The sequence below is a fragment of the Osmia lignaria genome, unplaced genomic scaffold, assembly GCF_051020975.1.
Source record: "Osmia lignaria lignaria isolate PbOS001 unplaced genomic scaffold, iyOsmLign1 scaffold0002, whole genome shotgun sequence".
Classification (NCBI taxonomy): domain Eukaryota; kingdom Metazoa; phylum Arthropoda; class Insecta; order Hymenoptera; family Megachilidae; genus Osmia; species Osmia lignaria.
Genome location: NW_027478159.1, coordinates 12,702,972 through 12,847,150, shown reverse-complemented (window position 1 = coordinate 12,847,150; position 144,179 = coordinate 12,702,972).

Sequence of the window (144,179 nt, the reverse complement as noted above, 5' to 3'; positions counted from 1 at the left end):
CTCAAAGAATGGGGCCACGGTGTTTCTGTATCTCTATTATGTTGGTGCGGCTTCGGAACTTTTAAATATCTTGATATATCTCGAGAACTACGCATCTGTTCAAAAAATATCATAGAACATAAAAAGTAGGAATCCTAATTTTCTACAAAAAAGGTCTCTTAACATTTTGCCGTAGCTCGCTTCGTTTCCGAGATATTTGCAGATATATCTCAAGGGAAGGGGCCTGACGGACATATTTCCAGATATTTCTTCTTCTTGTTGTTCTTCTTCTGCACAGCTAAGCTGGAAGTGGCATTTGCCGCTCGCAATAGTGCAGAGTTATCTCAAAGAAAGGGGCCACGGTGTTTCTGTATCTCTATTATGTTGGTGCGGCTTCGGAACTTTCAAATATCTTGATATATCTCGAGAACTACGCATCTGATCAAAAAATATCATAGAACATAAAAAGTAGGAAACCTAATTTTCTACAAAAAAGGTCTCTTAACATTTTGCCGTAGCTCGCTTCGTTTCCGAGATATTTGCAGATTTATCTCAAGGGAAGGGGCCTGACGGACATATTTCGAAATATTTCTTATTCTTGTTGTTCTTCTTCTGCACAGCTAAGCTGGAAGTGGCATTTGCAGCTCGCAATAGTGCAGAGTTATCTCAAAGAAAGGGGCCACGGTGTTTCTGAACCTCTATTATGTTGGTGCAGCTTCGGAGCTTTTAAATATCTTGATATATCTCGAGAACTACGCATCTGATCAAAAAATATCATAGAACGTAAAAAGTAGGAAACTTAATTCTCTACAAAAAAGGTCTCTTAACATTTTACCATAGCTCGCTTCGTTTCCGAGATATTTGCAGATTTAGCTCAAGGGAAGGGGCCTGACGGACATATTCCGAGATATTTCTTCTTCTTGTTGTTCCTCTTCTGCACAGCTAAGCTGGAAGTGGCATTTGCAGGTCGCAATAGTGCAGAGTTATCTCAAAGAAAGGGGCCACGGTGTTTCTGTATCTCTATTATGTTGGTGCGGCTTCGGAACTTTTAAATATCTCGATATATCTCGAAAACTACGCTTCTGATCAAAAAATATTAGAGAACGTAAATTGTAGGAAACATAATTCTCTACAAAAAAGGTCTCTTAACATTTTGCCGTAGCTCGCTTCGTTTCCGAGATATTTGCAGATTTATCTCAAGGGAAGGGGCCTGACGGACATATTTCGAAATATTTCTTATTCTTGTTGTTCTTCTTCTGCACAGCTAAGCTGGAAGTGGCATTTGCAGCTCGCAATAGTGCAGAGTTATCTCAAAGAAAGGGGCCACGGTGTTTCTGTACCTCTATTATGTTGGTGCAGCTTCGGAGCTTTTAAATATCTTGATATATCTCGAGAACTACGCATCTGATCAAAAAATATCATAGAACATAAAAAGTAGAAAACTTAATTCTCTACAAAAAAGGTCTTTTAACGTTTTGCAATAGCTCGCTTCGTTTCCGAGATATTTGCAGATTTATCTCAAGGGAAGGGTCCTGACGGACATATTTCGAGATATTTCTTCTTCTTGTTGTTCTTCTTCTGCACAGCTAAACTGGAAGTGGCATTTCCAGCTCGCAATCATGCAGAGTTATCTCAAAGAGAGGGGCCACGGTGTTTCTGTATCTATTATGTTGGTGCGGCTTCGGAACTTTTAAATATCTTGATATATCTCGAGAACTACGCCTCTGATCGAAAAATATCATAGAACATAAAAAGTAGGAAACTTAATTCTCTACAAAAAACGTCTCTTAACATTTTGCCATAGCTCGCTTCGTTTCCGAGATATTTGCAGATTTATCTCAAGGGAAGGGGCCTGACGGACATATTTCGAGATATTTCTTCTTCTTGTTGTTCTTCTTCTGCACAGCTAAGCTGGAAGTGGCATTTGCAGCTCGCAATAGTGCAGAGTTATCGCAAAGAAAGGGGCCACGGTGTTTCTGTATCTCTATTATGTTGGTGCGGCTTCGGAACTTTTAAATATCTTGATATATCTCGAGAACTACGCATCTGATCAAAAAATATCATAGAACATAAAAAGTAGGAAACCTAATTTTCTACAAAAAAGGTCTCTTAACATTTTGCCGTAGCTCGCTTCGTTTCCGAGATATTTGCAGATTTATCTCAAGGGAAGGGGCCTGACGGACATATTTCGAGATATTTCTTCTTCTTGTTGTTCTTCTTCTGCACAGCTAAGCTGGAAGTGGCATTTGCAGCGCGCAATAGTGCAGAGTTATCTCAAAGAAACGGGCCACGGTGTTTCTGTATCTCTATTATGTTGGTGCGGCTTCGGAACTTTTAAATATCTTGATATATCTCGAGAACTACGCATCTGATCAAAAAATATCATACAACATAAAAAGTAGGAAACTTAATTCTCTACAAAAAAGGTCTCTTAACATTTTCCCATAACTGGCATCGTTTCCGAGATATTTGCAGATTTATCTCAAGGGAAGGGGCCTGACGGACATATTTCGAGATATTTCTTCTTCTTGTTGTTCTTCTTCTGCACAGCTAAGCTGGAAGTGGCATTTGCAGCTCGCAATAGTGCAGAGTTATCGCAAAGAAAGGGGCCACGGTGTTTCTGTATCTCTATTATGTTGGTGCGGCTTCGGAACCTTTAAATATCTTGATATATCTCGAGAACTACGCATCTGATCAAAAAATATCGTAGAACATAAAAAGTAGGAAACCTAATTTTCTACTAAAAAGGTCTCTTAACATTTTGCCGTAGCTCGCTTCGTTTCCGAGATATTTGCAGATTTATCTCAAGGGAAGGGGCCTGACGGACATATTTCGAGATATTTCTTCTTCTTGTTGTTCTTCTTCTGCACAGCTAAACTGGAAGTGGCATTTCCAGCTCGCAATCGTGCAGAGTTATCTCAAAGAGAGGGGCCACGGTGTTTCTGTATCTCTATTATGTTGGTGCGGCTTCGGAACTTTTAAATATCTTGATATATCTCGAGAACTACGCCTCTGATCGAAAAATATCATAGAACATAAAAAGTAGGAAACTTAATTCTCTACAAAAAAGGTCTCTTAACATTTTGCCATAGCTCGCTTTGTTTCCGAGATATTTGCAGATTTATCTCAAGGGAAGGGGCCTGACGGACATATTTCGAGATATTTCTTCTTCTTGTTGTTCTTCTTCTGCACAGCTAAGCTGGAAGTGGCATTTGCAGCTCGCAATAGTGCAGAGCTATCGCAAAGAAAGGGGCCACGGTGTTTCTGTATCTCTATTATGTTGGTGCGGCTTCGGAACTTTTAAATATCTTGATATATCTCGAGAACTACGCATCTGATCAAAAAATATCACAGAACATAAAAAGTAGGAAACCTAATTTTCTACAAAAAAGGTCTCTCAACATTTTGCCGTAGCTCGCTTCGTTTCCGAGATATTTGCAGATTTATCTCAAGGGAAGGGGCCTGACGGACATATTTCGAAATATTTCTTCTTCTTGTTGTTCTTCTTCTGCACAGCTAAACTGGAAGTGGCATTTCCAGCTCGCAATCGTGCAGAGTTATCTCAAAGAGAGGGGCCACGGTGTTTCTGTATCTCTATTATGTTGGTGCGGCTTCGGAACTTTTAAATATCTCGATATATCTCGAGAACTACGCATCTGATCAAAAAATATCGTAGAACATAAAAAGTAGGACACCTAATTTTCTACAAAAAAGGTCTCTTAACATTTTGCCGTAGCTCGGTTCGTTTCCGAGATATTTGCAGATTTATCTCAAGGGAAGGGGCCTGACGGACATATTTCGAGATATTTCTTCTTCTTGTTGTTCTTCTTCTGCACAGCTAAACTGGAAGTGGCATTTCCAGCTCGCAATCGTGCAGAGTTATCTCAAAGAGAGGGGCCACGGTGTTTCTGTATCTCTATTATGTTGGTGCGGCTTCGGAACTTTTAAATATCTTGATATATCTCGAGAACTACGCCTCTGATCGAAAAATATCATAGAACATAAAAAGTAGGAAACTTAATTCTCTACAAAAAAGGTCTCTTAACATTTTGCCATAGCTCGCTTCGTTTCCGAGATATTTGCAGATTTATCTCAAGGGAAGGGGCCTGACGGACATATTTCGAGATATTTCTTCTTCTTGTTGTTCTTCTTCTGCACAGCTAAGCTGGAAGTGGCATTTGCAGGTCGCAATAGTGCAGAGTTAGCTCAAAGAAAGGGGCCACGGTGTTTCTGTATCTCTATTATGTTGGTGCGGCTTCGGAACTTTTAAATATCTTGATATATCTCGAGAACTACGCATCTGATCAAAAAATATCATAGAACATAAAAAGTAGGAAACTTAATTCTCTACAAAAAAGGTCTCTTAACATTTTGCCGTAGCTCGCTTCGTTTCCGAGATATTTGCAGATTTATCTCAAGGGAAGGGGCCTGACGGACATATTTCGAAATATTTCTTCTTCTTGTTGTTCTTCTTCTGCACAGCTAAGCTGGAAGTGGCATTTGCAGCTCGCAATAGTGCAGAGTTATCTCAAAGAAAGGGGCCACGGTGTTTCTGTACCTCTATTATGTTGGTGCAGCTGCGGAGCTTTTAAATATCTTGATATATCTCGAGAACTACGCATCTGATCAAAAAATATCATAGAACATAAAAAGTAGGAAACTTAATTCTCTACAAAAAAGGTCTCTTAACATTTTCCCATAGCTGGCATCGTTTCCGAGATATTTGCAGATTTAGCTCAAGGGAAGGGGCCTGACGGACATATTCCGAGATATTTCTTCTTCTTGTTGTTCCTCTTCTGCACCGCTAAGCTGGAAGTGGCATTTACAGGTCGCAATAGTGCAGAGTTATCTCAAAGAAAGGGGCCACGGTGTTTCTGTATCTCTATTATGTTGGTGCGGCTTCGGAACTTTTAAATATCTCGACATATCTCGAAAACTACGCTTCTGATCAAAAAATATCAGAGAACGTAAATTGTAGGAAACATAATTCTCTACAAAAAAGGTCTCTTAACATTTTGCCATAGCTCGCTTCGTTTCCGAGATATTTGCAGATTTATCTCAAGGGAAGGGGCCTGACGGACATATTTCGAGATATTTCTTCTTCTTGTTGTTCTTCTTCTGCACAGCTAAGCTGGAAGTGGCATTTGCAGCTCGCAATAGTGCAGAGTTATCTCAAAGAAAGGGGCCACGGTGTTTCTGTATCTCTATTATGTTGGTGCGGCTTCGGAACTTTTAAATATCTTGATATATCTCGAGAACTACGCATCTGATCAAAAAATATCGTAGAACATAAAAAGTAGGAAACTTAATTCTCTACAAATAAGGTCTCTAAACATTTTGCCATAGCTCGCTTGGTTTCCGAGATATTTGCAGATTTATCTCAAGGGAAGGGGCCTGACGGACATATTTCGAGATATTTCTTCTTCTTGTTGTTCTTCTTCTGCACAGCTAAGCTGGAAGTGGCATTTGCAGCTCGCAATAGTGCAGAGTTACCTCAAAGAAAGGGGCCACGGTGTTTCTGTATCTCTATTATGTTGGTGCGGCTTCGGAACTTTTAAATATCTCGATATATCTCGAAAACTACGCTTCTGATCAAAAAATATCAGAGAACGTAAATTGTAGGAAACCTAATTTTCTACAAAAAAGGTCTCTTAACATTTTGCTGTAGCTCGCTTCGTTTCCGAGATATTTGCAGATTTATCTCAAGGGAAGGGGCCTGACGGACATATTTCGAGATATTCCTTCTTCTTGTTGTTCTTCTTCTGCACAGCTAAGCTGGAAGTGGCATTTGCAGCTCGCAATAGTGCAGAGTTACCTCAAAGAAAGGGGCCACGGTGTTTCTGTACCTCTATTATGTTGGTGCAGCTTCGGAGCTTTTAAATATCTTGATATATCTCGAGAACTACGCATCTGATCAAAAAATATCATAGAACATAAAAAGTAGGAAACTTAATTCTCTACAAAAAAGGTCTCTTAACATTTTCCCATAGCTGGCATCGTTTCCGAGATATTTGCAGATTTAGCTCAAGGGAAGGGGCCTGACGGACATATTCCGAGATATTTCTTCTTCTTGTTGTTCCTCTTCTGCACAGCTAAGCTGGAAGTGGCATTTGCAGGTCGCAATAGTGCAGAGTTATCTCAAAGAAAGGGGCCACGGTGTTTCTGTATCTCTATTATGTTGGTGCGGCTTCGGAACTTTTAAATATCTCGATATATCTCGAAAACTACGCTTCTGATCAAAAAATATCAGAGAACGTAAATTGTAGGAAACATAATTCTCTACAAAAAAGGTCTCTTAACATTTTGCCATAGCTCGCTTCGTTTCCGAGATATTTGCAGATTTATCTCAAGGGAAGGGGCCTGACGGACATATTTCGAGATATTTCTTCTTCTTGTTGTTCTTCTTCTGCGCAGCTAAGCTGGAAGTGGCATTTGCAGCGCGCAATAGTGCAGAGTTATCTCAAAGAAAGGGGCCACGGTGTTTCTGTATCTCTATTATGTTGGTGCGGCTTCGGAACTTTTAAATATCTTGATATATCTCGAGAACTACGCATCTGATCAAAAAATATCATAGAACATAAAAAGTAGGAAACCTAATTTTCTACAAAAAAGGTCTCTTAACATTTTGCCGTAGCTCGCTTCGTTTCCGAGATATTTGCAGATTTATCTCAAGGGAAGGGGCCTGACGGACATATTTCGAGATATTCCTTCTTCTTGTTGTTCTTCTTCTGCACAGCTAAGCTGGAAGTGGCATTTGCAGCTCGCAATAGTGCAGAGTTACCTCAAAGAAAGGGGCCACGGTGTTTCTGTACCTCTATTATGTTGGTGCAGCTTCGGAGCTTTTAAATATCTTGATATATCTCGAGAACTACGCATCTGATCAAAAAATATCATAGAACATAAAAAGTAGGAAACTTAATTCTCTACAAAAAAGGTCTCTTAACATTTTCCCATAGCTGGCATCGTTTCCGAGATATTTGCAGATTTAGCTCAAGGGAAGGGGCCTGACGGACATATTCCGAGATATTTCTTCTTCTTGTTGTTCCTCTTCTGCACAGCTAAGCTGGAAGTGGCATTTGCAGGTCGCAATAGTGCAGAGTTATCTCAAAGAAAGGGGCCACGGTGTTTCTGTATCTCTATTATGTTGGTGCGGCTTCGGAACTTTTAAATATCTCGATATATCTCGAAAACTACGCTTCTGATCAAAAAATATCAGAGAACGTAAATTGTAGGAAACATAATTCTCTACAAAAAAGGTCTCTTAACATTTTGCCATAGCTCGCTTCGTTTCCGAGATATTTGCAGATTTATCTCAAGGGAAGGGGCCTGACGGACATATTTCGAGATATTTCTTCTTCTTGTTGTTCTTCTTCTGCACAGCTAAGCTGGAAGTGGCATTTGCTGCGCGCAATAGTGCAGAGTTATCTCAAAGAAAGGGGCCGCGGTGTTTCTGTATCTCTATTATGTTGGTGCGGCTTCGGAACTTTTAAATATCTTGATATGTCTCGAGAACTACGCATCTGATCAAGAAATATCATAAAACATAAAAAGTAGAAAACTTAATTCTCTACAAAAAAGGTCTCTTAACATTTTCCGATAGCTGGCATCGTTTCCGAGATATTTGCAGATTTAGCTCAAGGGAAGGGGCCTGACGGACATATTCCGAGATATTTCTTCTTCTTGTTGTTCCTCTTCTGCACAGCTAAGCTGGAAGTGGCATTTGCAGGTCGCAATAGTGCAGAGTTAGCTCAAAGAAAGGGGCCACGGTGTTTCTGTATCTCTATTATGTTGGTGCGGCTTCGGAACTTTTAAATATCTCGATATATCTCGAAAACTACGCTTCTGATCAAAAAATATCAGAGAGCGTAAATTGTAGGAAACATAATTCTCTACAAAAAAGGTCTCTTAACATTTTGCCGTAGCTCGCTTCGTTTCCGAGATATTTGCAGATTTATCTCAAGGGAAGGGGCCTGACGGACATATTTCGAGATATTTCTTCTTCTTGTTGTTCTTCTTCTGCGCAGCTAAGCTGGAAGTGGCATTTGCAGCGCGCAATAGTGCAGAGTTATCTCAAAGAAAGGGGCCACGGTGTTTCTGTATCTCTATTATGTTGGTGCGGCTTCGGAACTTTTAAATATCTTGATATATCTCGAGAACTACGCATCTGATCAAAAAATATCATAGAACATAAAAAGTAGGAAACCTAATTTTCTACAAAAAAGGTCTCTTAACATTTTGCCGTAGCTCGCTTCGTTTCCGAGATATTTGCAGATTTATCTCAAGGGAAGGGGCCTGACGGACATATTTCGAGATATTCCTTCTTCTTGTTGTTCTTCTTCTGCACAGCTAAGCTGGAAGTGGCATTTGCAGCTCGCAATAGTGCAGAGTTACCTCAAAGAAAGGGGCCACGGTGTTTCTGTACCTCTATTATGTTGGTGCAGCTTCGGAGCTTTTAAATATCTTGATATATCTCGAGAACTACGCATCTGATCAAAAAATATCATAGAACATAAAAAGTAGGAATCTTAATTCTCTACAAAAAAGGTCTCTTAACATTTTCCCATAGCTGGCATCGTTTCCGAGATATTTGCAGATTTAGCTCAAGGGAAGGGGCCTGACGGACATATTCCGAGATATTTCTTCTTCTTGTTGTTCCTCTTCTGCACAGCTAAGCTGGAAGTGGCATTTGGAGGTCGCAATAGTGCAGAGTTATCTCAAAGAAAGGGGCCACGGTGTTTCTGTATCTCTATTATGTTGGTGCGGCTTCGGAACTTTTAAATATCTCGATATATCTCGAAAACTACGCTTCTGATCAAAAAATATCAGAGAACGTAAATTGTAGGAAACATAATTCTCTACAAAAAAGGTCTCTTAACATTTTGCCATAGCTCGCTTCGTTTCCGAGATATTTGCAGATTTATCTCAAGGGAAGGGGCCTGACGGATATATTTCGAGATATTTCTTCTTCTTGTTGTTCTTCTTCTGCGCAGCTAAGCTGGAAGTGGCATTTGCAGCGCGCAATAGTGCAGAGTTATCTCAAAGAAAGTGGCCACGGTGTTTCTGTATCTCTATTATGTTGGTGCGGCTTCGGAACTTTTAAATATCTTGATATATCTCGAGAACTACGCATCTGATCAAAAAATATCATAGAACATAAAAAGTAGGAAACCTAATTTTCTACAAAAAAGGTCTCTTAACATTTTGCCGTAGCTCGCTTCGTTTCCGAGATATTTGCAGATTTATCTCAAGGGAAGGGGCCTGACGGACATATTTCGAGATATTCCTTCTTCTTGTTGTTCTTCTTCTGCACAGCTAAGCTGGAAGTGGCATTTGCAGCTCGCAATAGTGCAGATTTACCTCAAAGAAAGGGGCCACGGTGTTTCTGTACCTCTATTATGTTGGTGCAGCTTCGGAGCTTTTAAATATCTTGATATATCTCGAGAACTACGCATCTGATCAAAAAATGTCATAGAACATAAAAAGTAGGAAACTTAATTCTGTACAAAAAAGGTCTCTTAACATTTTCCCATAGCTGGCATCGTTTCCGAGATATTTGCAGATTTAGCTCAAGGGAAGGGGCCTGACGGACATATACCGAGATATTTCTTCTTCTTGTTGTTCCTCTTCTGCACAGCTAAGCTGGAAGTGGCATTTGCAGGTCGCAATAGTGCAGAGTTATCTCAAAGAAAGGGGCCACGGTGTTTCTGTATCTCTATTATGTTGGTGCGGCTTCGGAACTTTTAAATATCTCGATATATCTCGAAAACTACGCTTCTGATCAAAAAATATCAGAGAACGTAAATTGTAGGAAACATAATTCTCTACAAAAAAGGTCTCTTAACATTTTGCCATAGCTCGCTTCGTTTCCGAGATATTTGCAGATTTATCTCAAGGGAAGGGGCCTGACGGACATATTTCGAGATATTTCTTCTTCTTGTTGTTCTTCTTCTGCACAGCTAAGCTGGAAGTGGCATTTGCAGCTCGCAGTAGTGCACAGTTATCTCAAAGAAAGGGGCCACGGTGTTTCTGTATCTCTATTATGTTGGTGCGGCTTCGGAACTTTTAAATATCTTGATATATCTCGAGAACTACGGATCTGATCAAAAAATATCATAGAACATAAAAAGTAGGAAACTTAATTCTCTACAAAAAAGGTCTCTTAACGTTTTGCAATAGCTCGCTTCGTTTCCGAGATATTTGCAGATTTATCTCAAGGGAAGGGTCCTGATGGACATATTTCGAGATATTTCTTCTTCTTGTTGTTCTTCTTCTGCGCAGCTAAGCTGGAAGTGGCATTTGCAGCGCGCAATAGTGCAGAGTTATCTCAAAGAAAGGGGCCACGGTGTTTCTGTATCTCTATTATGTTGGTGCGGCTTCGGAACTTTTAAATATCTTGATATATCTCGAGAACTACGCATCTGATCAAAAAATATCATAGAACATAAAAAGTAGGAAACCTAATTTTCTACAAAAAAGGTCTCTTAACATTTTGCCGTAGCTCGCTTCGTTTCCGAGATATTTGCAGATTTATCTCAAGGGAAGGGGCCTGACGGACATATTTCGAGATATTCCTTCTTCTTGTTGTTCTTCTTCTGCACAGCTAAGCTGGAAGTGGCATTTGCAGCTCGCAATAGTGTAGAGTTATCTCAAAGGAAGGGGCCACGGTGTTTCTGTATCTCTATTATGTTGGTGCTGCTTCGGAACTTTTAAATATCTTGATATATCTCGAGAACTACGCATCTGATAAAAAAATATCGTAGAACATAAAAAGTAGGAAACTTAATTCTCTACAAATAAGGTCTCTAAACATTTTGCCATAGCTCGCTTGGTTTCCGAGATATTTGCAGATTTATCTCAAGGGAAGGGGCCTGACGGACATATTTCGAGATATTCCTTCTTCTTGTTGTTCTTCTTCTGCACAGCTAAGCTCGAAGTGGCATTTGCAGCTCGCAATAGTGCAGAGTTACCTCAAAGAAAGGGGCCACGGTGTTTCTGTATCTCTATTATGTTGGTGCCGCTTCGGAACTTTTAAATATCAGGATATATCTCGAGAACTACGCATCTGATCAAAAAATATCATAGAACATAAAAAGTAGGAAACTTAATTCTCTACAAACATGGTCTCTTAACATTTTGCCATAGCTCGCTTCGTTTCCGAGATATTTGCAGATTTATCTCAAGGGAAGGGGCCTGACGGACATATTTCGAGATATTTCTTCTTCTTGTTGTTCTTCTTCTGCACAGCTAAGCTGGAAGTGGCATTTGCAGCTCGCAGTAGTGCACAGTTATCTCAAAGAAAGGGGCCACGGTGTTTCTGTATCTCTATTATGTTGGTGCGGCTTCGGAACTTTTAAATATCTCGATATATCTCGAAAACTACGCTTCTGATCAAAAAATATCAGAGAACGTAAATTGTAGGAAACATAATTCTCTACAAAAAAGGTCTCTTAACATTTTGCCGTAGCTCGCTTCGTTTCCGAGATATTTGCAGATTTATCTCAAGGGAAGGGGCCTGACGGACATATTTCGAGATATTTCTTCTTCTTGTTGTTCTTCTTCTGCGCAGCTAAGCTGGAAGTGGCATTTGCAGCGCGCAATAGTGCAGAGTTATCTCAAAGAAAGGGGCCACGGTGTTTCTGTATCTCTATTATGTTGGTGCGGCTTCGGAACTTTTAAATATCTTGATATATCTCGAGAACTACGCATCTGATCAAAAAATATCATAGAACATAAAAAGTAGGAAACCTAATTTTCTACAAAAAAGGTCTCTTAACATTTTGCCGTAGCTCGCTTCGTTTCCGAGATATTTGCAGATTTATCTCAAGGGAAGGGGCCTGACGGACATATTTCGAGATATTTCTTCTTCTTGTTGTTCTTCTTCTGCACAGCTAAGCTGGAAGTGGCATTTGCAGCGCGCAATAGTGCAGAGTTATCTCAAAGAAACGGGCCACGGTGTTTCTGTATCTCTATTATGTTGGTGCGGCTTCGGAACTTTTAAATATCTTGATATATCTCGAGAACTACGCATCTGATCAAAAAATATCATAGAACATAAAAAGTAGGAAACTTAATTCTCTACAAAAAAGGTCTCTTAACATTTTCCCATAGCTCGCTTCGTTTCCGAGATATTTGCAGATTTATCTCAAGGGAAGGGGCCTGACGGACATATTTCGAGATATTTCTTCTTCTTGTTGTTCTTCTTCTGCACAGCTAAGCTGGAAGTGGCATCTGCAGCTCGCAATAGTGCAGAGTTATCGCAAAGAAAGGGGCCACGGTGTTTCTGTATCTCTATTATGCTGGTGCGGCTTCGGAACCTTTAAATATCTTGATATATCTCGAGAACTACGCATCTGATCAAAAAATATCATAGAACATAAAAAGTAGGAAACCTAATTTTCTACAAAAAAGGTCTCTTAACATTTTGCCGTAGCTCGCTTCGTTTCCGAGATATTTGCAGATTTATCTCAAGGGAAGGGGCCTGACGGACATATTTCGAAATATTTCTTATTCTTGTTGTTCTTCTTCTGCACAGCTAAGCTGGAAGTGGCATTTGCAGCTCGCTATAGTGCAGAGTTATCTCAAAGAAAGGGGCCACGGTGTTTCTGTACCTCTATTATGTTGGTGCAGCTTCGGAACTTTTAAATATCTTGATATATCTCGAGAACTACGCCTTTGATCGAAAAATATCATAGAACATAAAAAGTAGGAAACTTAATTCTCTACAAAAAAGGTCTCTTAACATTTTGCCATAGCTCGCTTCGTTTCCGAGATATTTGCAGATTTATCTCAAGGGAAGGGGCCTGACGGACATATTTCGAGATATTTCTTCTTCTTGTTGTTCTTCTTCTGCACAGCTAAGCTGGAAGTGGCATTTGCAGCTCGCAATAGTGCAGAGTTATCTCAAAGAAAGGGGCCACGGTGTTTCTGTATCTCTATTATGTTGGTGCGGCTTCGGAACTTTTAAATATCTTGATATATCTCGAGAACTACGCATCTGATCAAAAAATATCGTAGAACATAAAAAGTAGGAAACTTAATTCTCTACAAATAAGGTCTCTAAACATTTTGCCATAGCTCGCTTGGTTTCCGAGATATTTGCAGATTTATCTCAAGGGAAGGGGCCTGACGGACATATTTCGAGATATTCCTTCTTCTTGTTGTTCTTCTTCTGCACAGCTAAGCTGGAAGTGGCATTTGCAGCTCGCAATAGTGCAGAGTTACCTCAAAGAAAGGGGCCACGGTGTTTCTGTATCTCTATTATGTTGGTGCCGCTTCGGAACTTTTAAATATCAGGATATATCTCGAGAACTACGCATCTGATCAAAAAATATCAGAGAACGTAAATTGTAGGAAACATAATTCTCTACAAAAAAGGTCTCTTAACATTTTGCCATAGCTCGCTTCGTTTCCGAGATATTTGCAGATTTATCTCAAGGGAAGGGGCCTGACGGACATATTTCGAGATATTTCTTCTTCTTGTTGTTCTTCTTCTGCACAGCTAAGCTGGAAGTGGCATTTGCAGCTCGCAATAGTGCAGAGTTATCTCAAAGAAAGGGGCCACGGTGTTTCTGTACCTCTATTATGTTGGTGCAGCTTCGGAGCTTTTAAATATCTTGATATATCTCGAGAACTACGCATCTGATCAAAAAATATCATAGAACATAAAAAGTAGGAAACTTAATTCTCTACAAAAAAGGTCTTTTAACGTTTTGCAATAGCTCGCTTCGTTTCCGAGATATTTGCAGATTTATCTCAAGGGAAGGGTCCTGACGGACATATTTCGAGATATTTCTTCTTCTTGTTGTTCTTCTTCTGCACAGCTAAACTGGAAGTGGCATTTCCAGCTCGCAATCATGCAGAGTTATCTCAAAGAGAGGGGCCACGGTGTTTCTGTATCTATTATGTTGGTGCGGCTTCGGAACTTTTAAATATCTTGATATATCTCGAGAACTACGCCTCTGATCGAAAAATATCATAGAACATAAAAAGTAGGAAACTTAGTTCTCTACAAAAAAGGTCTCTTAACATTTTGCCATAGCTCGCTTCGTTTCCGAGATATTTGCAGATTTATCTCAAGGGAAGGGGCCTGACGGACATATTTCGAGATATTTCTTCTTCTTGTTGTTCTTCTTCTGCACAGCTAAGCTGGAAGTGGTATTTGCAGCTCGCAATAGTGCAGAGTTATCTCAAAGAAAGGGGCCACGGTGTTTCTGTACCTCTATTATGTTGGTGCAGCTTCGGAGCTTTTAAATATCTTGATATATCTCGAGAACTACGCATCTGATCAAAAAATATCATAGAACATAAAAAGTAGGAAACTTAATTCTCTACAAAAAAGGTCTTTTAACGTTTTGCAATAGCTCGCTTCGTTTCCGAGATATTTGCAGATTTATCTCAAGGGAAGGGTCCTGACGGACATATTTCGAGATATTTCTTCTTCTTGTTGTTCTTCTTCTGCACAGCTAAACTGGAAGTGGCATTTCCAGCTCGCAATCATGCAGAGTTATCTCAAAGAGAGGGGCCACGGTGTTTCTGTATCTATTATGTTGGTGCGGCTTCGGAACTTTTAAATATCTTGATATATCTCGAGAACTACGCCTGTGATCGAAAAATATCATAGAACATAAAAAGTAGGAAACTTAATTCTCTACAAAAAAGGTCTCTCAACATTTTGCCATAGCTCGCTTCGTTTCCGAGATATTTGCAGATTTATCTCAAGGGAAGGGGCCTGACGGACATATTTCGAGATATTTCTTCTTCTTGTTGTCCTTCTTCTGCACAGCTAAGCTGGAAGTGGCATTTGCAGCTCGCAATAGTGCAGAGTTATCGCAAAGAAAGGGGCCACGGTGTTTCTGTATCTCTATTATGTTGGTGCGGCTTCGGAACTTTTAAATATCTTGATATATCTCGAGAACTACGCATCTGATCAAAAAATATCATAGAACATAAAAAGTAGGAAACCTAATTTTCTACAAAAAAGGTCTCTTAACATTTTGCCGTAGCTCGCTTCGTTTCCGAGATATTTGCAGATTTATCTCAAGGGAAGGGGCCTGACGGACATATTTCGAGATATTTCTTCTTCTTGTTGTTCTTCTTCTGCACAGCTAAGCTGGAAGTGGCATTTGCAGCGCGCAATAGTGCAGAGTTATCTCAAAGAAACGGGCCACGGTGTTTCTGTATCTCTATTATGTTGGTGCGGCTTCGGAACTTTTAAATATCTTGATATATCTCGAGAACTACGCATCTGATCAAAAAATATCATAGAACATAAAAAGTAGGAAACTTAATTCTCTACAAAACAGGTCTCTTAACATTTTCCCATAACTGGCATCGTTTCCGAGATATTTGCAGATTTATCTCAAGGGAAGGGGCCTGACGGACATATTTCGAGATATTTCTTCTTCTTGTTGTTCTTCTTCTGCACAGCTAAGCTGGAAGTGGCATTTGCAGCTCGCAATAGTGCAGAGTTACCTCAAAGAAAGGGGCCACGGTGTTTCTGTATCTCTATTATGTTGGTGCCGCTTCGGAACTTTTAAATATCAGGATATATCTCGAGAACTACGCATCTGATCAAAAAATATCAGAGAACGTAAATTGTAGGAAACATAATTCTCTACAAAAAAGGTCTCTTAACATTTTGCCATAGCTCGCTTCGTTTCCGAGATATTTGCAGATTTATCTCAAGGGAAGGGGCCTGACGGACATATTTCGAGATATTTCTTCTTCTTGTTGTTCTTCTTCTGCACAGCTAAGCTGGAAGTGGCATTTGCAGCTCGCAATAGTGCAGAGTTATCTCAAAGAAAGGGGCCACGGTGTTTCTGTACCTCTATTATGTTGGTGCAGCTTCGGAGCTTTTAAATATCTTGATATATCTCGAGAACTACGCATCTGATCAAAAAATATCATAGAACATAAAAAGTAGGAAACTTAATTCTCTACAAAAAAGGTCTTTTAACGTTTTGCAATAGCTCGCTTCGTTTCCGAGATATTTGCAGATTTATCTCAAGGGAAGGGTCCTGACGGACATATTTCGAGATATTTCTTCTTCTTGTTGTTCTTCTTCTGCACAGCTAAACTGGAAGTGGCATTTCCAGCTCGCAATCATGCAGAGTTATCTCAAAGAGAGGGGCCACGGTGTTTCTGTATCTATTATGTTGGTGCGGCTTCGGAACTTTTAAATATCTTGATATATCTCGAGAACTACGCCTCTGATCGAAAAATATCATAGAACATAAAAAGTAGGAAACTTAGTTCTCTACAAAAAAGGTCTCTTAACATTTTGCCATAGCTCGCTTCGTTTCCGAGATATTTGCAGATTTATCTCAAGGGAAGGGGCCTGACGGACATATTTCGAGATATTTCTTCTTCTTGTTGTTCTTCTTCTGCACAGCTAAGCTGGAAGTGGTATTTGCAGCTCGCAATAGTGCAGAGTTATCTCAAAGAAAGGGGCCACGGTGTTTCTGTACCTCTATTATGTTGGTGCAGCTTCGGAGCTTTTAAATATCTTGATATATCTCGAGAACTACGCATCTGATCAAAAAATATCATAGAACATAAAAAGTAGGAAACTTAATTCTCTACAAAAAAGGTCTTTTAACGTTTTGCAATAGCTCGCTTCGTTTCCGAGATATTTGCAGATTTATCTCAAGGGAAGGGTCCTGACGGACATATTTCGAGATATTTCTTCTTCTTGTTGTTCTTCTTCTGCACAGCTAAACTGGAAGTGGCATTTCCAGCTCGCAATCATGCAGAGTTATCTCAAAGAGAGGGGCCACGGTGTTTCTGTATCTATTATGTTGGTGCGGCTTCGGAACTTTTAAATATCTTGATATATCTCGAGAACTACGCCTGTGATCGAAAAATATCATAGAACATAAAAAGTAGGAAACTTAATTCTCTACAAAAAAGGTCTCTTAACATTTTGCCATAGCTCGCTTCGTTTCCGAGATATTTGCAGATTTATCTCAAGGGAAGGGGCCTGACGGACATATTTCGAGATATTTCTTCTTCTTGTTGTCCTTCTTCTGCACAGCTAAGCTGGAAGTGGCATTTGCAGCTCGCAATAGTGCAGAGTTATCGCAAAGAAAGGGGCCACGGTGTTTCTGTATCTCTATTATGTTGGTGCGGCTTCGGAACTTTTAAATATCTTGATATATCTCGAGAACTACGCATCTGATCAAAAAATATCATAGAACATAAAAAGTAGGAAACCTAATTTTCTACAAAAAAGGTCTCTTAACATTTTGCCGTAGCTCGCTTCGTTTCCGAGATATTTGCAGATTTATCTCAAGGGAAGGGGCCTGACGGACATATTTCGAGATATTTCTTCTTCTTGTTGTTCTTCTTCTGCACAGCTAAGCTGGAAGTGGCATTTGCAGCGCGCAATAGTGCAGAGTTATCTCAAAGAAACGGGCCACGGTGTTTCTGTATCTCTATTATGTTGGTGCGGCTTCGGAACTTTTAAATATCTTGATATATCTCGAGAACTACGCATCTGATCAAAAAATATCATAGAACATAAAAAGTAGGAAACTTAATTCTCTACAAAACAGGTCTCTTAACATTTTCCCATAACTGGCATCGTTTCCGAGATATTTGCAGATTTATCTCAAGGGAAGGGGCCTGACGGACATATTTCGAGATATTTCTTCTTCTTGTTGTTCTTCTTCTGCACAGCTAAGCTGGAAGTGGCATTTGCAGCTCGCAATAGTGCAGAGTTATCGCAAAGAAAGGGGCCACGGTGTTTCTGTATCTCTATTATGTTGGTGCGGCTTCGGAACCTTTAAATATCTTGATATATCTCGAGAACTACGCATCTGATCAAAAAATATCATAGAACATAAAAAGTAGGAAACCTAATTTTCTACAAAAAAGGTCTCTTAACATTTTGCCGTAGCTCGCTTCGTTTCCGAGATATTTGCAGATTTATCTCAAGGGAAGGGGCCTGACGGACATATTTCGAAATATTTCTTATTCTTGTTGTTCTTCTTCTGCACAGCTAAGCTGGAAGTGGCATTTGCAGCTCGCTATAGTGCAGAGTTATCTCAAAGAGAGGGGCCACGGTGTTTCTGTATCTCTATTATGTTGGTGCGGCTTCGGAACTTTTAAATATCTTGATATATCTCGAGAACTACGCCTCTGATCGAAAAATATCATAGAACATAAAAAGTAGGAAACTTAATTCTCTACAAAAAAGGTCTCTTAACATTTTGCCATAGCTCGCTTCGTTTCGGAGATATTTGCAGATTTATCTCAAGGGAAGGGGCCTGACGGACATATTTCGAGATATTTCTTCTTCTTGTTGTTCTTCTTCTGCACAGCTAAGCTGGAAGTGGCATTTGCAGCTCGCAATAGTGCAGAGTTATCGCAAAGAAAGGGGCCACGGTGTTTCTGTATCTCTATTATGTTGGTGCGGCTTCGGAACTTTTAAATATCTTGATATACCTCGAGAACTACGCATCTGATCAAAAAATATCATAGAACATAAAAAGTAGGAAACTTAATTCTCTACAAAAAAGGTCTCTTAACATTTTGCCGTAGCTCGCTTCGTTTCCGAGATATTTGCAGATTTAGCTCAAGGGAAGGGGCCTGACGGACATATTCCGAGATATTTCTTCTTCTTGTTGTTCCTCTTCTGCACAGCTAAGCTGGAAGTGGCATTTACAGGTCGCAATAGTGCAGAGTTATCTCAAAGAAAGGGGCCACGGTGTTTCTGTATCTCTATTATGTTGGTGCGGCTTCGGAACTTTTAAATATCTCGATATATCTCGAAAACTACGCTTCTGATCAAAAAATATCAGAGAACGTAAATTGTAGGAAACATAATTCTCTACAAAAAAGGTCTCTTAACATTTTGCCGTAGCTCGCTTCGTTTCCGAGATATTTGCAGGTTTATCTCAAGGGAAGGGGCCTGACGGACATATTTCCAGATATTTCTTCTTCTTGTTGTTCTTCTTCTGCACAGCTAAGCTGGAAGTGGCATTTGCAGCTCGCAATAGTGCAGAGTTATCGCAAAGAAAGGGGCCACGGTGTTTCTGTATCTCTATTATGTTGGTGCGGCTTCGGAACTTTTAAATATCTTGATATATCTCGAGAACTACGCATCTGATCAAAAAATATCATAGAACATAAAAAGTAGGAAACTTAATTCTCTACAAAAAAGGTCTCTTAACATTTTGCCATAGCTCGCTTCGTTTCCGAGATATTTGCAGATTTATCTCAAGGGAAGGGGCCTGACGGACATATTTCGAGATATTTCTTCTTCTTGTTGTTCTTCTTCTGCACAGCTAAGCTGGAAGTGGCATTTGCTGCGCGCAATAGTGCAGAGTTATCTCAAAGAAAGGGGCCGCGGTGTTTCTGTATCTCTATTATGTTGGTGCGGCTTCGGAACTTTTAAATATCTTGATATGTCTCGAGAACTACGCATCTGATCAAGAAATATCATAAAACATAAAAAGTAGAAAACTTAATTCTCTACAAAAAAGGTCTCTTAACATTTTCCGATAGCTGGCATCGTTTCCGAGATATTTGCAGATTTAGCTCAAGGGAAGGGGCCTGACGGACATATTCCGAGATATTTCTTCTTCTTGTTGTTCCTCTTCTGCACAGCTAAGCTGGAAGTGGCATTTGCAGGTCGCAATAGTGCAGAGTTATCTCAAAGAAAGGGGCCACGGTGTTTCTGTATCTCTATTATGTTGGTGCCGCTTCGGAACTTTTAAATATCAGGATATATCTCGAGAACTACGCATCTGATCAAAAAATATCAGAGAACGTAAATTGTAGGAAACATAATTCTCTACAAAAAAGGTCTCTTAACATTTTGCCATAGCTCGCTTCGTTTCCGAGATATTTGCAGATTTATCTCAAGGGAAGGGGCCTGACGGACATATTTCGAGATATTTCTTCTTCTTGTTGTTCTTCTTCTGCACAGCTAAGCTGGAAGTGGCATTTGCAGCTCGCAATAGTGCAGAGTTATCTCAAAGAAAGGGGCCACGGTGTTTCTGTACCTCTATTATGTTGGTGCAGCTTCGGAGCTTTTAAATATCTTGATATATCTCGAGAACTACGCATCTGATCAAAAAATATCATAGACCATAAAAAGTAGGAAACTTAATTCTCTACAAAAAAGGTCTTTTAACGTTTTGCAATAGCTCGCTTCGTTTCCGAGATATTTGCAGATTTATCTCAAGGGAAGGGTCCTGACGGACATATTTCGAGATATTTCTTCTTCTTGTTGTTCTTCTTCTGCACAGCTAAACTGGAAGTGGCATTTCCAGCTCGCAATCATGCAGAGTTATCTCAAAGAGAGGGGCCACGGTGTTTCTGTATCTATTATGTTGGTGCGGCTTCGGAACTTTTAAATATCTTGATATATCTCGAGAACTACGCCTCTGATCGAAAAATATCATAGAACATAAAAAGTAGGAAACTTAATTCTCTACAAAAAAGGTCTCTTAACATTTTGCCATAGCTCGCTTCGTTTCCGAGATATTTGCAGATTTATCTCAAGGGAAGGGGCCTGACGGACATATTTCGAGATATTTCTTCTTCTTGTTGTTCTTCTTCTGCACAGCTAAGCTGGAAGTGGTATTTGCAGCTCGCAATAGTGCAGAGTTATCTCAAAGAAAGGGGCCACGGTGTTTCTGTACCTCTATTATGTTGGTGCAGCTTCGGAGCTTTTAAATATCTTGATATATCTCGAGAACTACGCATCTGATCAAAAAATATCATAGAACATAAAAAGTAGGAAACTTAATTCTCTACAAAAAAGGTCTTTTAACGTTTTGCAATAGCTCGCTTCGTTTCCGAGATATTTGCAGATTTATCTCAAGGGAAGGGTCCTGACGGACATATTTCGAGATATTTCTTCTTCTTGTTGTTCTTCTTCTGCACAGCTAAACTGGAAGTGGCATTTCCAGCTCGCAATCATGCAGAGTTATCTCAAAGAGAGGGGCCACGGTGTTTCTGTATCTATTATGTTGGTGCGGCTTCGGAACTTTTAAATATCTTGATATATCTCGAGAACTACGCCTGTGATCGAAAAATATCATAGAACATAAAAAGTAGGAAACTTAATTCTCTACAAAAAAGGTCTCTTAACATTTTGCCATAGCTCGCTTCGTTTCCGAGATATTTGCAGATTTATCTCAAGGGAAGGGGCCTGACGGACATATTTCGAGATATTTCTTCTTCTTGTTGTTCTTCTTCTGCACAGCTAAGCTGGAAGTGGTATTTGCAGCTCGCAATAGTGCAGAGTTATCTCAAAGAAAGGGGCCACGGTGTTTCTGTACCTCTATTATGTTGGTGCAGCTTCGGAGCTTTTAAATATCTTGATATATCTCGAGAACTACGCATCTGATCAAAAAATATCATAGAACATAAAAAGTAGGAAACTTAATTCTCTACAAAAAAGGTCTTTTAACGTTTTGCAATAGCTCGCTTCGTTTCCGAGATATTTGCAGATTTATCTCAAGGGAAGGGTCCTGACGGACATATTTCGAGATATTTCTTCTTCTTGTTGTTCTTCTTCTGCACAGCTAAACTGGAAGTGGCATTTCCAGCTCGCAATCATGCAGAGTTATCTCAAAGAGAGGGGCCACGGTGTTTCTGTATCTATTATGTTGGTGCGGCTTCGGAACTTTTAAATATCTTGATATATCTCGAGAACTACGCCTGTGATCGAAAAATATCATAGAACATAAAAAGTAGGAAACTTAATTCTCTACAAAAAAGGTCTCTTAACATTTTGCCATAGCTCGCTTCGTTTCCGAGATATTTGCAGATTTATCTCAAGGGAAGGGGCCTGACGGACATATTTCGAGATATTTCTTCTTCTTGTTGTCCTTCTTCTGCACAGCTAAGCTGGAAGTGGCATTTGCAGCTCGCAATAGTGCAGAGTTATCGCAAAGAAAGGGGCCACGGTGTTTCTGTATCTCTATTATGTTGGTGCGGCTTCGCAACTTTTAAATATCTTGATATATCTCGAGAACTACGCATCTGATCAAAAAATATCATAGAACATAAAAAGTAGGAAACCTAATTTTCTACAAAAAAGGTCTCTTAACATTTTGCCGTAGCTCGCTTCGTTTCCGAGATATTTGCAGATTTATCTCAAGGGAAGGGGCCTGACGGACATATTTCGAGATATTTCTTCTTCTTGTTGTTCTTCTTCTGCACAGCTAAGCTGGAAGTGGCATTTGCAGCGCGCAATAGTGCAGAGTTATCTCAAAGAAACGGGCCACGGTGTTTCTGTATCTCTATTATGTTGGTGCGGCTTCGGAACTTTTAAATATCTTGATATATCTCGAGAACTACGCATCTGATCAAAAAATATCATAGAACATAAAAAGTAGGAAACTTAATTCTCTACAAAACAGGTCTCTTAACATTTTCCCATAACTGGCATCGTTTCCGAGATATTTGCAGATTTATCTCAAGGGAAGGGGCCTGACGGACATATTTCGAGATATTTCTTCTTCTTGTTGTTCTTCTTCTGCACAGCTAAGCTGGAAGTGGCATTTGCTGCGCGCAATAGTGCAGAGTTATCTCAAAGAAAGGGGCCGCGGTGTTTCTGTATCTCTATTATGTTGGTGCGGCTTCGGAACTTTTAAATATCTTGATATGTCTCGAGAACTACGCATCTGATCAAGAAATATCATAAAACATAAAAAGTAGAAAACTTAATTCTCTACAAAAAAGGTCTCTTAACATTTTCCGATAGCTGGCATCGTTTCCGAGATATTTGCAGATTTAGCTCAAGGGAAGGGGCCTGACGGACATATTCCGAGATATTTCTTCTTCTTGTTGTTCCTCTTCTGCACAGCTAAGCTGGAAGTGGCATTTGCAGGTCGCAATAGTGCAGAGTTATCTCAAAGAAAGGGGCCACGGTGTTTCTGTATCTCTATTATGTTGGTGCGGCTTCGGAACTTTTAAATATCTCGATATATCTCGAAAACTACGCTTCTGATCAAAAAATATCAGAGAACGTAAATTGTAGGAAACATAATTCTCTACAAAAAAGGTCTCTTAACATTTTGCCGTAGCTCGCTTCGTTTCCGAGATATTTGCAGATTTATCTCAAGGGAAGGGGCCTGACGGACATATTTCGAGATATTTCTTCTTCTTGTTGTTCTTCTTCAGCACAGCTAAGCTGGAAGTGGCATTTGCAGCTCGCAATAGTGCAGAGTTATCGCAAAGAAAGGGGCCACGGTGTTTCTGTATCTCTATTATGTTGGTGCGGCTTCGGAACTTTTAAATATCTTGATATATCTCGAGAACTACGCATCTGATCAAAAAATATCATAGAACACAAAAAGTAGGAAACCTAATTTTCTACAAAAAAGGTCTCTTAACATTTTGCCGTAGCTCGCTTCGTTTCCGAGATATTTGCAGATTTATCTCAAGGGAAGGGGCCTGACGGACATATTTCGAGATATTTCTTCTTCTTGTTGTTCTTCTTCTGCACAGCTAAGCTGGAAGTGGCATTTGCAGCTCGCAATAGTGCAGAGTTATCGCAAAGAAAGGGGCCACGGTGTTTCTGTATCTCTATTATGTTGGTGCGGCTTCGGAACTTTTAAATATCTTGATATATCTCGAGAACTACGCATCTGATCAAAAAATATCATAGAACATAAAAAGTAGGAAACATAATTTTCTACAAAAAAGGTCTCTTAACATTTTGCCGTAGCTCGCTTCGTTTCCGAGATATTTGCAGATTTATCTCAAGGGAAGGGGCCTGACGGACATATTTCGAGATATTTCTTCTTCTTGTTGTTCTTCTTCTGCGCAGCTAAGCTGGAAGTGGCATTTGCAGCGCGCAATAGTGCAGAGTTATCTCAAAGAAAGGGGCCACGGTGTTTCTGTATCTCTATTATGTTGGTGCGGCTTCGGAACTTTTAAATATCTTGATATATCTCGAGAACTACGCCTCTGATCAAAAAATATCAGAGAACGTAAATTGTAGGAAACATAATTCTCTACAAAAAAGGTCTCTTAACATTTTGCCGTAGCTCGCTTCGTTTCCGAGATATTTGCAGATTTATCTCAAGGGAAGGGGCCTGACGGACATATTTCGAGATATTTCTTCTTCTTGTTGTTCTTCTTCTGCGCAGCTAAGCTGGAAGTGGCATTTGCAGCTCGCAATAGTGCAGAGTTATCTCAAAGAAAGGGGCCGCGGTGTTTCTGTATCTCTATTATGTTGGTGCGGCTTCGGAACTTTTAAATATTTTGATATGTCTCGAGAACTACGCATCTGATCAAGAAATATCATAGAACATAAAAAGTAGGAAACTTAATTCTCTACAAAAAAGGTCTCTGAACATTTTGCCATAGGTCGCTTCGTTTCCGAGATATTTGCAGATTTATCTCAAGGGAAGGAGCCTGACGGAAATATTTCGAGATATTTCTTCTTCTTGTTGTTCTTCTTCTGCACAGCTAAGCTGGAAGTGGCATTTGCGGCTCGCACTAGTGCAGAGTTATCTCAAAGAAAGGGGCCACGGTGTTTCTGTATCCCTATTATGTTGGTGCGGCTTCGGAACTTTTAAATATCTCGATATATCTCGAAAACTACGCATCTGATCAAAAAATATCATAGAACATAAAAAGTAGGAAACTTAATTCTCTACAAAAAAGGTCTCTTAACATTTTGCCATAGCTCGCTTCGTTTCCGAGATATTTGCAGATTTATCTCAAGGGAAGGGGCCTGACGGACATATTTGGAGATATTTCTTCTTCTTGTTGTTCTTCTTCTGCACAGCTAAGCTGGAAGTGGCATTTGCGGCTAGCACTAGTGCAGAGTTATCTCAAAGAAAGGGGCCACGGTGTTTCTGTATCTCTATTATGTTGGTGCGGCTTCGGAACTTTTAAATATCTCGATATATCTCGAAAACTACGCATCTGATCAAAAAATATCATAGAACATAAAAAGTAGGAAACTTAATTCTCTACAAAAAAGGTCTCTTAACATTTTGCCATAGCTCGCTTCGTTTCCGAGATATTTGCAGATTTATCACAAGGGAAGGGGCCTGACGGACATATTTCGAGATATTTCTTCTTCTTGTTGTTCTTCTTCTGCACAGCTAAGCTGGAAGTGGCATTTGCAGCTCGCTATAGTGCAGAGTTATCTCAAAGAGAGGGGCCACGGTGTTTCTGTATCTCTATTATGTTGGTGCGGCTTCGGAACTTTTAAATATCTTGATATATCTCGAGAACTACGCATCTGATCAAAAAATATCATAGAACATAAAAAGTAGGAAACATAATTTTCTACAAAAAAGGTCTCTTAACATTTTGCCGTAGCTCGCTTCGTTTCCGAGATATTTGCAGATTTATCTCAAGGGAAGGGGCCTGACGGACATATTTCGAGATATTTCTTCTTCTTGTTGTTCTTCTTCTGCGCAGCTAAGCTGGAAGTGGCATTTGCAGCGCGCAATAGTGCAGAGTTATCTCAAAGAAAGGGGCCACGGTGTTTCTGTATCTCTATTATGTTGGTGCGGCTTCGGAACTTTTAAATATCTTGATATATCTCGAGAACTACGCATCTGATCAAAAAATATCATAGAACATAAAAAGTAGGAAACCTAATTTTCTACAAAAAAGGTCTCTTAACATTTTGCCGTAGCTCGCTTCGTTTCCGAGATATTTGCAGATTTATCTCAAGGGAAGGGGCCTGACGGACATATTTCGAGATATTTCTTCTTCTTGTTGTTCTTCTTCTGCGCAGCTAAGCTGGAAGTGGCATTTGCAGCTCGCAATAGTGCAGAGTTATCTCAAAGAAAGGGGCCGCGGTGTTTCTGTATCTCTATTATGTTGGTGCGGCTTCGGAACTTTTAAATATTTTGATATGTCTCGAGAACTACGCATCTGATCAAGAAATATCATAGAACATAAAAAGTTGGAAACTTAATTCTCTACAAAAAAGGTCTCTGAACATTTTGCCATAGGTCGCTTCGTTTCCGAGATATTTGCAGATTTATCTCAAGGGAAGGAGCCTGACGGAAATATTTCGAGATATTTCTTCTTCTTGTTGTTCTTCTTCTGCACAGCTAAGCTGGAAGTGGCATTTGCGGCTCGCACTAGTGCAGAGTTATCTCAAAGAAAGGGGCCACGGTGTTTCTGTATCCCTATTATGTTGGTGCGGCTTCGGAACTTTTAAATATCTCGATATATCTCGAAAACTACGCATCTGATCAAAAAATATCATAGAACATAAAAAGTAGGAAACTTAATTCTCTACAAAAAAGGTCTCTTAACATTTTGCCATAGCTCGCTTCGTTTCCGAGATATTTGCAGATTTATCTCAAGGGAAGGGGCCTGACGGACATATTTCGAGATATTTCTTCTTCTTGTTGTTCTTCTTCTGCACAGCTAAGCTGGAAGTGGCATTTGCGGCTAGCACTAGTGCAGAGTTATCTCAAAGAAAGGGGCCACGGTGTTTCTGTATCTCTATTATGTTGGTGCGGCTTCGGAACTTTTAAATATCTCGATATATCTCGAAAACTACGCATCTGATCAAAAAATATCATAGAACATAAAAAGTAGGAAACTTAATTCTCTACAAAAAAGGTCTCTTAACATTTTGCCATAGCTCGCTTCGTTTCCGAGATATTTGCAGATTTATCACAAGGGAAGGGGCCTGACGGACATATTTCGAGATATTTCTTCTTCTTGTTGTTCTTCTTCTGCACAGCTAAGCTGGAAGTGGCATTTGCAGCTCGCTATAGTGCAGAGTTATCTCAAAGAGAGGGGCCACGGTGTTTCTGTATCTCTATTATGTTGGTGCGGCTTCGGAACTTTTAAATATCTTGATATATCTCGAGAACTACGCATCTGATCAAAAAATATCATAGAAGATAAAAAGTAGGAAACTTAATTCTCTACAAAAAAGGTCTCTTAACATTTCGCCATAGCTCGCTTCTTTTCCGAGATATTTGCAGATTTATCTCAAGGGAAGGGGCCTGTCGGACATATTTCGAGATATTTCTTCTTCTTGTTGTTCTTCTTCTGCACAGCTAAGCTGGAAGTGGCATTTGCGGCTCGCACTAGTGCAGAGTTATCTCAAAGAAAGGGGCCACGCTGTTTCTGTATCTCTATTATGTTGCTGCGGCTTCGGAACTTTTACATATCTCGATGTATCTCGAAAACTACGCTTCTGATCAAAAAATATCATAGAACATAAATTGTAGGAAACATAATTCTCTATAAAAAACGTGTCTTAACATTTTGCCATAGCTCGCTTCGTTTCCGAGATATTTGCAGATTCATCTCAAAGGAACTGGCCTGACGGACATATTTCGAGATATTTCTTCTTCTTGTTGTTCTTCCTCTGCACAGCTAAGCTGGAAGTGGCATTTGCAGCTCGCAATAGTGCAGAGTTATCTCAAAGAAAGGGGCCACGGCGTTTCTGTATCTCTATTATGTTGGTGCGGCTTCGGAACTTTTAAATATCTTGATATATCTCGAGAACTACGCTTCGGATCAAAAAATATCATAGAACATAAATAGTAGGAAACATAATTCTCTACAAAAAACGTCTCTTAACGTTTTGCCATAGCTCGCTTCGTTTCCGAGATATGTGCAGATTTATCTCAAGGCAAGGGGCCTGACGGACATATTTCGAGATATTTCTTCTTCTTGTTGTTCTTCTTCTGCACAGCTAAGCTGGAAGTGGCATTTGCGGCTCGCACTAGTGCAGAGTTATCTCAAAGAAAGGGGCCACGGTGTTTCTGTATCTCTATTATGTTGGTGCGGCTTCGGAACTTTTAAATATCTCGATGTATCTCGAAAACTACGCTTCTGATCAAAAAATATCATAGAACATAAATTGTAGGAAACATAATTCTCTATAAAAAACGTCTCTTAACATTTTGCCATAGCTCGCTTCGTTTCCGAGATATTTGCAGATTCATCTCAAAGGAACTGGCCTGACGGACATATTTCGAGATATTTCTTCTTCTTGTTGTTCTTCCTCTGCACAGCTAAGCTGGAAGTGGCATTTGCAGCTCGCAATAGTGCAGAGTTATCTCAAAGAAAGGGGCCACGGCGTTTCTGTATCTCTATTATGTTGGTGCGGCTTCGGAACTTTTAAATATCTTGATATATCTCGAGAACTACGCATCTGATCAAAAAATATCATAGAACATAAAAAGTAGGAAACTTAATTCGCTACAAAAAAGGTCTCTTAACATTTTGCCATAGGTCGCTTCGTTTCCGAGATATTTGCAGATTTATCTCAAGGGAAGGGGCCTAACGGACATATTTCGAGATATTTCTTCTTCTTGTTGTCCTTCTTCTGCACAGCTAAACTGGAAGTGGCATTTCCAGCTCGCAATAGTGCAGAGTTATCTCAAAGAGAGGGGCCACGGTGTTTCTGTATCTCTATTATGTTGGTGCGGCTTCGGAACTTTTAAATATCTCGATATGTCTCGAAAACTACGCTTCTGATCAAAAAATATCATAGAACATAAATTGTAGGAAACAGAATTCTCTACAAAAAAGGTCTCTTAACATTTTGCCATAGCTGGCTTCGTTTCCGAGATATTTGCAGATATATCTCAAGGGAAGGGGCCTGCCGGACATATTTCGAGATATTTCTTCTTCTTGTTGTTCTTCTTCTGCACAGCTAAGCTGGAAGTGGCATTTGCGGCTCGCACTAGTGCAGAGTTATCTCAAAGAAAGGGGCCACGGTGTTTCTGTATCTCTATTATGTTGGTGCGGCTTCGGAACTTTTAAATATCTCGATGTATCTCGAAAACTACGCTTCTGATCAAAAAATATCATAGAACATAAATTGTAGGAAACATAATTCTCTATAAAAAACGTCTCTTAACATTTTGCCATAGCTCGCTTCGTTTCCGAGATATTTGCAGATTCATCTCAAAGGAACTGGCCTGACGGACATATTTCGAGATATTTCTTCTTCTTGTTGTTCTTCCTCTGCACAGCTAAGCTGGAAGTGGCATTTGCAGCTCGCAATAGTGCAGAGTTATCTCAAAGAAAGGGGCCACGGCGTTTCTGTATCTCTATTATGTTGGTGCGGCTTCGGAACTTTTAAATATCTTGATATATCTCGAGAACTACGCATCTGATCAAAAAATATCATAGAACATAAAAAGTAGGAAACTTATTTCTCTACAAAAAAGGTCTCTTAACATTTTGCCATAGGTCGCTTCGTTTCCGAGATATTTGCAGATTTATCTCAAGGGAAGGGGCCTAACGGACATATTTCGAGATATTTCTTCTTCTTGTTGTCCTTCTTCTGCACAGCTAAACTGGAAGTGGCATTTCCAGCTCGCAATAGTGCAGAGTTATCTCAAAGAGAGGGGCCACGGTGTTTCTGTATCTCTATTATGTTGGTGCGGCTTCGGAACTTTTAAATATCTCGATATGTCTCGAAAACTACGCTTCTGATCAAAAAATATCATAGAACATAAATTGTAGGAAACAGAATTCTCTACAAAAAAGGTCTCTTAACATTTTGCCATAGCTCGCTTCGTTTCCGAGATATTTGCAGATATATCTCAAGGGAAGGGGCCTGACGGACATATTTCGAGATATTTCTTCTTCTTGTTGTTCTTCTTCTGCACAGCTAAGCTGGAAGTGGCATTTGCGGCTCGCACTAGTGCAGAGTTATCTCAAAGAAAGGGGCCACGGTGTTTCTGTATCTCTATTATGTTGGTGCGGCTTCGGAACTTTTAAATATCTCGATGTATCTCGAAAACTACGCTTCTGATCAAAAAATATCATAGAACATAAATTGTAGGAAACATAATTCTCTACAAAAAAGGTCTCTTAACATTTTGCCATAGCTCGCTTCGTTTCCGAGATATTTGCAGATATATCTCAAGGGAAGGGGCCTGACGGACATATTTCGAGATATTTCTTCTTCTTGTTGTTCTTCTTCTGCACAGCTAAGCTGGAAGTGGCATTTACAGCTCGCAATAGTGCAGAGTTATCTCAAAGAAAGGGGCCACGGTGTTTCTGTATCTCTATTATGTTGGTGCGGCTTCGGAACTTTTAAATATCTTGATATATCTCGAGAACTACGCATCTGATCAAAAAATATCATAGAAGATAAAAAGTAGGAAACTTAATTCTCTACAAAAAAGGTCTCTTAACATTTTGCCATAGCTCGCTTCGTTTCCGAGATATTTGCAGATTTATCTCAAGGGAAGGGGCCTGACGGACATATTTCGAGATATTTCTTCTTCTTGTTGTTCTTCTTCTGCACAGCTAAGCTGGAAGTGGCATTTGCGGCTAGCACTAGTGCAGAGTTATCTCAAAGAAAGGGGCCACGGTGTTTCTGTATCTCTATTATGTTGGTGCGGCTTCGGAACTTTTAAATATCTCGATGTATCTCGAAAACTACGCTTCTGATCAAAAAATATCATAGAACATAAATTGTAGGAAACATAATTCTCTACAAAAAAGGTCTCTTAACATTTTGCCATAGCTCGCTTCGTTTCCGAGATATTTGCAGATATATCTCAAGGGAAGGGGCCTGACGGACATATTTCGAGATATTTCTTCTTCTTGTTGTTCTTCTTCTGCACAGCTAAGCTGGAAGTGGCATTTACAGCTCGCAATAGTGCAGAGTTATCTCAAAGAAAGGGGCCACGGTGTTTCTGTATCTCTATTATGTTGGTGCGGCTTCGGAACTTTTAAATATCTTGATATATCTCGAGAACTACGCATCTGATCAAAAAATATCATAGAACATAAAAAGTAGGAAACTTAATTCTCTACAAAAAAGGTCTCTTAACATTTTGCCATAGCTCGCTTCGTTTCCGAGATATTTGCAGATATATCTCAAGGGAAGGGGCCTGACGGACATATTTCGAGATATTTCTTCTTCTTGTTGTTCTTCTTCTGCACAGCTAAGCTGGAAGTGGCATTTGCGGCTCGCACTAGTGCAGAGTTATCTCAAAGAAAGGGGCCACGGTGTTTCTGTATCCCTATTATGTTGGTGCGGCTTCTGAACTTTTAAATATCTCGATATATCTCGAAAACTACGCTTCTGACCAAAAAATATCATGGAACATAAATTGTAGGAAACATAATTCTCTACAAAAAACGTCTCTTAACATTTTGCCATAGCTCGCTTCGTTTCCGAGATATTTGCAGATTCAGCTCAAAGGAACTGGCCTGACGGACATATTTCGTGATATTTCTTCTTCTTGTTGTTCTTCTTCTGCACAGCTAAGCTGGAAGTGGCATTTGCGGCTCGCACTAGTGCAGAGTTATCTCAAAGAAAGGGGCCACGGTGTTTCTGTATCTCTATTATGTTGGTGCGGCTTCGGAACTTTTAAATATCTCGATGTATCTCGAAAACTACGCTTCTGATCAAAAAATATCATAGAACATAAATTGTAGAAAACATAATTCTCTACAAAAAAGGTCTCTTAACATTTTGCCATAGCTCGCTTCGTTTCCGAGATATTTGCAGATTTATCTCAAGGGAAGGGGCCTGACGGACATATTTCGAGATATTTCTTCTTCTTGTTGTTCTTCTTCTGCACAGCTAAGCTGGAAGTGGCATTTGCGGCTCGCACTAGTGCAGAGTTATCTCAAAGAAAGGGGCCACGGTGTTTCTGTATCTCTATTATGTTGGTGCGGCTTCGGAACTTTTAAATATCTTGATATATCTCGAGAACTACGCATCTGATCAAAAAATATCATAGAACATAAAAAGTAGGAAACTTAATTCTCTACAAAAAAGGTCTCTTCACATTTTGCCATAGCTCGCTTCGTTTCCGAGATATTTGCAGATTTATCTCAAGGGAAGGGGCCTGACGGACATATTTCGAGATATTTCTTCTTCTTGTTGTTCTTCTTCTGCACAGCTAAGCTGGAAGTGGCATTTGCGGCTCGCACTAGTGCAGAGTTATCTCAAAGAAAGGGGCCACGGTGTTTCTGTATCTCTATTATGTTGGTGCGGCTTCGGAACTTTTAAATATCTCGATATATCTCGAAAACTACGCTTCTGATCAAAAAATATCATAGAACATAAATTGTAGGAAACAGAATTCTCTACAAAAAAGGTCTCTTAACATTTTGCCATAGCTCGCTTCGTTTCCGAGATATTTGCAGATATATCTCAAGGGACGGGGGCCTGACGGACATATTTCGAGATATTTCTTCTTCTTGTTGTTCTTCTTCTGCACAGCTAAGCTGGAAGTGGCATTTGCGGCTCGCACTAGTGCAGAGTTATCTCAAAGAAAGGGGCCACGGTGTTTCTGTATCTCTATTATGTTGGTGCGGCTTCGGAACTTTTAAATATCTCGATGTATCTCGAAAACTACGCTTCTGATCAAAAAATATCATAGAACATAAATTGTAGGAAACATAATTCTCTACAAAAAAGGTCTCTGAACATTTTGCCATAGCTCGCTTCGTTTCCGAGATATTTGCAGATATATCTCAAGGGAAGGGGCCTGACGGACATATTTCGAGATATTTCTTCTTCTTGTTGTTCTTCTTCTGCACAGCTAAGCTGGAGGTGGCATTTACAGCTCGCAATAGTGCAGAGTTATCTCAAAGAAAGGGGCCACGGTGTTTCTGTATCTCTATTATGTTGGTGCGGCTTCGGAACTTTTAAATATCTTGATATATCTCGAGAACTACGCATCTGATCAAAAAATATCATGGAAGATAAAAAGTAGGAAACTTAATTCTCTACAAAAAAGTCTCTTAACATTTTGCCATAGCTCGCTTCGTTTCCGAGATATTTGCAGATTTATCTCAAGGGAAGGGGCCTGACGGACATATTTCGAGATATTTCTTCTTCTTGTTGTTCTTCTTCTGCACAGCTAAGCTGGAGGTGGCATTTACAGCTCGCAATAGTGCAGAGTTATCTCAAAGAAAGGGGCCACGGTGTTTCTGTATCTCTATTATGTTGGTGCGGCTTCGGAACTTTTAAATATCTTGATATATCTCGAGAACTACGCATCTGATCAAAAAATATCATGGAAGATAAAAAGTAGGAAACTTAATTCTCTACAAAAAAGTCTTTTAACATTTTGCCATAGCTCGCTTCGTTTCCGAGATATTTGCAGATTTATCTCAAGGGAAGGGGCCTGAAGGACATATTTCGAGATATTTCTTCTTCTTGTTGTTCTTCTTCTGCACAGCTAAGCTGGAAGTGGCATTTGCGGCTCGCACTAGTGCAGAGTTATCTCAAAGAAAGGGGCCACGGTGTTTCTGTATCTCTATTATGTTGGTGCGGCTTCGGAACTTTTAAATATCTCGATGTATCTCGAAAACTACGCTTCTGATCAAAAAATATCATAGAATATAAATTGTAGGAAACATAATTCTCTACAAAAAAGGTCTCTTAACATTTTGCCATAGCTCGCTTCGTTTCCGAGATATTTGCAGATATATCTCAAGGGAAGGGGCCTGACGGACATATTTCGAGATATTTCTTCTTCTTGTTGTTCTTCTTCTGCACAGCTAAGCTGGAAGTGGCATTTACAGCTCGCAATAGTGCAGAGTTATCTCAAAGAAAGGGGCCACGGTGTTTCTGTATCTCTATTATGTTGGTGCGGCTTCGGAACTTTTAAATATCTTGATATATCTCGAGAACTACGCATCTGATCAAAAAATATCATAGAACATAAAAAGTAGGAAACTTAATTCTCTACAAAAAAGGTCTCTTAACATTTTGCCATAGCTCGCTTCGTTTCCGAGATATTTGCAGATATATCTCAAGGGAAGGGGCCTGACGGACATATTTCGAGATATTTCTTCTTCTTGTTGTTCTTCTTCTGCACAGCTAAGCTGGAAGTGGCATTTGCGGCTCGCACTAGTGCAGAGTTATCTCAAAGAAAGGGGCCACGGTGTTTCTGTATCCCTATTATGTTGGTGCGGCTTCTGAACTTTTAAATATCTCGATATATCTCGAAAACTACGCTTCTGACCAAAAAATATCATGGAACATAAATTGTAGGAAACATAATTCTCTACAAAAAACGTCTCTTAACATTTTGCCATAGCTCGCTTCGTTTCCGAGATATTTGCAGATTCAGCTCAAAGGAACTGGCCTGACGGACATATTTCGTGATATTTCTTCTTCTTGTTGTTCTTCTTCTGCACAGCTAAGCTGGAAGTGGCATTTGCGGCTCGCACTAGTGCAGAGTTATCTCAAAGAAAGGGGCCACGGTGTTTCTGTATCTCTATTATGTTGGTGCGGCTTCGGAACTTTTAAATATCTCGATGTATCTCGAAAACTACGCTTCTGATCAAAAAATATCATAGAACATAAATTGTAGGAAACATAATTCTCTACAAAAAAGGTCTCTTAACATTTTGCCATAGCTCGCTTCGTTTCCGAGATATTTGCAGATTTATCTCAAGGGAAGGGGCCTGACGGACATATTTCGAGATATTTCTTCTTCTTGTTGTTCTTCTTCTGCACAGCTAAGCTGGAAGTGGCATTTGCGGCTCGCACTAGTGCAGAGTTATCTCAAAGAAAGGGGCCACGGTGTTTCTGTATCTCTATTATGTTGGTGCGGCTTCGGAACTTTTAAATATCTTGATATATCTCGAGAACTACGCATCTGATCAAAAAATATCATAGAACATAAAAAGTAGGAAACTTAATTCTCTACAAAAAAGGTCTCTTCACATTTTGCCATAGCTCGCTTCGTTTCCGAGATATTTGCAGATTTATCTCAAGGGAAGGGGCCTGACGGACATATTTCGAGATATTTCTTCTTCTTGTTGTTCTTCTTCTGCACAGCTAAGCTGGAAGTGGCATTTGCGGCTCGCACTAGTGCAGAGTTATCTCAAAGAAAGGGGCCACGGTGTTTCTGTATCTCTATTATGTTGGTGCGGCTTCGGAACTTTTAAATATCTCGATATATCTCGAAAACTACGCTTCTGATCAAAAAATATCATAGAACATAAATTGTAGGAAACAGAATTCTCTACAAAAAAGGTCTCTTAACATTTTGCCATAGCTCGCTTCGTTTCCGAGATATTTGCAGATATATCTCAAGGGACGGGGGCCTGACGGACATATTTCGAGATATTTCTTCTTCTTGTTGTTCTTCTTCTGCACAGCTAAGCTGGAAGTGGCATTTACAGCTCGCAATAGTGCAGAGTTATCTCAAAGAAAGGGGCCACGGTGTTTCTGTATCTCTATTATGTTGGTGCGGCTTCGGAACTTTTAAATATCTCGATGTATCTCGAAAACTACGCTTCTGATCAAAAAATATCATAGAATATAAATTGTAGGAAACATAATTCTCTACAAAAAAGGTCTCTTAACATTTTGCCATAGCTCGCTTCGTTTCCGAGATATTTGCAGATATATCTCAAGGGAAGGGGCCTGACGGACATATTTCGAGATATTTCTTCTTCTTGTTGTTCTTCTTCTGCACAGCTAAGCTGGAAGTGGCATTTACAGCTCGCAATAGTGCAGAGTTATCTCAAAGAAAGGGGCCACGGTGTTTCTGTATCTCTATTATGTTGGTGCGGCTTCGGAACTTTTAAATATCTTGATATATCTCGAGAACTACGCATCTGATCAAAAAATATCATAGAACATAAAAAGTAGGAAACTTAATTCTCTACAAAAAAGGTCTCTTAACATTTTGCCATAGCTCGCTTCGTTTCCGAGATATTTGCAGATATATCTCAAGGGAAGGGGCCTGACGGACATATTTCGAGATATTTCTTCTTCTTGTTGTTCTTCTTCTGCACAGCTAAGCTGGAAGTGGCATTTGCGGCTCGCACTAGTGCAGAGTTATCTCAAAGAAAGGGGCCACGGTGTTTCTGTATCCCTATTATGTTGGTGCGGCTTCTGAACTTTTAAATATCTCGATATATCTCGAAAACTACGCTTCTGACCAAAAAATATCATGGAACATAAATTGTAGGAAACATAATTCTCTACAAAAAACGTCTCTTAACATTTTGCCATAGCTCGCTTCGTTTCCGAGATATTTGCAGATTCAGCTCAAAGGAACTGGCCTGACGGACATATTTCGTGATATTTCTTCTTCTTGTTGTTCTTCTTCTGCACAGCTAAGCTGGAAGTGGCATTTGCGGCTCGCACTAGTGCAGAGTTATCTCAAAGAAAGGGGCCACGGTGTTTCTGTATCTCTATTATGTTGGTGCGGCTTCGGAACTTTTAAATATCTCGATGTATCTCGAAAACTACGCTTCTGATCAAAAAATATCATAGAACATAAATTGTAGGAAACATAATTCTCTACAAAAAAGGTCTCTTAACATTTTGCCATAGCTCGCTTCGTTTCCGAGATATTTGCAGATTTATCTCAAGGGAAGGGGCCTGACGGACATATTTCGAGATATTTCTTCTTCTTGTTGTTCTTCTTCTGCACAGCTAAGCTGGAAGTGGCATTTGCGGCTCGCACTAGTGCAGAGTTATCTCAAAGAAAGGGGCCACGGTGTTTCTGTATCTCTATTATGTTGGTGCGGCTTCGGAACTTTTAAATATCTTGATATATCTCGAGAACTACGCATCTGATCAAAAAATATCATAGAACATAAAAAGTAGGAAACTTAATTCTCTACAAAAAAGGTCTCTTCACATTTTGCCATAGCTCGCTTCGTTTCCGAGATATTTGCAGATTTATCTCAAGGGAAGGGGCCTGACGGACATATTTCGAGATATTTCTTCTTCTTGTTGTTCTTCTTCTGCACAGCTAAGCTGGAAGTGGCATTTGCGGCTCGCACTAGTGCAGAGTTATCTCAAAGAAAGGGGCCACGGTGTTTCTGTATCTCTATTATGTTGGTGCGGCTTCGGAACTTTTAAATATCTCGATATATCTCGAAAACTACGCTTCTGATCAAAAAATATCATAGAACATAAATTGTAGGAAACAGAATTCTCTACAAAAAAGGTCTCTTAACATTTTGCCATAGCTCGCTTCGTTTCCGAGATATTTGCAGATATATCTCAAGGGACGGGGGCCTGACGGACATATTTCGAGATATTTCTTCTTCTTGTTGTTCTTCTTCTGCACAGCTAAGCTGGAAGTGGCATTTGCGGCTCGCACTAGTGCAGAGTTATCTCGAAGAAAGGGGCCACGGTGTTTCTGTATCTCTATTATGTTGGTGCGGCTTCGGAACTTTTAAATATCTCGATGTATCTCGAAAACTACGCTTCTGATCAAAAAATATCATAGAACATAAATTGTAGGAAACATAATTCTCTACAAAAAAGGTCTCTGAACATTTTGCCATAGCTCGCTTCGTTTCCGAGATATTTGCAGATATATCTCAAGGGAAGGGGCCTGACGGACATATTTCGAGATATTTCTTCTTCTTGTTGTTCTTCTTCTGCACAGCTAAGCTGGAGGTGGCATTTACAGCTCGCAATAGTGCAGAGTTATCTCAAAGAAAGGGGCCACGGTGTTTCTGTATCTCTATTATGTTGGTGCGGCTTCGGAACTTTTAAATATCTTGATATATCTCGAGAACTACGCATCTGATCAAAAAATATCATGGAAGATAAAAAGTAGGAAACTTAATTCTCTACAAAAAAGTCTCTTAACATTTTGCCATAGCTCGCTTCGTTTCCGAGATATTTGCAGATTTATCTCAAGGGAAGGGGCCTGACGGACATATTTCGAGATATTTCTTCTTCTTGTTGTTCTTCTTCTGCACAGCTAAGCTGGAGGTGGCATTTACAGCTCGCAATAGTGCAGAGTTATCTCAAAGAAAGGGGCCACGGTGTTTCTGTATCTCTATTATGTTGGTGCGGCTTCGGAACTTTTAAATATCTTGATATATCTCGAGAACTACGCATCTGATCAAAAAATATCATGGAAGATAAAAAGTAGGAAACTTAATTCTCTACAAAAAAGTCTTTTAACATTTTGCCATAGCTCGCTTCGTTTCCGAGATATTTGCAGATTTATCTCAAGGGAAGGGGCCTGAAGGACATATTTCGAGATATTTCTTCTTCTTGTTGTTCTTCTTCTGCACAGCTAAGCTGGAAGTGGCATTTGCGGCTCGCACTAGTGCAGAGTTATCTCAAAGAAAGGGGCCACGGTGTTTCTGTATCTCTATTATGTTGGTGCGGCTTCGGAACTTTTAAATATCTCGATGTATCTCGAAAACTACGCTTCTGATCAAAAAATATCATAGAACATAAAAAGTAGGAAACTTAATTCTCTACAAAAAAGGTCTCTTAACATTTTGCCATAGCTCGCTTCGTTTCCGAGATATTTGCAGATATATCTCAAGGGAAGGGGCCTGACGGACATATTTCGAGATATTTCTTCTTCTTGTTGTTCTTCTTCTGCACAGCTAAGCTGGAAGTGGCATTTGCGGCTCGCACTAGTGCAGAGTTATCTCAAAGAAAGGGGCCACGGTGTTTCTGTATCCCTATTATGTTGGTGCGGCTTCTGAACTTTTAAATATCTCGATATATCTCGAAAACTACGCTTCTGACCAAAAAATATCATGGAACATAAATTGTAGGAAACATAATTCTCTACAAAAAACGTCTCTTAACATTTTGCCATAGCTCGCTTCGTTTCCGAGATATTTGCAGATTCAGCTCAAAGGAACTGGCCTGACGGACATATTTCGTGATATTTCTTCTTCTTGTTGTTCTTCTTCTGCACAGCTAAGCTGGAAGTGGCATTTGCGGCTCGCACTAGTGCAGAGTTATCTCAAAGAAAGGGGCCACGGTGTTTCTGTATCTCTATTATGTTGGTGCGGCTTCGGAACTTTTAAATATCTCGATGTATCTCGAAAACTACGCTTCTGATCAAAAAATATCATAGAACATAAATTGTAGGAAACATAATTCTCTACAAAAAAGGTCTCTTAACATTTTGCCATAGCTCGCTTCGTTTCCGAGATATTTGCAGATATATCTCAAGGGAAGGGGCCTGACGGACAGATTTCGAGATATTTCTTCTTCTTGTTGTTCTTCTTCTGCACAGCTAAGCTGGAAGTGGCATTTACAGCTCGCAATAGTGCAGAGTTATCTCAAAGAAAGGGGCCACGGTGTTTCTGTATCTCCATTATGTTGGTGCGGCTTCGGAACTTTTAAATATCTTGATATATCTCGAGAACTACGCATCTGATCAAAAAATATCATAGAACATAAAAAGTAGGAAACTTAATTCTCTACAAAAAAGGTCTCTTAACATTTTGCCATAGCTCGCTTCGTTTCCGAGATATTTGCAGATATATCTCAAGGGAAGGGGCCTGACGGACATATTTCGAGATATTTCTTCTTCTTGTTGTTCTTCTTCTGCACAGCTAAGCTGGAAGTGGCATTTGCGGCTCGCACTAGTGCAGAGTTATCTCAAAGAAAGGGGCCACGGTGTTTCTGTATCCCTATTATGTTGGTGCGGCTTCTGAACTTTTAAATATCTCGATATATCTCGAAAACTACGCTTCTGACCAAAAAATATCATGGAACATAAATTGTAGGAAACATAATTCTCTACAAAAAACGTCTCTTAACATTTTGCCATAGCTCGCTTCGTTTCCGAGATATTTGCAGATTCAGCTCAAAGGAACTGGCCTGACGGACATATTTCGTGATATTTCTTCTTCTTGTTGTTCTTCTTCTGCACAGCTAAGCTGGAAGTGGCATTTGCGGCTCGCACTAGTGCAGAGTTATCTCAAAGAAAGGGGCCACGGTGTTTCTGTATCTCTATTATGTTGGTGCGGCTTCGGAACTTTTAAATATCTCGATGTATCTCGAAAACTACGCTTCTGATCAAAAAATATCATAGAACATAAATTGTAGGAAACATAATTCTCTACAAAAAAGGTCTCTTAACATTTTGCCATAGCTCGCTTCGTTTCCGAGATATTTGCAGATATATCTCATGGGAAGGGGCCTGACGGACAGATTTCGAGATATTTCTTCTTCTTGTTGTTCTTCTTCTGCACAGCTAAGCTGGAAGTGGCATTTACAGCTCGCAATAGTGCAGAGTTATCTCAAAGAAAGGGGCCACGGTGTTTCTGTATCTCCATTATGTTGGTGCGGCTTCGGAACTTTTAAATATCTTGATATATCTCGAGAACTACGCATCTGATCAAAAAATATCATAGAACATAAAAAGTAGGAAACTTAATTCTCTACAAAAAAGGTCTCTTAACATTTTGCCATAGCTCGCTTCGTTTCCGAGATATTTGCAGATTTATCTCAAGGGAAGGGGCCTGACGGACATATTTCGAGATATTTCTTCTTCTTGTTGTTCTTCTTCTGCACAGCTAAGCTGGAAGTGGCATTTGCGGCTCGCACTAGTGCAGAGTTATCTCAAAGAAAGGGGCCACGGTGTTTCTGTATCTCTATTATGTTGGTGCGGCTTCGGAACTTTTAAATATCTTGATATATCTCGAGAACTACGCATCTGATCAAAAAATATCATAGAACATAAAAAGTAGGAAACTTAATTCTCTACAAAAAAGGTCTCTTCACATTTTGCCATAGCTCGCTTCGTTTCCGAGATATTTGCAGATTTATCTCTAGGGAAGGGGCCTGACGGACATATTTCGAGATATTTCTTCTTCTTGTTGTTCTTCTTCTGCACAGCTAAGCTGGAAGTGGCATTTGCGGCTCGCACTAGTGCAGAGTTATCTCAAAGAAAGGGGCCACGGTGTTTCTGTATCTCTATTATGTTGGTGCGGCTTCGGAACTTTTAAATATCTCGATATATCTCGAAAACTACGCTTCTGATCAAAAAATATCATAGAACATAAATTGTAGGAAACAGAATTCTCTACAAAAAAGGTCTCTTAACATTTTGCCATAGCTCGCTTCGTTTCCGAGATATTTGCAGATATATCTCAAGGGACGGGGGCCTGACGGACATATTTCGAGATATTTCTTCTTCTTGTTGTTCTTCTTCTGCACAGCTAAGCTGGAAGTGGCATTTGCGGCTCGCACTAGTGCAGAGTTATCTCAAAGAAAGGGGCCACGGTGTTTCTGTATCTCTATTATGTTGGTGCGGCTTCGGAACTTTTAAATATCTCGATGTATCTCGAAAACTACGCTTCTGATCAAAAAATATCATAGAACATAAATTGTAGGAAACATAATTCTCTACAAAAAAGGTCTCTGAACATTTTGCCATAGCTCGCTTCGTTTCCGAGATATTTGCAGATATATCTCAAGGGAAGGGGCCTGACGGACATATTTCGAGATATTTCTTCTTCTTGTTGTTCTTCTTCTGCACAGCTAAGCTGGAGGTGGCATTTACAGCTCGCAATAGTGCAGAGTTATCTCAAAGAAAGGGGCCACGGTGTTTCTGTATCTCTATTATGTTGGTGCGGCTTCGGAACTTTTAAATATCTTGATATATCTCGAGAACTACGCATCTGATCAAAAAATATCATGGAAGATAAAAAGTAGGAAACTTAATTCTCTACAAAAAAGTCTCTTAACATTTTGCCATAGCTCGCTTCGTTTCCGAGATATTTGCAGATTTATCTCAAGGGACGGGGCCTGACGGACATATTTCGAGATATTTCTTCTTCTTGTTGTTCTTCTTCTGCACAGCTAAGCTGGAGGTGGCATTTACAGCTCGCAATAGTGCAGAGTTATCTCAAAGAAAGGGGCCACGGTGTTTCTGTATCTCTATTATGTTGGTGCGGCTTCGGAACTTTTAAATATCTTGATATATCTCGAGAACTACGCATCTGATCAAAAAATATCATGGAAGATAAAAAGTAGGAAACTTAATTCTCTACAAAAAAGGTCTCAACATTTTGCCATAGCTCGCTTCGTTTCCGAGATATTTGCAGATTTATCTCAAGGGAAGGGGCCTGACGGACATATTTCGAGATATTTCTTCTTCTTGTTGTTCTTCTTCTGCACAGCTAAGCTGGAAGTGGCATTTGCGGCTCGCACTAGTGCAGAGTTATCTCAAAGAAAGGGGCCACGGTGTTTCTGTATCTCTATTATGTTGGTGCGGCTTCGGAACTTTTAAATATCTTGATATATCTCGAGAACTACGCATCTGATCAAAAAATATCATAGAAGATAAAAAGTAGGAAACTTAATTCTCTACAAAAAAGGTCTCTTAACATTTTGCCATAGCTCGCTTCGTTTCCGAGATATTTGCAGATATATCTCAAGGGAAGGGGCATGACGGACATATTTCGAGATATTTCTTCTTCTTGTTGTTCTTCTTCTGCACAGCTAAGCTGGAAGTGGCACTTGCGGCTAGCACTAGTGCAGAGTTATCTCAAAGAAAGGGACCACGGTGTTTCTGTTTCTCTATTATGTTGGTGCGGCTTCGGAACTTTTAAATATCTCGATGTATCTCGAAAACTACGCTTCTGATCAAAAAATATCATAGAGCATAAATTGTAGGAAACATAATTCTCTACAAAAAAGGTCTCTTAACATTTTGCCATAGCTCGCTTCGTTTCCGAGATATTTGCAGATATATCTCAAGGGAAGGGGCCTGACGGACATATTTCGAGATATTTCTTCTTCTTGTTGTTCTTCTTCTGCACAGCTAAGCTGGAAGTGGCATTTGCGGCTCGCACTAGTGCAGAGTTATCTCAAAGAAAGGGGCCACGGTGTTTCTGTATCTCTATTATGTTGGTGCGGCTTCGGAACTTTTAAATATCTCGATGTATCTCGAAAACTACGCTTCTGATCAAAAAATATCATAGAACATAAATTGTAGGAAACATAATTCTCTACAAAAAAGGTCTCTTAACATTTTGCCATAGCTCGCTTCGTTTCCGAGATATTTGCAGATATATCTCAAGGGAAGGGGCCTGACGGACATATTTCGAGATATTTCTTCTTCTTGTTGTTCTTCTTCTGCACAGCTAAGCTGGAAGTGGCATTTACAGCTCGCAATAGTGCAGAGTTATCTCAAAGAAAGGGGCCACGGTGTTTCTGTATCTCTATTATGTTGGTGCGGCTTCGGAACTTTTAAATATCTTGATATATCTCGAGAACTACGCATCTGATCAAAAAATATCATAGAAGATAAAAAGTAGGAAACATAATTCTCTACAAAAAAGGTCTCTTAACATTTTGCCATAGCTCGCTTCGTTTCCGAGATATTTGCCGATATATCTCAAGGGAAGGGGCCTGACGGACATATTTCGAGATATTTCTTCTTCTTGTTGTTCTTCTTCTGCACAGCTAAGCTGGAAGTGGCACTTGCGGCTAGCACTAGTGCAGAGTTATCTCAAAGAAAGGGGCCACGGTGTTTCTGTATCTCTATTATGTTGGTGCGGCTTCGGAACTTTTAAATATCTCGATGTATCTCGAAAACTACGCTTCTGATCAAAAAATATCATAGAGCATAAATTGTAGGAAACATAATTCTCTACAAAAAAGGTCTCTTAACATTTTGCCATAGCTCGCTTCGTTTCCGAGATATTTGCAGATATATCTCAAGGGAAGGGGCCTGAAGGACATATTTCGAGATATTTCTTCTTCTTGTTGTTCTTCTTCTGCACAGCTAAGCTGGAAGTGGCATTTGCGGCTCGCACTAGTGCAGAGTTATCTCAAAGAAAGGGGCCACGGTGTTTCTGTATCTCTATTATGTTGGTGCGGCTTCGGAACTTTTAAATATCTCGATGTATCTCGAAAACTACGCTTCTGATCAAAAAATATCATAGAACATAAATTGTAGGAAACATAATTCTCTACAAAAAAGGTCTCTTAACATTTTGCCATAGCTCGCTTCGTTTCCGAGATATTTGCAGATATATCTCAAGGGAAGGGGCCTGACGGACATATTTCGAGATATTTCTTCTTCTTGTTGTTCTTCTTCTGCACAGCTAAGCTGGAAGTGGCATTTACAGCTCGCAATAGTGCAGAGTTATCTCAAAGAAAGGGGCCACGGTGTTTCTGTATCTCTATTATGTTGGTGCGGCTTCGGAACTTTTAAATATCTTGATATATCTCGAGAACTACGCATCTGATCAAAAAATATCATAGAAGATAAAAAGTAGGAAACTTAATTCTCTACAAAAAAGGTCTCTTAACATTTTGCCATAGCTCGCTTCGTTTCCGAGATATTTGCAGATATATCTCAAGGGAAGGGGCCTGACGGACATATTTCGAGATATTTCTTCTTCTTGTTGTTCTTCTTCTGCACAGCTAAGCTGGAAGTGGCATTTGCGGCTCGCACTAGTGCAGAGTTATCTCAAAGAAAGGGGCCACGGTGTTTCTGTATCCCTATTATGTTGGTGCGGCTTCTGAACTTTTAAATATCTCGATATATCTCGAAAACTACGCTTCTGACCAAAAAATATCATGGAACATAAATTGTAGGAAACATAATTCTCTACAAAAAACGTCTCTTAACATTTTGCCATAGCTCGCTTCGTTTCCGAGATATTTGCAGATTCAGCTCAAAGGAACTGGCCTGACGGACATATTTCGAGATATTTCTTCTTCTTGTTGTTCTTCTTCTGCACAGCTAAGCTGGAAGTGGCATTTACAGCTCGCAATAGTGCAGAGTTATCTCAAAGAAAGGGGCCACGGTGTTTCTGTATCTCTATTATGTTGGTGCGGCTTCGGAACTTTCAAATATCTTGATATATCTCGAGAACTACGCATCTGATCAAAAAATATCATAGAACATAAAAAGTAGGAAACTTAATTCTCTACAAAAAAGGTCTCTTAACATTTTGCCATAGCTCTCTTCGTTTCCGAGATATTTGCAGATTTATCTCAAGGGAAGGGGCCTGACGGACATATTTCGAGATATTTCTTCTTCTTGTTGTTCTTCTTCTGCACAGCTAAGCTGGAAGTGGCATTTACAGCTCGCAATAGTGCAGAGTTATCTCAAAGAAAGGGGCCACGGTGTTTCTGTATCTCTATTATGTTGGTGCGGCTTCGGAGCTTTTAAATATCTTGATATATCTCGAGAACTACGCATCTCATCAAAAAATATCATAGAACATAAATTGTAGGAAACATAATTCTCTACAAAAAAGGTCTCTTAACATTTTGTCATAGCTCGCTTCGTTTCCGAGATATTTGCAGATATATCTCAAGGGAAGGGGCCTGACGGACATATTTCGAGATATTTCTTCTTCTTGTTGTTCTTCTTCTGCACAGCTAAGCTGGAAGTGGCATTTACAGCTCGCAATAGTGCAGAGTTATCTCAAAGAAAGGGGCCACGGTGTTTCTGTATCTCTATTATGTTGGTGCGGCTTCGGAACTTTGAAATATCTTGATATATCTCGAGAACTACGCATCTGATCAAAAAATATCATAGAACATAAAAAGTAGGAAACTTAATTCTCTACAAAAAAGGTCTCTTAACATTTTGCCATAGCTCGCTTCGTTTCCGAGATATTTGCAGATTTATCTCAAGGGAAGGGGCCTGACGGACATATTTCGAGATATTTCTTCTTCTTGTTGTTCTTCTTCTGCACAGCTAAGCTGGAAGTGGCATTTGCGGCTCGCACTAGCGCAGAGTTATCTCAAAGAAAGGGGCCACGTTGTTTCTGTATCTCTATTATGTTGGTGCGGCTTCGGAACTTTTAAATATCTCGATATATCTCGAAAACTACGCTTCTGATCAAAAAATATCATAGAACATAAATTGTAGGAAACGTAATTCTCTACAAAAAAGGTCTCTTAACATTTTGCCATAGCTAGCTTCGTTTCCGAGATATTTGCAGATATATCTCAAGGGAAGGGGCCTGACGGACATATTTCGAGATATTTCTTCTTCTTGTTGTTCTTCTTCTGCACAGCTAAGCTGGAAGTGGCATTTACAGCTCGCAATAGTGCAGAGTTATCTCAAAGAAAGGGGCCACGGTGTTTCTGTATCTCTATTATGTTGGTGCGGCTTCGGAACTTTTAAATATCTTGATATATCTCGAGAACTACGCATCAGATAAAAAAATATCATAGAACATGAAAAGTAGGAAACTTAATTCTCTACAAAAAAGGTCTCTTAACATTTTGCCATAGCCCTCTTCGTTTCCGAGATATTTGCAGATTTATCTCAAGGGAAGGGGCCTGACGGACATTAATCGAGATATTTCTTCTTCTTGATGTTCTTCTTCTGCACAGCTAAGCTGGAAGTGGCATTTGCAGCTCGCAATAGTGCAGAGTTATCTCAAAGAAAGGGGCCACGGTGTTTCTGTATCTCTATTATGTTGGTGCGGCTTCGGAACTTTTAAATATCTCGATATATCTCGAAAACTACGCTTCTGATCAAAAAATATCATAGAACATAAATTGTAGGAAACATAATTCTCTACAAAAAACATCTCTTAACATTTTGCCATAGCTCGCTTCGTTTCCGAGATATTTGCCGATTCAGCTCAAAGGAACTGGCCTGACGGACATATTTCGAGATATTTCTTCTTCTTGTTGTTCTTCCTCTGCACAGCTAAGCTGGAAGTGGCATTTGCAGCTCGCAATAGTGCAGAGTTATCTCAAAGAAAGGGGCCACGGTGTTTCTGTATCTCTATTATGTTGGTGCGGCTTCGGAACTTTTAAATATCTCGATATATCTCGAAAACTACGCTTCTGATCAAAAAATATCATAGAACATAAATTGTAGGAAACATAATTCTCTACAAAAAACGTCTCTTAACATTTTGCCATAGCTCGCTTCGTTTCCGCGATATTTGCCGATTCAGCTCAAAGGAACTGGCCTGACGGACATATTTCGAGATATTTCTTCTTCTTGATGTTCTTCTTCTGCACAGCTAAGCTGGAAGTGGCATTTGCAGCTCGCAATAGTGCAGAGTTATCTCAAAGAAAGGGGCCACGGTGTTTCTGTATCTCTATTATGTTGGTGCGGCTTCGGAACTTTTAAATATCTTGATATATCTCGAGAACTACGCATCTGATCAAAAAATATCATAGAACGTAAAAAGTAGGAAACTTAATTCTCTACAAAAAAGGTCTCTTAACATTTTGCCATAGCTCGCTTCGTTTCCGAGATATTTGCAGATATATCTCAAGGGAAGGGGCCTGACGGACATATTTCGAGATATTTCTTCTTCTTGTTGTTCTTCTTCTGCACAGCTAAGCTGGAAGTGGCATTTGCAGCTCGCAATAGTGCAGAGTTATCTCAAAGAATGGGGCCACGGTGTTTCTGCATCTCTATTATGTTGGTGCGGCTTCGGAACTTTTAAATATCTCGATATATCTCGAAAACTACGCTTCTGATCAAAAAATATCATAGAACATAACTTGTAGGAAACATAATTCTCTACAAAAAACGTCTCTTAAGATTTTGCCATAGCTCGCTTCGTTTCCGAGATATTTGCAGATTTATCTCAAGGGAAGGGGCCTGACGGACATATTTCGAGATATTTCTTCTTCTTGTTGTTCTTCTTCTGCACAGCTAAGCTGGAAGTGGCATTTGCAGCTCGCAATAGTGCAGAGTTATCTGAAAGAAAGGGGCCACGGTGTTTCTGTATCTCTATTATGTTGGTGCGGCTTCGGAACTTTTAAATATCTCGATATATCTCGAAAACTACGCTTCTGATCAAAAAATATCATAGAACATAAATTGTAGGAAACACAATTCTCTACAAAAAACGTTTCTTAACATTTTGCCATAGCTCGCTTCGTTTCCGAGATATTTGCAGATTTATCTCAAGGGAAGGGGCCTGACGGACATATTTCGAGATATTTCTTCTTCTTGTTGTTCTTCTTCTGCACAGCTAAGCTGGAAGTGGCATTTGCAGCTCGCAATAGTGCAGAATTATCTCAAAGAAAGGGGCCACGGTGTTTCTGTATCTCTATTATGTTGGTGCGGCTTCGGAACTTTTAAATATCTTTATATATCTCGAGAACTACGCATCTGATCAAAAAATATCATAGAACATAAAAAGTAGGAAACTTAATTCTCTACAAAAAAGGTCTCTTAACATTTTGCCATAGCTCGCTTCGTTTCCGAGATATATGCAGATTTATCTCAAGGGAAGGGGCCTGACGGACATATTTCGAGATATTTCTTCTTCTTGATGTTCTTCTTCTGCACAGCTAAGCTGGAAGTGGCATTTGCAGCTCGCAATAGTGCAGAGTTATCTCAAAGAATGGGGCCACGGTGTTTCTGCATCTCTATTATGTTGGTGCGGCTTCGGAACTTTTAAATATCACGATATATCTCGAAAACTACGCTTCTGATCAAAAAATATCATAGAACATAAATTGTAGGAAACATAATTCTCTACAAAAAACGTCTCTTAACATTTTGCCATAGCTTGTTTCGTTTCCGAGATATTTGCAGATATATCTCAAGGGAAGGGGCCTGACGGACATATTTCGAGATATTTCTTCTTCTTGTTGTTCTTCTTCTGCACAGCTAAACTGGAAGTGGCGTTTCCAGCTCGCAATAGCGCAGAGTTATCTCAAAGAAAGGGGCCACGGTGTTTCTGTATCTCTATTATGTTGGTGCGGCTTCGGAACTTTTAAATATCTTGATATATCTCGGGAACTACGCTTCTGATAAAAAAATATCATAGAACATAAAAAGTAGGAAACTTAATTCTCTACAAATAAAGTCTCTTAACATTTTGCCATAGCTCGCTTCGTTTCCGAGATATTTGCAGATTTATCTCAAGGAAAGGGGCCTGACGGACATATTTCTAGATATTTCTTCTTCTTGTTGTTCTTCTTCTGCACAGCTAAGCTGGAAGTGGCATTTGCAGCTCGCAATAGTGCAGAGTTATCTCAAAGAAAGGGGCCACGGTGTTTCTGTATCTCTATTATGTTGGTGCGGCTTCGGAACTTTTAAATATCTTGATATATCTCGAGAACTACGCATCTGATCAAAAAATATCATAGAACATAAAAAGTAGGAAACTTAATTCTCTACAAATAAAGTTTCTTACCATTTTGCCATACCTCGCTTCGTTTCCGAGATATTTGCAGATTTATCTCAAGGAAAGGGGCCTGACGGACATATTTCGAGATATTTCTTCTTCTTGTTGTTCTTCTTCTGCACAGCTAAGCTGGAAGTGGCATTTGCAGCTCGCAATAGTGCAGAGTTATCCCAAAGAAAGGGGCCACGGTGTTTCTGTATCTATATTATGTTGGTGCGGCTTCGGAACTTTTAAATATCTTGATATATCTCGAGAACTACGCATCTGATCAAAAAATATCATAGAACATAAAAAGTAGGAAACTTAATTCTCTACAAATAAAGTCTCTTAACATTTTGCCATAGCTCGCTTCGTTTCCGAGATATTTGCAGATTTATCTCAAGGGAAGGGGCCTGACGGACATATTTCGAGATATTTCTTCTTCTTGTTGTTCTTCTTCTGCACAGCTAAGCTGGAAGTGGCATTTGCAGCTCGCAATAGTGCAGAGTTATCTGAAAGAAAGGGGCCACGGTGTTTCTGTATCTCTATTATGTTGGTGCGGCTTCGGAACTTTTAAATATCTCGATATATCTCGAAAACTACGCTTCTGATCAAAAAATATCATAGAACATAACTTGTAGGAGACATAATTCTCTACAAAAAAGGTCTCTTAACATTTTGCCATAGCTCGCTTCGTTTCCGAGATATTTGCAGATTTATCTCAAGGAAAGGGGCCTGACGGACATATTTCTAGATATTTCTTCTTCTTGTTGTTCTTCTTCTGCACAGCTAAGCTGGAAGTGGCATTTGCAGCTCGCAATAGTGCAGAGTTATCTCAAAGAAAGGGGCCACGGTGTTTCTGTATCTCTATTATGTTGGTGCGGCTTCGGAACTTTTAAATATCTTGATATATCTCGAGAACTACGCATCTGATCAAAAAATATCATAGAACATAAAAAGTAGGAAACTTAATTCTCTACAAATAAAGTTTCTTAACATTTTGCCATAGCTCGCTTCGTTTCCGAGATATTTGCAGATTTATCTCAAGGAAAGGGGCCTGACGGACATATTTCGAGATATTTCTTCTTCTTGTTGTTCTTCTTCTGCACAGCTAAGCTGGAAGTGGCATTTGCAGCTCGCAATAGTGCAGAGTTATCCCAAAGAAAGGGGCCACGGTGTTTCTGTATCTCTATTATGTTGGTGCGGCTTCGAAACTTTTAAATATCTTGATATATCTCGAGAACTACGCATCTGATCAAAAAATATCATAGAACATAAAAAGTAGGAAACTTAATTCTCTACAAAAAAGGTCTCTTAACATTTTGCCATAGCTCGCTTCGTTTCCGAGATATTTGCAGATTTATCTCAAGGGAAGGGGCCTGACGGACATATTTCGAGATATTTCTTCTTCTTGTTGTTCTTCTTCTGCACAGCTAAGCTGGAAGTGGCATTTGCAGCTCGCAATAGTGCAGAGTTATCTCAAAGAAAGGGCCACGGTGTTTCTGTATCTCTATTATGTTGGTGCGGCTTCGGAACTTTTAAATATCTTGATATATCTCGAGAACTACGCATCTGATCAAAAAATATCATAGAACATAGAAAGTAGGAAACTTAATTCTCTACGAAAAAGGTCTCTTAACATTTTGCCATAGCTCGCTTCGTTTCCGAGATATTTGCAGATTTATCTCAAGGGAAGGGGCCTGACGGACATATTTCGAGATATTTCTTCTTCTTGTTGTTCTTCTTCTGCACAGCTAAGCTGGAAGTGGCATTTGCAGCTCGCAATAGTGCAGAATTATCTCAAAGAAAGGGGCCACGGTGTTTCTGTATCTCTATTATGTTGGTGCGGCTTCGGAACTTTTAAATATCTTTATATATCTCGAGAACTACGCATCTGATCAAAAAATATCATAGAACATAAAAAGTAGGAAACTTAATTCTCTACAAAAAAGGTCTCTTAACATTTTGCCATAGCTCGCTTCGTTTCCGAGATATATGCAGATTTATCTCAAGGGAAGGGGCCTGACGGACATATTTCGAGATATTTCTTCTTCTTGATGTTCTTCTTCTGCACAGCTAAGCTGGAAGTGGCATTTGCAGCTCGCAATAGTGCAGAGTTATCTCAAAGAATGGGGCCACGGTGTTTCTGCATCTCTATTATGTTGGTGCGGCTTCGGAACTTTTAAATATCACGATATATCTCGAAAACTACGCTTCTGATCAAAAAATATCATAGAACATAAATTGTAGGAAACATAATTCTCTACAAAAAACGTCGCTTAACATTTTGCCATAGCTTGTTTCGTTTCCGAGATATTTGCAGATATATCTCAAGGGAAGGGGCCTGACGGACATATTTCGAGATATTTCTTCTTCTTGTTGTTCTTCTTCTGCACAGCTAAACTGGAAGTGGCGTTTCCAGCTCGCAATAGCGCAGAGTTATCTCAAAGAAAGGGGCCACGGTGTTTCTGTATCTCTATTATGTTGGTGCGGCTTCGGAACTTTTAAATATCTTGATATATCTCGGGAACTACGCTTCTGATAAAAAAATATTTTAGAACATAAAAAGTAGGAAACTTAATTCTCTACAAATAAAGTCTCTTAACATTTTGCCATAGCTCGCTTCGTTTCCGAGATATTTGCAGATTTATCTCAAGGAAAGGGGCCTGACGGACATATTTCTAGATATTTCTTCTTCTTGTTGTTCTTCTTCTGCACAGCTAAGCTGGAAGTGGCATTTGCAGCTCGCAATAGTGCAGAGTTATCTCAAAGAAAGGGGCCACGGTGTTTCTGTATCTCTATTATGTTGGTGCGGCTTCGGAACTTTTAAATATCTTGATATATCTCGAGAACTACGCATCTGATCAAAAAATATCATAGAACATAAAAAGTAGGAAACTTAATTCTCTACAAATAAAGTTTCTTAACATTTTGCCATACCTCGCTTCGTTTCCGAGATATTTGCAGATTTATCTCAAGGAAAGGGGCCTGACGGACATATTTCGAGATATTTCTTCTTCTTGTTGTTCTTCTTCTGCACAGCTAAGCTGGAAGTGGCATTTGCAGCTCGCAATAGTGCAGAGTTATCCCAAAGAAAGGGGCCACGGTGTTTCTGTATCTCTATTATGTTGGTGCGGCTTCGGAACTTTTAAATATCTTGATATATCTCGAGAACTACGCATCTGATCAAAAAATATCATAGAACATAAAAAGTAGGAAACTTAATTCTCTACAAAAAAGGTCTCTTAACATTTTGCCATAGCTCGCTTCGTTTCCGAGATATATGCAGATTTTTCTCAAGGGAAGGGGCCTGACGGACATATTTCGAGATATTTCTTCTTCTTGTTGTTCTTCTTCTGCACAGCTAAGCTGGAAGTGGCATTTGCAGCTCGCAATAGTGCAGAGTTATCTCAAAGAATGGGGCCACGGTGTTTCTGCATCTCTATTATGTTGGTGCGGCTTCGGAACTTTTAAATATCTCGATATATCTCGAAAACTACGCTTCTGATCAAAAAATATCATAGAACATAACTTGTAGGAAACATAATTCTCTACAAAAAACGTCTCTTAAGATTTTGCCATAGCTCGCTTCGTTTCCGAGATATTTGCAGATTTATCTCAAGGGAAGGGGCCTGACGGACATATTTCGAGATATTTCTTCTTCTTGTTGTTCTTCTTCTGCACAGCTAAGCTGGAAGTGGCATTTGCAGCTCGCAATAGTGCAGAGTTATCTGAAAGAAAGGGGCCACGGTGTTTCTGTATCTCTATTATGTTGGTGCGGCTTCGGAACTTTTAAATATCTCGATATATCTCGAAAACTACGCTTCTGATCAAAAAATATCATAGAACATAAATTGTAGGAAACACAATTCTCTACAAAAAACGTTTCTTAACATTTTGCCATAGCTCGCTTCGTTTCCGAGATATTTGCAGATTTATCTCAAGGGAAGGGGCCTGACGGACATATTTCGAGATATTTCTTCTTCTTGTTGTTCTTCTTCTGCACAGCTAAGCTGGAAGTGGCATTTGCAGCTCGCAATAGTGCAGAGTTATCTCAAAGAAAGGGCCACGGTGTTTCTGTATCTCTATTATGTTGGTGCGGCTTCGGAACTTTTAAATATCTTGATATATCTCGAGAACTACGCATCTGATCAAAAAATATCATAGAACATAGAAAGTAGGAAACTTAATTCTCTACGAAAAAGGTCTCTTAACATTTTGCCATAGCTCGCTTCGTTTCCGAGATATTTGCAGATTTATCTCAAGGGAAGGGGCCTGACGGACATATTTCGAGATATTTCTTCTTCTTGTTGTTCTTCTTCTGCACAGCTAAGCTGGAAGTGGCATTTGCAGCTCGCAATAGTGCAGAATTATCTCAAAGAAAGGGGCCACGGTGTTTCTGTATCTCTATTATGTTGGTGCGGCTTCGGAACTTTTAAATATCTTTATATATCTCGAGAACTACGCATCTGATCAAAAAATATCATAGAACATAAAAAGTAGGAAACTTAATTCTCTACAAAAAAGGTCTCTTAACATTTTGCCATAGCTCGCTTCGTTTCCGAGATATATGCAGATTTATCTCAAGGGAAGGGGCCTGACGGACATATTTCGAGATATTTCTTCTTCTTGATGTTCTTCTTCTGCACAGCTAAGCTGGAAGTGGCATTTGCAGCTCGCAATAGTGCAGAGTTATCTCAAAGAATGGGGCCACGGTGTTTCTGCATCTCTATTATGTTGGTGCGGCTTCGGAACTTTTAAATATCACGATATATCTCGAAAACTACGCTTCTGATCAAAAAATATCAGAGAACATAAATTGTAGGAAACATAATTCTCTACAAAAAACGTCTCTTAACATTTTGCCATAGCTTGTTTCGTTTCCGAGATATTTGCAGATATATCTCAAGGGAAGGGGCCTGACGGACATATTTCGAGATATTTCTTCTTCTTGTTGTTCTTCTTCTGCACAGCTAAACTGGAAGTGGCGTTTCCAGCTCGCAATAGCGCAGAGTTATCTCAAAGAAAGGGGCCACGGTGTTTCTGTATCTCTATTATGTTGGTGCGGCTCCGGAACTTTTGAATATCTCGATATATCTCGAAAACTACGCTTCTGATCAAAAAACATCATAGAACATAAATTGTAGGAAACATAATTCTCTACAAAAAACGTCTCTTAACATTTTGCCATAGCTCGCTTCGTGTCCGAGATATTTGCAGATTCAGCTCAAAGGAACGGGCCTGACGGACATATTTCGAGATATTTCTTCTTCTTGTTGTTCTTCTTCTGCACAGCTAAGCTGGAAGTGGCATTTGCGGCTCGCACTAGTGCAGAGTTATCTCAAAGAAAGGGGCCACGGTGTTTCTGTATCTCTATTATGTTGGTGCGGCTCCGGAACTTTTGAATATCTCGATATATCTCGAAAACTACGCTTCTGATCAAAAAACATCATAGAACATAAATTGTAGGAAACATAATTCTCTACACAAAACGTCTCTTAACATTTTGCCATAGCTCGCTTCGTTTCCGAGATATTTGCAGATTCAGCTCAAAGGAACGGGCCTGACGGACATATTTCGAGATATTTCTTCTTCTTGTTGTTCTCCCTCTGCACAGCTAAGCTGGAAGTGGCATTTGCAGCTCGCAATAGTGCAGAGTTATCTCAAAGAAAGGGGCCACGGTGTTTCTGTATCTCTATTATGTTGGTGCGGCTTCGGAACTTTTAAATATCTTGATATATCTCGAGAACTACGCATCTGATCAAAAATATCATACAACATAAAAAGTAGGAAACTTAATTCTCTACAAAAAAGGTCTCTTAACATTTTGCCATAGCTCGCTTCGTTTCCGAGATATTTGCAGATTTATCTCAAGGGAAGGGGCCTGACGGACATATTTCGAGATATTTCTTCTTCTTGTTGTTCTTCTTCTGCACAGCTAAGCTGGAAGTGGCATTTGCGGCTCGCACTATTGCAGAGTTATCTCAAAGAAAGGGGCCACGGTGTTTCTGTATCTCTATTATGTTGGTGCGGCTTCGGAACTTTTAAATATCTTGATATATCTCGAGAACTACGCATCTGATCAAAAAATATCATAGAACATAAAAAGTAGGAAACTTAATTCTCTACAAAAAAGGTCTCTTAACATTTTGCCATAGCTCGCTTCGTTTCCGAGATATTTGCAGATTTATCTCAAGTGAAGGGGCCTGACGGACATATTTAGAGATATTTCTTCTTCTTGTTGTTCTTCTTCTGCACAGCTAAGCTGGGAGTGGCGTTTGCAGCTCGCAATAGTGCAGAGTTATCTCAAAGAAAGGGGCCACGGTGTTTCTGTATCTCTATTATGTTGGTGCGGCTTCGGAACTTTTAAATATCTTGATATATCTCGAGAACGACGCGTCTGATCAAAAAATATCATAGAACATAAAAAGTAGGAAACATAATTCTCTACAAAAAAGGTCTCTTAACATTTTGCCATAGCTCGCTTCGTTTCCGAGATATTTGCAGATTTATCTCAAGGGAAGGGGCCTGACGGACATATTTCGAGATATTTCTTCTTCTTGTTGTTCTTCTTCTGCACAGCTAAGCTGGAAGTGGCATTTGCAGCTCGCAATAGTGCAGAGTTATCTCAAAGAAAGGGGCCACGGTGTTTCTGTACCTCTATTATGTTGGTGCGGCTTCGGAACTTTTAAGTATCTTGATATATCTCGAGAACTACGCATCTGATCAAAAAATATCATAGAACATAAAAAGTAGGAAACTTAATTCTCTACAAAAAACGTCTCTTAACATTTTGCCATAGCTCGCTTCGTTTCTGAGATATTTGCAGATTCAGCTCAAAGGATCGGGCCTGACGGACATATTTCGAGATATTTCTTCTTCTTGTTGTTCTTCCTCTGCACAGCTAAGCTGGAAGTGGCATTTGCAGCTCGCAATAGTGCAGAGTTATCTCAAAGAAAGGGGCCACGGTGTTTCTGTATCTCTATTATGTTGGTGCGGCTTCGGAACTTTTAAATATCTTGATATATCTCGAGAACTACGCATCTGATCAAAAAATATCATAGAACATAAAAAGTAGGAAACTTAATTCTCTACAAAAAAGGTCTCTTAACATTTTGCCATAGCTCGCTTCGTTTCCGAGATATTTGTAGATTTATCTCAAGGGAAGGGGCCTGACGGACATATTTCGCGATATTTCTTCTTCTTGTTGTTCTTCTTCTGCACAGCTAAGCTGGAAGTGGCATTTGCGGCTCGCACTAGTGCAGAGTTATCTCAAAGAAAGGGGCCACGGTGTTTCTGTATCTCTATTATGTTGGTGCGGCTTCGGAACTTTTAAATATCTTGATATATCTCGAGAACTACGCATCTGATCAAAAAATATCATAGAACATAAAAAGTAGGAAACTTAATTCTCTACAAATAAGGTCTCTTAACATTTTGCCATAGCTCGCTTCGTTTCCGAGATATTTGCAAATTTATCTCAAGGGAAGGGGCCTGACGGACATATTTCGAGATATTTCTTCTTCTTGTTGTTCTTCTTCTGCACAGCTAAGATGGAAGTGGCATTTGCAGCTCGCAATAGTGCAGAGTTATCTCAAAGAAAGGGGCCACGGTGTTTCTGTATCTCTATTATGTTGGTGCGGCTTCGGAACTTTTAAATATCTTGATATATCTCGAGAACTACGCATCTGATCAAAAAATATCATAGAACATAAAAAGTAGGAAACTTAATTCTCTACAAAAAAGGTCTCTTAACATTTTGCCATAGCTCGCTTCGTTTCCGAGATATTTGCAGATTTATCTCAAGTGAAGGGGCCTGACGGACATATTTAGAGATATTTCTTCTTCTTGTTGTTCTTCTTCTGCACAGCTAAGCTGGGAGTGGCGTTTGCAGCTCGCAATAGTGCAGAGTTATCTCAAAGAAAGGGGCCACGGTGTTTCTGTATCTCTATTATGTTGGTGCGGCTTCGGAACTTTTAAATATCTTGATATATCTCGAGAACGACGCGTCTGATCAAAAAATATCATAGAACATAAAAAGTAGGAAACATAATTCTCTACAAAAAAGGTCTCTTAACATTTTGCCATAGCTCGCTTCGTTTCCGAGATATTTGCAGATTTATCTCAAGGGAAGGGGCCTGACGGACATATTTCGAGATATTTCTTCTTCTTGTTGTTCTTCTTCTGCACAGCTAAGCTGGAAGTGGCATTTGCAGCTCGCAATAGTGCAGAGTTATCTCAAAGAAAGGGGCCACGGTGTTTCTGTACCTCTATTATGTTGGTGCGGCTTCGGAACTTTTAAGTATCTTGATATATCTCGAGAACTACGCATCTGATCAAAAAATATCATAGAACATAAAAAGTAGGAAACTTAATTCTCTACAAAAAACGTCTCTTAACATTTTGCCATAGCTCGCTTCGTTTCTGAGATATTTGCAGATTCAGCTCAAAGGATCGGGCCTGACGGACATATTTCGAGATATTTCTTCTTCTTGTTGTTCTTCCTCTGCACAGCTAAGCTGGAAGTGGCATTTGCAGCTCGCAATAGTGCAGAGTTATCTCAAAGAAAGGGGCCACGGTGTTTCTGTATCTCTATTATGTTGGTGCGGCTTCGGAACTTTTAAATATCTTGATATATCTCGAGAACTACGCATCTGATCAAAAAATATCATAGAACATAAAAAGTAGGAAACTTAATTCTCTACAAAAAAGGTCTCTTAACATTTTGCCATAGCTCGCTTCGTTTCCGAGATATTTGTAGATTTATCTCAAGGGAAGGGGCCTGACGGACATATTTCGCGATATTTCTTCTTCTTGTTGTTCTTCTTCTGCACAGCTAAGCTGGAAGTGGCATTTGCGGCTCGCACTAGTGCAGAGTTATCTCAAAGAAAGGGGCCACGGTGTTTCTGTATCTCTATTATGTTGGTGCGGCTTCGGAACTTTTAAATATCTTGATATATCTCGAGAACTACGCATCTGATCAAAAAATATCATAGAACATAAAAAGTAGGAAACTTAATTCTCTACAAATAAGGTCTCTTAACATTTTGCCATAGCTCGCTTCGTTTCCGAGATATTTGCAAATTTATCTCAAGGGAAGGGGCCTGACGGACATATTTCGAGATATTTCTTCTTCTTGTTGTTCTTCTTCTGCACAGCTAAGATGGAAGTGGCATTTGCAGCTCGCAATAGTGCAGAGTTATCTCAAAGAAAGGGGCCACGGTGTTTCTGTATCTCTATTATGTTGGTGCGGCTTCGGAACTTTTAAATATCTTGATATATCTCGAGAACGACGCGTCTGATCAAAAAATATCATAGAACATAAAAAGTAGGAAACATAATTCTCTACAAAAAAGGTCTCTTAACATTTTGCCATAGCTCGCTTCGTTTCCGAGATATTTGCAGATTTATCTCAAGGGAAGGGGCCTGACGGACATATTTCGAGATATTTCTTCTTCTTGTTGTTCTTCTTCTGCACAGCTAAGCTGGAAGTGGCATTTGCAGGTCGCACTAGTGCAGAGTTATCTCAAAGAAAGGGGCCACGGTGTTTCTGTATCTCTATTATGTTGGTGCGGCTTCGGAACTTTTAAATATCTCGATATATCTCGAAAACTACGCTTCTGATCAAAAAATATCATAGAACATAAATTGTAGGAAGCATAATTCTCTACAAAAAACGTCTCTTAACATTTTGCCATAGCTCGCTTCGTTTCCGAGATATTTGCAGATTCAGCTCAAAGGATCGGGCCTGACGGACATATTTCGAGATATTTCTTCTTCTTGTTGTTCTTCCTCTGCACAGCTAAGATGGAAGTGGCATTTGCAGCTCGCAATAGTGCAGAGTTATCGCAAAGAAAGGGGCCACGGTGTTTCTGTATCTCTATTATGTTGGTGCGGCTTCGGAACTTTTAAATATCTTGATATATCTCGAGAACTACGCGTCTGATCAAAAAATATCATAGAACATAAAAAGTAGGAAACATAATTTTCTACAAAAGAGGTCTCTTAACATTTTGCCATAGCTCGCTTCGTTTCCGAGATATTTGCAGATTTATCTCAAGGGAAGGGGCCTGACGGACATATTTCGAGATATTTCTTCTTCTTGTTGTTCTTCTTCTGCACAGCTAAGCTGGAAGTGGCATTTGCAGCTCGCAATAGTGCAGAGTTATCTCAAAGAAAGGGGCCACGGTGTTTCTGTATCTCTATTATGTTGGTGCGGCTTCGGAACTTTTAAATATCTTGATATATCTCGAGAACTACGTATCTGATCAAAAAATATCATAGAACATAAAAAGTAGGAAACTTAATTCTCTACAAAAAAGGTCTCTTAACATTTTGCCATAGCTCGCTTCGTTTCCGAGATATTTGCAGATTTATCTCAAGGGAAGGGGACTAACGGACATATTTCGAGATATTTCTTCTTCTTGTTGTTCTTCTTCTGCACAGCTAAGCTGGAAGTGGCATTTGCAGCTCGCCATAGTGCAGAATTATCTCAAAGAAAGGGGCCACGGTGTTTCTGTATCTCTATTATGTTGCTGCGGCTTCGGAACTTTTAAATATCTTGATATATCTCGAGAACTACGTATCTGATCAAAAAATATCATAGAACATAAAAAGTAGGAAACTTAATTCTCTACAAGAAAGGTCTCTTAACATTTTGCCATAGCTCGCTTGGTTTCCGAGATATTTGCAGATTTATCTCAAGGGATGGGGCCTGACGGACATATCTCGAGATATTTCTTCTTCTCGTTGTTCTTCTTCTGCACAGCTAAGCTGGAAGTGGCGTTTGCAGCTCGCAATAGTGCAGAGTTATCTCAAAGAAAGGGGCCACGGTGTTTCTGTATCTCTATTATGTTGGTGCGGCTTCGGAACTTTTAAATATCTCGATATATCTCGAAAACTACGCTTCTGATCAAAAAATATCATAGAAAGTAAATTGTAGGAAACATAATTCTCTACAAAAAAGGTCTCTTAACATTTTGCCATAGCTCGCTTCGTTTCCGAGATATTTGCAGATTTATCTCAAGGGAAGGGGTCTGACGGACATATTTCGAGATATTTCTTCTTCTTGTTGTTCTTCTTCTGCACAGCTAAGCTCGAAGTGGCATTTGCAGCTCGCAATAGTGCAGAGTTATCTCAAAGAAAGGGGCCACGGTGTTTCTGTATCTCTATTATGTTGGTGCGGCTTCGGAACTTTTAAATATCTTGATATATCTCGAGAACTACGCATCTGATCAAAAAATATCATAGAACATAAAAAGTACGAAACTTAATTCTCTACAAAAAAGGTCTCTTAACATTTTGCCATAGCTCGCTTCTCTTTCCGAGATATTTGCAGATATATCTCAAGGGAAGGGGCCTGACGGACATATTTCGAGATATTTCTTCTTCTTGTTGTTCTTCTTCTGCACAGCTAAGCTGGAAGTGGCATTTGCAGCTCGCAATAGTGCAGAGTTATCTCAAAGAAAGGGGCCACGGTGTTTCTGTATCTCTATTATGTTGGTGCAGCTTCGGAACTTTTAAATACCTCGATATATCTCGAAAACTACGCTTCTGATCAAAAAATATCATAGAACATAAATTGTAGGAAGTATAATTCTCTACAAAAAACGTCTCTTAACATTTTGCCATAGCTCGCTTCGTTTCCGAGATATTTGCAGATTTATCTCAAGGGAAGGTGCCTGACGGACATATTTCGAGATATTTCTTCTTCTTGTTGTTCTTCTTCTGCACAGCTAAGCTGGAAGTGGCATTTGCAGCGCGCAATAGTGCAGAGTTATCTCAAAGAAAGAGGCCACGGTGTTTCTGTATCTCTATTATGTTGGTGCGGCTTCGGAACTTTTAAATATCTTGATATATCTCGAGAACTACGCATCTGATCAAAAAATATCATAGAACATAAAAAGTAGGAAACTTAACTCTACAAAAAAGGTCTCTTAACATTTTCCCATAGCTGGCATCGTTTCCGAGATATTTGCAGATTTAGCTCAAGGGAAGGGGCCTGACGGACATATTCCGAGATATTTCTTCTTCTTGTTGTTCCTTTTCTGCACAGCTAAGCTGGAAGTGGCATTTGCAGCTCGCAATAGTGCAGAGTTATCTCAAAGGAAGAGGCCACGGTGTTTCTGTACCTCTATTATGTTGGTGCAGCTTCGGAACTTTTAAATATCTTGATATATCTCGAGAACTACGCTTCTGATCAAAAAATATCATAGAACATAAAAAGTAGAAAACTTAATTCTCTACAAAAAAGGTCTCTTAACATTTTCCCAAAGCTGGCATCGTTTCCGAGATATTTGCAGATTTAGCTCAAGGGAAGGGGCCTGACGGACATATTCCGAGATATTTCTTCTTCTTGTTGTTCTTCTTCTTCACAGCTAAGCTGGAAGTGGCATTTGCAGCTCGCAATAGTGCAGAGTTATCTCAAAGAAAGAGGCCACGGTGTTTCTGTACCTCTATTATGTTGGTGCGGCTTCGGAACTTTTAAATATCTCGATATATCTCGAAAACTACGCTTCTGATCAAAAAATATCATAGAACATAAGAAGTAGGAAACTTAATTCTCTACAAAAAAGGTCTCTTAACATTTTCCCATAGCTGGCATCGTTTCCGAGATATTTGCAGATTAGCTCAAGGGATGAGGCCTGACGGACATATTCCGAGATATTTCTTCTTCTTTTTGTTCTTCTTCTTCACAGCTAAGCTGGAAGTGGCATTTGCAGCTCGCAATAGTGCAGAGTTATCTCAAAGAAAGGGGCCACGATGTTTCTGTATCTCTATTATGTTGGTGGGGCTTCGGAACTTTTAAATATCTCGATATATCTCGAGAACTTAGCATCTGATCAAAAAATATCATAGAACATAAAAAGTAGGAAACTTAATTCTCTACAAATAAGGTCTCTTAACATTTTGCCATAGCTCGCTTCGTTTCCGAGATATTTGCAGATTTATCTGAAGGGAAGGGGCCTGACGGACATATTTCGAGATATTTCTTCTTCTTGTTGTTCTTCTTCTGCACAGCTAAGCTGGAAGTGGCATTTGCAGCGCGCAATAGTGCAGACTTATCTCAAAGAAAGAGGCCACTGTGTTTCTGTATCTCTATTATGTTGGTGCGGCTTCGGAACTTTTAAATTTCTTGATATATCTCGAGAACTACGCATCTGATCAAAAAATATCATAGAACATAAAAAGTAGGAAACTTAATTCTCTACAAAAAAGGTCTCTTAACATTTTGCCATAGCTCGCTTCGTTTCCGAGATATTTGCAGATTTATCTCAAGGGAAGGGGCCTGACGGACATATTTCGAGATATTTCTTCTTCTTGTTGTTCTTCTTCTGCACAGCTAAACTGGAAGTGGCATTTCCAGCTCGCAATAGTGCAGAGTTATCTCAAAGAAAGGGGCCACGGTGTTTCTGTATCTCTATTATGTTGGTGCGGCTTCGGAACTTTTAAATATCTCGATATATCTCGAGAACTACGCATCTGATCAAAAAATATCATAGAACATAAAAAGTAGGAAACTTAATTCTCTACAAATAAGGTCTCTTAACATTTTGCCATAGCTCGCTTCGTTTCCGAGATATTTGCAGATTTATCTCAAGGGAAGGGGCCTGACGGACATATTTCGAGATATTTCTTCTTCTTGTTGTTCTTCTTCTGCACAGCTAAGCTGGAAGTGGCATTTGCAGCGCGCAATAGTGCAGAGTTATCTCAAAGAAAGAGGCCACGGTGTTTCTGTATCTCTATTATGTTGGTGCGGCTTCGGAACTTTTAAATATCTTGATATATCTCGAGAACTACGCATCTGATCAAAAAATATCATAGAACATAAAAAGTAGGAAACTTAACTCTACAAAAAAGGTCTCTTAACATTTTCCCATAGCTGGCATCGTTTCCGAGATATTTGCAGATTTAGCTCAAGGGAAGGGGCCTGACGGACATATTCCGAGATATTTCTTCTTCTTGTTGTTCCTTTTCTGCACAGCTAAGCTGGAAGTGGCATTTGCAGCTCGCAATAGTGCAGAGTTATCTCAAAGGAAGAGGCCACGGTGTTTCTGTACCTCTATTATGTTGGTGCAGCTTCGGAACTTTTAAATATCTTGATATATCTCGAGAACTACGCTTCTGCTCAAAAAATATCATAGAACATAAAAAGTAGGAAACTTAATTCTCTACAAAAAAGGTCTCTTAACATTTTCCCATAGCTGGCATCGTTTCCGAGATATTTGCAGATTTAGCTCAAGGGAAGGGGCCTGACGGACATATTCCGAGATATTTCTTCTTCTTGTTGTTCTTCTTCTTCACAGCTAAGCTGGAAGTGGCATTTGCAGCTCGCAATAGTGCAGAGTTATCTCAAAGAAAGAGGCCACGGTGTTTCTGTACCTCTATTATGTTGGTGCGGCTTCGGAACTTTTAAATATCTCGATATATCTCGAAAACTACGCTTCTGATCAAAAAATATCATAGAACATAAGAAGTAGGAAACTTAATTCTCTACAAAAAAGGTCTCTTAACATTTTCCCATAGCTGGCATCGTTTCCGAGATATTTGCAGATTAGCTCAAGGGATGAGGCCTGACGGACATATTCCGAGATATTTCTTCTTCTTTTTGTTCTTCTTCTTCACAGCTAAGCTGGAAGTGGCATTTGCAGCTCGCAATAGTGCAGAGTTATCTCAAAGAAAGGGGCCACGATGTTTCTGTATCTCTATTATGTTGGTGGGGCTTCGGAACTTTTAAATATCTCGATATATCTCGAGAACTTAGCATCTGATCAAAAAATATCATAGAACATAAAAAGTAGGAAACTTAATTCTCTACAAATAAGGTCTCTTAACATTTTGCCATAGCTCGCTTCGTTTCCGAGATATTTGCAGATTTATCTGAAGGGAAGGGGCCTGACGGACATATTTCGAGATATTTCTTCTTCTTGTTGTTCTTCTTCTGCACAGCTAAGCTGGAAGTGGCATTTGCAGCGCGCAATAGTGCAGACTTATCTCAAAGAAAGAGGCCACTGTGTTTCTGTATCTCTATTATGTTGGTGCGGCTTCGGAACTTTTAAATTTCTTGATATATCTCGAGAACTACGCATCTGATCAAAAAATATCATAGAACATAAAAAGTAGGAAACTTAATTCTCTACAAAAAAGGTCTCTTAACATTTTGCCATAGCTCGCTTCGTTTCCGAGATATTTGCAGATTTATCTGAAGGGAAGGGGCCTGACGGACATATTTCGAGATATTTCTTCTTCTTGTTGTTCTTCTTCTGCACAGCTAAGCTGGAAGTGGCATTTGCAGCGCGCAATAGTGCAGACTTATCTCAAAGAAAGAGGCCACTGTGTTTCTGTATCTCTATTATGTTGGTGCGGCTTCGGAACTTTTAAATTTCTTGATATATCTCGAGAACTACGCATCTGATCAAAAAATATCATAGAACATAAAAAGTAGGAAACATAATTCTCTACAAAAAAGGTCTCTTAACATTTTGCCATAGCTCGCTTCGTTTCCGAGATATTTGCAGATTTATCTCAAGGGAAGGGGCCTGACGGACATATTTCGAGATATTTCTTCTTCTTGTTGTTCTTCTTCTGCACAGCTAAACTGGAAGTGGCATTTCCAGCTCGCAATAGTGCAGAGTTATCTCAAAGAAAGGGGCCACGGTGTTTCTGTATCTCTATTATGTTGGTGCGGCTTCGGAACTTTTAAATATCTCGATATATCTCGAGAACTACGCATCTGATCAAAAAATATCATAGAACATAAAAAGTAGGAAACTTAATTCTCTACAAATAAGGTCTCTTAACATTTTGCCATAGCTCGCTTCGTTTCCGAGATATTTGCAGATTTATCTCAAGGGAAGGGGCCTGACGGACATATTTCGAGATATTTCTTCTTCTTGTTGTTCTTCTTCTGCACAGCTAAGCTGGAAGTGGCATTTGCAGCTCGCAATAGTGCAGAGTTATCTCAAAGAAAGGGGCCACGGTGTTTCTGTATCTCTATTATGTTGGTGCGGCTTCGGAACTTTTAAATATCTTGATATATCTCGAGAACTACGCATCTGATCAAAAAATATCATAGAACATAAAAGGTAGGAAACGTAATTCTCCACAAAAAAGGTCTTTTAACATTTTGTCATAGCTCGGATTGTTTGCGAGATATTTGGAGATTTAGCTCAAGGGAAGGGGCCTGACGTACATATTCCGAGATATTTCTTGATCTTGTTGTGCTTCTTCTGCACAGCTAAGCTGGAACTGGCATTTGCTGCTCGCAAAAGTGCAGAGTTATCTCACAGAAATGGGCCACGGTGTTTCTGTATCTCTATTATGTTGGTGCGGCTTCGGAACTTTTAAATATCTTGATATATCTCGAGAACTACGCACCTGATCAAAAAATATCATAGAACAAAAAGAGTAGGAAACTTAATTCTCTACAAAAAAGATCTCTTAACATTTTGCCATAGCTCGCTTCGTTTCCGAGATATTTGCAGATTTATCTCAAGGGAAGGGGCCTGACGGACATATTTCGAGATATTTCTTCTTCTTGTTGTTCTTCTTCTGCACAGCTAAACTGGAAGTGGCATTTCCAGCTCGCAATAGTGCAGAGTTATCTCAAAGAAAGGGGCCACGGTGTTTCTGTATCTCTATTATGTTGGTGCGGCTTCGGAACTTTTAAATATCTCGATATATCTCGAAAACTACGCTTCTGATCAAAAAATATCATAGAACATAAAAAGTAGGAAACCTAATTTTCTACAAAAAAGGTCTGTTAACATTTTGCCGTAGCTCGCTTCGTTTCCGAGATATTTGCCGATTTATCTCAAGGGAAGAGGTCTGACGGACATATTTCGAAATATTTCTTATTCTTGTTGTTCTTCTTCTGCACAGCTAAGCTGGAAGTGGCATTTGCAGCTCGCAATAGTGCAGAGTTATCTCAAAGAAAGGGGCCACGGTGTTTCTGTACCTCTATTATGTTGGTGCAGCTTCGGACCTTTTAAATATCTTGATATATCTCGAGAACTACGCATCTGATCAAAAAATATCATAGAACATAAAAAGTAGGAAACTTAATTCTCTACAAAAAAGGTCTCTTAACACTTTGCCGTAGCTCGCTTCGTTTCCGAGATATTTGCAGATTTATCTCAAGGGAAGGGGCCTGACGGACATATTTCGAGATATTTCTTCTTCTTGTTGTTCTTCTTCTGCACAGCTAAGCTGGAAGTGGCATTTGCAGCGCGCAATAGTGCAGAGTTATCTCAAAGAAAGAGGCCACGGTGTTTCTGTATCTCTATTATGTTGGTGCGGCTTCGGAACTTTTAAATATCTTGATATATCTCGAGAACTACGCATCTGATCAAAAAATATCATAGAACATAAAAAGTAGGAAACTTAACTCTACAAAAAAGGTCTCTTAACATTTTCCCATAGCTGGCATCGTTTCCGAGATATTTGCAGATTTAGCTCAAGGGAAGGGGCCTGACGGACATATTTCGAGATATTTCTTCTTCTTGTTGTTCTTCTTCTGCACAGCTAAGCTGGAAGTGGCATTTGCAGCGCGCAATAGTGCAGACTTATCTCAAAGAAAGAGGCCACTGTGTTTCTGTATCTCTATTATGTTGGTGCGGCTTCGGAACTTTTAAATTTCTTGATATATCTCGAGAACTACGCATCTGATCAAAAAATATCATAGAACATAAAAAGTAGGAAACTTAATTCTCTACAAAAAAGGTCTCTTAACATTTTGCCATAGCTCGCTTCGTTTCCGAGATATTTGCAGATTTATCTGAAGGGAAGGGGCCTGACGGACATATTTCGAGATATTTCTTCTTCTTGTTGTTCTTCTTCTGCACAGCTAAGCTGGAAGTGGCATTTGCAGCGCGCAATAGTGCAGACTTATCTCAAAGAAAGAGGCCACTGTGTTTCTGTATCTCTATTATGTTGGTGCGGCTTCGGAACTTTTAAATTTCTTGATATATCTCGAGAACTACGCATCTGATCAAAAAATATCATAGAACATAAAAAGTAGGAAACTTAATTCTCTACAAAAAAGGTCTCTTAACATTTTGCCATAGCTCGCTTCGTTTCCGAGATATTTGCAGATTTATCTCAAGGGAAGGGGCCTGACGGACATATTTCGAGATATTTCTTCTTCTTGTTGTTCTTCTTCTGCACAGCTAAACTGGAAGTGGCATTTCCAGCTCGCAATAGTGCAGAGTTATCTCAAAGAAAGGGGCCACGGTGTTTCTGTATCTCTATTATGTTGGTGCGGCTTCGGAACTTTTAAATATCTCGATATATCTCGAGAACTACGCATCTGATCAAAAAATATCATAGAACATAAAAAGTAGGAAACTTAATTCTCTACAAATAAGGTCTCTTAACATTTTGCCATAGCTCGCTTCGTTTCCGAGATATTTGCAGATTTATCTCAAGGGAAGGGGCCTGACGGACATATTTCGAGATATTTCTTCTTCTTGTTGTTCTTCTTCTGCACAGCTAAGCTGGAAGTGGCATTTGCAGCTCGCAATAGTGCAGAGTTATCTCAAAGAAAGGGGCCACGGTGTTTCTGTATCTCTATTATGTTGGTGCGGCTTCGGAACTTTTAAATATCTTGATATATCTCGAGAACTACGCATCTGATCAAAAAATATCATAGAACATAAAAGGTAGGAAACGTAATTCTCCACAAAAAAGGTCTTTTAACATTTTGCCATAGCTCGGATTGTTTGCGAGATATTTGGAGATTTAGCTCAAGGGAAGGGGCCTGACGTACATATTCCGAGATATTTCTTGATCTTGTTGTGCTTCTTCTGCACAGCTAAGCTGGAACTGGCATTTGCTGCTCGCAAAAGTGCAGAGTTATCTCACAGAAATGGGCCACGGTGTTTCTGTATCTCTATTATGTTGGTGCGGCTTCGGAACTTTTAAATATCTTGATATATCTCGAGAACTACGCACCTGATCAAAAAATATCATAGAACAAAAAGAGTAGGAAACTTAATTCTCTACAAAAAAGATCTCTTAACATTTTGCCATAGCTCGCTTCGTTTCCGAGATATTTGCAGATTTATCTCAAGGGAAGGGGCCTGACGGACATATTTCGAGATATTTCTTCTTCTTGTTGTTCTTCTTCTGCACAGCTAAACTGGAAGTGGCATTTCCAGCTCGCAATAGTGCAGAGTTATCTCAAAGAAAGGGGCCACGGTGTTTCTGTATCTCTATTATGTTGGTGCGGCTTCGGAACTTTTAAATATCTCGATATATCTCGAAAACTACGCTTCTGATCAAAAAATATCATAGAACATAAAAAGTAGGAAACCTAATTTTCTACAAAAAAGGTCTGTTAACATTTTGCCGTAGCTCGCTTCGTTTCCGAGATATTTGCCGATTTATCTCAAGGGAAGAGGTCTGACGGACATATTTCGAAATATTTCTTATTCTTGTTGTTCTTCTTCTGCACAGCTAAGCTGGAAGTGGCATTTGCAGCTCGCAATAGTGCAGAGTTATCTCAAAGAAAGGGGCCACGGTGTTTCTGTACCTCTATTATGTTGGTGCAGCTTCGGACCTTTTAAATATCTTGATATATCTCGAGAACTACGCATCTGATCAAAAAATATCATAGAACATAAAAAGTAGGAAACTTAATTCTCTACAAAAAAGGTCTCTTAACATTTTGCCGTAGCTCGCTTCGTTTCCGAGATATTTGCAGATTTATCTCAAGGGAAGGGGCCTGACGGACATATTTCGAGATATTTCTTCTTCTTGTTGTTCTTCTTCTGCACAGCTAAGCTGGAAGTGGCATTTGCAGCGCGCAATAGTGCAGAGTTATCTCAAAGAAAGAGGCCACGGTGTTTCTGTATCTCTATTATGTTGGTGCGGCTTCGGAACTTTTAAATATCTTGATATATCTCGAGAACTACGCATCTGATCAAAAAATATCATAGAACATAAAAAGTAGGAAACTTAACTCTACAAAAAAGGTCTCTTAACATTTTCCCATAGCTGGCATCGTTTCCGAGATATTTGCAGATTTAGCTCAAGGGAAGGGGCCTGACGGACATATTTCGAGATATTTCTCCTTCTTGTTGTTCTTCTTCTGCACAGCTAAGCTGGAAGTGGCATTTGCAGCTCGCAATAGTGCAGAGTTATCTCAAAGGAAGAGGCCACGGTGTTTCTGTACCTCTATTATGTTGGTGCAGCTTCGGAACTTTTAAATATCTTGATATATCTCGAGAACTACGCATCTGATCAAAAAATATCATAGAAGATAAAAAGTAGGAAACTTAATTCTCTACAAAAAAGGTCTCTTAACATTTTGCCATAACTAGCTTCGTTTCCGAGATATTTGCAGATTTATCTCAAGGGAAGGGGCCTAACGGACATATTTCGAGATATTTCTTCTTCTTGTTGTTCTTCTTCTTCACAGCTAAGCTGGAAGTGGCATTTGCAGCTCGCAATAGTGCAGAGTTATCTCAAAGAAAGGGGCCACGGTGTTTCTGTATCTCTATTATGTTGGTGCGGCTTCGGAACATTTAAATATCTCGATATATCTCGAAAACTACGGTTCTGATCAAAAAATATCATAGAACATAAATTGTAGGAAACATAATTCTCTACAAAAAAGGTTTCTTAACGTTTTGCCATAGCTTGCTTCGTTTCCGAGATATTTGCAGATTTATCTCAAGGGAAGGGTCCTGACGGACATATTTCGGGATATTTCTTCTTTTTGTTGTTCTTCTTCTGCACAGCTAAACTGGAAGTGGCATTTCCAGCTCGCAATAGTGCAGAGTTATCCCAAAGAAAGGGGCCACGGTGTTTCTGTATCTCTATTATGTTGGTGCGGCTTCGGAACTTTTAAATATCTCGATATATCTCGAAACCTACGCTTCTGATCAAAAAATATCATAGAACAGAAAAAGTAGGAAACTTAATTCTCTACAAAAAAGGTCTCTTAACATTTTCCCATAGCTGGCATCGTTTCCGAGATATTTGCAGATTAGCTCAAGGGATGAGGCCTGACGGACATATTCCGAGATATTTCTTCTTCTTGTTGTTCTTCTTCTGCACAGCTAAGCTGGAAGTGGCATTTGCAGCGCGCAATAGTGCAGACTTATCTCAAAGAAAGAGGCCACGGTGTTTCTGTATCTCTATTAGGTTGGTGCGGCTTCGGAACTTTTAAATTTCTTGATATATCTCGAGAACTACGCATCTGATCAAAAAATATCATAGAACATAAAAAGTAGGAAACTTAATTCTCTACAAAAAAGGTCTCTTAACATTTTGCCATAGCTCGCTTCGTTTCCGAGATATTTGCAGATTTATCTCAAGGGAAGGGGCCTGACGGACATATTTCGAGATATTTCTTCTTCTTGTTGTTCTTCTTCTGCACAGCTAAACTGGAAGTGGCATTTCCAGCTCGCAATAGTGCAGAGTTATCTCAAAGAAAGGGGCCACGGCGTTTCTGTATCTCTATTATGTTGGTGCGGCTTCGGAACTTTTAAATATCTCGATATATCTCGAGAACTACGCATCTGATCAAAAAATATCATAGAACATAAAAAGTAGGAAACTTAATTCTCTACAAATAAGGTCTCTTAACATTTTGCCATAGCTCGCTTCGTTTCCGAGATATTTGCAGATTTATCTGAAGGGAAGGGGCCTGACGGACATATTTCGAGATATTTCTTCTTCTTGTTGTTCTTCTTCTGCACAGCTAAGCTGGAAGTGGCATTTGCAGCGCGCAATAGTGCAGACTTATCTCAAAGAAAGAGGCCACTGTGTTTCTGTATCTCTATTATGTTGGTGCGGCTTCGGAACTTTTAAATATCTCGATATATCTCGAAACCTACGCTTCTGATCAAAAAATATCATAGAACAGAAAAAGTAGGAAACTTAATTCTCTACAAAAAAGGTCTCTTAACATTTTCCCATAGCTGGCATCGTTTCCGAGATATTTGCAGATTAGCTCAAGGGATGAGGCCTGACGGACATATTCCGAGATATTTCTTCTTCTTGTTGTTCTTCTTCTTCACAGCTAAGCTGGAAGTGGCATTTCGAGCTCGCAATAGTGCAGAGTTATCTCAAAGAAAGGGGCCACGATGTTTCTGTATCTCTATTATGTTGGTGCGGCTTCGGAACTTTTAAATATCTCGATATATCTCGAGAACTACGCATCTGATCAAAAAATATCATAGAACATAAAAAGTAGGAAACTAAATTCTCTACAAATAACGTCTCTTAACATTTTGCCATAGCTCGCTTCGTTTCCGAGATATTTGCAGATTTATCTCAAGGGAAGGGGCCTGACGGACATATTTCGAGATATTTCTTCTTCTTGTTGTTCTTCTTCTGCACAGCTAAGCTGGAAGTGGCATTTGCAGCGCGCAATAGTGCAGACTTATCTCAAAGAAAGAGGCCACGGTGTTTCTGTATCTCTATTAGGTTGGTGCGGCTTCGGAACTTTTAAATTTCTTGATATATCTCGAGAACTACGCATCTGATCAAAAAATATCATAGAACATAAAAAGTAGGAAACTTAATTCTCTACAAAAAAGGTCTCTTAACATTTTGCCATAGCTCGCTTCGTTTCCGAGATATTTGCAGATTTATCTCAAGGGAAGGGGCCTGACGGACATATTTCGAGATATTTCTTCTTCTTGTTGTTCTTCTTCTGCACAGCTAAACTGGAAGTGGCATTTCCAGCTCGCAATAGTGCAGAGTTATCTCAAAGAAAGGGGCCACGGCGTTTCTGTATCTCTATTATGTTGGTGCGGCTTCGGAACTTTTAAATATCTTGATATATCTCGGGAACTACGCATCTGATAAAAAAATATCATAGAACATAAAAAGTAGGAAACTTAATTCTCTACAAATAAAGTCTCTAAACATGTTGCCATAGCTCGCTTCGTTTCCGAGATATTCGCAGATTTATCTCAAGGGAAGGGGCCTGACGGACATATTTCGAGATATTTCTTCTTCTTGTTGTTCTTCTTCTGCACAGCTAAGCTGGAAGTGGCATTTGCAGCTCGCAATAGTGCAGAGTTATCTCAAAGAAAGGGGCCACGGTGTTTCTGTATCTCTATTATGTTGGTGCGGCTTCGGAGCTTTTAAATATCTTGATATATCTCGAGAACTACGCATCTGATCAAAAAATATCATAGAACATGAAAAGTAGGAAACTTAATTCTCTACAAAAAAGGTCTCTTAACATTTTGCCATAGCTCGCTTCGTTTCCGAGATATATGCAGATTTATCTCAAGGGAAGGGGCCTGACGGACATATTTCGAGATATTTCTTCTTCTTGTTGTTCTTCTTCTGCACAGCTAAGCTGGAAGTGGCATTTGCAGCTCGCAATAGTGCACAGTTATCTCAAAGAAAGAGGCCACGGTGTTTCTGTATCTCTATTATGTTGGTGCGGCTTCGGAACTTTTAAATATCTTGATATATCTCGAGAACTACGCATCTGATCAAAAAATATCATAGAAAATAAAAAGTAGGAAACTTTATTCTCTACAAAAAAGGACTCTTAACATTTTGCCATAGCTCGCTTCGTTTCCGAGATATTTGCAGATATATCTCAAGGGAAGGGGCCTGACGGACATATTTCGAGATATTTCTTCTTCTTGTTGTTCTTCTTCTGCACAGCTAAACTGGAAGTGGCATTTCCAGCTCGCAATAGTGCAGAGTTATCTGAAAGAAAGGGGCCACGGTGTTTCCTTATCTCTACTATGTTGGTGCGGCTTCGGAACTTTTAAATATCTTGATATATCTCGAGAACTACGCATCTGATCAAAAAATATCATGGAACATAAAAAGTAGGAAACTTAATTCTCTACAAATAAAGTCTCTTAACATTTTGCCATAGCTCGCTTCGTTTCCGAGATATTTGCAGATTTATCTCAAGGGAAGGGGCCTGACGGACATATTTCGAGATATTTCTTCTTCTGGTTGTTCTTCTTCTGCACAGCTAAGCTGGAAGTGGCATTTGCAGCTCGCAATAGTGCAGAGTTATCTCAAAGAAAGGGGCCACGGTGTTTCTGTATCTCTATTATGTTGGTGCGGCTTCGGAACTTTTAAATATCTCGATATATCTCGAAAACTACGCTTCTGATCGAAAAATATCATAGAACATAAATCGTAGGAAACATAATTCTCTACAAAAAAGGTCTCTTAACATTTTGCCATAGCTCGCTTCGTTTCCGAGATATTTGCAGATATATCTCAAGGGAAGGGGCCTGACGGACATATTTCGAGATATTTCTTCTTCTTGTTGTTCTTCTTCTGCACAGCTAAGCTGGAAGTGGCATTTACAGCTCGCAATAGTGCAGAGTTATCTCAAAGAAAGGGGCCACGGTGTTTCTGTATCTCTATTATGTTGGTGCGGCTTCGGAACTTTTAAATATCTTGATATATCTCGAGAACTACGCATCTGATCAAAAAATATCATAGAACATAAAAAGTAGGAAACTTAATTCTCTACAAAAAAGGTCTCTTAACATTTTGCCATAGCTCTCTTCGTTTCCGAGATATTTGCAGATTTATCTCAAAGGAACTGGCCTGACGGACATATTTCGAGATATTTCTTCTTCTTGTTGTTCTTCTTCTGCACAGCTACGCTGGAAGTGGCGTTTCCAGCTCGCAATAGCGCAGAGTTATCTCAAAGAAAGGGGCCACGGTGTTTCTGTATCTCTATTATGTTGGTGCGGCTTCCGAACTTTTAAATATCTTGATATATCTCGAGAACTACGCGTCTGATCAAAAAATATCATAGAATATAAAAAGTAGGAAACTTAATTCTCTACAAAAAAGGTCTCTTAACATTTTGCCATAGCTCGCTTCGTTTCCGAGATATGTGCAGATTTATCTCAAGGGAAGGGGCCTGACGGACATATTTCGAGATATTTCTTCTTCTTGTTGTTCTTCTTCTGCACAGCTAAGCTGGAAATGGCATTTGCAGCTCGCAATAGTGCAGAGTTATCTCAAAGAAAGAGGCCACGGTGTTTCTGTACCTCCATTATGTTGGTGCAGCTTCGGAACTTTTAAATATCTTGATATATCTCGAGAACTTCGCATCTGATCAAAAAATATCATAGAACATAAAAAGTAGAAAACTTAATTCTCTACAAAAAAGGTCTCTTAACATTTTGCCATAGCTCGCTTCGTTTCCGAGATATATGCAGATTTATCTCAAGGGAAGGGGCCTGGCGGACATATTTCGAGATATTTCTTCTTCTTGTTGTTCTTCTTCTGCACAGCTAAGCTGGAAGTGGCATTTGCAGCTCGCAATAGTGCAGAGTTATCTCAAAGAAAGGGGCCACGGTGTTTCTGTATCTCTTTTATGTTGGTGCGGCTTCGGAACTTTTAAATATCTCGATATATCTCGAAAACTACGCTTCTGATCAAAAAATATCATAGAACATAACTTGTAGGAAACATAATTCTCTACAAAAAAGGTCTCTTAACATTTTGCCATAGCTCGCTTCGTTTCCGAGATATTTGCAGATATATCTCAAGGGAAGGGGCCTGACGGACATATTTCGAGATATTTCTTCTTCTTGTTGTTCTTCTTCTGCACAGCTAAGCTGGAAGTGGCATTTGCGGCTCGCACTAGTGCAGAGCTATCTCAAAGAAAGGGGCCACGGTGTTTCTGTATCTCTATTATGTTGGTGCGGCTTCGGAACTTTTAAATATCTCGATGTATCTCGAAAACTACGCTTCTGATCAAAAAATATCATAGAACATGAAAAGTAGGAAACTTAATTCTCTACAAAAAAGGTCTCTTAACATTTTGCCATACCTCGCTTCGTTTCCGAGATATTTGCAGATTCAGCTCAAAGGAACTGGCCTGACGGACATATTTCGAGATATTTCTTCTTCTTGTTGTTCTTCTTCTGCACAGCTAAGCTGGAAGTGGCATTTGCAGCTCGCAATAGTGCAGAGTTATCTCAAAGAAAGAGGCCACGGTGTTTCTGTATCTCTATTATGTTGGTGCGGCTTCGGAACTTTTAAATATCTTGATATATCTCGAGAACAACGCATCTGATCAAAAAATATCATAGAACATAAAAAGTAGAAAACTTAATTCTCTACAAAAAAGGTCTCTTAGCATTTTGCCATAGCTCGCTTCCTTTCCGAGATATGTGCAGATTTATCTCAAGGGAAGGGGCCTGACGGACATATTTCGAAATATTTCTTCTTCTTGTTGTTCTTCTTCTGCACAGCTAATTTGGAAGTGGCATTTGCGGCTCGCACTAGTGCAGAGTTATCTCAAAGAAAGGGGCCACGGTGTTTCTGTATCTCTATTATGTTGGTGCGGCTTCGGAACTTTTAAATATCTCCATATATCTCGAAAACTACGCTTCTGATCAAAAAATATCATAGAAGATAAATTGTAGGAAACATAATTCTCTACAAAAAAGGTCTCTTAACATTTTGGCATAGCTCGCTTCGTTTCCGAGATATTTGCAGATTTATCACAAGGGAAGGGGCCTGACGGACATATTTCGAGATATTTCTTCTTCTTGTTGTTCTTCTTCTGCACAGCTAAGCTGGAAGTGGCATTTGCAGCTCGCAATAGTGCACAGTTATCTCAAAGAAAGAGGCCACGGTGTTTCTGTATCTCTATTATGTTGGTGCGGCTTCGGAACTTTTAAATATCTTGATATATCTCGAGAACTACGCATCTGATCAAAAAATATCATAGAAAATAAAAAGTAGGAAACTTTATTCTCTACAAAAAAGGACTCTTAACATTTTGCCATAGCTCGCTTCGTTTCCGAGATATTTGCAGATATATCTCAAGGGAAGGGGCCTGACGGACATATTTCGAGATATTTCTTCTTCTTGTTGTTCTTCTTCTGCACAGCTAAACTGGAAGTGGCATTTCCAGCTCGCAATAGTGCAGAGTTATCTGAATGAAAGGGGCCACGGTGTTTCCTTATCTCTATTATGTTGGTGCGGCTTCGGAACTTTTAAATATCTTGATATATCTCGAGAACTACGCATCTGATCAAAAAATATCATGGAACATAAAAAGTAGGAAACTTAATTCTCTACAAATAAAGTCTCTTAACATTTTGCCATAGCTCGCTTCGTTTCCGAGATATTTGCAGATTTATCTCAAGGGAAGGGGCCTGACGGACATATTTCGAGATATTTCTTCTTCTGGTTGTTCTTCTTCTGCACAGCTATGCTGGAAGTGGCATTTGCAGCTCGCAATAGTGCAGAGTTATCTCAAAGAAAGGGGCCACGGTGTTTCTGTATCTCTATTATGTTGGTGCGGCTTCGGAACTTTTAAATATCTCGATATATCTCGAAAACTACGCTTCTGATCAAAAAATATCATAGAACATAAATCGTAGGAAACATAATTCTCTACAAAAAAGGTCTCTTAACATTTTGCCATAGCTCGCTTCGTTTCCGAGATATTTGCAGATATATCTCAAGGGAAGGGGCCTGACGGACATATTTCGAGATATTTCTTCTTCTTGTTGTTCTTCTTCTGCACAGCTAAGCTGGAAGTGGCATTTACAGCTCGCAATAGTGCAGAGTTATCTCAAAGAAAGGGGCCACGGTGTTTCTGTATCTCTATTATGTTGGTGCGGCTTCGGAACTTTTAAATATCTTGATATATCTCGAGAACTACGCATCTGATCAAAAAATATCATAGAACATAAAAAGTAGGAAACTTAATTCTCTACAAAAAAGGTCTCTTAACATTTTGCCATAGCTCTCTTCGTTTCCGAGATATTTGCAGATTTATCTCAAAGGAACTGGCCTGACGGACATATTTCGAGATATTTCTTCTTCTTGTTGTTCTTCTTCTGCACAGCTACGCTGGAAGTGGCGTTTCCAGCTCGCAATAGCGCAGAGTTATCTCAAAGAAAGGGGCCACGGTGTTTCTGTATCTCAATTATGTTGGTGCGGCTTCCGAACTTTTAAATATCTTGATATATCTCGAGAACTACGCGTCTGATCAAAAAATATCATAGAATATAAAAAGTAGGAAACTTAATTCTCTACAAAAAAGGTCTCTTAACATTTTGCCATAGCTCGCTTCGTTTCCGAGATATGTGCAGATTTATCTCAAGGGAAGGGGCCTGACGGACATATTTCGAAATATTTCTTCTTCTTGTTGTTCTTCTTCTGCACAGCTAATTTGGAAGTGGCATTTGCGGCTCGCACTAGTGCAGAGTTATCTCAAAGAAAGGGGCCACGGTGTTTCTGTATCTCTATTATGTTGGTGCGGCTTCGGAACTTTTAAATATCTCCATATATCTCGAAAACTACGCTTCTGATCAAAAAATATCATAGAACATAACTTGTAGGAAACATAATTCTCTACAAAAAAGGTCTCTTACCATTTTGCCATAGCTCGTTTCGTTTCCGAGATATTTGCAGATATATCTCAAGGGAAGGGGCCTGACGGACATATTTCGAGATATTTCTTCTTCTTGTTGTTCTTCTTCTGCACAGCTAAGCTGGAAGTGGCATTTGCAGCTCGCAATAGTGCACAGTTATCTCAAAGAAAGAGGCCACGGTGTTTCTGTATCTCTATTATGTTGGTGCGGCTTCGGAACTTTTAAATATCTTGATATATCTCGAGAACTACGCATCTGATCAAAAAATATCATAGAAAATAAAAAGTAGGAAACTTTATTCTCTACAAAAAAGGACTCTTAACATTTTGCCATAGCTCGCTTCGTTTCCGAGATATTTGCAGATATATCTCAAGGGAAGGGGCCTGACGGACATATTTCGAGATATTTCTTCTTCTTGTTGTTCTTCTTCTGCACAGCTAAACTGGAAGTGGCATTTCCAGCTCGCAATAGTGCAGAGTTATCTGAATGAAAGGGGCCACGGTGTTTCCTTATCTCTATTATGTTGGTGCGGCTTCGGAACTTTTAAATATCTTGATATATCTCGAGAACTACGCATCTGATCAAAAAATATCATGGAACATAAAAAGTAGGAAACTTAATTCTCTACAAATAAAGTCTCTTAACATTTTGCCATAGCTCGCTTCGTTTCCGAGATATTTGCAGATTTATCTCAAGGGAAGGGGCCTGACGGACATATTTCGAGATATTTCTTCTTCTGGTTGTTCTTCTTCTGCACAGCTATGCTGGAAGTGGCATTTGCAGCTCGCAATAGTGCAGAGTTATCTCAAAGAAAGGGGCCACGGTGTTTCTGTATCTCTATTATGTTGGTGCGGCTTCGGAACTTTTAAATATCTCGATATATCTCGAAAACTACGCTTCTGATCAAAAAATATCATAGAACATAAATCGTAGGAAACATAATTCTCTACAAAAAAGGTCTCTTAACATTTTGCCATAGCTCGCTTCGTTTCCGAGATATTTGCAGATATATCTCAAGGGAAGGGGCCTGACGGACATATTTCGAGATATTTCTTCTTCTTGTTGTTCTTCTTCTGCACAGCTAAGCTGGAAGTGGCATTTACAGCTCGCAATAGTGCAGAGTTATCTCAAAGAAAGGGGCCACGGTGTTTCTGTATCTCTATTATGTTGGTGCGGCTTCGGAACTTTTAAATATCTTGATATATCTCGAGAACTACGCATCTGATCAAAAAATATCATAGAACATAAAAAGTAGGAAACTTAATTCTCTACAAAAAAGGTCTCTTAACATTTTGCCATAGCTCTCTTCGTTTCCGAGATATTTGCAGATTTATCTCAAAGGAACTGGCCTGACGGACATATTTCGAGATATTTCTTCTTCTTGTTGTTCTTCTTCTGCACAGCTACGCTGGAAGTGGCGTTTCCAGCTCGCAATAGCGCAGAGTTATCTCAAAGAAAGGGGCCACGGTGTTTCTGTATCTCAATTATGTTGGTGCGGCTTCCGAACTTTTAAATATCTTGATATATCTCGAGAACTACGCGTCTGATCAAAAAATATCATAGAATATAAAAAGTAGGAAACTTAATTCTCTACAAAAAAGGTCTCTTAACATTTTGCCATAGCTCGCTTCGTTTCCGAGATATGTGCAGATTTATCTCAAGGGAAGGGGCCTGACGGACATATTTCGAGATATTTCTTCTTCTTGTTGTTCTTCTTCTGCACAGCTAAGCTGGAAATGGCATTTGCAGCTCGCAATAGTGCAGAGTTATCTCAAAGAAAGAGGCCACGGTGTTTCTGTACCTCCATTATGTTGGTGCAGCTTCGGAACTTTTAAATATCTTGATATATCTCGAGAACTTCGCATCTGATCAAAAAATATCATAGAACATAAAAAGTAGAAAACTTAATTCTCTACAAAAAAGGTCTCTTAACATTTTGCCATAGCTCGCTTCGTTTCCGAGATATATGCAGATTTATCTCAAGGGAAGGGGCCTGGCGGACATATTTCGAGATATTTCTTCTTCTTGTTGTTCTTCTTCTGCAGAGCTAAGCTGGAAGTGGCATCTGCAGCTCGCAATAGTGCAGAGTTATCTCAAAGAAAGGGGCCACGGTGTTTCTGTATCTCTATTATGTTGGTGCGGCTTCGGAACTTTTAAATATCTCGATATATCTCGAAAACTACGCTTCTGATCAAAAAATATCATAGAAGATAAATTGTAGGAAACATAATTCTCTACAAAAAAGGTCTCTTAACATTTTGGCATAGCTCGCTTCGTTTCCGAGATATTTGCAGATTTATCACAAGGGAAGGGCCCTGACGGACATATTTCGAGATATTTTTGCTTCTTGTTGTTCTTCTTCTGCACAGCTAAACTGGAAGTGGCATTTCCAGCTCGCAATAGTGCAGAGTTATCTCAAAGAGAGGGGCCACGGTGTTTCTGTATCTCTATTATGTTGGTGCGGCTTCGGAACTTTTAAATATCTTGATATATCTCGAGAACTACGCATCTGATCAAAAAATATCATAGAAGATAAAAAGTAGGAAACTTAATTCTCTACAAAAAAGGTCTCTTAACATTTTGCCATAGCTCGCTTCGTTTCCGAGATATTTGCAGATTTATCTCAAGGGAAGGGGCCTGACGGACATATTTCGAGATATTTCTTCTTCTTGTTGTTCTTCTTCTGCACAGCTAAGCTGGAAGTGGCATTTGCGGCTCGCACTAGTGCAGAGTTATCTCAAAGAAAGGGGCCACGGTGTTTCTGTATCTCTATTATGTTGGTGCGGCTTCGGAACTTTTAAATATCTCGATATATCTCGAAAACTACGCTTCTGATCAAAAAATATCATAGAACATAAATTGTAGGAAACATAATTCTCTACAAAAAAGGTCTCTTAACATTTTGCCATAGCTCGCTTCGTTTCCGAGATATTTGCAGATATATCTCAAGGGAAGGGGCCTGACGGACATATTTCGAGATATTTCTTCTTCTTGTTGTTCTTCCTCTGCACAGCTAAGCTGGAAGTGGCATTTGCAGCTCGCAATAGTGCAGAGTTATCTCAAAGAAAGGGGCCACGGTGTTTCTGTATCTCTATTATGTTGGTGCGGCTTCGGAACTTTTAAATATCTTGATATATCTCGAGAACTACGCATCTGATCAAAAAACATTATAGAACATAAAAAGTAGGAAACTTAATTCTCTACAAAAACGGTCTCGTAACATTTTGCCATAGCTCGCTTCGTTTCCGAGATATTTGCAGATTTATCTCAAGGGAAGGGGCCTGACGGACATATTTCGAGATATTTCTTCTTCTTGTTGTTCTTCTTCTGCACAGCGAAGCTGGAAGTGGCATTTGCAGCTCGCTATAGTGCAGAGTTATTTCAAAGAAAGGGGCCACGGTGTTTCTGTATCTCTATTATGTTGGTGCGGCTTCGGAACTTTTAAATATCTTGATATATCTCGAGAACTACGCATCTGATCAAAAAATATGATAGAACATAAAAAGTAGGAAACTTAATTCTCTACAAAAAAGGTCTCTTAACATTTTGCCATAGCTCGCTTCGTTTCCGAGATATTTGCACATTTATCTCAAGGGAAGGGGCCTAACGGACATATTTCGAGATATTTCTTCTTCTTGTTGTTCTTCTTCTGCACAGCTAAGCTGGAAGTGGCATTTGCGGCTCGCACTAGTGCAGAGTTATCTCAAAGAAAGGGGCCACGGTGTTTCTGTATCTCTATTATGTTGGTGCAGCTTCAGAACTTTTAAATATCTTGATATATCTCAAGAACTACGCATCTGATCAAAAAATATCATAGAACATAAAAAGTAGGAAACTTAATTCTCTACAAAAAAGGTCTCTTAACATTTTGCCATAGCTCGCTTCGTTTCCGAGATATTTGCAGATTTATCTCAAGGGAAGGGGCCTGACGGACATATTTCGAGATATTTCTTCTTCTTGTTGTTCTTCTTCTGCACAGCGAAGCTGGAAGTGGCATTTGCAGCTCGCAAGAGTGCAGAGTTATCTCAAAGAAAGGGGCCACGGTGTTTCTGTATCTCTATTATGTTGGTGCGGCTTCGGAACTTTTAAATATCTCGATATATCTCGAAAACTACGCTTCTGATCAAAAAATATCATAGAACATAAATTGTAGGAAACATAATTCTCTACAAAAAAGGTTTCTTAACGTTTTGCCATAGCTCGCTTCGTTTCCGAGATATTTGCAGATTTATCTCAAGGGAAGGGGCCTGACGGACATATTTCGAGATATTTCTTCTTCTTGTTGTTCTTCTTCTGCACAGCTAAGCTGGAAGTGGCATTTGCAGCGCGCAATAGTGCAGAGTTATCTCAAAGAAAGAGGCCACGGTGTTTCTGTATCTCTATTATGTTGGTGCGGCTTCGGAACTTTTAAATATCTTGATATATCTCGAGAACTACGCATCTGATCAAAAAATATCATTGAACATAAAAAGTAGGAAACTTAATTCTCTACAAAAAAGGTCTCTTAACATTTTCCCATAGCTGGCATCGTTTCCGAGATATTTGCAGATTTAGCTCAAGGGAAGGGGCCTGACGGACATATTCCGAGATATTTCTTCTTCTTGTTGTTCCTCTTCTGCACAGCTAAGATGGAAGTGGCATTTGCAGCTCGCAATAGTGCAGAGTTATCTCAAAGAAAGAGGCCACGGTGTTTCTGTATCTCTATTATGTTGCTGCGGCGTCGGAACTTTTAAATATCTTGATATATCTCGAGAAATACGAATCTGATCAAAAAATATCATACAACATAAAATGTAGGAACCTTAATTCTCTACAAAAAAGGTCTCTTAACATTTTGCCATAGCTAGCTTCGTTTTCGAGATATTTGCAGATTTATCTCAAGGGAAGGGGCCTGACGGACATATTTCGAGATATTTCTTCTTCTTGTTGTTCTTCTTCTGCACAGCTAAACTGGAAGTGGCATTTCCAGCTCGCAATAGTAGAGAGTTATCTCAAAGAAAGGGGCCACGGTGTTTCTGTATCTCTATTATGTTGGTGCGGCTTCGGAACTTTTAAATATCTTGATATATCTCGGGAACTACGCATCTGATAAAAAAATATCATAGAACATAAAAAGTAGGAAACTTAATTCTCTACAAATAAAGTCTCTAAACATGTTGCCATAGCTCGCTTCGTTTCCGAGATATTCGCAGATTTATCTCAAGGGAAGGGGCCTGACGGACATATTTCGAGATATTTCTTCTTCTTGTTGTTCTTCTTCTGCACAGCTAAGCTGGAAGTGGCATTTGCAGCTCGCAATAGTGCAGAGTTATCTCAAAGAAAGGGGCCACGATGTTTCTGTATCTCTATTATGTTGGTGCGGCTTCGGAGCTTTTAAATATCTTGATATATCTCGAGAACTACGCATCTGATCAAAAAATATCATAGAACATGAAAAGTAGGAAACTTAATTGTCTACAAAAAAGGTCTCTTAACATTTTGCCATAGCTCGCTTCGTTTCCGAGATATATGCAGATTTATCTCAAGGGAAGGGGCCTGACGGACATATTTCGAGATATTTCTTCTTCTTGTTGTTCTTCTTCTGCACACCTAAGCTGGAAGTGGCATTTGCAGCTCGCAATAGTGCAGAGTTATCTCAAAGAAAGAGGCCACGGTGTTTCTGTACCTCTATTATGTTGGTGCAGCTTCGGAACTTTTAAATATCTTGATATATCTCGAGAACAACGCATCTGATCAAAAAATATCATAGAACATAAAAAGTAGAAAACTTAATTCTCTACAAAAAAGGTCTCTTAACATTTTGCCATAGCTCGCTTCGTTTCCGAGATATGTGCAGATTTATCTCAAGGGAAGGGGCCTGACGGACATATTTCGAAATATTTCTTCTTCTTGTTGTTTTTCTTCTGCACAGCTAAGCTGGAAGTGGCATTTGCGGCTCGCACTAGTGCAGAGTTATCTCAAAGAAAGGGGCCACGGTGTTTCTGTATCTCTATTATGTTGGTGCGGCTTCGGAACTTTTAAATATCTCGATATATCTCGAAAACTACGCTTCTGATCAAAAAATATCATAGAACATAACTTGTAGGAAACATAATTCTCTACAAAAAAGGTCTCTTACCATTTTGCCATAGCTCGCTTCGTTTCCGAGATATTTGCAGATATATCTCAAGGGAAGGGGCCTGACGGACATATTTCGAGATATTTCTTCTTCTTGTTGTTCTTCTTCTGCACAGCTAAACTGGAAGTGGCATTTCCAGCTCGCAATAGCGCAGAGTTATCTGAAAGAAAGGGGCCACGGTGTTTCTGTATCTCTATTATGTTGGTGCGGCTTCGGAACTTTTAAATATCTTGATATATCTCGAGAACTACGCATCTGATCAAAAAATATCGTAGAACATAAACAGTAGGAAACTTAATTCTCTACAAAAAAGGTCTCTTAACATTTTGCCATAGCTCGTTTCGTTTCCGAGATATTTGCAGATATATCTCAAGGGAAGGGGCCTGACGGACATATTTCGAGATATTTCTTCTTCTTGTTGTTCTTCTTCTGCACAGCTAAACTGGAAGTGGCTTTTGCGGCTCGCACTAGTGCAGAGTTATCTCAAAGAAAGGGGCCACGGTGTTTCTGTATCTCCATTATGTTGGTGCGGCTTCGGAACTTTTAAATATCTCGATATATCTCGAAAACTACGCATCTGATCAAAAAATATCATAGAAAATAAAAAGTAGGAAACTTAATTCTCTACAAAAAAGTTCTCTTAACATTTTGCCATAGCTCGTTTCGTTTCCGAGATATTTGCAGATATATCTCAAGGGAAGGGGCCTGACGGACATATTTCGAGATATTTCTTCTTCTTGTTGTTCTTCTTCTGCACAGCTAAACTGGAAGTGGCGTTTCCAGCTCGCAATAGCGCAGAGTTATCTCAAAGAAAGGGGCCACGGTGTTTCTGTATCTCTATTATGTTGGTGCGGCTTCGGAACTTTTAAATATCTTGATATATCTCGAGAACTACGCATCTGATCAAGAAATATCATAGAACATAAAAAGTAGGAAACTTAATTCTCTACAAATAAAGTCTCTTAACATTTTGCCATAGCTCGCTTCGTTTCCGAGATATGTGCAGATTTATCTCAAGGGAAGGGGCCTGACGGACATATTTCGAGATATTTCTTCTTCTTGTTGTTCTTCTTCTGCACAGCTAAGCTGGAAGTGGCATTTCCAGCTCGCAATAGTGCAGAGTTATCTCAAAGAAAGGGGCCACGGTGTTTCTGTATCTCTATTATGTTAGTGCGGCTTCGGAACTTTTATATATCTTGATATATCTCGAGAACTGCGCATCTGATCAAAAAATATCATAGAACATAAAAAGTAGGAAACTTAATTCTCGACAAAAAAGGTCTCTTAAGATTTTGCCATAGCTCGTTTCGTTTCCGAGATATTTGCAGATATATCTCAAGGGAAGGGGCCTGACGGACATATTTCGAGATATTTCTTCTTCTTGTTGTTCTTCTTCTGCACAGCTAAACTGGAAGTGGCATTTCCAGCTCGCAATAGTGCAGAGTTATCTCAAAGAAAGGGGCCACGGTGTTTCTGTATCTCTATTATGTTGGTGCGGCTTCGGAACTTTTAAATATCTTGATATATCTCGAGAACTACGCATCTGATCAAAAAATATCATAGAACATAAAAAGTAGGAAACTTAATTCTCTACAAAAAAGGTCTCTTAACATTTTGCCATAGCTCGTTTCGTTTCCGAGATATTTGCAGAAATATCTCAAGGGAAGGAGCCTGACGGACATATTTCGAGATATTTCTTCTTCTTGTTGTTCTTCTTCTGCACAGCTAAGCTGGAAGTGGCGTTTCCAGCTCGCAATAGCGCAGAGTTATCTCAAAGAAAGGGGCCACGGTGTTTCTGTATCTCTATTATGTTGGTGCGGCTTCCGAACTTTTAAATATCTTGATATATCTCGAGAACTACGCGTCTGATCAAAAAATATCATAGAATATAAAAAGTAGGAAACTTAATTCTCTACAAAAAAGGTCTCTTAACATTTTGCCATAGCTCGCTTCGTTTCCGAGATATGTGCAGATTTATCTCAAGGGAAGGGGCCTGACGGACATATTTCGAGATATTTCTTCTTCTTGTTGTTCTTCTTCTGCACAGCTAAGCTGGAAGTGGCATTTGCAGCTCGCAATAGTGCAGAGTTATCTCAAAGAAAGGGGCCACGGTGTTTCTGCATCTCTATTATGTTGGTGCGGCTTCGGAACTTTTAAATATCTCGATATATCTCGAAAACTACGCTTCTGATCAAAAAATATCATAGAACATAACTTGTAGGAAACATAATTCTCTACAAAAAAGGTCTCTTAACATTTTGCCATAGCTCGCTTCGTTTCCGAGATATTTGCAGATATATCTCAAGGGAAGGGGCCTGACGGACATATTTCGAGATATTTCTTCTTCTTGTTGTTCTTCTTCTGCACAGCTAAACTGGAAGTGGCATTTCAGCTCGCAATAGTGCAGAGTTATCTCAAAGAGAGGGGCCACGGTGTTTCTGTATCTCTATTATGTTGGTGCGGCTTCGGAACTTTTAAATATCTCGATATATCTCGAAAACTACGCATCTGATCAAAAAATATCATAGAACATAAAAAGTAGGAAACTTAATTCTCTACAAAAAAGGTCTCTTAACATTTTGCCATAGCTCGCTTCGTTTCCGAGATATTTGCAGATTCAGCTCAAAGGAACTGGCCTGACGGACATATTTCGAGATATTTCTTCTTCTTGTTGTTCTTCTTCTGCACAGCTAAGCTGGAAGTGGCATTTGCGGCTCGCACTAGTGCAGAGTTATCTCAAAGAAAGGGGCCACGGTGTTTCTGTATCTCTATTATGTTGGTGCGGCTTCGGAACTTTTAAATATCTCGATATATCTCGAAAACTACGCTTCTGATCAAAAAATATCATAGAACATAAATTGTAGGAAACATAATTCTCTACAAAAAAGGTCTCTTAACATTTTGCCATAGCTCGCTTCGTTTCCGAGATATTTGCAGATATATCTCAAGGGAAGGGGCCTGACGGACATATTTCGAGATATTTCTTCTTCTTGTTGTTCTTCTTCTGCACAGCTAAGCTGGAAGTGGCATTTACAGCTCGCAATAGTGCAGAGTTATCTCAAAGAAAGGGGCCACGGTGTTTCTGTATCTCTATTATGTTGGTGCGGCTTCGGAACTTTTAAATACCTTGATATGTCTCGAGAACTACGCATCTGATCAAAAAATATCATAGAAGATAAAAAGTAGGAAACTTAATTCTCTACAAAAAAGGTCTCTTCACATTTTGCCATAGCTCGCTTCGTTTCCGAGATATTTGCAGATTTATCTCAAGGGAAGGGGCCTGACGGACATATTTCGAGATGTTTCTTCTTCTTGTTGTTCTTCTTCTGCACAGCTAAGCTGGAAGTGGCATTTGCGGCTCGCACTAGTGCAGAGTTATCTCAAAGAAAGGGGCCACGGTGTTTCTGTATCTCTATTATGTTGGTGCGGCTTCGGAACTTTTAAATATCTCGATATATCTCGAAAACTACGCTTCTGATCAAAAAATATCATAGAACATAAATTGTAGGAAACATAATTCTCTACAAAAAACGTCTCTTAACATTTTGCCATAGCTCGCTTCGTTTCCGAGATATTTGCAGATTCAGCTCAAAGGAACTGGCCTGACGGACATATTTCGAGATATTTCTTCTTCTTGTTGTTCTTCCTCTGCAGAGCTAAGCTGGAAGTGGCATCTGCAGCTCGCAATAGTGCAGAGTTATCTCAAAGAAAGGGGCCACGGTGTTTCTGTATCTCTATTATGTTGGTGCGGCTTCGGAACTTTTAAATATCTCGATATATCTCGAAAACTACGCTTCTGATCAAAAAATATCATAGAAGATAAATTGTAGGAAACATAATTCTCTACAAAAAAGGTCTCTTAACATTTTGGCATAGCTCGCTTCGTTTCCGAGATATTTGCAGATTTATCTCAAGGGAAGGGGCCTAACGGACATATTTCGAGATATTTCTTCTTCTTGTTGTTCTTCTTCTGCACAGCTAAGCTGGAAGTGGCATTTGCAGCTCGCAATAGTGCAGAGTTATCTCAAAGAAAGGGGCCACGGAGTTTCTGTATCTCTATTATGTTGGTGCGGCTTCGGAACTTTTAAATATCTTGATATATCTCGAGAACTGCGCATCTGATCAAAAAATATCATAGAACATAAAAAGTAGGAAACTTAATTCTCTACAAAAAAGGTCTCTTAACATTTTGCCATAGCTCGCTTCGTTTCCGAGATATTTGCAGATTTATCTCAAGGGAAGGGGCCTGACGGACATATTTCGAGATATTTCTTCTTCTTGTTGTTCTTCTTCTGCACAGCTAAGCTGGAAGTGGCATTTGCGGCTCGCACTAGTGCAGAGTTATCTCAAAGAAAGGGGCCACGGTGTTTCTGTATCTCTATTATGTTGGTGCGGCTTCGGAACTTTTAAATATCTCGATATATCTCGAAAACTACGCTTCTGATCAAAAAATATCATAGAACATAAATTGTAGGAAACATAATTCTCTACAAAAAAGGTCTCTTAACATTTTGCCATAGCTCGCTTCGTTTCCGAGATATTTGCAGATTTATCTCAAGGGAAGGGGCCTGACGGACATATTTCGAAATATTTCTTCTTCTTGTTGTTCTTCTTCTGCACAGCTAAGCTGGAAGTGGCATTTGCAGCTCGCAATAGTGCAGAGTTATCTCAAAGAAAGGGGCCACGGTGTTTCTGTACCTCTATTATGTTGGTGCAGCTTCGAAGCTTTTAAATATCTTGACATATCTCGAGAACTACGCATCTGATCAAAAAATATCATAGAACATAAATTGTAGGAAACATAATTCTCTACAAAAAAGGTCTCTTAACGTTTTGCCATAGCTCGCTTCGTTTCCGAGATATTTGCAGATTTATCTCAAGAGAAGGGTCCTGACGTACATATTTCGAGATATTTCTTCTTCTTGTTGTTCTTGTTCTGCACAGCTAAACTGGAAGTGGCATTTCCAGCTCGCAATAGTGCAGAGTTATCCCAAAGAAAGGGGCCACGGTGTTTTTGTATCTCTATTATGTTGGTGCGGCTTCGGAACTTTTAAATATCTTGATATATCTCGAAAACTACGCTTCTGATCAAAAAATATCATAGAACATAAATTGTAGGAAACATAATTCTCTACAAAAAAGGTCTCTCAACATTTTGCCATAGCTCGCTTCGTTTCCGAGATATTTGCAGATATATCTCAAGGGAAGGGGCCTGACGGACATATTTCGAGATATTTCTTCTTCTTGTTGTTGTTCTGCACAGCTAAGCTGGAAGTGGCATTTACAGCTCGCAATAGTGGAAAGTTATCTCAAAGAAAGGGGCCACGGTATTTCTGTATCTCTATTATGTTGGTGCGGCTTCGGATCTTTTAAATATCTTGATATATCTCGAGAACTGCGCATCTGATCAAAAAATATCATAGAACATAAAAAGTAGGAAACTTAATTCTCTACGAAAAGGTCTCTTAACATTTTGCCATAGCTCGCTTCGTTTCCGAGATATTTGCAGATTTATCTCAAGGGAAGGGGCCTGACGGGCATATTCCGAGATATTTCTTCTTCTTGTTGTTCCTCTTCTGCACAGCTAAGCTGGAACTGGCATTTCCAGCTCGCAATAGTGCAGAGTTATCTCAAAGAAAGGGGCCACGGTGTTTCTGTATCTCTATTATGTTGGTGCGGCTTCGGAACTTTTAAATATCTCGATATATCTCGAGAACTACGCATCTGATCAAAAAATATCATAGAACATAAAAAGTAGGAAACATAATTCTCTACAAAAAAGGTCTCTTAACATTTTGCCATAGCTCGCTTCGTTTCCGAGATATTTGCAGATTTATCTCAAGGGAAGGGGCCTGACGGACATATTTCGAGATATTTCTTCTTCTTGTTGTTCTTCTTCTGCACAGCTAAGCTGGAAGTGGCATTTGCAGCTCGCAATAGTGCAGAGTTATCTCAAAGAAAGGGGCCACGGTGTTTCTGTACCTCTATTATGTTGGTGCAGCTTCGAAGCTTTTAAATATCTTGACATATCTCGAGAACTACGCATCTGATCAAAAAATATCATAGAACATAAATTGTAGGAAACATAATTCTCTACAAAAAAGGTCTCTTAACGTTTTGCCATAGCTCGCTTCGTTTCCGAGATATTTGCAGATTTATCTCAAGGGAAGGGTCCTGACGTACATATTTCGAGATATTTCTTCTTCTTGTTGTTCTTGTTCTGCACAGCTAAACTGGAAGTGGCATTTCCAGCTCGCAATAGTGCAGAGTTATCCCAAAGAAAGGGGCCACGGTGTTTCTGTATCTCTATTATGTTGGTGCGGCTTCGGAACTTTTAAATATCTTGATATATCTCGAAAACTACGCTTCTGATCAAAAACTATCATAGAACATAAATTGTAGAAAACATAATTCTCTACAAAAAAGGTCTCTTAACATTTTGCCATAGCTCGCTTCCTTTCCGAGATATTTGCAGATATATCTCAAGGGAAGGGGCCTGACGGACATATTTCGAGATATTTCTTCTTCTTGTTGTTCTTCTTCTGCACAGCTAAGCTGGAAGTGGCATTTACAGCTCGCAATAGTGGAAAGTTATCTCAAAGAAAGGGGCCACGGTGTTTCTGTATCTCTATTATGTTGGTGCGGCTTCGGAACTTTTAAATATCTTGATATATCTCGAGAACTGCGCATCTGATCAAAAAATATCATAGAACATAAAAAGTAGGAAACTTAATTCTCTACAAAAAAGGTCTCTTAACATTTTGCCATAGCTCGCTTCGTTTCCGAGATATTTGCAGATTTATCTCAAGGGAAGGGGCCTGACGGACATATTTCGAGATATTTCTTCTTCTTGTTGTTCTTCCTCTGCACAGCTAAGCTGGAAGTGGCATTTGCAGCTCGCAATAGTGCAGAGTTATCTCAAAGAAAGGGGCCATGGTGTTTCTGTATCTCTATTATGTTGGTGCGGCTTCGGAACTTTTAAATATCTTGATATATCTCGAGAACTACGCTTCTGATCAAAAAATATCATAGAACATAAATTGTAGGAACCATAATTCTCTACAAAAGAGGTCTCTTAACATTTTGCCGTAGCTCGCTTCGTTTCCGAGATATTTGCAGATTTATCTCAAGGGAAGGGTCCTGATGGACATATTTCGAGATATTTCTTCTTCTTGTTGTTCTTCTTCTGCACAGCTAAACTGGAAGTGGCATTTCCAGCACGCAATCGTGCAGAGTTATCTCAAAGAAAGGGGCCACGGTGTTTCTGTATCTCCATTATGTTGGTGCGGCTTCGGAACTTTTAAATATCTTGATATATCTCGAGAACTACGCCTCTGATCGAAAAATATCATAGAACATAAAAAGTAGGAAACTTAATTCTCTACAAAAAAGGTCTCTTAACATTTTGCCATAGCTCGCTTCGTTTCCGAGATATTTGCAGATTTATCTCAAGGGAAGGGGCCTGACGGACATATTTCGAGATATTTCTTCTTCTTGTTGTTCTTCTTCTGCACAGCTAAGCTGGAAGTGGCATTTGCAGCGCGCAATAGTGCAGAGTTATCTCAAAGAAAGGGGCCACGTTGTTTCTGTATCTCTATTATGTTGGTGCGGCTTCGGAACTTTTAAATATCTTGATATACTTCGAGAACTACGCATCTGATCAAAAAATATCATAGAACATAAAAAGTAGGAAACTTAATTCTCTACAAAAAAGGTCTCTTAACATTTTCCCATAGCTGGCATCGTTTCCGAGATATTTGCAGATTTAGCTCAAGGGAAGGGGCCTGACGGACATATTCCGAGATATTTCTTCTTCTTGTTGTTCCTCTTCTGCACAGCTAAGCTGGAACTGGCATTTGCAGGTCGCAATAGTGCAGAGTTATCTCAAAGAAAGGGGCCACGGTGTTTCTGTATCTCTATTATGTTGGTGCGGCTTCGGAAGTTTTAAATATCTCGATATATCTCGAAAACTACGCTTCTGATCAAAAAATATCAGAGAACGTAAATTGTAGGAAACATAATTCTCTAGAAAAAAGGTCTCTTAACATTTTGCCATAGCTCGCTTCGTTTCCGAGATATTTGCAGATTTATCTCAAGGGAAGGGGCCTGACGGACATATTTCGAGATATTTCTTCTTCTTGTTGTTCTTCTTCTGCACAGCTAAGCTGGAAGTGGCATTTGCAGCTAGCAATAGTGCAGAGTTATCTCAAAGAAAGGGGCCACGGTGTTTCTCTATCTCTATTATGTTGGTGCGGCTTCGGAACTTTTAAATATCTTGATATATCTCGAGAACTACGCATCTGATCAAAAAATATCATAGAACATAAATTGTAGGAAACATAATTCTCTACAAAAAAGGTCTCTTAACGTTTTGCCGTAGCTCGCTTCGTTTCCGAGATATTTGCAGATTTATCTCAAGGGAAGGGTCCTGACGGACATATTTCGAGATATTTCTTCTTCTTGTTGTTCCTCTTCTGCACAGCTAAACTGGAAGTGGCATTTCCAGCTCGCAATAGTGCAGAGTTATCCCAAAGAAAGGGGCCACGGTGTTTCTGTATCTCTATTATGTTGGTGCGGCTTCGCAACTTTCAAATATCTCGATATATCTCGAAAACTACGCTTCTGATCAAAAAATATCATAGAACATAAAAAATAGGAAACTTAATTCTCTACAAAAAAGGTCTCTTAACATTTTGCCATAGCTCGCTTCGTTTCCGAGATATTTGCAGATTTATCTCAAGGGAAGGGGCCTGACGGACATATTTCGAGATATTTCTTCTTCTTGTTGTTCTTCTTCTGCACAGCTAAGCTGGAAGTGGCATTTGCGGCGCGCACTAGTGCAGAGTTATCTCAAAGAAAGGGGCCACGGTGTTTCTGTATCTCTATTATGTTGGTGCGGCTTCGGAACTTTTAAATATCTTGATATATCTCGAGAACTACGCATCTGATCAAAAAATATCATAGAACATAAAAAGTAGGAAACTTAATTCTCTACAAAAAAGGTCTGTTAACATTTTGCCATAGCTCGCTTCGTTTCCGAGATATTTGCAGATTTATCTCAAGGGAAGGGGCCTGACGGACATATTTCGAGATATTTCTTCTTCTTGTTGTCCTTCTTCTGCACAGCTAAGCTGGAAGTGGCATTTGCGGCTCGCACTAGTGCAGAGTTATCTCAAAGAAAGGGGCCACGGTGTTTCTGTATCTCTATTATGTTGGTGCGGCTTCGGAACTTTTAAATATCTCGATATATCTCGAAAACTACGCTTCTGATCAAAAAATATCATAGAACATAAATTGTAGGAAACATAATTCTCTACAAAAAAGGTCTCTTAGCATTTTGCAATAGCTCGCTTCGTTTCCGAGATATTTGCAGATTTATCTGAAGGGAAAGGGCCTGACGGACATATTTCGAGATATTTCTTCTTCTTGTTGTTCTTCTTCTGCACAGCTAAGCTGGAAGTGGCATTTGCAGCTCGCACTAGTGCAGAGTTATCTCAAAGAAAGGGGCGACGGTGTTTCTGTATCTCTATTATGTTGGTGCGGCTTCGGAACTTTTAAATATCTTGATATATCTCGAGAACTACGCATCTGATCAAAAAATATCATAGAACATAAAAAGTAGGAAACTTAATTCTCTACAAAAAAGGTCTCTCAACATTTTGCCATAGCTCGCTTCGTTTCCGAGATATTTGCAGATTTATCTCAAGGGAAGGGGCCTGACGGACATATTCCGAGATATTTCTTCTTCTTGTTGTTCCTCTTATGCACAGCTAAGCTGGAACTGGCATTTGCAGGTCGCAATAGTGCAGAGTTATCTCAAAGAAAGGGGCCACGGTGTTTCTCTATCTCTATTATGTTGGTGCGGCTTCGGAACTTTTAAATATCTTGATATATCTCAAGAACTACGCATCTGATCAAAAAATATCATAGAACATAAATTGTAGGAAACATAATTCTCTACAAAAAAGGTCTCTTAACGTTTTGCCGTAGCTCGCTTCGTTTCCGAGATATTTGCAGATTTATCTCAAGGGAAGGGTCCTGACGGACATATTTCGAGATATTTCTTCTTCTTGTTGTTCTTCTTGTGCACAGCTAAACTGGAAGTGGCATTTCCAGCTCGCAATAGTGCAGAGTTATCCCAAAGAAAGGGGCCACGGTGTTTCTGTATCTCTATTATGTTGGTGCGGCTTCGCAACTTTTAAATATCTCGATATATCTCGAAAACTACGCTTCTGATCAAAAAATATCATAGAACATAAAAAGTAGGAAACTTAATTCTCTACAAAAAAGGTCTCTTAACATTTTGCCATAGCTCGCTTCGTTTCCGAGATATTTGCAGATTTATCTCAAGGGAAGGGGCCTGACGGACATATTCCGAGATATTTCTTCTTCTTGTTGTTCCTCTTCTGCACAGCTAAGCTGGAACTGGCATTTGCAGGTCGCAATAGTGCAGAGTTATCTCAAAGAAAGGGGCCACGGTGTTTCTCTATCTCTATTATGTTGGTGCGGCTTCGGAACTTTTAAATATCTTGATATATCTCAAGAACTACGCATCTGATCAAAAAATATCATAGAACATAAATTGTAGGAAACATAATTCTCTACAAAAAAGGTCTCTTAACGTTTTGCCGTAGCTCGCTTCGTTTCCGAGATATTTGCAGATTTATCTCAAGGGAAGGGTCCTGACGGACATATTTCGAGATATTTCTTCTTCTTGTTGTTCTTCTTGTGCACAGCTAAACTGGAAGTGGCATTTCCAGCTCGCAATAGTGCAGAGTTATCCCAAAGAAAGGGGCCACGGTGTTTCTGTATCTCTATTATGTTGGTGCGGCTTCGCAACTTTTAAATATCTCGATATATCTCGAAAACTACGCTTCTGATCAAAAAATATCATAGAACATAAATTGTAGGAAACATAATTCTCTACAAAAAAGGTCTCTTAAGATTTTGCCATAGCTCGCTTCGTTTCCGAGATATTTGCAGATTTATCTCAAGGGAAGGGTCCTGATGGACATATTTCGAGATATTTCTCCTTCTTGTTGTTGTTCTTCTGCACAGCTAAACTGGAAGTGGCATTTCCAGCTCGCAATCGTGCAGAGTTATCTCAAAGAAAGGGGCCACGGTGTTTCTGTATCTCTATTATGTTGGTGCGGCTTCGGAACTTTTAAATATCTCGATATATCTCGAAAACTACGCTTCTGATCAAAAAATATCATAGAACATAAATTGTAGGAACCATAATTCTCTACAAAAAAGGTCTCTTAACATTTTGCCATAGCTCGCTTCGTTTCCGAGATATTTGCAGATTTATCTCAAGGGAAGGGGCCTGACGGACATATATCGAGATATTTCTTCTTCTTGTTGTCCTTCTTCTGCACAGCTAAGCTGGAAGTGGCATTTGCGGCTCGCACTAGTGCAGAGTTATCTCAAAGAAAGGGGCCACGGTGTTTCTGTATCTCTATTATGTTGGTGCGGCTTCGGAACTTTTAAATATCTCGATATATCTCGAAAACTACGCTTCTGATCAAAAAATATCATAGAACATAAATTGTAGGAAACATAATTCTCTACAAAAAAGGTCTCTTAGCATTTTGCCATAGCTCGCTTCGTTTCCGAGATATTTGCAGATTTATCTGAAGGGAAAGGGCCTGACGGACATATTTCGAGATATTTCTTCTTCTTGTTGTTCTTCTTCTGCACAGCTAAGCTGGAAGTGGCATTTGCAGCTCGCACTAGTGCAGAGTTATCTCAAAGAAAGGGGCGACGGTGTTTCTGTATCTCTATTATGTTGGTGCGGCTTCGGAACTTTTAAATATCTTGATATATCTCGAGAACTACGCATCTGATCAAAAAATATCATAGAACATAAAAAGTAGGAAACTTAATTCTCTACAAAAAAGGTCTCTTAACATTTTGCCATAGCTCGCTTCGTTTCCGAGATATTTGCAGATTTATCTCAAGGGAAGGGGCCTGACGGACATATTCCGAGATATTTCTTCTTCTTGTTGTTCCTCTTCTGCACAGCTAAGCTGGAACTGGCATTTGCAGGTCGCAATAGTGCAGAGTTATCTCAAAGAAAGGGGCCACGGTGTTTCTCTATCTCTATTATGTTGGTGCGGCTTCGGAACTTTTAAATATCTTGATATATCTCAAGAACTACGCATCTGATCAAAAAATATCATAGAACATAAATTGTAGGAAACATAATTCTCTACAAAAAAGGTCTCTTAACGTTTTGCCGTAGCTCGCTTCGTTTCCGAGATATTTGCAGATTTATCTCAAGGGAAGGGTCCTGACGGACATATTTCGAGATATTTCTTCTTCTTGTTGTTCTTCTTGTGCACAGCTAAACTGGAAGTGGCATTTCCAGCTCGCAATAGTGCAGAGTTATCCCAAAGAAAGGGGCCACGGTGTTTCTGTATCTCTATTATGTTGGTGCGGCTTCGCAACTTTTAAATATCTCGATATATCTCGAAAACTACGCTTCTGATCAAAAAATATCATAGAACATAAATTGTAGGAAACATAATTCTCTACAAAAAAGGTCTCTTAAGATTTTGCCATAGCTCGCTTCGTTTCCGAGATATTTGCAGATTTATCTCAAGGGAAGGGTCCTGATGGACATATTTCGAGATATTTCTCCTTCTTGTTGTTGTTCTTCTGCACAGCTAAACTGGAAGTGGCATTTCCAGCTCGCAATCGTGCAGAGTTATCTCAAAGAAAGGGGCCACGGTGTTTCTGTATCTCCATTATGTTGGTGCGGCTTCGGAACTTTTAAATATCTCGATATATCTCGAAAACTACGCTTCTGATCAAAAAATATCATAGAACATAAATTGTAGGAACCATAATTCTCTACAAAAAAGGTCTCTTAACATTTTGCCATAGCTCGCTTCGTTTCCGAGATATTTGCAGATTTATCTCAAGGGAAGGGGCCTGACGGACATATTTCGAGATATTTCTTCTTCTTGTTGTTCTTCTTCTGCACAGCTAAGCTGGAAGTGGCATTTGCAGCTCGCAATAGTGCAGAGTTATCCCAAAGAAAGGGGCCCCGGTGTTTCTGTATCTCTATTATGTTGGTGCGGCTTCGCAACTTTTAAATATCTCGATATATCTCGAAAACTACGCTTCTGATCAAAAAATATCATAGAACATAAAAAGTAGGAAACTTAATTCTCTACAAAAAAGGTCTCTTAACATTTTGCCATAGCTCGCTTCGTTTCCGAGATATTTGCAGATTTATCTCAAGGGAAGGGGCCTGACGGACATATTTCGAAATATTTCTTCTTCTTGTTGTTCTTCTTCTGCACAGCTAAGCTGGAAGTGGCATTTGCAGCTCGCAACAGTGCAGAGTTATCTCAAAGAAAGGGGCCACGGTGTTTCTGTACCTCTATTATGTTGGTGCAGCTTCGAAGCTTTTAAATATCTTGACATATCTCGAGAACTACGCATCTGATCAAAAAATATCATAGAACATAAATTGTAGGAAACATAATTCTCTACAAAAAAGGTCTCTTAACGTTTTGCCATAGCTCGCTTCGTTTCCGAGATATTTGCAGATTTATCTCAAGAGAAGGGTCCTGACGTACATATTTCGAGATATTTCTTCTTCTTGTTGTTCTTGTTCTGCACAGCTAAACTGGAAGTGGCATTTCCAGCTCGCAATAGTGCAGAGTTATCCCAAAGAAAGGGGCCACGGTGTTTCTGTATCTCTATTATGTTGGTGCGGCTTCGGAACTTTTAAATATCTTGATATATCTCGAAAACTACGCTTCTGATCAAAAAATATCATAGAACATAAATTGTAGGAAACATAATTCTCTACAAAAAAGGTCTCTCAACATTTTGCCATAGCTCGCTTCGTTTCCGAGATATTTGCAGATATATCTCAAGGGAAGGGGCCTGACGGACATATTTCGAGATATTTCTTCTTCTTGTTGTTGTTCTGCACAGCTAAGCTGGAAGTGGCATTTACAGCTCGCAATAGTGGAAAGTTATCTCAAAGAAAGGGGCCACGGTATTTCTGTATCTCTATTATGTTGGTGCGGCTTCGGAACTTTTAAATATCTTGATATATCTCGAGAACTGCGCATCTGATCAAGAAATATCATAGAACATAAAAAGTAGGAAACTTAATTCTCTACGAAAAAGGTCTCTTAACATTTTGCCATAGCTCGCTTCGTTTCCGAGATATTTGCAGATTTATCTCAAGGGAAGGGGCCTGACGGGCATATTCCGAGATATTTCTTCTTCTTGTTGTTCCTCTTCTGCACAGCTAAGCTGGAACTGGCATTTGCAGGTCGCAATAGTGCAGAGTTATCTCAAAGAAAGGGGCCACGGTGTTTCTGTATCTCTATTATGTTGGTGCGGCTTCGGAACTTTTAAATATGTCGAATATCTCGAAAACTACGCTTCTGATCACAAAATATCAGAGAACGTAAATTGTAGGAAAGATAATTCTCTACAAAAAAGGTCTCTTAACATTTTGCCATAGCTCTCTTCGTTTCCGAGATATTTGCAGATTTATCTCAAGGGAAGGGGCCTGACGGACATATTTCGAGATATTTCTTCTTCTTGTTGTTCTTCTTCTGCACAGCTAAGCTGGAAGTGGCATTTGCAGCTCGCAATAGTGCAGAGTTATCTCAAAGAAACGGGCCACGGTGTTTCTCTATCTCTATTATGTTGGTGCGGCTTCGGAACTTTTAAATATCTTGATATATCTTAAGAACTACGCATCTGATCAAAAAATATCATAGAACATAAATTGTAGGAAACGTAATTCTCTACAAAAAAGGTCTCTTAACGTTTTGCCGTAGCTCGCTTCGTTTCCGAGATATTTGCAGATTTATCTCAAGGGAAGGGTCCTGACGGACATATTTCGAGATCTTTCTTCTTCTTGTTGTTCTTCTTGTGCACAGCTAAACTGGAAGTGGCATTTCCAGCTCGCAATAGTGCAGAGTTATCCCAAAGAAAGGGGCCACGGTGTTTCTGTATCTCTATTATGTTGGTGCGGCTTCGCAACTTTTAAATATCTCGATATATCTCGAAAACTACGCTTCTGATCAAAAAATATCATAGAACATAAATTGTAGGAAACATAATTCTCTACAAAAAAGGTCTCTTAACATTTTGCCATAGCTGGCTTTGTTTCCGAGATATTTGCAGATTTATCTCAAGGGAAGGGGCCTGACGGACATATTTCGAGATATTTCTTCTTCTTGTTGTTCTTCTTCTGCACAGCTAAGCTGGAAGTGGCATTTGCAGCTCGCAATAGTGCAGAGTTATCTCAAAGAAAGGGGCCACGGTGTTTCTCTATCTCTATTATGTTGGTGCGGCTTCGGAACTTTTAAATATCTTGATATATCTCGAGAACTACGCATCTGATCAAAAAATATCATAGAACATAAAAAGTAGGAAACTTAATTCTCTACAAAAAAGGTCTCCTAACATTTTGCCATAGCTCGCTTCGTTTCCGAGATATTTGCAGATTTATCTCAAGGGAAGGGGCCTGACGGACATATTTCGAAATATTTCTTCTTCTTGTTGTTCTTCTTCTGCACAGCTAAGCTGGAAGTGGCATTTGCAGCTCGCAATAGTGCAGAGTTATCTCAAAGAAAGGGGCCACGGTGTTTCTGTACCTCTATTATGTTGGTGCAGCTTCGAAGCTTTTAAATATCTTGACATATCTCGAGAACTACGCATCTGATCAAAAAATATCATAGAACATAAATTGTAGGAAACATAATTCTCTACAAAAAAGGTCTCTTAACATTTTGCCATAGCTCGCTTCGTTTCCGAGATATTTGCAGATTTATCTCAAGGGAAGGGGCCTGACGGACATATTTCGAGATATTTCTTCTTCTTGTTGTTCTTCCTCTGCACAGCTAAGCTGGAAGTGGCATTTGCAGCTCGCAATAGTGCAGAGTTATCTCAAAGAAAGGGGCCATGGTGTTTCTGTATCTCTATTATGTTGGTACGGCTTCGGAACTTTTAAATATCTTGATATATCTCGAGAACTACGCTTCTGATCAAAAAATATCATAGAACATAAATTGTAGGAACCATAATTCTCTACAAAAGAGGTCTCTTAACATTTTGCCATAGCTCGCTTCGTTTCCGAGATATTTGCAGATTTATCTCAAGGGAAGGGTCCTGATGGACATATTTCGAGATATTTCTCCTTCTTGTTGTTGTTCTTCTGCACAGCTAAACTGGAAGTGGCATTTCCAGCTCGCAATCGTGCAGAGTTATCTCAAAGAAAGGGGCCACGGTGTTTCTGTATCTCTATTATGTTGGTGCGGCTTCGGAACTTTTAAATATCTCGATATATCTCGAAAACTACGCTTCTGATCAAAAAATATCATAGAACATAAATTGTAGGAACCATAATTCTCTACAAAAAAGGTCTCTTAACATTTTGCCATAGCTCGCTTCGTTTCCGAGATATTTGCAGATTTATCTCAAGGGAAGGGGCCTGACGGACATATTTCGAGATATTTCTTCTTCTTGTTGTTCTTCTTCTGCACAGCTAAGCTGGAAGTGGCATTTGCAGCTCGCAATAGTGCAGAGTTATCCCAAAGAAAGGGGCCCCGGTGTTTCTGTATCTCTATTATGTTGGTGCGGCTTCGCAACTTTTAAATATCTCGATATATCTCGAAAACTACGCTTCTGATCAAAAAATATCATAGAACATAAAAAGTAGGAAACTTAATTCTCTACAAAAAAGGTCTCTTAACATTTTGCCATAGCTCGCTTCGTTTCCGAGATATTTGCAGATTTATCTCAAGGGAAGGGGCCTGACGGACATATTTCGAAATATTTCTTCTTCTTGTTGTTCTTCTTCTGCACAGCTAAGCTGGAAGTGGCATTTGCAGCTCGCAATAGTGCAGAGTTATCTCAAAGAAAGGGGCCACGGTGTTTCTGTACCTCTATTATGTTGGTGCAGCTTCGAAGCTTTTAAATATCTTGACATATCTCGAGAACTACGCATCTGATCAAAAAATATCATAGAACATAAATTGTAGGAAACATAATTCTCTACAAAAAAGGTCTCTTAACGTTTTGCCATAGCTCGCTTCGTTTCCGAGATATTTGCAGATTTATCTCAAGAGAAGGGTCCTGACGTACATATTTCGAGATATTTCTTCTTCTTGTTGTTCTTGTTCTGCACAGCTAAACTGGAAGTGGCATTTCCAGCTCGCAATAGTGCAGAGTTATCCCAAAGAAAGGGGCCACGGTGTTTCTGTATCTCTATTATGTTGGTGCGGCTTCGGAACTTTTAAATATCTTGATATATCTCGAAAACTACGCTTCTGATCAAAAAATATCATAGAACATAAATTGTAGGAAACATAATTCTCTACAAAAAAGGTCTCTCAACATTTTGCCATAGCTCGCTTCGTTTCCGAGATATTTGCAGATATATCTCAAGGGAAGGGGCCTGACTGACATATTTCGAGATATTTCTTCTTCTTGTTGTTGTTCTGCACAGCTAAGCTGGAAGTGGCATTTACAGCTCGCAATAGTGGAAAGTTATCTCAAAGAAAGGGGCCACGGTATTTCTGTATCTCTATTATGTTGGTGCGGCTTCGGAACTTTTAAATATCTTGATATATCTCGAGAACTGCGCATCTGATCAAAAAATATCATAGAACATAAAAAGTAGGAAACTTAATTCTCTACGAAAAAGGTCTCTTAACATTTTGCCATAGCTCGCTTCGTTTCCGAGATATTTGCAGATTTATCTCAAGGGAAGGGGCCTGACGGGCATATTCCGAGATATTTCTTCTTCTTGTTGTTCCTCTTCTGCACAGCTAAGCTGGAACTGGCATTTGCAGGTCGCAATAGTGCAGAGTTATCTCAAAGAAAGGGGCCACGGTGTTTCTGTATCTCTATTATGTTGGTGCGGCTTCGGAACTTTTAAATATCTCGAATATCTCGAAAACTACGCTTCTGATCACAAAATATCAGAGAACGTAAATTGTAGGAAACATAATTCTCTACAAAAAAGGTCTCTTAACATTTTGCCATAGCTCGCTTCGTTTCCGAGATATTTGCAGATTTATCTCAAGGGAAGGGGCCTGACGGACATATTTCGAGATATTTCTTCTTCTTGTTGTTCTTCTTCTGCACAGCTAAGCTGGAAGTGGCATTTGCAGCTCGCAATAGTGCAGAGTTATCCCAAAGAAAGGGGCCCCGGTGTTTCTGTATCTCTATTATGTTGGTGCGGCTTCGCAACTTTTAAATATCTTGATATATCTCGAAAACTACGCTTCTGATCAAAAAATATCATAGAACATAAAAAGTAGGAAACTTAATTCTCTACAAAAAAGGTCTCTCAACATTTTGCCATAGCTCGCTTCGTTTCCGAGATATTTGCAGATATATCTCAAGGGAAGGGGCCTGACTGACATATTTCGAGATATTTCTTCTTCTTGTTGTTGTTCTGCACAGCTAAGCTGGAAGTGGCATTTACAGCTCGCAATAGTGGAAAGTTATCTCAAAGAAAGGGGCCACGGTATTTCTGTATCTCTATTATGTTGGTGCGGCTTCGGAACTTTTAAATATCTTGATATATCTCGAGAACTGCGCATCTGATCAAAAAATATCATAGAACATAAAAAGTAGGAAACTTAATTCTCTACGAAAAAGGTCTCTTAACATTTTGCCATAGCTCGCTTCGTTTCCGAGATATTTGCAGATTTATCTCAAGGGAAGGGGCCTGACGGGCATATTCCGAGATATTTCTTCTTCTTGTTGTTCCTCTTCTGCACAGCTAAGCTGGAACTGGCATTTGCAGGTCGCAATAGTGCAGAGTTATCTCAAAGAAAGGGGCCACGGTGTTTCTGTATCTCTATTATGTTGGTGCGGCTTCGGAACTTTTAAATATCTCGAATATCTCGAAAACTACGCTTCTGATCACAAAATATCAGAGAACGTAAATTGTAGGAAACATAATTCTCTACAAAAAAGGTCTCTTAACATTTTGCCATAGCTCGCTTCGTTTCCGAGATATTTGCAGATTTATCTCAAGGGAAGGGGCCTGACGGACATATTTCGAGATATTTCTTCTTCTTGTTGTTCTTCTTCTGCACAGCTAAGCTGGAAGTGGCATTTGCAGCTCGCAATAGTGCAGAGTTATCTCAAAGAAAGGGGCCACGGTGTTTCTGTATCTCTATTATGTTGGTGCGGCTTCGGAACTTTTAAATATCTCGAATATCTCGAAAACTACGCTTCTGATCACAAAATATCAGAGAACGTAAATTGTAGGAAACATAATTCTCTACAAAAAAGGTCTCTTAACATTTTGCCATAGCTCGCTTCGTTTCCGAGATATTTGCAGATTTATCTCAAGGGAAGGGGCCTGACGGACATATTTCGAGATATTTCTTCTTCTTGTTGTTCTTCTTCTGCACAGCTAAGCTGGAAGTGGCATTTGCAGCTCGCAATAGTGCAGAGTTATCCCAAAGAAAGGGGCCCCGGTGTTTCTGTATCTCTATTATGTTGGTGCGGCTTCGCAACTTTTAAATATCTCGATATATCTCGAAAACTACGCTTCTGATCAAAAAATATCATAGAACATAAAAAATAGGAAACTTAATTCTCTACAAAAAAGGTCTCTTAACATTTTGCCATAGCTCGCTTCGTTTCCGAGATATTTGCAGATTTATCTCAAGGGAAGGGGCCTGACGGACATATTTCGAAATATTTCTTCTTCTTGTTGTTCTTCTTCTGCACAGCTAAGCTGGAAGTGGCATTTGCAGCTCGCAATAGTGCAGAGTTATCTCAAGGAAAGGGGCCACGGTGTTTCTGTACCTCTATTATGTTGGTGCAGCTTCGAAGCTTTTAAATATCTTGACATATCTCGAGAACTACGCATCTGATCAAAAAATATCATAGAACATAAATTGTAGGAAACATAATTCTCTACAAAAAAGGTCTCTTAACGTTTTGCCATAGCTCGCTTCGTTTCCGAGATATTTGCAGATTTATCTCAAGAGAAGGGTCCTGACGTACATATTTCGAGATATTTCTTCTTCTTGTTGTTCTTGTTCTGCACAGCTAAACTGGAAGTGGCATTTCCAGCTCGCAATAGTGCAGAGTTATCCCAAAGAAAGGGGCCACGGTGTTTCTGTATCTCTATTATGTTGGTGCGGCTTCGGAACTTTTAAATATCTTGATATATCTCGAAAACTACGCTTCTGATCAAAAAATATCATAGAACATAAATTGTAGGAAACATAATTCTCTACAAAAAAGGTCTCTCAACATTTTGCCATAGCTCGCTTCGTTTCCGAGATATTTGCAGATATATCTCAAGGGAAGGGGCCTGACTGACATATTTCGAGATATTTCTTCTTCTTGTTGTTGTTCTGCACAGCTAAGCTGGAAGTGGCATTTACAGCTCGCAATAGTGGAAAGTTATCTCAAAGAAAGGGGCCACGGTATTTCTGTATCTCTATTATGTTGGTGCGGCTTCGGAACTTTTAAATATCTTGATATATCTCGAGAACTGCGCATCTGATCAAAAAATATCATAGAACATAAAAAGTAGGAAACTTAATTCTCTACGAAAAAGGTCTCTTAACATTTTGCCATAGCTCGCTTCGTTTCCGAGATATTTGCAGATTTATCTCAAGGGAAGGGGCCTGACGGGCATATTCCGAGATATTTCTTCTTCTTGTTGTTCCTCTTCTGCACAGCTAAGCTGGAACTGGCATTTGCAGGTCGCAATAGTGCAGAGTTATCTCAAAGAAAGGGGCCACGGTGTTTCTGTATCTCTATTATGTTGGTGCGGCTTCGGAACTTTTAAATATCTCGAATATCTCGAAAACTACGCTTCTGATCACAAAATATCAGAGAACGTAAATTGTAGGAAACATAATTCTCTACAAAAAAGGTCTCTTAACATTTTGCCATAGCTCGCTTCGTTTCCGAGATATTTGCAGATTTATCTCAAGGGAAGGGGCCTGACGGACATATTTCGAGATATTTCTTCTTCTTGTTGTTCTTCTTCTGCACAGCTAAGCTGGAAGTGGCATTTGCAGCTCGCAATAGTGCAGAGTTATCTCAAAGAAAGGGGCCACGGTGTTTCTCTATCTCTATTATGTTGGTGCGGCTTCGGAACTTTTAAATATCTTGATATATCTTAAGAACTACGCATCTGATCAAAAAATATCATAGAACATAAATTGTAGGAAACGTAATTCTCTACAAAAAAGGTCTCTTAACGTTTTGCCGTGGCTCGCTTCGTTTCCGAGATATTTGCAGATTTATCTCAAGGGAAGGGTCCTGACGGACATATTTCGAGATATTTCTTCTTCTTGTTGTTCTTCTTGTGCACAGCTAAACTGGAAGTGGCATTTCCAGCTCGCAATAGTGCAGAGTTATCCCAAAGAAAGGGGCCACGGTGTTTCTGTATCTCTATTATGTTGGTGCGGCTTCGCAACTTTTAAATATCTCGATATATCTCGAAAACTACGCTTCTGATCAAAAAATATCATAGAACATAAATTGTAGGAAACATAATTCTCTACAAAAAAGGTCTCTTAACATTTTGCCATAGCTGGCTTCGTTTCCGAGATATTTGTAGATTTATCTCAAGGGAAGGGGCCTGACGGACATATTTCGAGATATTTCTTCTTCTTGTTGTTCTTCTTCTGCACAGCTAAGCTGGAAGTGGCATTTGCAGCTCGCAATAGTGCAGAGTTATCTCAAAGAAAGGGGCCACGGTGTTTCTCTATCTCTATTATGTTGGTGCGGCTTCGGAACTTTTAAATATCTTGATATATCTCGAGAACTACGCATCTGATCAAAAAATATCATAGAACATAAAAAGTAGGAAACTTAATTCTCTACAAAAAAGGTCTCTTAACATTTTGCCATAGCTCGCTTCGTTTCCGAGATATTTGCAGATTTATCTCAAGGGAAGGGGCCTGACGGACATATTTCGAAATATTTCTTCTTCTTGTTGTTCTTCTTCTGCACAGCTAAGCTGGAAGTGGCATTTGCAGCTCGCAATAGTGCAGAGTTATCTCAAAGAAAGGGGCCACGGTGTTTCTGTACCTCTATTATGTTGGTGCAGCTTCGAAGCTTTTAAATATCTTGACATATCTCGAGAACTACGCATCTGATCAAAAAATATCATAGAACATAAATTGTAGGAAACATAATTCTCTACAAAAAAGGTCTCTTAACATTTTGCCATAGCTCGCTTCGTTTCCGAGATATTTGCAGATTTATCTCAAGGGAAGGGGCCTGACGGACATATTTCGAGATATTTCTTCTTCTTGTTGTTCTTCCTCTGCACAGCTAAGCTGGAAGTGGCATTTGCAGCTCGCAATAGTGCAGAGTTATCTCAAAGAAAGGGGCCATGGTGTTTCTGTATCTCTATTATGTTGGTGCGGCTTCGGAACTTTTAAATATCTTGATATATCTCGAGAACTACGCTTCTGATCAAAAAATATCATAGAACATAAATTGTAGGAACCATAATTCTCTACAAAAGAGGTCTCTTAACATTTTGCCATAGCTCGCTTCGTTTCCGAGATATTTGCAGATTTATTTCAAGGGAAGGGTCCTGATGGACATATTTCGAGATATTTCTTCTTCTTGTTGTTCTTCTTCTGCACAGCTAAACTGGAAGTGGCATTTCCAGCACGCAATCGTGCAGAGTTATCTCAAAGAAAGGGGCCACGGTGTTTCTGTATCTCCATTATGTTGGTGCGGCTTCGGAACTTTTAAATATCTTGATATATCTCGAGAACCACGCCTCTGATCGAAAAATATCATAGAACATAAAAAGTAGGAAACTTAATTCTCTACAAAAAAGGTCTCTTAACATTTTGCCATAGCTCGCTTCGTTTCCGAGATATTTGCAGATTTATCTCAAGGGAAGGGGCCTGACGGACATATTTCGAGATATTTCTTCTTCTTGTTGTTCTTCTTCTGCACAGCTAAGCTGGAAGTGGCATTTGCAGCGCGCAATAGTGCAGAGTTATCTCAAAGAAAGGGGCCACGTTGTTTCTGTATCTCTATTACGTTGGTGCGGCTTCGGAACTTTTAAATATCTTGATATACTTCGAGAACTACGCATCTGATCAAAAAATATCATAGAACATAAAAAGTAGGAAACTTAATTCTCTACAAAAAAGGTCTCTTAACATTTTCCCATAGCTGGCATCGTTTCCGAGATATTTGCAGATTTAGCTCAAGGGAAGGGGCCTGACGGACATATTCCGAGATATTTCTTCTTCTTGTTGTTCCTCTTCTGCACAGCTAAGCTGGAACTGGCATTTGCAGGTCGCAATAGTGCAGAGTTATCTCAAAGAAAGGGGCCACGGTGTTTCTGTATCTCTATTATGTTGGTGCGGCTTCGGAAGTTTTAAATATCTCGATATATCTCGAAAACTACGTTTCTGATCAAAAAATATCAGAGAACGTAAATTGTAGGAAACATAATTCTGTAGAAAAAAGGTCTCTTAACATTTTGCCATAGCTCGCTTCGTTTCCGAGATATTTGCAGATTTATCTCAAGGGAAGGGGCCTGACGGACATATTTCGAGATATTTCTTCTTCTTGTTGTTCTTCTTCTGCACAGCTAAGCTGGAAGTGGCATTTGCAGCTAGCAATAGTGCAGAGTTATCTCAAAGAAAGGGGCCACGGTGTTTCTCTATCTCTATTATGTTGGTGCGGCTTCGGAACTTTTAAATATCTTGATATATCTCGAGAACTACGCATCTGATCAAAAAATATCATAGAACATAAATTGTAGGAAACATAATTCTCTACAAAAAAGGTCTGTTAACATTTTGCCATAGCTCGCTTCGTTTCCGAGATATTTGCAGATTTATCTCAAGGGAAGGGGCCTGACGGACATATTTCGAGATATTTCTTCTTCTTGTTGTCCTTCTTCTGCACAGCTAAGCTGGAAGTGGCATTTGCGGCTCGCACTAGTGCAGAGTTATCTCAAAGAAAGGGGCCACGGTGTTTCTGTCTCTCTATTATGTTGGTGCGGCTTCGGAACTTTTAAATATCTCGATATATCTCGAAAACTACGCTTCTGATCAAAAAATATCATAGAACATAAATTGTAGGAAACATAATTCTCTACAAAAAAGGTCTCTTAGCATTTTGCCATAGCTCGCTTCGTTTCCGAGATATTTGCAGATTTATCTGAAGGGAAAGGGCCTGACGGACATATTTCGAGATATTTCTTCTTCTTGTTGTTCTTCTTCTGCACAGCTAAGCTGGAAGTGGCATTTGCAGCTCGCACTAGTGCAGAGTTATCTCAAAGAAAGGGGCGACGGTGTTTCTGTATCTCTATTATGTTGGTGCGGCTTCGGAACTTTTAAATATCTTGATATATCTCGAGAACTACGCATCTGATAAAAAAATATCATAGAACATAAAAAGTAGGAAACTTAATTCTCTACAAAAAAGGTCTCTTAACATTTTGCCATAGCTCGCTTCGTTTCCGAGATATTTGCAGATTTATCTCAAGGGAAGGGGCCTGACGGACATATTTCGAGATATTTCTTCTTCTTGTTGTTCTTCTTCTGCACAGCTAAGCTGGAAGTGGCATTTGCGGCTCGCACTAGTGCAGAGTTATCTCAAAGAAAGGGGCCACGGTGTTTCTGTATCTCTATTATGTTGGTGCGGCTTCGGAACTTTTAAATATCTCGATATATCTCGAAACCTACGCTTCTGATCAAAAAATATCATAGAACATAAATTGTAGGAAACATAATTCTCTACAAAAAAGGTCTCTTAGCATTTTGCCATAGCTCGCTTCGTTTCCGAGATATTTGCAGATTTATCTGAAGGGAAAGGGCCTGACGGACATATTTCGAGATATTTCTTCTTCTTGTTGTTCTTCTTCTGCACAGCTAAGCTGGAAGTGGCATTTGCAGCTCGCAATAGTGCAGAGTTATCTCAAAGAAAGGGGCCACTGTGTTTCTGTATCTCTATTATGTTGGTGCGGCTTCGGAACTTTTAAATATCTAGATATATCTCGAGAACTGCGCATCTGATCAAAAAATATCATAGAGCATAAAAAGTAGGAAACTTAATTCTCTACAAAAAAGGTCTCTTAACATTTTGCCATAGCTCGCTTCGTTTCCGAGATATTTGCAGATTTATCTCAAGGGAAGGGGCCTGACGGACATATTTCGAGATATTTCTTCTTCTTGTTGTTCTTCTTCTGCACAGCTAAGCTGGAAGTGGCATTTGCGGCTCGCACTAGTGCAGAGTTATCTCAAAGAAAGGGGCGACGGTGTTTCTGTATCTCTATTATGTTGGTGCGGCTTCGGAACTTTTAAATATCTTGATATATCTCGAGAACTACGCATCTGATCAAAAAATATCATAGAACATAAAAAGTAGGAAACTTAATTCTCTACAAAAAAGGTCTCTTAACATTTTGCCATAGCTCGCTTCGTTTCCGAGATATTTGCAGATTTATCTCAAGGGAAGGGGCCTGACGGACATATTTCGAGATATTTCTTCTTCTTGTTGTTCTTCTTCTGCACAGCTAAGCTGGAAGTGGCATTTGCGGCTCGCACTAGTGCAGAGTTATCTCAAAGAAAGGGGCCACGGTGTTTCTGTATCTCTATTATGTTGGTGCGGCTTCGGAACTTTTAAATATCTCGATATATCTCGAAACCTACGCTTCTGATCAAAAAATATCATAGAACATAAATTGTAGGAAACATAATTCTCTACAAAAAAGGTCTCTTAGCATTTTGCCATAGCTCGCTTCGTTTCCGAGATATTTGCAGATTTATCTGAAGGGAAAGGGCCTGACGGACATATTTCGAGATATTTCTTCTTCTTGTTGTTCTTCTTCTGCACAGCTAAGCTGGAAGTGGCATTTGCAGCTCGCAATAGTGCAGACTTATCTCAAAGAAAGAGGCCACTGTGTTTCTGTATCTCTATTATGTTGGTGCGGCTTCGGAACTTTTAAATATCTTGATATATCTCGAGAACTACGCATCTGATCAAAAAATATCATAGAACATAAAAAGTAGGAAACTTAATTCTCTACAAAAAAGGTCTGTTAACATTTTGCCATAGCTCGCTTCGTTTCCGAGATATTTGCAGATTTATCTCAAGGGAAGGGGCCTGACGGACATATTTCGAGATATTTCTTCTTCTTGTTGTCCTTCTTCTGCACAGCTAAGCTGGAAGTGGCATTTGCGGCTCGCACTAGTGCAGAGTTATCTCAAAGAAAGGGGCCACGGTGTTTCTGTATCTCTATTATGTTGGTGCGGCTTCGGAACTTTTAAATATCTCGATATATCTCGAAAACTACGCTTCTGATCAAAAAATATCATAGAACATAAAAAGTAGGAAACTTAATTCTCTACAAAAAAGGTCTCTTAACATTTTGCCATAGCTCGCTTCGTTTCCGAGATATTTGCAGATTTATCTTAAGGGAAGGGGCCTGACGGACATATTTCGAGATATTTCTTCTTCTTGTTGTTCATCTTCTGCACAGCTAAGCTGGAAGTGGCATTTGCGGCTCGCACTAGTGCAGAGTTATCTCAAAGAAAGGGGCCACGGTGTTTCTGTATCTCTATTATGTTGGTGCGGCTTCGGAACTTTTAAATATCTCGATATATCTCGAAAACTACGCTTGTGATCAAAAAATATCATAGAACATAAATTGTAGGAAACATAATTCTCTACAAAAAAGGTCTCTTAACATTTTGCCATAGCTCGCTTCGTTTCCGAGATATTTGCAGATATATCTCAAGGGAAGGGGCCTGACGGACATATTTCGAGATATTTCTTCTTCTTGTTGTACTTCTTCTGCACAGCTAAGCTGGAAGTGGCATTTACAGCTCGCAATAGTGCAAAGTTATCTCAAAGAAAGGGGCGACGATGTTTCTGTATCTCTATTATGTTGGTGCGGCTTCGGAACTTTTAAATATCTTGATATATCTCGAGAACTACGCATCTGATCAAAAAATATCATAGAACATAAAAAGTAGGAAACTTAATTCTCTACAAAAAAGGTCTCTTAACATTTTGCCATAGCTCGCTTCGTTTCCGAGATATTTGCAGATTTATCTCAAGGGAAGGGGCCTGACGGACATATTTCGAGATATTTCTTCTTCTTGTTGTTCTTCTTCTGCACAGCTAAGCTGGAAGTGGCATTTGCGGCTCGCAATAGTGCAGAGTTATCTCAAAGAAAGGGGCCACGGTGTTTCTGTATCTCTATTATGTTGGTGCGGCTTCGGAACTTTTAAATATCTTGATATATCTCGAGAACTACGCATCTGATCAAAAAATATCATAGAACATAAAAAGTAGGAAACTTAATTCTCTACAAAAAAGGTCTCTTAACATTTTGCCATAGCTCGCTTCGTTTCCGAGATATTTGCAGATATATCTCAAGGGAAGGGGCCTGACGGACATATTTCGAGATATTTCTTCTTCTTGTTGTTCTTCTTCTGCACAGCTAAGCTGGAAGTGGCATTTGCGGCTCGCACTAGTGCAGCGTTATCTCAAAGAAAGGGGCCACGGTGTTTCTGTATCTCTATTATGTTGGTGCGGCTTCGGAACTTTTAAATATCTTGATATATCTCGAGAACTACGCATCTGATCAAAAAATATCATAGAACATAAAAAGTAGGAAACTTAATTCTCTACAAAAAAGGTCTCTTAACATTTTGCCATAGCTCGCTTCCTTTCCGAGATATTTGCAGATTTATCTCAAGGGAAGGGGCCTGACGGACATATTTCGAGATATTTCTTCTTCTTGTTGTTCTTCTTCTGCACAGCTAAGCTGGAAGTGGCATTTGCGGCTCGCACTAGTGCAGAGTTATCTCAAAGAAAGGGGCCACGGTGTTTCTGTATCTCTATTATGTTGGTGCGGCTTCGGAACTTTTAAATATCTCGATATATCTCGAAAACTACGCTTCTGATCAAAAAATATCATAGAACATAAATTGTAGGAACCATAATTCTCTACAAAAAAGGTCTCTTAACATTTTGCCATAGCTCGCTTCGTTTCCGAGATATTTGCAGATATATCTCAAGGGAAGGGGCCTGACGGACATATTTCGAGATATTTCTTCTTCTTGTTGTACTTCTTCTGCACAGCTAAGCTGGAAGTGGCATTTACAGCTCGCAATAGTGCAAAGTTATCTCAAAGAAAGGGGCGACGGTGATTCTGTATCTCTATTATGTTGGTGCGGCTTCGGAACTTTTAAATATCTTGATATATCTCGAGAACTACGCATCTGATCAAAAAATATCATAGAACATAAAAAGTAGGAAACTTAATTCTCTACAAAAAAGGTCTCTTAACATTTTGCCATAGCTCGCTTCGTTTCCGAGATATTTGCAGATTTATCTCAAGGGAAGGGGCCTGACGGACATATTTCGAGATATTTCTTCTTCTTGTTGTTCTTCTTCTGCACAGCTAAGCTGGAAGTGGCATTTGCGGCTCGCACTAGTGCAGAGTTATCTCAAAGAAAGGGGCCACGGTGTTTCTGTATCTCTATTATGTTGGTGCGGCTTCGGAACTTTTAAATATCTTGATATATCTCGAGAACTACGCATCTGATCAAAAAATATCATAGAACATAAAAAGTAGGAAACTTAATTCTCTACAGAAAAGGTCTCTTAACATTTTGCCATAGCTCTCTTCGTTTCCGAGATATTTGCAGATTTATCTCAAGGGAAGGGTCCTGACGGACATATTTCGAGATATTTCTTATTCTTGTTGTTCTTCTTCTGCACAGCTAAGCTGGAAGTGGCATTTGCAGCTCGCAATAGTGCAGAGTTATCTCAAAGAAAGGGGCCACGGTGTTTCTGTATCTCTATTATGTTGGTGCGGCTTCGGAACTTTTAAATATCTTGATATATCTCGAGAACTACGCATCTGATCAAAAAATATCATAGAACATAAAAAGTAGGAAACTTAATTCTCTACAAAAACGGTCTCTTAACATTTTGCCATAGCTCGCTTCGTTTCCGAGATATTTGCAGATTTATCTCAAGGGAAGGGGCCTGACGCACATATTTCGAGATATTTCTTCTTCTTGTTGTTCTTCTTCTGCACAGCTAAGCTGGAAGTGGCATTTGCGGCTCGCACTAGTGCACAGTTATCTCAAAGAAAGGGGCCACGGTGTTTCTGTATCTCTATTATGTTGGTGCGGCTTCGGAACTTTTAAATATCTTGATATATCTCGAGAACTACGCATCTGATCAAAAAATATCATAGAACATAAAAAGTAGGAAACTTAATTCTCTACAAAGAAGGTCTCTCAACATTTTGCCATAGCTCGCTTCGTTTCCGAGATATTTGCAGATTTATCTCAAGGGAAGGGGCATGACGGACATATTTCGAGATATTTCTTCTTCTTGTTGTTCTTCTTCTGCACAGCTAAGCTGGAAGTGGCATCTGCGGCTCGCACTAGTGCAGAGTTATCTCAAAGAAAGGGGCCACGGTGTTTCTGTATCTCTATTATGTTGGTGCGGCTTCGGAACTTTTAAATATCTCGATATATCTCGAAAACTACGCTTCTGATCAAAAAATATCATAGAACATAAATTATAGGAAACATAATTCTCTACAAAAAAGGTCTCTTAACATTTTGCCATAGCTCGCTTCGTTTCCGAGATATTTGCAGATTTATCTCAAGGGAAGGGGCCTGACGCACATATTTCGAGATATTTCTTCTTCTTGTTGTTCTTCTTCTGCACAGCTAAGCTGGAAGTGGCATTTGCGGCTCGCACTAGTGCACAGTTATCTCAAAGAAAGGGGCCACGGTGTTTCTGTATCTCTATTATGTTGGTGCGGCTTCGGAACTTTTAAATATCTTGATATATCTCGAGAACTACGCATCTGATCAAAAAATATCATAGAACATAAAAAGTAGGAAACTTAATTCTCTACAAAGAAGGTCTCTTAACATTTTGCCATAGCTCGCTTCGTTTCCGAGATATTTGCAGATTTATCTCAAGGGAAGGGGCATGACGGACATATTTCGAGATATTTCTTCTTCTTGTTGTTCTTCTTCTGCACAGCTAAGCTGGAAGTGGCATCTGCGGCTCGCACTAGTGCAGAGTTATCTCAAAGAAAGGGGCCACGGTGTTTCTGTATCTCTATTATGTTGGTGCGGCTTCGGAACTTTTAAATATCTCGATATATCTCGAAAACTACGCTTCTGATCAAAAAATATCATAGAACATAAATTATAGGAAACATAATTCTCTACAAAAAAGGTCTCTTAACATTTTGCCATAGCTCGCTTCGTTTCCGAGATATTTGCAGATATATCTCAAGGGAAGGGGCCTGACGGACATATTTCGAGATATTTCTTCTTCTTGTTGTTCTTCTTCTGCACAGCTAAGCTGGAAGTGGCATTTGCGGCTCGCACTAGTGCACAGTTATCTCAAAGAAAGGGGCCACGGTGTTTCTGTATCTCTATTATGTTGGTGCGGCTTCGGAACTTTTAAATATCTTGATATATCTCGAGAACTACGCATCTGATCAAAAAATATCATAGAACATAAAAAGTAGGAAACTTAATTCTCTACAAAGAAGGTCTCTTAACATTTTGCCATAGCTCGCTTCGTTTCCGAGATATTTGCAGATTTATCTCAAGGGAAGGGGCATGACGGACATATTTCGAGATATTTCTTCTTCTTGTTGTTCTTCGTCTGCACAGCTAAGCTGGAAGTGGCATCTGCGGCTCGCACTAGTGCAGAGTTATCTCAAAGAAAGGGGCCACGGTGTTTCTGTATCTCTATTATGTTGGTGCGGCTTCGGAACTTTTAAATATCTCGATATATCTCGAAAACTACGCTTCTGATCAAAAAATATCATAGAACGTAAATTATAGGAAACATAATTCTCTACAAAAAAGGTCTCTTAACATTTTGCCATAGCTCGCTTCGTTTCCGAGATATTTGCAGATATATCTCAAGGGAAGGGGCCTGACGGACATATTTCGAGATATTTCTTCTTCTTGTTGTTCTTCTTCTGCACACCTAACCTGGAAGTGGCATTTGCAGCTCGCAATAATGCAGAGTTATCTCAAAGAAAGGGGCCACGGTGTTTCTGTATCTCTATTCTGTTGGTGCGGCTTCGGAACTTTTAAATATCTTGATATATCTCGAGAACTACGCATCTGATCAAAAAATATCATAGAACATAAAAAGTAGGAAACTTAATTCTCTACAAAAAAGGTCTCTTAACATTTTGCCATAGCTCTCTTCGTTTCCGAGATATTTGCAGATTTATCTCAAGGGAAGGGGCATAACGGACATATTTCGAGATATTTCTTCTTCTTGTTGTTCTTCTTCTGCACAGCTAAGCTGGAAGTGGCATTTGCGGCTCGCACTAGTGCAGAGTTATCTCAAAGAAAGGGGCCACGGTGTTTCTGTATCTCTATTATGTTGGTGCGGCTTCGGAACTTTTAAATATCTCGATATATCTCGAAAACTACGCTTCTGATCAAAAAATATCATAGAACATAAAAAGTAGGAAACTTAATTCTCTACAGAAAAGGTCTCTTAACATTTTGCCATAGCTCTCTTCGTTTCCGAGATATTTGCAGATTTATCTCAAGGGAAGGGCCCTGACGGACATATTTCGAGATATTTCTTATTCTTGTTGTTCTTCTTCTGCACAGCTAAGCTGGAAGTGGCATTTGCGGCTCGCACTAGTGCAGAGTTATCTCAAAGAAAGGGGCCACGGTGTTTCTGTATCTCTATTATGTTGGTGCGGCTTCGGAACTTTTAAATATCTCGATATATCTCGAAAACTACGCTTCTGATCAAAAAATATCATAGAACATAAATTGTAGGAAACATAATTCTCTACAAAAAAGGTCTCTTAACATTTTGCCATAGCTCGCTTCGTTTCCGAGATATTTGCAGATATATCTCAAGGGAAGGGGCCTGACGGACATATTTCGAGATATTTCTTCTTCTTGTTGTTCTTCTTCTGCACACCTAACCTGGAAGTGGCATTTGCAGCTCGCAATAGTGCAGAGTTATCTCAAAGAAAGGGGCCACGGTGTTTCTGTATCTCTATTATGTTGGTGCGGCTTCGGAACTTTTAAATATCTTGATATATCTCGAGAACTACGCATCTGATCAAAAAATATCATAGAACATAAAAAGTGGGAAACTTAATTCTCTACAAAAAAGGTCTCTTAAGATTTTGCCATAGCTCGCTTCGTTTCCGAGATATTTGCAGATTTATCTCAAGGGAAGGGGCCTGACGGACATATTTCGAGATATTTCTTCTTCTTGTTGTTCTTCTTCTGCACAGCTAAGCTGGAAGTGGCATTTGCAGCTCGCAATAGTGCAGAGTTATCTCAAAGAAGGGGGCCACGGTGTTTCTGTATCTCTATTATGTTGGTGCGGCTTCGGAACTTTTAAATATCTTGATATATCTCGAGAGCTACGCATCTGGTCAAAAAATATCATAGAACATAAAAAGTAGGAAACTTAATTCTCTACAGAAAAGTTCTCTTAACATTTTGCCGTAGCTCTCTTCGTTTCCGAGATATTTGCAGATTTATCTCAAGGGAAGGGGCCTGACGGACATATTTCGAGATATTTCTTCTTCTTGTTGTTCTTCTTCTGCACAGCTAAGCTGGAAGTGGCATTTGCGGCTCGCACTAGTGCAGAGTTATCTCAAAGAAAGGGGCCACGGTGTTTCTGTATCTCTATTATGTTGGTGCGGCTTCGGAACTTTTAAATATCTCGATATATCTCGAAAACTACGCTTCTGGTCAAAAAATATCATAGAACATAAATTGTAGGAAACATAATTCTCTACAAAAAAGGTCTCTTAACATTTTGCCATAGCTCGCTTCGTTTCCGAGATATTTGCAGATATATCTCAAGGGAAGGGGCATGACGGACATATTTTGAGATATTTCTTCTTCTTGTTGTTCTTCTTCTGCACACCTAACCTGGAAGTGGCATTTGCAGCTCGCAATAGTGCAGAGTTATCTCAAAGAAAGGGGCCACGGTGTTTCTGTATCTCTATTATGTTGGTGCGGCTTCGGAACTTTTAAATATCTTGATATATCTCGAGAACTACGCATCTGATCAAAAAATATCATAGAACATAAAAAGTGGGAAACTTAATTCTCTACAAAAAAGGTCTCTTAAGATTTTGCCATAGCTCGCTTCGTTTCCGAGATATTTGCAGATTTATCTCAAGGGAAGGGGCCTGACGGACATATTTCGAGATATTTCTTCTTCTTGTTGTTCTTCTTCTGCACAGCTAAGCTGGAAGTGGCATTTGCAGCTCGCAATAGTGCAGAGTTATCTCAAAGAAGGGGGCCACGGTGTTTCTGTATCTCTATTATGTTGGTGCGGCTTCGGAACTTTTAAATATCTTGATATATCTCGAGAACTACGCATCTGGTCAAAAAATATCATAGAACATAAAAAGTAGGAAACTTAATTCTCTACAGAAAAGGTCTCTTAACATTTTGCCATAGCTCTCTTCGTTTCCGAGATATTTGCAGATTTATCTCAAGGGAAGGGGCCTGACGGACATATTTCGAGATATTTCTTCTTCTTGTTGTTCTTCTTCTGCACAGCTAAGCTGAAAGTGGCATTTACAGCTCGCAATAGTGCAAAGTTATCTCAAAGAAAGGGGCCACGGTGTTTCTGTATCTCTATTATGTTGGTGCGGCTTCGGAACTTTTAAATATCTCGATATATCTCGAAAACTACGCTTCTGATCAAAAAATATCATAGAACATAAATTGTAGGAAACTTAATTCTCTACAAAAAAGGTCTCTTAACATTTTGCCATAGCTCTCTTCGTTTCCGAGATATTTGCAGATTTATCTCAAGGGAAGGGGCCTGACGGACATATTTCGAGATATTTCTTCTTTTTGTTGTTCTTCTTCTGCACAGCTAAGCTGGAAGTGGCATTTGCAGCTCGCAATAGTGCAGAGTTATCTCAAAGAAAGGGGCCACGGTGTTTCTGTATCTCTATTATGTTGGTGCGGCTTCGGAACTTTTAAATATCTCGATATATCTCGAAAACTACGCTTCTGATCAAAAAATATCATAGAACATAAATTGTAGGAAACATAATTCTCTACGAAAAAGGTCTCTTAACATTTTGCCATAGCTCTCTTCGTTTCCGAGATATTTGCAGATTTATCTCAAGGGAAGGGGCCTGACGGACATATTTCGAGATATTTCTTCTTCTTGTTGTTCTTCTTCTGCACAGCTAAGCTGGAAGTGGCATTTGCAGCTCGCAATAGTGCAGAGTTATCTCAAAGAAAGGGGCCACGGTGTTTCTGTATCTGTATTATGTTGATGCGGCTTCGGAACTTTTAAATATCTTGATATATCTCGAGAACTACGCATCTGATCAAAAAATATCATAGAACATAAAAAGTAGGAAACTTGATTCTCTACAAAAAAGGTCTCTTAACATTTTGCCATAGCTCGCTTCGTTTCCGAGATACTTGCAGATTTATCTCAAGGGAAGGGGCATGACGGACTTATTTCGAGATATTTCTTCTTCTTGTTGTTCTTCTTCTGCACAGCTAAGCTGGAAGTGGCATTTGCGGCTCGCACTAGTGCAGAGTTATCTCAAAGAAAGGGGCCACGGTGTTTCTGTATCTCTATTATGTTGGTGCGGCTTCGGAACTTTTAAATATCTCGATATATCTCGAAAACTACGCTTCTGATCAAAAAATATCATAGAACATAAATTGTAGGAAACATAATTCTCTACAAAAAAGTTCTCTTAACATTTTGCCATAGCTCGCTTCGTTTCCGAGATATTTGCAGATATATCTCAAGGGAAGGGGCCTGACGGACATATTTCGAGATATTTCTTCTTCTTGTTGTTCTTCTTCTGCACAGCTAATCTGGAAGTGGCATTTGCAGCTCGCAATAGTGCAGAGTTATCTCAAAGAAAGGGGCCACGGTGTTTCTGTATCTCTATTATGTTGGTGCGGCTTCGGAACTTTTAAATATCTTGATATATCTCGAGAACTACGCATCTGATCAAAAAATATCATAGAACATAAAAAGTAGGAAACTTAATTCTCTACAAAAAAGGTGTCTTAACGTTTTGCCATAGCTCGCTTGGTTTCCGAGATATTTGCAGATTTATCTCAAGGGAAGGGGCCTGACGGACATATTTCGAGATATTTCTTCTTCTTGTTGTTCTTCTTCTGCACAGCTAAGCTGGAAGTGGCATTTGCAGCTCGCAATAGTGCAGAGTTATCTCAAAGAAGGGGGCCACGGTGTTTCTGTATCTCTATTATGTTGGTGCGGCTTCGGAACTTTTAAATATCTTGATATATCTCGAGAACTACGCATCTGATCAAAAAATATCCTAGAACATAAAAAGTAGGAAACTTAATTCTCTACAGAAAAGGTCTCTTAACATTTTGCCATAGCTCTCTTCGTTTCCGAGATATTTGCAGATTTATCTCAAGGGAAGGGGCCTGACGGACATATTTCGAGATATTTCTTCTTCTTGTTGTTCTTCTTCTGCACACCTAACCTGGAAGTGGCATTTGCAGCTCGCAATAGTGCAGAGTTATCTCAAAGAAAGGGGCCACGGTGTTTCTGTATCTCTATTCTGTTGGTGCGGCTTCGGAACTTTTAAATATCTTGATATATCTCGAGAACTACGCATCTGATCAAAAAATATCATAGAACATAAAAAGTAGGAACCTTAATTCTCTACAAAAAAGGTCTCTTAACATTTTGCCATAGCTCTCTTCGTTTCCGAGATATTTGCAGATTTATCTCAAGGGAAGGGGCATGACGGACATATTTCGAGATATTTCTTCTTCTTGTTGTTCTTCTTCTGCACAGCTAAGCTGGAAGTGGCATTTGCGGCTCGCACTAGTGCAGAGTTATCTCAAAGAAAGGGGCCACGGTGTTTCTGTATCTCTATTATGTTGGTGCGGCTTCGGAACTTTTAAATATCTCGATATATCTCGAAAACTACGCTTCTGATCAAAAAATATCATAGAACATAAAAAGTAGGAAACTTAATTCTCTACAGAAAAGGTCTCTTAACATTTTGCCATAGCTCTCTTCGTTTCCGAGATATTTGCAGATTTATCTCAAGGGAAGGGCCCTGACGGACATATTTCGAGATATTTCTTATTCTTGTTGTTCTTCTTCTGCACAGCTAAGCTGGAAGTGGCATTTGCGGCTCGCACTAGTGCACAGTTATCTCAAAGAAAGGGGCCACGGTGTTTCTGTATCTCTATTATGTTGGTGCGGCTTCGGAACTTTTAAATATCTTGATATATCTCGAGAACTACGCATCTGATCAAAAAATATCATAGAACATAAAAAGTAGGAAACTTAATTCTCTACAAAGAAGGTCTCTTAACATTTTGCCATAGCTCGCTTCGTTTCCGAGATATTTGCAGATTTATCTCAAGGGAAGGGGCATGACGGACATATTTCGAGATATTTCTTCTTCTTGTTGTCCTTCGTCTGCACAGCTAAGCTGGAAGTGGCATCTGCGGCTCGCACTAGTGCAGAGTTATCTCAAAGAAAGGGGCCACGGTGTTTCTGTATCTCTATTATGTTGGTGCGGCTTCGGAACTTTTAAATATCTCGATATATCTCGAAAACTACGCTTCTGATCAAAAAATATCATAGAACGTAAATTATAGGAAACATAATTCTCTACAAAAAAGGTCTCTTAACATTTTGCCATAGCTCGCTTCGTTTCCGAGATATTTGCAGATATATCTCAAGGGAAGGGGCCTGACGGACATATTTCGAGATATTTCTTCTTCTTGTTGTTCTTCTTCTGCACACCTAACCTGGAAGTGGCATTTGCAGCTCGCAATAGTGCAGAGTTATCTCAAAGAAAGGGGCCACGGTGTTTCTGTATCTCTATTCTGTTGGTGCGGCTTCGGAACTTTTAAATATCTTGATATATCTCGAGAACTACGCATCTGATCAAAAAATATCATAGAACATAAAAAGTAGGAAACTTAATTCTCTACAAAAAAGGTCTCTTAACATTTTGCCATAGCTCTCTTCGTTTCCGAGATATTTGCAGATTTATCTCAAGGGAAGGGGCATGACGGACATATTTCGAGATATTTCTTCTTCTTGTTGTTCTTCTTCTGCACAGCTAAGCTGGAAGTGGCATTTGCGGCTCGCACTAGTGCAGAGTTATCTCAAAGAAAGGGGCCACGGTGTTTCTGTATCTCTATTATGTTGGTGCGGCTTCGGAACTTTTAAATATCTCGATATATCTCGAAAACTACGCTTCTGATCAAAAAATATCATAGAACATAAAAAGTAGGAAACTTAATTCTCTACAGAAAAGGTCTCTTAACATTTAGCCATAGCTCTCTTCGTTTCCGAGATATTTGCAGATTTATCTCAAGGGAAGGGCCCTGACGGACATATTTCGAGATATTTCTTATTCTTGTTGTTCTTCTTCTGCACAGCTAAGCTGGAAGTGGCATTTGCGGCTCGCACTAGTGCACAGTTACCTCAAAGAAAGGGGCCACGGTGTTTCTGTATCTCTATTATGTTGGTGCGGCTTCGGAACTTTTAAATATCTTGATATATCTCGAGAACTACGCATCTGATCAAAAAATATCATAGAACATAAAAAGTAGGAAACTTAATTCTCTACAAAGAAGGTGTCTTAACATTTTGCCATAGCTCGCTTCGTTTCCGAGATATTTGCAGATTTATCTCAAGGGAAGGGGCATGACGGACATATTTCGAGATATTTCTTCTTCTTGTTGTTCTTCGTCTGCACAGCTAAGCTGGAAGTGGCATCTGCGGCTCGCACTAGTGCAGAGTTATCTCAAAGAAAGGGGCCACGGTGTTTCTGTATCTCTATTATGTTGGTGCGGCTTCGGAACTTTTAAATATCTCGATATATCTCGAAAACTACGCTTCTGATCAAAAAATATCATAGAACGTAAATTATAGGAAACATAATTCTCTACAAAAAAGGTCTCTTAACATTTTGCCATAGCTCGCTTCGTTTCCGAGATATTTGCAGATATATCTCAAGGGAAGGGGCCTGACGGACATATTTCGAGATATTTCTTCTTCTTGTTGTTCTTCTTCTGCACACCTAACCTGGAAGTGGCATTTGCAGCTCGCAATAGTGCAGAGTTATCTCAAAGAAAGGGGCCACGGTGTTTCTGTATCTCTATTCTGTTGGTGCGGCTTCGGAACTTTTAAATATCTTGATATATCTCGAGAACTACGCATCTGATCAAAAAATATCATAGAACATAAAAAGTAGGAAACTAAAATTCTCTACAAAAAAGGTCTCTTAACATTTTGCCATAGCTCTCTTCGTTTCCGAGATATTTGCAGATTTATCTCAAGGGAAGGGGCATGACGGACATATTTCGAGATATTTCTTCTTCTTGTTGTTCTTCTTCTGCACAGCTAAGCTGGAAGTGGCATTTGCGGCTCGCACTAGTGCAGAGTTATCTCAAAGAAAGGGGCCACGGTGTTTCTGTATCTCTATTATGTTGGTGCGGCTTCGGAACTTTTAAATATCTCGATATATCTCGAAAACTACGCTTCTGATCAAAAAATATCATAGAACATAAAAAGTAGGAAACTTAATTCTCTACAGAAAAGGTCTCTTAACATTTTGCCATAGCTCTCTTCGTTTCCGAGATATTTGCAGATTTATCTCAAGGGAAGGGCCCTGACGGACATATTTCGAGATATTTCTTATTCTTGTTGTTCTTCTTCTGCACAGCTAAGCTGGAAGTGGCATTTGCGGCTCGCACTAGTGCAGAGTTATCTCAAAGAAAGGGGCCACGGTGTTTCTGTATCTCTATTATGTTGGTGCGGCTTCGGAACTTTTAAATATCTCGATATATCTCGAAAACTACGCTTCTGGTCAAAAAATATCATAGAACATAAATTGTAGGAAACATAATTCTCTACAAAAAAGGTCTCTTAACATTTTGCCATAGCTCGCTTCGTTTCCGAGATATTTGCAGATATATCTCAAGGGAAGGGGCATGACGGACATATTTTGAGATATTTCTTCTTCTTGTTGTTCTTCTTCTGCACACCTAACCTGGAAGTGGCATTTGCAGCTCGCAATAGTGCAGAGTTATCTCAAAGAAAGGGGCCACGGTGTTTCTGTATCTCTATTATGTTGGTGCGGCTTCGGAACTTTTAAATATCTTGATATATCTCGAGAACTACGCATCTGGTCAAAAAATATCATAGAACATAAAAAGTAGGAAACTTAATTCTCTACAGAAAAGGTCTCTTAACATTTTGCCATAGCTCTCTTCGTTTCCGAGATATTTGCAGATTTATCTCAAGGGAAGGGGCCTGACGGACATATTTCGAGATATTTCTTCTTCTTGTTGTTCTTCTTCTGCACAGCTAAGCTGAAAGTGGCATTTACAGCTCGCAATAGTGCAAAGTTATCTCAAAGAAAGGGGCCACGGTGTTTCTGTATCTCTATTATGTTGGTGCGGCTTCGGAACCTTTAAATATCTCGATATATCTCGAAAACTACGCTTCTGATCAAAAAATATCATAGAACATAAATTGTAGGAAACTTAATTCTCTACAAAAAAGGTCTCTTAACATTTTGCCATAGCTCTCTTCGTTTCCGAGATATTTGCAGATTTATCTCAAGGGAAGGGGCCTGACGGACATATTTCGAGATATTTCTTCTTTTTGTTGTTCTTCTTCTGCACAGCTAAGCTGGAAGTGGCATTTGCAGCTCGCAATAGTGCAGAGTTATCTCAAAGAAAGGGGCCACGGTGTTTCTGTATCTCTATTATGTTGGTGCGGCTTCGGAACTTTTAAATATCTTGATATATCTCGAGAACTACGCATCTGATCAAAAAATATCATAGAACATAAAAAGTAGGAAACTTAATTCTCTACAAAAAAGGTCTCTTAACATTTTGCCATAGCTCGCTTCGTTTCCGAGATATTTGCAGGTTTATCTCAAGGGAAGGGGCCTAACGGACATATTTCGAGATATTTCTTCTTCTTGTTGTTCTTCTTCTGCACAGCTAAGCTGGAAGTGGCATTTGCGGCTCGCACTAGTGCAGAGTTATCTCAAAGAAAGGGGCCACGGTGTTTCTGTATCTCTATTATGTTGGTGCGGCTTCGGAACTTTTAAATATCTCGATATATCTCGAAAACTACGCTTCTGATCAAAAAATATCATAGAACATAAATTGTAGGAAACATAATTCTCTACGAAAAAGGTCTCTTAACATTTTGCCATAGCTCTCTTCGTTTCCGAGATATTTGCAGATTTATCTCAAGGGAAGGGGCCTGACGGACATATTTCGAGATATTTCTTCTTCTTGTTGTTCTTCTTCTGCACAGCTAAGCTGGAAGTGGCATTTGCAGCTCGCAATAGTGCAGAGTTATCTCAAAGAAAGGGGCCACGGTGTTTCTGTATCTGTATTATGTTGATGCGGCTTCGGAACTTTTAAATATCTTGATATATCTCGAGAACTACGCATCTGATCAAAAAATATCATAGAACATAAAAAGTAGGAAACTTGATTCTCTACAAAAAAGGTCTCTTAACATTTTGCCATAGCTCGCTTCGTTTCCGAGATATTTGCAGATTTATCTCAAGGGAAGGGGCATGACGGACTTATTTCGAGATATTTCTTCTTCTTGTTGTTCTTCTTCTGCACAGCTAAGCTGGAAGTGGCATTTGCGGCTCGCACTAGTGCAGAGTTATCTCAAAGAAAGGGGCCACGGTGTTTCTGTATCTCTATTATGTTGGTGCGGCTTCGGAACTTTTAAATATCTCGATATATCTCGAAAACTACGCTTCTGATCAAAAAATATCATAGAACATAAATTGTAGGAAACATAATTCTCTACAAAAAAGTTCTCTTAACATTTTGCCATAGCTCGCTTCGTTTCCGAGATATTTGCAGATATATCTCAAGGGAAGGGGCCTGACGGACATATTTCGAGATATTTCTTCTTCTTGTTGTTCTTCTTCTGCACAGCTAACCTGGAAGTGGCATTTGCAGCTCGCAATAGTGCAGAGTTATCTCAAAGAAAGGGGCCACGGTGTTTCTGTATCTCTATTATGTTGGTGCGGCTTCGGAACTTTTAAATATCTTGATATATCTCGAGAACTACGCATCTGATCAAAAAATATCATAGAACATAAAAAGTAGGAAACTTAATTCTCTACAAAAAAGGTGTCTTAACGTTTTGCCATAGCTCGCTTCGTTTCCGAGATATTTGCAGATTTATCTCAAGGGAAGGGGCCTGACGGACATATTTCGAGATATTTCTTCTTCTTGTTGTTCTTCTTCTGCACAGCTAAGCTGGAAGTGGCATTTGCAGCTCGCAATAGTGCAGAGTTATCTCAAAGAAAGGGGCCACGGTGTTTCTGTATCTCTATTATGTTGGTGCGGCTTCGGAACTTTTAAGTATCTTGATATATCTCGAGAACTACGCATCTGATCAAAAAATATCATAGAACACAAAAAGTAGGAAACTTAATTCTCTACAAAAACGGTCTCTTAACATTTTGCCATAGCTCGCTTCGTTTCCGAGATATTTGCAGATTTATCTCAAGGGAAGGGGCCTGACGGACATATTTCGAGATATTTCTTCTTCTTGTTGTTCTTCTTCTGCACAGCTAAGCTGGAAGTGGCATTTGCAGCTCGCAATAGTGCAGAGTTATCTCAAAGAAAGGGGCCACGGTGTTTCTGTATCTCTATTATGTTGGTGCGGCTTCGGAACTTTTAAATATCTTGATATATCTCGAGAACTACGCATCTGATCAAAAAATATCATAGAACATAAAAAGTAGGAAACTTAATTCTCTACAAAAAAGGTCTCTTAACATTTTGCCATAGCTCTCTTCGTTTCCGAGATATTTGCAGATTTATCTCAAGGGAAGGGGCATGACGGACATATTTCGAGATATTTCTTCTTCTTGTTGTTCTTCTTCTGCACAGCTAAGCTGGAAGTGGCATTTGCGGCTCGCACTAGTGCAGAGTTAACTCAAAGAAAGGGGCCACGGTGTTTCTGTATCTCTATTATGTTGGTGCGGCTTCGGAACTTTTAAATATCTCGATATATCTCGAAAACTACGCTTCTGATCAAAAAATATCATAGAACATAAAAAGTAGGAAACTTAATTCTCTACAGAAAAGGTCTCTTAACATTTTGCCATAGCTCTCTTCGTTTCCGAGATATTTGCAGATTTATCTCAAGGGAAGGGCCCTGACGGACATATTTCGAGATATTTCTTATTCTTGTTGTTCTTCTTCTGCACAGCTAAGCTGGAAGTGGCATTTGCGGCTCGCACTAGTGCACAGTTATCTCAAAGAAAGGGGCCACGGTGTTTCTGTATCTCTATTATGTTGGTGCGGCTTCGGAACTTTTAAATATCTTGATATATCTCGAGAACTACGCTTCTGATCAAAAAATATCATAGAACATAAATTGTAGGAAACATAATTCTCTACAAAAAAGTTCTCTTAACATTTTGCCATAGCTCGCTTCGTTTCCGAGATATTTGCAGATATATCTCAAGGGAAGGGGCCTGACGGACATATTTCGAGATATTTCTTCTTCTTGTTGTTCTTCTTCTGCACAGCTAACCTGGAAGTGGCATTTGCAGCTCGCAATAGTGCAGAGTTATCTCAAAGAAAGGGGCCACGGTGTTTCTGTATCTCTATTATGTTGGTGCGGCTTCGGAACTTTTAAATATCTTGATATATCTCGAGAACTACGCATCTGATCAAAAAATATCATAGAACATAAAAAGTAGGAAACTTAATTCTCTACAAAAAAGGTGTCTTAACGTTTTGCCATAGCTCGCTTCGTTTCCGAGATATTTGCAGATTTATCTCAAGGGAAGGGGCCTGACGGACATATTTCGAGATATTTCTTCTTCTTGTTGTTCTTCTTCTGCACAGCTAAGCTGGAAGTGGCATTTGCAGCTCGCAATAGTGCAGAGTTATCTCAAAGAAAGGGGCCACGGTGTTTCTGTATCTCTATTATGTTGGTGCGGCTTCGGAACTTTTAAGTATCTTGATATATCTCGAGAACTACGCATCTGATCAAAAAATATCATAGAACACAAAAAGTAGGAAACTTAATTCTCTACAAAAACGGTCTCTTAACATTTTGCCATAGCTCGCTTCGTTTCCGAGATATTTGCAGATTTATCTCAAGGGAAGGGGCCTGACGGACATATTTCGAGATATTTCTTCTTCTTGTTGTTCTTCTTCTGCACAGCTAAGCTGGAAGTGGCATTTGCAGCTCGCAATAGTGCAGAGTTATCTCAAAGAAAGGGGCCACGGTGTTTCTGTATCTCTATTATGTTGGTGCGGCTTCGGAACTTTTAAATATCTTGATATATCTCGAGAACTACGCATCTGATCAAAAAATATCATAGAACATAAAAAGTAGGAAACTTAATTCTCTACAAAAAAGGTCTCTTAACATTTTGCCATAGCTCTCTTCGTTTCCGAGATATTTGCAGATTTATCTCAAGGGAAGGGGCATGACGGACATATTTCGAGATATTTCTTCTTCTTGTTGTTCTTCTTCTGCACAGCTAAGCTGGAAGTGGCATTTGCGGCTCGCACTAGTGCAGAGTTAACTCAAAGAAAGGGGCCACGGTGTTTCTGTATCTCTATTATGTTGGTGCGGCTTCGGAACTTTTAAATATCTCGATATATCTCGAAAACTACGCTTCTGATCAAAAAATATCATAGAACATAAAAAGTAGGAAACTTAATTCTCTACAGAAAAGGTCTCTTAACATTTTGCCATAGCTCTCTTCGTTTCCGAGATATTTGCAGATTTATCTCAAGGGAAGGGCCCTGACGGACATATTTCGAGATATTTCTTATTCTTGTTGTTCTTCTTCTGCACAGCTAAGCTGGAAGTGGCATTTGCGGCTCGCACTAGTGCACAGTTATCTCAAAGAAAGGGGCCACGGTGTTTCTGTATCTCTATTATGTTGGTGCGGCTTCGGAACTTTTAAATATCTTGATATATCTCGAGAACTACGCATCTGATCAAAAAATATCATAGAACATAAAAAGTAGGAAACTTAATTCTCTACAAAGAAGGTCTCTTAACATTTTGCCATAGCTCGCTTCGTTTCCGAGATATTTGCAGATTTATCTCAAGGGAAGGGCCCTGACGGACATATTTCGAGATATTTCTTATTCTTGTTGTTCTTCTTCTGCACAGCTAAGCTGGAAGTGGCATTTGCGGCTCGCACTAGTGCACAGTTATCTCAAAGAAAGGGGCCACGGTGTTTCTGTATCTCTATTATGTTGGTGCGGCTTCGGAACTTTTAAATATCTTGATATATCTCGAGAACTACGCATCTGATCAAAAAATATCATAGAACATAAAAAGTAGGAAACTTAATTCTCTACAAAGAAGGTCTCTTAACATTTTGCCATAGCTCGCTTCGTTTCCGAGATATTTGCAGATTTATCTCAAGGGAAGGGGCATGACGGACATATTTCGAGATATTTCTTCTTCTTGTTGTTCTTCGTCTGCACAGCTAAGCTGGAAGTGGCATCTGCGGCTCGCACTAGTGCAGAGTTATCTCAAAGAAAGGGGCCACGGTGTTTCTGTATCTCTATTATGTTGGTGCGGCTTCGGAACTTTTAAATATCTCGATATATCTCGAAAACTACGCTTCTGATCAAAAAATATCATAGAACGTAAATTATAGGAAACATAATTCTCTACAAAAAAGGTCTCTTAACATTTTGCCATAGCTCGCTTCGTTTCCGAGATATTTGCAGATATATCTCAAGGGAAGGGGCCTGACGGACATATTTCGAGATATTTCTTCTTCTTGTTGTTCTTCTTCTGCACACCTAACCTGGAAGTGGCATTTGCAGCTCGCAATAGTGCAGAGTTATCTCAAAGAAAGGGGCCACGGTGTTTCTGTATCTCTATTCTGTTGGTGCGGCTTCGGAACTTTTAAATATCTTGATATATCTCGAGAACTACGCATCTGATCAAAAAATATCATAGAACATAAAAAGTAGGAAACTTAATTCTCTACAAAGAAGGTCTCTTAACATTTTGCCATAGCTCGCTTCGTTTCCGAGATATTTGCAGATTTATCTCAAGGGAAGGGCCCTGACGGACATATTTCGAGATATTTCTTATTCTTGTTGTTCTTCTTCTGCACAGCTAAGCTGGAAGTGGCATTTGCGGCTCGCACTAGTGCACAGTTATCTCAAAGAAAGGGGCCACGGTGTTTCTGTATCTCTATTATGTTGGTGCGGCTTCGGAACTTTTAAATATCTTGATATATCTCGAGAACTACGCATCTGATCAAAAAATATCATAGAACATAAAAAGTAGGAAACTTAATTCTCTACAAAGAAGGTCTCTTAACATTTTGCCATAGCTCGCTTCGTTTCCGAGATATTTGCAGATTTATCTCAAGGGAAGGGGCATGACGGACATATTTCGAGATATTTCTTCTTCTTGTTGTTCTTCGTCTGCACAGCTAAGCTGGAAGTGGCATCTGCGGCTCGCACTAGTGCAGAGTTATCTCAAAGAAAGGGGCCACGGTGTTTCTGTATCTCTATTATGTTGGTGCGGCTTCGGAACTTTTAAATATCTCGATATATCTCGAAAACTACGCTTCTGATCAAAAAATATCATAGAACGTAAATTATAGGAAACATAATTCTCTACAAAAAAGGTCTCTTAACATTTTGCCATAGCTCGCTTCGTTTCCGAGATATTTGCAGATATATCTCAAGGGAAGGGGCCTGACGGACATATTTCGAGATATTTCTTCTTCTTGTTGTTCTTCTTCTGCACACCTAACCTGGAAGTGGCATTTGCAGCTCGCAATAGTGCAGAGTTATCTCAAAGAAAGGGGCCACGGTGTTTCTGTATCTCTATTCTGTTGGTGCGGCTTCGGAACTTTTAAATATCTTGATATATCTCGAGAACTACGCATCTGATCAAAAAATATCATAGAACATAAAAAGTAGGAAACTAAAATTCTCTACAAAAAAGGTCTCTTAACATTTTGCCATAGCTCTCTTCGTTTCCGAGATATTTGCAGATTTATCTCAAGGGAAGGGGCATGACGGACATATTTCGAGATATTTCTTCTTCTTGTTGTTCTTCTTCTGCACAGCTAAGCTGGAAGTGGCATTTGCGGCTCGCACTAGTGCAGAGTTATCTCAAAGAAAGGGGCCACGGTGTTTCTGTATCTCTATTATGTTGGTGCGGCTTCGGAACTTTTAAATATCTCGATATATCTCGAAAACTACGCTTCTGATCAAAAAATATCATAGAACATAAAAAGTAGGAAACTTAATTCTCTACAGAAAAGGTCTCTTAACATTTTGCCATAGCTCTCTTCGTTTCCGAGATATTTGCAGATTTATCTCAAGGGAAGGGCCCTGACGGACATATTTCGAGATATTTCTTATTCTTGTTGTTCTTCTTCTGCACAGCTAAGCTGGAAGTGGCATTTGCGGCTCGCACTAGTGCAGAGTTATCTCAAAGAAAGGGGCCACGGTGTTTCTGTATCTCTATTATGTTGGTGCGGCTTCGGAACTTTTAAATATCTCGATATATCTCGAAAACTACGCTTCTGGTCAAAAAATATCATAGAACATAAATTGTAGGAAACATAATTCTCTACAAAAAAGGTCTCTTAACATTTTGCCATAGCTCGCTTCGTTTCCGAGATATTTGCAGATATATCTCAAGGGAAGGGGCATGACGGACATATTTTGAGATATTTCTTCTTCTTGTTGTTCTTCTTCTGCACACCTAACCTGGAAGTGGCATTTGCAGCTCGCAATAGTGCAGAGTTATCTCAAAGAAAGGGGCCACGGTGTTTCTGTATCTCTATTATGTTGGTGCGGCTTCGGAACTTTTAAATATCTTGATATATCTCGAGAACTACGCATCTGATCAAAAAATATCATAGAACATAAAAAGTGGGAAACTTAATTCTCTACAAAAAAGGTCTCTTAAGATTTTGCCATAGCTCGCTTCGTTTCCGAGATATTTGCAGATTTATCTCAAGGGAAGGGGCCTGACGGACATATTTCGAGATATTTCTTCTTCTTGTTGTTCTTCTTCTGCACAGCTAAGCTGGAAGTGGCATTTGCAGCTCGCAATAGTGCAGAGTTATCTCAAAGAAGGGGGCCACGGTGTTTCTGTATCTCTATTATGTTGGTGCGGCTTCGGAACTTTTAAATATCTTGATATATCTCGAGAACTACGCATCTGGTCAAAAAATATCATAGAACATAAAAAGTAGGAAACTTAATTCTCTACAGAAAAGGTCTCTTAACATTTTGCCATAGCTCTCTTCGTTTCCGAGATATTTGCAGATTTATCTCAAGGGAAGGGGCCTGACGGACATATTTCGAGATATTTCTTCTTCTTGTTGTTCTTCTTCTGCACAGCTAAGCTGAAAGTGGCATTTACAGCTCGCAATAGTGCAAAGTTATCTCAAAGAAAGGGGCCACGGTGTTTCTGTATCTCTATTATGTTGGTGCGGCTTCGGAACTTTTAAATATCTCGATATATCTCGAAAACTACGCTTCTGATCAAAAAATATCATAGAACATAAATTGTAGGAAACTTAATTCTCTACAAAAAAGGTCTCTTAACATTTTGCCATAGCTCTCTTCGTTTCCGAGATATTTGCAGATTTATCTCAAGGGAAGGGGCCTGACGGACATATTTCGAGATATTTCTTCTTTTTGTTGTTCTTCTTCTGCACAGCTAAGCTGGAAGTGGCATTTGCAGCTCGCAATAGTGCAGAGTTATCTCAAAGAAAGGGGCCACGGTGTTTCTGTATCTCTATTATGTTGGTGCGGCTTCGGAACTTTTAAATATCTTGATATATCTCGAGAACTACGCATCTGATCAAAAAATATCATAGAACATAAAAAGTAGGAAACTTAATTGTCTACAAAAAAGGTCTCTTAACATTTTGCCATAGCTCGCTTCGTTTCCGAGATATTTGCAGATATATCTCAAGGGAAGGGGCATGACGGACATATTTTGAGATATTTCTTCTTCTTGTTGTTCTTCTTCTGCACACCTAACCTGGAAGTGGCATTTGCAGCTCGCAATAGTGCAGAGTTATCTCAAAGAAAGGGGCCACGGTGTTTCTGTATCTCTATTATGTTGGTGCGGCTTCGGAACTTTTAAATATCTTGATATATCTCGAGAACTACGCATCTGATCAAAAAATATCATAGAACATAAAAAGTGGGAAACTTAATTCTCTACAAAAAAGGTCTCTTAAGATTTTGCCATAGCTCGCTTCGTTTCCGAGATATTTGCAGATTTATCTCAAGGGAAGGGGCCTGACGGACATATTTCGAGATATTTCTTCTTCTTGTTGTTCTTCTTCTGCACAGCTAAGCTGGAAGTGGCATTTGCAGCTCGCAATAGTGCAGAGTTATCTCAAAGAAGGGGGCCACGGTGTTTCTGTATCTCTATTATGTTGGTGCGGCTTCGGAACTTTTAAATATCTTGATATATCTCGAGAACTACGCATCTGGTCAAAAAATATCATAGAACATAAAAAGTAGGAAACTTAATTCTCTACAGAAAAGGTCTCTTAACATTTTGCCATAGCTCTCTTCGTTTCCGAGATATTTGCAGATTTATCTCAAGGGAAGGGGCCTGACGGACATATTTCGAGATATTTCTTCTTCTTGTTGTTCTTCTTCTGCACAGCTAAGCTGAAAGTGGCATTTACAGCTCGCAATAGTGCAAAGTTATCTCAAAGAAAGGGGCCACGGTGTTTCTGTATCTCTATTATGTTGGTGCGGCTTCGGAACTTTTAAATATCTCGATATATCTCGAAAACTACGCTTCTGATCAAAAAATATCATAGAACATAAATTGTAGGAAACTTAATTCTCTACAAAAAAGGTCTCTTAACATTTTGCCATAGCTCTCTTCGTTTCCGAGATATTTGCAGATTTATCTCAAGGGAAGGGGCCTGACGGACATATTTCGAGATATTTCTTCTTTTTGTTGTTCTTCTTCTGCACAGCTAAGCTGGAAGTGGCATTTGCAGCTCGCAATAGTGCAGAGTTATCTCAAAGAAAGGGGCCACGGTGTTTCTGTATCTCTATTATGTTGGTGCGGCTTCGGAACTTTTAAATATCTTGATATATCTCGAGAACTACGCATCTGATCAAAAAATATCATAGAACATAAAAAGTAGGAAACTTAATTGTCTACAAAAAAGGTCTCTTAACATTTTGCCATAGCTCGCTTCGTTTCCGAGATATTTGCAGGTTTATCTCAAGGGAAGGGGCCTAACGGACATATTTCGAGATATTTCTTCTTCTTGTTGTTCTTCTTCTGCACAGCTAAGCTGGAAGTGGCATTTGCGGCTCGCACTAGTGCAGAGTTATCTCAAAGAAAGGGGCCACGGTGTTTCTGTATCTCTATTATGTTGGTGCGGCTTCGGAACTTTTAAATATCTCGATATATCTCGAAAACTACGCTTCTGATCAAAAAATATCATAGAACATAAATTGTAGGAAACATAATTCTCTACGAAAAAGGTCTCTTAACATTTTGCCATAGCTCTCTTCGTTTCCGAGATATTTGCAGATTTATCTCAAGGGAAGGGGCCTGACGGACATATTTCGAGATATTTCTTCTTCTTGTTGTTCTTCTTCTGCACAGCTAAGCTGGAAGTGGCATTTGCAGCTCGCAATAGTGCAGAGTTATCTCAAAGAAAGGGGCCACGGTGTTTCTGTATCTGTATTATGTTGATGCGGCTTCGGAACTTTTAAATATCTTGATATATCTCGAGAACTACGCATCTGATCAAAAAATATCATAGAACATAAAAAGTAGGAAACTTGATTCTCTACAAAAAAGGTCTCTTAACATTTTGCCATAGCTCGCTTCGTTTCCGAGATATTTGCAGATTTATCTCAAGGGAAGGGGCATGACGGACTTATTTCGAGATATTTCTTCTTCTTGTTGTTCTTCTTCTGCACAGCTAAGCTGGAAGTGGCATTTGCGGCTCGCACTAGTGCAGAGTTATCTCAAAGAAAGGGGCCACGGTGTTTCTGTATCTCTATTATGTTGGTGCGGCTTCGGAACTTTTAAATATCTCGATATATCTCGAAAACTACGCTTCTGATCAAAAAATATCATAGAACATAAATTGTAGGAAACATAATTCTCTACAAAAAAGTTCTCTTAACATTTTGCCATAGCTCGCTTCGTTTCCGAGATATTTGCAGATATATCTCAAGGGAAGGGGCCTGACGGACATATTTCGAGATATTTCTTCTTCTTGTTGTTCTTCTTCTGCACAGCTAACCTGGAAGTGGCATTTGCAGCTCGCAATAGTGCAGAGTTATCTCAAAGAAAGGGGCCACGGTGTTTCTGTATCTCTATTATGTTGGTGCGGCTTCGGAACTTTTAAATATCTTGATATATCTCGAGAACTACGCATCTGATCAAAAAATATCATAGAACATAAAAAGTAGGAAACTTAATTCTCTACAAAAAAGGTGTCTTAACGTTTTGCCATAGCTCGCTTCGTTTCCGAGATATTTGCAGATTTATCTCAAGGGAAGGGGCCTGACGGACATATTTCGAGATATTTCTTCTTCTTGTTGTTCTTCTTCTGCACAGCTAAGCTGGAAGTGGCATTTGCAGCTCGCAATAGTGCAGAGTTATCTCAAAGAAGGGGGCCACGGTGTTTCTGTATCTCTATTATGTTGGTGCGGCTTCGGAACTTTTAAATATCTTGATATATCTCGAGAACTACGCATCTGATCAAAAAATATCATAGAACATAAAAAGTAGGAAACTTAATTCTCTACAGAAAAGGTCTCTTAACATTTTGCCATAGCTCTCTTCGTTTCCGAGATATTTGCAGATTTATCTCAAGGGAAGGGGCCTGACGGACATATTTCGAGATATTTCTTATTCTTGTTGTTCTTCTTCTGCACAGCTAAGCTGGAAGTGGCATTTGCAGCTCGCAATAGTGCAGAGTTATCTCAAAGAAAGGGGCCACGGTGTTTCTGTATCTCTATTATGTTGGTGCGGCTTCGGAACTTTTAAATATCTTGATATATCTCGAGAACTACGCATCTGATCAAAAAATATCATAGAACACAAAAAGTAGGAAACTTAATTCTCTACAAAAACGGTCTCTTAACATTTTGCCATAGCTCGCTTCGTTTCCGAGATATTTGCAGATTTATCTCAAGGGAAGGGGCCTGACGGACATATTTCGAGATATTTCTTCTTCTTGTTGTTCTTCTTCTGCACAGCTAAGCTGGAAGTGGCATTTGCAGCTCGCAATAGTGCAGAGTTATCTCAAAGAAAGGGGCCACGGTGTTTCTGTATCTCTATTATGTTGGTGCGGCTTCGGAACTTTTAAATATCTTGATATATCTCGAGAACTACGCATCTGATCAAAAAATATCATAGAACATTAAAAGTAGGAAACTTAATTCTCTACAAAAAAGGTCTCTCAACATTTTGCCATAGCTCGCTTCGTTTCCGAGATATTTGCAGATTTATCTCAAGGGAAGGGGCCTGACGGACATATTTCGAGATATTTCTTCTTCTTGTTGTTCTTCTTCTGCACAGCTAACCTGGAAGTGGCATTTGCAGCTCGCAATAGTGCAGAGTTATCTCAAAGAAAGGGGCCACGGTGTTTCTGTATCTCTATTATGTTGGTGCGGCTTCGGAACTTTTAAATATCTTGATATATCTCGAGAACTACGCATCTGATCAAAAAATATCATAGAACATAAAAAGTAGGAAACTTAATTCTCTACAGAAAAGGTCTCTTAACATTTTGCCATAGCTCTCTTCGTTTCCGAGATATTTGCAGATTTATCTCAAGGGAAGGGGCCTGACGGACATATTTCGAGATATTTCTTATTCTTGTTGTTCTTCTTCTGCACAGCTAAGCTGGAAGTGGCATCTGCAGCTCGCAATAGTGCAGAGTTATCTCAAAGAAAGGGGCCACGGTGTTTCTGTATCTCTATTATGTTGGTGCGGCTTCGGAACTTTTAAATATCTTGATATATCTCGAGAACTACGCTTCTGATCAAAAAATATCATAGAACATAAATTGTAGGAAACATAATTCTCTACAAAAAAGGTCTCTTAAGATTTTGCCATAGCTCTCTTCGTTTCCGAGATATTTGCAGATTTATCTCAAGGGAAGGGGCCTGACGGACATATTTCGAGATATTTCTTCTTCTTGTTGTTCTTCTTCTGCACAGCTAAGCTGGAAGTGGCATTTGCAGCTCGCAATAGTGCAGAGTTATCTCAAAGAAAGGGGCCACGGTGTTTCTGTATCTGTATTATGTTGATGCGGCTTCGGAACTTTTAAATATCTTGATATATCTCGAGAACTACGCATCTGATCAAAAAATATCATAGAACATAAAAAGTAGGAAACTTAATTCTCTACAAAAAAGGTCTCTTAACATTTTGCCATAGCTCGCTTCGTTTCCGAGATATTTGCAGATTTATCTCAAGGGAAGGGGCCTGACGGACATATTTCGAGATATTTCTTCTTCTTGTTGTTCTTCTTCTGCACAGCTAAGCGGAAAGTGGCATTTACAGCTCGCAATAGTGCAAAGTTATCTCAAAGAAAGGGGCCACGGTGTTTCTGTATCTCTATTATGTTGGTGCGGCTTCGGAACTTTTAAATATCTCGATATATCTCGAAAACTACGCTTCTGATCAAAAAATATCATAGAACATAAATCGTAGGAAACTTAATTCTCTACAAAAAAGGTGTCTTAACATTTTGCCATAGCTCTCTTCGTTTCCGAGATATTTGCAGATTTATCTCAAGGGAAGGGGCCTGACGGACATATTTCGAGATATTTCTTCTTCTTGTTGTTCTTCTTCTGCACAGCTAAGCTGGAAGTGGCATTTGCAGCTCCCAATAGTGCAGAGTTATCTCAAAGAAAGAGGCCACGGTGTTTCTGTATCTCTATTATGTTGGTGCGGCTTCGGAACTTTGAAATATCTTGATATATCTCGAGAACTACGCATCTGATCAAAAAATATCATAGAACATAAAAAGTAGGAAACTTAATTCTCTACAAAAAAGGTCTCTTAACATTTTGCCATAGCTCGCTTCGTTTCCGAGATATTTGCAGGTTTATCTCAAGGGAAGGGGCCTAACGGACATATTTCGAGATATTTCTTCTTCTTGTTGTTCTTCCTCTGCACAGCTAAGCTGGAAGTGGCATTTGCGGCTCGCACTAGTGCAGAGTTATCTCAAAGAAAGGGGCCACGGTGTTTCTGTATCTCTATTATGTTGGTGCGGCTTCGGAACTTTTAAATATCTCGATATATCTCGAAAACTACGCTTCTGATCAAAAAATATCATAGAACATAAATTGTAGGAAACATAATTCTCTACAAAAAAGTTCTCTTAACATTTTGCCATAGCTCGCTTCGTTTCCGAGATATTTGCAGATATATCTCAAGGGAAGGGGCCTGACGGACATATTTCGAGATATTTCTTCTTCTTGTTGTTCTTCTTCTGCACAGCTAAGCTGGAAGTGGCATTTGCAGCTCGCAATAGTGCAGAGTTATCTCGAAGAAGGGGGCCACGGTGTTTCTGTATCTCTATTATGTTGGTGCGGCTTCGGAACTTTTAAATATCTTGATATATCTCGAGAACTACGCATCTGATCAAAAAATATCATAGAACATAAAAAGTCGGAAACTTAATTCTCTACAGAAAAGGTCTCTTAACATTTTGCCATAGCTCTCTTCGTTTCCGAGATATTTGCAGATTTATCTCAAGGGAAGGGGCCTGACGGACATATTTCGAGATATTTCTTATTCTTGTTGTTCTTCTTCTGCACAGCTAAGCTGGAAGTGGCATTTGCAGCTCGCAATAGTGCAGAGTTATCGCAAAGAAAGGGGCCACGGTGTTTCTGTATCTCTATTATGTTGGTGCGGCTTCGGAACTTTTAAATATCTTGATATATCTCGAGAACTACGCATCTGATCAAAAAATATCATAGAACATAAAAAGTAGGAAACTTAATTCTCTACAAAAACGGTCTCTTAACATTTTGCCATAGCTCGCTTCGTTTCCGAGATATTTGCAGATTTATCTCAAGGGAAGGGGCCTGACGGACATATTTCGAGATATTTCTTCTTCTTGTTGTTCTTCTTCTGCACAGCTAAGCTGGAAGTGGCATTTGCAGCTCGCAATAGTGCAGAGTTATCTCAAAGAAAGGGGCCACGGTGTTTCTGTATCTCTATTATGTTGGTGCGGCTTCGGAACTTTGAAATATCTTGATATATCTCGAGAACTACGCATCTGATCAAAAAATATCATAGAACATAAATTGTAGGAAACATAATTCTCTACAAAAAAGTTCTCTTAACATTTTGCCATAGCTCGCTTCGTTTCCGAGATATTTGCAGATATATCTCAAGGGAAGGGGCCTGACGGACATATTTCGAGATATTTCTTCTTCTTGTTGTTCTTCTTCTGCACAGCTAACCTGGAAGTGGCATTTGCAGCTCGCAATAGTGCAGAGTTATCTCAAAGAAGGGGGCCACGGTGTTTCTGTATCTCTATTATGTTGGTGCGGCTTCGGAACTTTTAAGTATCTTGATATATCTCGAGAACTACGCATCTGATCAAAAAATATCATAGAACATAAAAAGTAGGAAACTTAATTCTCTACAGAAAAGGTCTCTTAACATTTTGCCATAGCTCTCTTCGTTTCCGAGATATTTGCAGATTTATCTCAAGGGAAGGGGCCTGACGGACATATTTCGAGATATTTCTTATTCTTGTTGTTCTTCTTCTGCACAGCTAAGCTGGAAGTGGCATTTGCAGCTCGCAATAGTGCAGAGTTATCTCAAAGAAAGGGGCCACGGTGTTTCTGTATCTCTATTATGTTGGTGCGGCTTCGGAACTTTTAAATATCTTGATATATCTCGAGAACTACGCATCTGATCAAAAAATATCATAGAACATAAAAAGTAGGAAACTTAATTCTCTACAAAAACGGTCTCTTAACATTTTGCCATAGCTCGCTTCGTTTCCGAGATATTTGCAGATTTATCTCAAGGGAAGGGGCCTGACGGACATATTTCGAGATATTTCTTCTTCTTGTTGTTCTTCTTCTGCACAGCTAAGCTGGAAGTTGCATTTGCAGCTCGCAATAGTGCAGAGTTATCTCAAAGAAAGGGGCCACGGTGTTTCTGTATCTCTATTATGTTGGTGCGGCTTCGGAACTTTTAAATATCTCGATATATCTCGAAAACTACGCTTCTGATCAAAAAATATCATAGAACATAAATTGTAGGAAACATAATTCTCTACAAAAAAGTTCCCTTAACATTTTGCCATAGCTCGCTTCGTTTCCGAGATATTTGCAGATATATCTCAAGGGAAGGGGCCTGACGGACATATTTCGAGATATTTCTTCTTCTTGTTGTTCTTCTTCTGCACAGCTAACCTGGAAGTGGCATTTGCAGCTCCCAATAGTGCAGAGTTATCTCAAAGAAAGGGGCCACGGTGTTTCTGTATCTCTATTATGTTGGTGCGGCTTCGGAACTTTTAAATATCTTGATATATCTCGAGAACTACGCATCTGATCAAAAAATATCATAGAACATAAAAAGTAGGAAACTTAATTCTCTACAAAAAAGGTCTCTTAACATTTTGCCATAGCTCGCTTCGTTTCCGAGATATTTGCAGATTTATCTCAAGGGAAGGGGCCTGACGGACATATTTCGAGATATTTCTTCTTCTTGTTGTTCTTCTTCTGCACAGCTAAGCTGGAAGTGGCATTTGCAGCTCGCAATAGTGCAGAGTTATCTCAAAGAAGGGGGCCACGGTGTTTCTGTATCTCTATTATGTTGGTGCGGCTTCGGAACTTTTAAATATCTTGATATATCTCGAGAACTACGCATCTGATCAAAAAATATCATAGAACATAAAAAGTCGGAAACTTAATTCTCTACAGAAAAGGTCTCTTAACATTTTGCCATAGCTCTCTTCGTTTCCGAGATATTTGCAGATTTATCTCAAGGGAAGGGGCCTGACGGACATATTTCGAGATATTTCTTATTCTTGTTGTTCTTCTTCTGCACAGCTAAGCTGGAAGTGGCATTTGCAGCTCGCAATAGTGCAGAGTTATCGCAAAGAAAGGGGCCACGGTGTTTCTGTATCTCTATTATGTTGGTGCGGCTTCGGAACTTTTAAATATCTTGATATATCTCGAGAACTACGCATCTGATCAAAAAATATCATAGAACATAAAAAGTAGGAAACTTAATTCTCTACAAAAACGGTCTCTTAACATTTTGCCATAGCTCGCTTCGTTTCCGAGATATTTGCAGATTTATCTCAAGGGAAGGGGCCTGACGGACATATTTCGAGATATTTCTTCTTCTTGTTGTTCTTCTTCTGCACAGCTAAGCTGGAAGTGGCATTTGCAGCTCGCAATAGTGCAGAGTTATCTCAAAGAAAGGGGCCACGGTGTTTCTGTATCTCTATTATGTTGGTGCGGCTTCGGAACTTTTAAATATCTTGATATATCTCGAGAACTACGCATCTGATCAAAAAATATCATAGACCATAAATTGTAGGAAACATAATTCTCTACAAAAAAGTTCTCTTAACATTTTGCCATAGCTCGCTTCGTTTCCGAGATATTTGCAGATATATCTCAAGGGAAGGGGCCTGACGGACATATTTCGAGATATTTCTTCTTCTTGTTGTTCTTCTTCTGCACAGCTAAGCTGGAAGTGGCATTTGCAGCTCGCAATAGTGCAGAGTTATCTCAAAGAAGGGGGCCACGGTGTTTCTGTATCTCTATTATGTTGGTGCGGCTTCGGAACTTTTAAATATCTTGATATATCTCGAGAACTACGCATCTGATCAAAAAATATGATAGAACATAAAAAGTAGGAAACTTAATTCTCTACAGAAAAGGTCTCTTAACATTTTGCCATAGCTCTCTTCGTTTCCGAGATATTTGCAGATTTATCTCAAGGGAAGGGGCCTGACGGACATATTTCGTGATATTTCTTATTCTTGTTGTTCTTCTTCTGCACAGCTAAGCTGGAAGTGGCATTTGCAGCTCGCAATAGTGCAGAGTTATCTCAAAGAAAGGGGCCACGGTGTTTCTGTATCTCTATTATGTTGGTGCGGCTTCGGAACTTTTAAATATCTTGATATATCTCGAGAACTACGCATCTGATCAAAAAATATCATAGAACATAAATTGTAGGAAACATAATTCTCTACAAAAAAGTTCCCTTAACATTTTGCCATAGCTCGCTTCGTTTCCGAGATATTTGCAGATATATCTCAAGGGAAGGGGCCTGACGGACATATTTCGAGATATTTCTTCTTCTTGTTGTTCTTCTTCTGCACAGCTAACCTGGAAGTGGCATTTGCAGCTCGCAATAGTGCAGAGTTATCTCAAAGAAAGGGGCCACGGTGTTTCTGTATCTCTATTATGTTGGTGCGGCTTCGGAACTTTTAAATATCTTGATATATCTCGAGAACTACGCATCTGATCAAAAAATATCATAGAATATAAAAAGTAGAAAACTTAATTCTCTACAAAAAAGGTCTCTTAACATTTTGCCATAGCTCGCTTCGTTTCCGAGATATTTGCAGATTTATCTCAAGGGAAGGGGCCTGACGGACATATTTCGAGATATTTCTTCTTCTTGTTGTTCTTCTTCTGCACAGCTAAGCTGGAAGTGGCATTTGCAGCTCGCAATAGTGCAGAGTTATCTCAAAGAAGGGGGCCACGGTGTTTCTGTATCTCTATTATGTTGGTGCGGCTTCGGAACTTTTAAATATCTTGATATATCTCGAGAACTACGCATCTGATCAAAAAATATCATAGAACATAAAAAGTAGGAAACTTAATTCTCTACAGAAAAGGTCTCTTAACATTTTGCCATAGCTCTCTTCGTTTCCGAGATATTTACAGATTTATCCCAAGGGAGGGGGCCTGGCGGACATATTTCGAGATATTTCTTATTCTTGTTGTTCTTCTTCTGCACAGCTAAGCTGGAAGTGGCATTTGCAGCTCGCAATAGTGCACAGTTATCTCAAAGAAAGGGGCCACGGTGTTTCTGTATCTCTATTATGTTGGTGCGCCTTCGGAACTTTTAAATATCTCGATATATCTCGAAAACTACGCTTCTGATCAAAAAATATCATAGAACATAAATTGTAGGAAACATAATTCTCTACAAAAAAGGTCTCTTAACATTTTGCCATAGCTCTCTTCGTTTCCGAGATATTTGCATATATATCTCAAGGGAAGGGGCCTGCCGGACATATTTCGAGATATTTCTTCTTCTTGTTGTTCTTCTTCTGCACAGCTAAGCTGGAAGTGGCATTTGCAGCTCGCAATAGTGCAGAGTTATCTCAAAGAAAGGGGCCACGGTGTTTCTGTATCTCTATTATGTTGGTGCGGCTTCGGAACTTTTAAATATCTTGATATATCTCGAGAACTACGCATCTGATCAAAAAATATCATAGAACATAAAAAGTAGGAAACTTAATTCTCTACAAAAAAGGTCTCTTAACATTTTGCCATAGCTCGCTTTGTTTCCGAGATATTTGCAGGTTTATCTCAAGGGAAGGGGCCTAACGGACATATTTCGAGATATTTCTTCTTCTTGTTGTCCTTCTTCTGCACAGCTAAGCTGGAAGTGGCATTTGCGGCTCGCACTAGTGCAGAGTTATCTCAAAGAAAGGGGCCACGGTGTTTCTGTATCTCTATTATGTTGGTGCGGCTTCGGAACTTTTAAATATCTCGATATATCTCGAAAACTACGCTTCTGATCAAAAAATATCATAGAACATAAATTGTAGGAAACATAATTCTCTACAAAAAAGTTCTCTTAACATTTTGCCATAGCTCGCTTCGTTTCCGAGATATTTGCAGATATATCTCAAGGGAAGGGGCCTGACGGACATATTTCGAGATATTTCTTCTTCTTGTTGTTCTTCTTCTGCACAGCTAACCTGGAAGTGGCATTTGCAGCTCGCAATAGTGCAGAGTTATCTCAAAGAAAGGGGCCACGGTGTTTCTGTATCTCTATTATGTTGGTGCGCCTTCGGAACTTTTAAATATCTCGATATATCTCGAAAACTACGCTTCTGATCAAAAAATATCATAGAACGTAAATTGTAGGAAACATTATTCTCTACAAAAAAGGTCTCTTAACATTTTGCCATAGCTCGCTTCGTTTCCGAGATATTTGCAGATTTATCTCAAGGGAAGGGTCCTGATGGACATATTTCGAGATATTTCTTCTTCTTGTTGTTCTTCTTCTGCACAGCTAAACTGGAAGTGGCATTTCCAGCTCGCAATCGTGCAGAGTTATCTCAAAGAAAGGGGCCACGGTGTTTCTGTATCTCTATTATGTTGGTGCGGCTTCGGAACTTTTAAATATCTTGATATATCTCGAGAACTACGCATCTGATCAAAAAATCTCATAGAACATAAAAAGTAGGAAACTTAACTCTCTACAAAAAAGGTCTCTGAACATTTTGCCATAGCTCGCTTCGTTTCCGAGATATTTGCAGATTTATCTCAAGGGAAGGGGCCTAACGGACATATTTCGAGATATTTCTTCTTCTTGTTGTTCTTCTTCTGCACAGCTAAACTGGAAGTGGCATTTCCAGCTCGCAATAGTGCAGAGTTATCTCAAAGAGAGGGGCCACGGTGTTTCTGTATCTCTATTATGTTGGTGCGGCTTCGGAACTTTTAAATATCTTGATATATCTCGAGAACTACGCATCTGATCAAAAAATATCATAGAACATGAAAAGTAGGAAACTTAATTCTCTACAAAAAAGGTCTCTTAACATTTTGCCATAGCTCTCTTCGTTTCCGAGATATTTGCTGATTTATCTCAAGGGAAGGGGCCTGACGGACATATTTCGAGATATTTCTTCTTCTTGTTGTTCTTCTTCTGCACAGCTAAGCTGGAAGTGGCATTTGCAGCTCGCAATAGTGCAGAGTTATCTCAAAGAAGGGGGCCACGGTGTTTCTGTATCTCTATTATGTTGGTGCGGCTTCGGAACTTTTAAATATCTCGATATATCTCGAAAACTACGCTTCTGATCATAAAATATCATAGAACATAAATTGTAGGAAACTTAATTCTCTACAAAAAAGGTCTCTTAACATTTTGCCATAGCTCTCTTCTTTTCCGAGATATTTGCATATTTATCTCAAGGGAAGGGGCCTGACGGACATATTTCGAGATATTTCTTCTTCTTGTTGTTCTTCTTCTGCACAGCTAAGCTGGAAGTGGCATTTGCAGCTCCCAATAGTGCAGAGTTATCTCAAAGAAAGGGGCCACGGTGTTTCTGTATCTCTATTATGTTGGTGCGGCTTCGGAACTTTTAAATATCTTGATATATCTCGAGAACTACGCATCTGATCAAAAAATATCATAGAACATAAAAAGTAGGAAACTTAATTCTCTACAAAAATGGTCTCTTAACATTTTGCCATAGCTCGCTTCGTTTCCGAGATATTTGCAGATTTATCTCAAGGGAAGGGGCCTAACGGACATATTTCGAGATATTTCTTCTTCTTGTTGTTCTTCTTCTGCACAGCTAAACTGGAAGTGGCATTTCCAGCTCGCAATAGTGCAGAGTTATCTCAAAGAAAGGAGCCACGGTGTTTCTGTATCTCTATTATGTTGGTGCGGCTTCGGAACTTTTAAATATCTTGATATATCTCGAGAACTACGCATCTGATCAAAAAATATCATAGAAGATAAAAAGTAGGAAACTTAATTCTCTACAAAAAAGGTCTCTTAACATTTTGCCATAGCTCGCTTCGTTTCCGAGATATTTGCAGATTCAGCTCAAAGGAACTGGCCTGACGGACATATTTCGAGATATTTCTTCTTCTTGTTGTTCTTCATCTGAACAGCTAAGCTGGAAGTGGCATTTG